At 38.7% G+C, this 130,817-nt stretch overlaps 7 protein-coding genes across 8 annotated transcripts; 4 read left to right on the forward strand and 3 right to left on the reverse strand.

Moving 5' to 3' along the window:
• Window positions 1–7,832: 7,832 nt before the first annotated feature.
• smarcc1b (SWI/SNF related BAF chromatin remodeling complex subunit C1b) lies at window positions 7,833–17,881 on the reverse strand. Its single transcript, XM_079259048.1, has 28 exons — window positions 17,662–17,881; window positions 17,235–17,354; window positions 17,065–17,150; window positions 16,877–16,958; window positions 16,680–16,772; window positions 15,042–15,111; window positions 14,886–14,955; window positions 14,581–14,656; window positions 13,669–13,794; window positions 13,299–13,381; window positions 13,107–13,213; window positions 12,962–13,021; window positions 12,810–12,838; window positions 12,187–12,299; window positions 12,031–12,102; window positions 11,839–11,952; window positions 11,610–11,763; window positions 11,399–11,509; window positions 10,284–10,343; window positions 9,921–10,179; window positions 9,743–9,814; window positions 9,619–9,659; window positions 9,420–9,528; window positions 9,187–9,326; window positions 8,664–8,798; window positions 8,425–8,557; window positions 8,170–8,256; window positions 7,833–8,075 (listed from the first exon to the last, which is right to left on the reverse strand). The coding sequence occupies exons 1-28, from the start codon at window positions 17,836–17,838 to the stop codon at window positions 8,008–8,010; spliced, it is 2,847 nt and encodes a 948-aa protein (XP_079115174.1). The 5' UTR covers window positions 17,839–17,881; the 3' UTR covers window positions 7,833–8,007.
• Window positions 17,882–18,493: 612 nt separating this feature from the next.
• On the forward strand, window positions 18,494–22,867 carry aste1b (asteroid homolog 1b; the record flags this gene model as incomplete). Its single annotated transcript, XM_079258459.1, has 6 exons — window positions 18,494–18,731; window positions 19,452–19,718; window positions 19,841–20,772; window positions 20,873–21,104; window positions 21,185–21,377; window positions 22,131–22,867. 6 exons carry the CDS (start codon window positions 18,494–18,496, stop codon window positions 22,435–22,437), a joined length of 2,169 nt encoding a protein of 722 aa, XP_079114585.1. The 3' UTR covers window positions 22,438–22,867.
• Window positions 22,868–23,170: 303 nt separating this feature from the next.
• On the reverse strand, window positions 23,171–29,747 carry klhl7 (kelch-like family member 7; the record flags this gene model as incomplete). Its single annotated transcript, XM_079258441.1, has 12 exons — window positions 29,574–29,747; window positions 29,349–29,451; window positions 28,806–28,899; window positions 26,951–27,075; window positions 26,692–26,867; window positions 26,228–26,402; window positions 25,233–25,375; window positions 24,755–24,995; window positions 24,379–24,580; window positions 23,941–24,038; window positions 23,636–23,819; window positions 23,171–23,336 (listed from the first exon to the last, which is right to left on the reverse strand). The coding sequence occupies exons 1-12, from the start codon at window positions 29,700–29,702 to the stop codon at window positions 23,171–23,173; spliced, it is 1,836 nt and encodes a 611-aa protein (XP_079114567.1). The 5' UTR covers window positions 29,703–29,747.
• Window positions 29,748–35,000: 5,253 nt separating this feature from the next.
• hycc1 (hyccin PI4KA lipid kinase complex subunit 1) lies at window positions 35,001–54,738 on the forward strand. 2 transcript variants are annotated; one of them, XM_079258338.1, is made up of 12 exons: window positions 35,001–35,134; window positions 42,302–42,383; window positions 43,026–43,127; window positions 44,282–44,461; window positions 45,265–45,345; window positions 45,425–45,540; window positions 46,739–46,834; window positions 47,664–47,780; window positions 48,701–48,788; window positions 49,962–50,124; window positions 51,025–51,368; window positions 52,588–52,721. In XM_079258338.1, the coding sequence occupies exons 2-11, from the start codon at window positions 42,333–42,335 to the stop codon at window positions 51,321–51,323; spliced, it is 1,293 nt and encodes a 430-aa protein (XP_079114464.1). In that variant the 5' UTR covers window positions 35,001–35,134; window positions 42,302–42,332; the 3' UTR covers window positions 51,324–51,368; window positions 52,588–52,721. The 2 variants fall into 2 exon arrangements, with proteins under 2 accessions (XP_079114464.1, XP_079114465.1); XM_079258339.1 differs by lacking the exon at window positions 51,025–51,368 and having other exon boundaries at window positions 52,588–54,738.
• Window positions 54,739–55,205: 467 nt separating this feature from the next.
• Window positions 55,206–58,666, forward strand: tomm7 (translocase of outer mitochondrial membrane 7 homolog (yeast)). The gene is made up of 3 exons (XM_079258418.1): window positions 55,206–55,364; window positions 57,139–57,187; window positions 58,335–58,666. Exons 1-3 carry the CDS (start codon window positions 55,262–55,264, stop codon window positions 58,348–58,350), a joined length of 168 nt encoding a protein of 55 aa, XP_079114544.1. The 5' UTR covers window positions 55,206–55,261; the 3' UTR covers window positions 58,351–58,666.
• A 709-nt stretch (window positions 58,667–59,375) lies between these two features.
• On the reverse strand, window positions 59,376–62,411 carry LOC306769974 (interleukin-6-like; the record flags this gene model as incomplete). The annotated part of the gene is made up of 6 exons (XM_079258742.1): window positions 59,376–59,594; window positions 59,957–60,097; window positions 60,193–60,291; window positions 60,385–60,596; window positions 60,686–60,810; window positions 62,317–62,411. The coding sequence occupies 6 exons, from the start codon at window positions 62,409–62,411 to the stop codon at window positions 59,376–59,378; spliced, it is 891 nt and encodes a 296-aa protein (XP_079114868.1).
• Window positions 62,412–83,920: 21,509 nt separating this feature from the next.
• On the forward strand, window positions 83,921–129,581 carry rapgef5a (Rap guanine nucleotide exchange factor (GEF) 5a; the record flags this gene model as incomplete). Its single annotated transcript, XM_079258433.1, has 26 exons — window positions 83,921–84,064; window positions 94,799–94,849; window positions 97,178–97,284; window positions 97,806–97,927; window positions 99,500–99,677; window positions 104,602–104,683; window positions 104,840–104,888; window positions 105,053–105,126; window positions 108,526–108,708; window positions 116,450–116,595; window positions 117,452–117,552; window positions 122,162–122,300; window positions 122,354–122,477; window positions 124,302–124,393; window positions 124,489–124,519; window positions 124,660–124,738; window positions 125,047–125,196; window positions 125,389–125,486; window positions 126,311–126,433; window positions 127,400–127,578; window positions 127,670–127,760; window positions 127,852–127,902; window positions 128,040–128,127; window positions 128,217–128,281; window positions 128,474–128,528; window positions 129,463–129,581. 26 exons carry the CDS (start codon window positions 83,921–83,923, stop codon window positions 129,579–129,581), a joined length of 2,721 nt encoding a protein of 906 aa, XP_079114559.1.
• Window positions 129,582–130,817: the final 1,236 nt, after the last annotated feature.

The raw sequence follows: 130,817 nt of genomic DNA on the forward strand, positions 1-130,817 counted from the left end.
TTGTTTTATTTTGGTATGTATAGCAATAAATTCAGTTGTTTGTGGGAACAAGCAGAAATTCTGGTCCTGCTGTGGTCGTGTCATATCCTAACCATTCTAATATAAGTTTTTATCTATCCTCTAAAAATCTAAAAAGATTGCAGAGTTTCCAACTTTTATTTATGTTATGTTTGGTTTTCTATCTTTTATTGAGGAATTAGGGCATCAGTATAGTATGTGATGCTATATTTAAATTGTTTTAAAATGAAACTGGATGTATGAAACCACGATTCACTGCTGTGGCAAGAAAGGCAGAGATGTAGCCTCAGAGTCTCTCCTGCTGCACAGCCCAGGTATTAAATTCACGTGGTCCATCCACTGTAAACTTGACCCACATGAATGTCAGTTAATAGCAGGGATGTGACAAAAATGGCTTCAGGATCAAAATCAGCCTGCCATAAAAATGGTCAATGTCTAAATAACCTATAAAGCACAAAGTGTTTTAAAGTAAAAGTGGCTGCCTGTCCCACTTTGTCAGGTTGGATTTTTTTTATGCTCACATATGACTAATTTACAAGTTATAATGGTAACATTTATGATTGAAAAAAATTAAAATTCTGGCTCATGTTTTCTGAAAATAAGAGGTTTTCAATCAGCTAAGTTATGTTTCAATTATTGTTTGGTCCACTTGAGATCATATCGTGCTTCAGGTGTCTCCTAAAACTAAAATGAGTGCGACTTTGCTGTGGATGCCATCGTCGTCTTGATGAAAAGTGATTAAGTAACTTGGTTTAATAGACCCATAGTCTACATTGATAATTCTGACAAGTGGCATTACAAACATGTCTCAGTAATTACCAGTGTTCAAAGTGTTGCTGACACAAAACCAACCAGACAGGATTTTGATATGCAGAATTGACACATGGTCATTAAACTTAACTGGAGAATGTTTTCACCCGTCATTCAACAGCTTCCTTGATGTTTGCAATGCTGACTGACCTGATCTATATGTTCAACTGTCATTTACAGAAAGTATGAGGCAGCTTTCCACACAGGATTAATTTGCCTCATGCCAGAGCTTCATGTCACACCAAGAAGCTACATCTTAGCCTAGTTTTTCAGAGGTAATAAAGCTAATGAAAGATCATGTAGAAACCAAGCCTTATTTTGTGTTTTTATATCAGTCAAGTTTTATATGCGATGCCCATTCATTTTCGGTGTCAATGTCAATTTAATTTATATGGCACATTTATTATTCTTATTTATATGGCACGTTTAAACAGAGACAGCATCCAAAGTGCTTTATGGAGCCAGTAAGGCTTATAAGCAGGGGCTTCAACAGAGAGGCCACCACAATAGTCAGGGTGGGTCATACCAATTCTGTTTATTTTACCATTCTAAAACTCAAAATACAGATAAGAGACATGATAGACGTTGTGCTGGGACAGGGAGACCAACCACTCACCACCAGGGGGCTGGGAGTATACTAACTGCAAAACAAAAATCACAGTTCAAATGAAAAACACCACAAATAACCACCACATCCCGCGTCACCTGCTAAAGTGAACTCCCAGTGTCCAAACCAGGCCGGTGAATGAAGAACCACACCAGCCACAGCACTAGAAACAAGACAATGTTAAAACTCAATGTTACGACCCCAGTGGTGTCTAGGGGAAAAAGGGGGTTGCAACACATAAAAAAGTGGCAACTAAAAGTTCCAATAAAAGGGTGGGATTTTATTTACAATAATTCAAACCAAGGAAACTAGAGGGTACAACTTAAGACATCCTGTGATAGGAGCAAAACCCACTATTTAACAAAACTCCAAAAGGGATAACTCAAAACTTCCCAATACGAAAGAGATAACCTAATACAATGACACAAATCCCAAACAACTCTGTAATCACAGACAAAAATACCACAAGTTCTGTAACTCTACAGCAAGTCAAAAGTTCCAGAAGGCAAAACCTCAGCAAAACCCACAAACAGTCCAAAAGTGGCAAACTGTGTCACACTCAAACATAGCTGCCCTGAATGAGGCTGATGATGTCCCTTAAATAGGAGAGTGGCAGAGGAGGTAGCCAATGAGCCTTGGTCCTGAAAAGTCCTCCACCAATCCTAAAGCACCAAGGGTAGAGGCTGAGATGCAGAAGGCTGGCCAATCCTGGTCTTGTGCGGGTGTTGGGACATCTTCCTCCACATTCCAGCAGGCTTGGGCCGTAACACTCAAATTAAAGTAAAAATCAATAAGCTACAAAATACATCAACTACAACAAACAGCAGCCAGTGTTGTGCCTAAAAAGCCAAAGACAAGACATGGTTAAATAAACATGGCAGACCCACAATCACAATCTTAAAATACAAGAACCTCGGGGTCCTGCACCCCTACAACACCCTAACAATTAAAATGCTAATAAACTTGTAAAATGATCAAAAACTTCAGAAGTCTCCTACCCCAGGTATAAAGGATCAAAAACCCAGGGGGAGCACACACAGGATTTTTAAAGGGTGGAGTCCTGCAGTCACACCTGCTGACAATTAGTCCTTATTTTCAGTTTCGGTCTGCAGCTTCTGCAGGATCCCACTGCTAGATTTACAGAATCAAAAAAGTAAAAATGAACAGTAAACACATTAAATAAAAGGAGAAAATATGAACACACATAAAGTCCAATGCTGTGACTGTGATAAGCCAAAGGCCAAAGCAAACAGATGTGTTTTCAGCCTAAATTTAAAATTGAACAGACTCAGCAGACTGCAGAGTTAGAGGCAGCGAGTTCCACGGTTTCAGAGCCACATCTGCCGAGGCTCTGTCTCCTCTTGATCTAAAATCTGAGCGTGGAACCTTTAAGACCATCCGACTGGCTGACCGGAGGGCTCTAGAGGGCCAATGCATTTCAGTAAGCTCAGACAGATATTCTGGGGCCAGCCCATGCAGACACTTAGAAACAAATAATCCGGTAGATGACTGGGAGTATGTGGAGTGAAGAGAGCACCGGAGTTAAGTGCTCACGTTTTTTTGTACCAGTGAGAAGCAGGACTGCTGCATTCTGAACAAGCTGCAGGCGATTACTGATTAGTCTTAGCTGGAAAAAGCTAGACTTGACCACCATGCTGACCTGCTCGTCCATCTTAAAATCACTATCTATAATCACACCAAGATTCCTGGCATGTACGGTGCAAGTGGCCCGAGGTAATTACCAAGGACTTTAACAATGTCAGGGCAGCTAAACAGTAACTAGTGTTAGAGTTTTAATGAATCAAACTGTAAGTCCTCCATAAAAAATGTCTGTTTACGTTCCTTTTTTACCACATGTGTGGAAGAAAAGATTTGCTTAGCCCAACACGCCCCACCTGCTAAGCCCCGCATCGCAATCAGAGCTTCAGTTGACCAGGATAAACACTATAACCCCTTTTATTTTCTCAAGCTTCTTCTTCTTTTTTGTCCTTCAGTCTGGTCTGAATAAATGCTTGGTCTTGGTTTACATCCTCACTTAATTCATCTTCTCTGATGAGTGTGTTTTAAAGACTGATTTCTACCAAGAACACTGCAACACCTTAGATTTAGCTCCAATCCAGGGTTGCCTCCTGTTCTGAACTTTGGCTGATGTCCCTCATTTGCTAATATCTTTGAGGGAAAGGATCTGCTAAGTGACAATATTTAAGATTGTGCAATGAAATAGACTTTTCTGATGATGTGTAGATGGTAAGACTGTGGCCCTGTCTGTGCCATCTAATCACGTTTACTTCGACATTTTTGACCTTTTGCCAGTAATTTTACAAGGTTCCTTTTGTTATTGCTGTGTGAGCACTGAGACTAGAAAACCTTAGGGACATACCTGAGGCTATGAGCATTGTTCCTGGGTGGTGAAACGTTGTGTTGACACTTGATCATTTGACTTAAAGCAGCAGCATGGAGTGCTGCTTCAACTGCAGTGAAAAGAAGTTTTTTTTTTCTCTCCTTTACAGAAATAAAGCCTCTGACTTCCCTAAATGCATTCTATTATGCTCTGGAAAAAGCTAGGTTTTCTTAGAGCTTATAAGCTTTCAGTAGCAGCATAAAAATGAAGAACTTGCACTTTCTATGGGAGCTGAACTACCTTCATGTCCCCAGTTCTCTAATACATGTGACAATTTCCTCATACAGCATGAATTAGAAAAAGTCGAATCATCTGAGGAGATAAAAGGCTTTGCATCAGTGAAAGGTTTAATCAATAATTGTACAAGCAATGTAAATCATATACCAACACAAATGGATACATAGTGTGTATTACTGTAAGAGATACATTATTACTGTTACAAAAAAAACACCAAATAATAAAAGATCTTAGGGAAAAACAGCGTTCCATCTCTGCTCCTGGAAGTGGCATCGGATGAGAGCACAAACATGTCTATGTACTTTAGTTCCTCTTTTTTTTATACAGTGTAACATTGTGGAAAACCATTTTTATTTCTCATTTTTCTAACTCTTCAAAGCAGAAGGTGTTATTGAGCTTTCGAACATCATTACTAATGGCATGGGTGACATGAGGCAAGTAATAGCATAGTTCAAGTAATGATGTCAGTCAGTCAGCACGGTTAGTTTTTTGTGAGAAAATATAAGAAGAATCTTAACAAACACTCAAGAAGTTGTTTTAGATTTGTCTCTAAATGGACTATCAATTTCAGTAGTTCAGTGTTAGCTGATAAACGAAACTGCTTCATACTGTAAGGGTCAACAAGTACCTGCGTATTCCCAAAGGATCCCCTTAAAGAATAATTCAGAAAGTCATGAAATATAGGTAATGGGGGTACTGTATATAGCTCAAGTTCAGATTCCCAAATATTCACTCATACCTGTGTTCCCTGGTTTTCTGAGACAAAGAAACAAATAGATTTTTTGTATATTACTTTGAGAAAATTACATGCAGCATGTAAAGATGAGACTTTGTGCAAAAGCCCCCACTGCAAAAATCCTAGCTCTCGCTCACTCTGACTTTCATGTAAGGTGAGGAGCAGTCCGACATTGTGGCCATGATTGTTACAGTTTCACTTTTGTAAGTGAGACTGGAACCTGTGGCTTTTTCTCTAACAAACATTGTGTTAGTAGTTTTTGACATCACATTAAACAGCTCTTGATTGCACTCTGTGCTGGCACTGAACACCCCCAGCGCATATTGGATTGACTTCCTGTTAAGATCAAATGGCACTTTGTACATGATGGCAATTTTCTTATCAGACTCTTGAGAAGCATTGTTTAGGAGACTGAAAGTGAAGATCCCAACAGAACCCTGCATTTTGTTGGGAACTTTTGCAAACAATCCTCCTTCTGCAGATGGTGGAATGATTGATGGAAAAGGAATGAAGCAGCGTCCACTCTCGATGTGCACACTATAAATCAAAATGCACACTGATGAGGACTCATTTTACAACACAATATCAGTGTATTTTAAATTGATAACTTAATGGGGGTTTACCAGAGTGTAGTTGGAACAGTCATTTTTAATGTGCACAGTACATCTGCGATCTGTTGGGAGTGCTTTTGCAATGTCTTTACCTATTGTCCACCCTATCCCCACAATGTTAACTCCCCCATCAACCACATCAGCACAATCTTTAGGGTCCATGTCTTCAGTCCACCAGCTTAAACAAGAAACAAAATTTCATTTTTGCATTCCTTTTTTCAATGATTTGCATTAAAAAAATCTGTCCATCTAAGCCTATTCCTTTGCTGTGTGTGATTCCAGACTTGCTAGTATGTATCAGACTGAAGTGCTAGTGAAACCGATTAATTTCCTTCAACTTTATAAAATTCTATTTTTTTTTTTTTTGTTGTTGTTTGTTTTCTATTTTTTTTCCATATTAGCTTCTACGACTGTTACATAAGTAGCATCCCTGTTAGATAAGCTCCTGATGAAGATTCATGGTAATACATTTTTCTACAATATGTAAACCTACCTGTGTATCCTGCGAGGCCTAATCAATTTAGAAGGAAGTCTGTTGGTAAGAAGTGGAGGCTGCCTCCTTTTAAAGGTGATGGAAGCTTGGAATTACTGATAAAACCTGTTTAACCTGGAAAATTGGTTTAATCAGTCATACATAGACACACCTACAGATAACACTACACTGACCATAATCTAGATTCAATTTTGAAAACAACTTGCTTGATAAAACCAGAACAATCATCAGAATTTGTGGGACTTTTAGGTCAGTCTTGATTGCCTAAAATAAGTAAAAGGATAATGGCTGGTTGAAAAGTACTGAGAGATGTAACAAAAAGGCCTTGAGTTCATAATGTCTCTGTGAAGCTGTTGTTGGGTCCACCAATCCCCCCTCTGATTCACATCATCTGCTCACAAATTGCATGTGTTCACATGACATCACATTCCCTCTTTGGTTTTACATTACACAAAGAGGTTGCCTTTTTCCTCTCCTTTTTGGTTGTTTCACTCCGAGAGAGGGTGCACATTTTTTGTTATCCACGAATAAATAAGCCACAGAGGCTAAATAAGATCTTTTTCTCCATCATCTTTTCCTTCGAGTTCATTGCTCATGATGCTGCAATGCTCAACACTAATTCACAAGAATGTCATGAACTAATTCTTGGGAAATTCTCGTAATAAGTGAACTCGTAAGACATGATTGACTTACCTTTCTGTACATTTTGACCATTTCAACTGTTCAAATCTGAAACAATTTCTTTGGGGCTTCTTGTCAAACTAAATTCAGCTGCAGATATGATCAGTTACAGATTTTTATTGGCTTTTGAGCAATATAATAGTCATCCGGCTTTTTTCCCCCCACTTTATTACATATTTCTGTGTAATCTATCTTAAAAAAAAGTTCTTTCTCACAGGAGGATACGCTTACTGTAGCTAAGAGAGAAGACAAAATAAATAGGAATATTTAACTTGAGAAAAACATAGTAGCAAAACATGTTCAAAGTAGTAGTTTACCTATTTGGTATATTTATGGCTTCATTAGATATTGATGTGTTTATACTGAAACATCAATGTGTAAACTAATAGAGCAGTTCAAATTTAGACTAAACTTTTGCTCATTTAGAATAGACCCTCAACAGGATCTTAAGATAACTGTGATGGTTTTGGGAAGGGATTATGATTCAGCAGCTTGCAGTTTTTAGTAAAAAAAAAAAAAAAAATAAAAAAATAAAAGAAATATGTTTTCCATCTAAATGTATAAGACATTTCAACCAAATCCCCAGATTATTTTTAGTTGGTTCATATTTGTGTCATCCAAACAAGAGAACATCAGTCTACTAAATAACATAAAATCTTAACCTGGCTGCTATTTCTGTACTAATACGCTACATGAAGGTTATCATGTGTTGGTTGAACTCCTATGAAAAAGTATTTATATAAAGCATAAATGATTGAGGTTCATTATGTTTTGTAGCATGGCTTCTGCGCACTTAGCTTAACAGAAGCTCAGAGGCTCGATCACATTTGGCATTTTTTGAGCAGACTTCTCACACTTCAGATTTTCATAGCCGATCCTGACTTGTTCCAAGATGTCATTTTTCATACATCTAAATAATTTCCCAAAGACTTAACAAGTCTCTAATTACTTTTAGTATAATCCTAACTTTCATGGTAATGTATTTGCTTATACACAAACCATCATTAGGCATTATATACTTGTCTATTTCTTTGTCCCCAACAGGAAAGCAGCTTCATAGAATGTAATCTGGCAGCCAAATGTTCCCCCAAAAATATTAATATAAGTACAATCATATCTAGCTGAACAAAAACAGGAGAGAAAAGAGCACTCAGTTTAGTATAAAAACTTTAATGAGTCAAGCTGAGCTTTCTCAACTCTTGATCACAAATAATTCACAGATAAAAGCCAAACTGAGCTGTAGACCGAATAAACATCCGCTGTGTTTATGCTTGTGAAGCTTTCAGTCTAAAATGTGGCTGCTAAAATGTTTTAGGCTGCTAAATCTTTAGCAGAGCATTTTTCCTGGTTGAAAGTGGGCAGTTTTTTTTTATTATATTTTTTTTATTTTTAACATCTTGTTTTCTGGTCTATTCAGCTGTGACTGGTGGATGGAGGACCAGTTTGGGCTGGTGCTATCCCATCAGGCTGTGAGGAGGGATCTGAAAAAGGGTAGTCAAAATCTCACATCAGTACATGAACACACACTAATATACTTACAGAGAATTAAATCTGTTAATGGTTAAAAATACTCACACATGCCATTGGGAGCTCCAGGGTGCCGAGTGGCCATTGTTTGGGTGTTTCCTCCACCAGGCATCATCCTGTTGGGCATGGGCTGGCCTACAGAAGACAGGATTTATATGTAATGTCAGAGCTACAAACAACAATATTTAAACTAAGAGCTGAGTAAAAGGGAAAACACCACACTATAACATTATGTGTCAAATAAAATGATTAACTGGATTGTGGTTTGTCTGTCAGGGGATGTAAATACTTGTGTGTGCAGACCTGAATGCTGCATTGTGTAACCAGCCGGTCCCTGCTGCTCCCTCTGCTGGCGGACCTTCATCTCCACCTGCTTCAGCTGCTCAGTGTGGAAAGTCTGTCTTTCTGACAAGAGCTGCTGCCGCTGCTGTTCCAACTGAAAGATGTACACATTCACACAAGAGGTATCATTACTATCAGCTACAGGTCACACATGAAATGAGCAATGAGGCGAGAGGTCGGACCACAACATGTTCACTCACAGCCTCCTTTTCTCGATCCATGATGGTCTCCAGCTCCTCAAAGTGTCTGAGTTTGATTTCCAACTTTTTCATCTGTGTCTCTACCAGCAGAGCCACCAGGGACTTGATCTTCCTCTCCTCTACTGCTGCTAAGTGCTACAAAAGATGATTGGGTTTGAGGAAAAATACAAATGGAAAACACTCGGGAAGGAAGAGACCCCACTAAACTTCAGTGCAGCTTGGAATTTTAGTTTTCCATCACTGGAAATGAAGCTGCTGGCTGTGGTGAAAGAGGAACTCTGTGCGTGCCCATTTAACTTCAAACTCTGGCCTCTGGTAGGAAGCCTTGTCCATCACTGAGATAATATTTATGCAACTCTCTAATCCTACAGATTTTTCTCTATTGTGTCCATTTCATGTAAAAAATAAAGAGCCCAGCTACTCCCCATGCTTGTGCCCGTCTGTTTTGGTTGATAGCAGATCTGACACAAATAAATATCATTTCTTGACTTATGCAACTGGACAGTGGCAGGGCGAGCCTTACCTTGGCTTTTGTAGCAGCTGAGGATAGGGCAGCTGCTGCTGCCGTGGCAACGCCACCTTCCACCAGGTCTAGCTCCATCACTCTCCTCCCATCATCTCCATCCCCCTCCCTTCGGCCTATGCTGTCATCATCATCTCCCCCTACAAGAACACAGAAGCCATATAATCAGTTGTTCTCACACACAATGTTTTTGTTTTGTTTTTTTAAACAACACTATAAAAACACACACATACCATCTCTCTCATCAGCAAGCATATTCTCTGCATGTTCTCTTTTGACATGATCTCCTTCCACTTTGGAAATGCCAGGTTCCATCTTGACCCCATCCATCTTCATTGGGATCTGAAACACAACCAGAAGCACACAGAAACGATTACTCACAGTGTAAATAACTAAGTTTAAACACAAACTCATTTCTAAATGGTTTGCTACCTGATGAGGTTTGGAGTCTAGTTTTTCTGTGTCCATCGCATCTACAAGACAGGGACAAATTAGTTCAACAAGCAATAACAAGAGGTTGAGTTTGACTTAGTTTTGTGTATTTATTCAGTCTTACCTGTTTTTTCTGACTGGCTGGATGAGTCAGAGACTTTATCTGCTGATTCTTCCTGTACTTTGGAGAATTCCTCTAAAGACAAAGTTATATGGTGAGCTGTATGTTTGTGATGCTGCATGACAGCTATGTCTTTATCTAGACAACATATAAAATGAAAGCTCTCCCTATGTGTTCTCACCCAGTGCAGCCTTAGCTGCAGTCGATGCTACACGCGGATCCACCACAGATGCCAGGAAGGCCACAGTGCTCATAACAGGGTTCTCTGATTGGCTAAAAGGCACAGGTTGATAGGCTAATGGGCCCAGAGAGGCCGATGAGTCCTCCAGGTAAGGGTCTTCTATTGGCAGACGAAGGAAGTGGAGGATACATTCATCTTGTGTTCTGGAGCCAACATGCTCTGATACTTTGTTCCAGTCATCTCTGTAGACCTCTAAGGCCTGAGGGAGATAAAGAGAATGACAAAGGATAAGCAGGACTGAAATCATGCTGCAAATCAATTGTGTAAAAAAAGCTTTTATTATCTATAAAGTGATGATTTCACCTCCAATAATAAGAGTGTTTCTTGCTCTGTCCATTCTCTTCCAGCATTTGCTCCTTTAGTCTGAGAGAGGTGTCATCAAAACAGTTAATGCCGCATTTTAAGACAAAGTTGTGACAATTTAGATAAATAAAAAAAAAACTCTGATATGAAATCAAATTTAAATATAGTTAGCTTTGTGAGTATATAAACATTTTCCCAAATCTCAGATAACATTCATAAAATTCTTGTGGGCAGCTTTCATGTAAATAACACATTCAAAGAAGAAGAAGGGGTTGACGAATGGCAGCTCTTTAATTAGATCTGTCTTTTAGAAGAGCTACTCCCTCAGTATATCCTCATCTGTTTAGCAATTAAAAAGTTGCACCATGTTCCAATTGTTTCATTTGGAAGCTGTTGCTGTGAAACTGTAATTAAAGTAATAGATCAGGCAGAGAGACATGTACCTCTTTTTTTCTCTCTTTGCGTTTCTGTATGTATTCCCTGTTTATCGTCTAACTGGAGCCAGAGGTCAAAAGGATTAAAGTTTGTTTTGTCTTAGGGTAAGTTGCTGCTCAGGGACAAAGTTTTACTCCTCATCTGGAAGTCCCCAGTGATACACCAGAGTTCTGAGGGAGGCTGAGTGGTGACATGGCAACAGAGCTGAAAATACGATGGAGAACAAGAAACTGTACCATTCTGTCGTTTTCTTGTCTATGCTGAATGTAATAAATCCTGAATGAGGTGAAAAACTGAAGTTCTTCACTGTGTTCTCGGTGACGGTTTAAATCTCACATAAAATCTGGCAGAACGAGTTCATTTTTGCAATTAGAAAACCATTACGTGATCAAAAGCTCTCAGTGTAAATGAAACAGGCCACTGCCGCATAAAGTCAGTCACTGTTTACAAAATATTTTGTAACAATATAATAATCACAAATATCTTATTTAGTTGCTTTAGAGTACCTCATCTACATGATAAGAAAAAATATTCCTGAAAAAATTATTAATCTTGAGGATTCTTGTGGTAAAAATTCTGCAAAGTGACATCACATTGTAAACATACTAAATGTTAAGATTTACCAATAATTTTGAATAACAAGTGATTTTCATTATTTTTGTACTGTTATCAGGTGAGACCTTTGGATGTTTCCTTGTGTAGATGTCGGTGCGCAACCCAAAGTTCTGGCAGTCTGAAGGTTTCTCTCTGCTCCTCTCTGGGAAATATAACATGTGCTGTGAGGCCGACACCTGCAGGAGTAAACGGCACATTTTATGAGACAACACGTGCCATGTTTAATTTTTTTTTCTGAGTTAGACTGCTGTGTGAGCTTTGAGTGACAACACAAACCTGAAGGAGTTTGTGCTGCAGGGGGGCCAGCCCAGATGGTGTATCAGCCAGTACATTGAAATGAGGGGTAGGTGGAGGTCCCATAGGGAGGGGTCTGCTCTCTGCATCCACTTGGTAGTTGATCAAACCCCATTGCTCTAAAAATGCATGGACCCTGCACACAGAGGACCACATTTGTTCATATGAACTCCACTCAGATGAGGCATGCAAGACACACACTAAGTTGTACCTAATGAGAGCGCAGACGTCTCCGGTGAGGTTGCGTCTACACGACGTTGAGCTGAGGTACTCCTGGGGGTTAAGCCGATATGTGTCGATCATGAAGTGTCGATATGCCAGGTAGCTGCAACAGAAAGGGAAGACCACACTGATTCACTCTTAATTGTATAAGTACGCAACGATAACTGTGAAGAGTACTCACATTTCAGGAGATTTTGATTTGTTTTTCCCATTGAAGAATTCTGGCAGTGCACGTTTCTCTATCGAATGAATGCTGGGTGAAATATTCGTGGAGTTAATTTGGAGTTATGTCTAAGATAAGATTAGAACTTCATCATACTGGAATTATAAAGTCTACCTGTTGTTATTGAACCAAGACGTGTAGCTCGGTATAATGATGTGATGGGTTTGTTCTGTGATGCTGTCCTCTCCCTCTGACAGGCGTGGCATCTCTCTTCCCTCTTCATCTTCCTGGACACACATATGTACAGTGACCTTAAAGGTGCATCATGTAACTTTCTGACCTTCACGTTCTGGAATTATTCGATGACTCTAAGATATTTATCATGTGCAGCTGCTACTAAGCAGCATGCCGAGGCGGAAAAACCGCACAATACAACTTTTTCATCCAGGTCGCTGCATGATGTTGCAGCAGAGTTTCACTTCACACTATAAAATGCACTGGCTGTTTTGAACATACAATGTTGATGAATCAGCAAAAAAAAAAAAGGAAAGTTAAGAGAGAGAAAGAGACAAATCATGAGTCAGAGTAGGATAGTCTTTTGCTGGCTGAAGAGAGCCAGCAGGTCAGCTAGGATGCAAGATGGATGTTGAATGAGGGAGAATGTGACGGGGAAAATAGCAAAAGTTCTGTAGCGTGTCCTTAATAACACCTTTACATCACATAAACTAATTATACCACTGACTAACTGTTCCTGCAGTTAGAAACATTAAAAATAAGAAAAGTGGCATCATATTTACCCTTCCCGGAAAATCATCTTCCTGTTCATCTGAAATAGAAGCAGGGATGAAAATTCAGGATGTGTACAGTGAAACAAATAAACCTTACTTGCTTGTCAAATACGAGATCAGGACTGATCTGGTAACATTAAATACAGGATATGCAACCCTACCAAGGTCAGCCATGATCCCTCCTTTAACTGGAGTGTTCTCGCTGTCTTTCTTCAAGTTTACTGTGTGGATAAAGTGAAATGTTAGAAATATTTTCATGGGGAACTGGACATAAAAGTCGGACATTTTCAGTCTCAAGTGTTTTACCATTTTTGGGTAGTACGACCTCCTCCATGTTAGGCACAGGTGTAGGGTCCTCCATATCTTTGGTCAGGTCCTCTTCTGGCTCTTCTTCTTGTTGCCCACGCCTTCTTCTGTGTAAACACACAACACACACATCCTGTACTGTGGTGCCATTCTAAAGTATAACCATGACTGGTGGTAAAAGTTTTGAATTACCCCTTTTTTCCTTTCTTCCTGCTTTCAGAAGAAGAAGGAGATGGAGAGTGTTTTCTTTTCTTGCAGGTAGTGGACTTTGACTCCTGTAACAAGAGGTCAGCATGAAGGGAGGAAATACTTAAAATAAAGTTAAAGTTGACAAAAGAACATGCAAATTTGCATCTGAAACAGAAATGTAAAACAACCCCGTATGACACTGAGAAGAAAAATCAAACAATAACAAATAACAAAATTAAAAAAAAATAAATAAAAAAAGATCTGTAAATGATCAACTTTGGTAATTAAATTAACTTATTGTTTTTTAGTAATTCAGAACTTTTTTGCTTTCATACACATTACAAACAACAAGCAACAACAGCTTTTGACAAACCTGGTCCTCTTGGAGGTGAATACGCTGACGAAGGATGACCGGTAAGTTCCTCTCATTCACACAATAATCCTCCTCATTCATCCATTCATTGAAGACATCTGTATCTAAAACCCAACCGGCATGGACCTGGTGAGACAGAGACACACACAGACACACACAGACACACACACACATATAGACACAGACACAAAGTTAATATAGATTAAGTTTCTCACATTGATAGAAATCAATCACTGTCAAAGAAAAAAGAAAAACAGATACACATCACCAAATGGCAGTAAAGAAAGAAGTATACTGTCTCATGGTGGCTGGAAAGTGCAAAACAAATTTAAAGAGCAACAAAAAAAACATTTTCAAATTCGAAAACAAAATTACTTTTTGAAAACCAATTCACAATATAAAAACAAATTTCAATTTCAAAAATCAAGCCTAAATTTTAAAAATTCCCCTTTTAGGAAACAAATATATATTTTTAAAAACAAATTTATAATTAAAGAAATGTTTTTACATTTTTAGGAAACATATATACATTTTAGAAAAAAAAAAATTAAGAAAACAAATTTATATTTCAGGAAACACTTTTAAAAGAGCTGCGACAATTTACAATTGGCAGAACACTTACAAATCCCAAAACAAGTTGACAAAAGGAAGCTTTACACAGTAAGGGAGGGACTTAAACACCGGAAACATAATTTCGTAGTAGACACCAAGATTTGGTTGTTTACTTATATAAGTCTAGAAAGTTTGTGGTTTGATTCTGTTCTTAAGCTTTGTTTGTGCGAGCCACCAATCTGAATCTGTAACTAAGATCAGAACATGTAGTAGAAAAATGTGCCATTGAAAGTATAATATATGGGGAAGAGGAAAAGAAATTGGACCTTTTTTCCCCCTTTAGTGTGCTGCCATACTAACCCTCCATGGCCTTTCTGTGTGCAGCAGATCTTCCACTTCTCCCTCAACATCACTTGTGGACAGCCAACTGTCATAACTGTTAAAAAAGAAAAAAACAAAAGAGAAGTTGTGGTGAAGTATTTCCCCATGTCTGCACATTGTCACATTTCAGCCACCAAAGCACAAGTGAGGGCAGAACCAGGCACCCTGCACAAGTTAAGAAAGCGGTTTCTCACATGTAAGTGGTATCTGGGTTTTGCTGCAAACTTAGATTGCCTGAACAACTGCAGATTTATGCTAGTTGAATGTGTGTGTTTGTGCACTACCTGTCAGGGTGCATGCCCCAATGTACCAAGACATGTTTGTCTTTTCGCATAACAGGACGCATCCACTCATCTGAGAAAAGATGTGATTTGCAAGAATAATTTAGTATGGTCTAACATAATATCAGCAAACACACACATAAAAAGACTTTAACTGACCCTCTTCTGCAGAAGCATGTGACCCGTAGACATGATGACTGGAGATGGTTCTGTCCTCTGTGATGGATCCCTATGAAGGCACAAACTTAATGAAACACTGATATTGGATAACACTGCTGACTTATCTTTAATATGTATGCCCAGTACAGGAAACATATTTTATTTTATCCAATCCAACTTTATTTGTAGATGGCTTTAAAACAACACACTTGATCAAAGCTGTACACACTGCCGGGCTCAACAACATTGTACCACAGAATATAAAAAATATATTACAAAAACAATAAAATTACTAATCACAGTAATATACTATATAATAAAAAACATTAAAAGGAGTCAACAAATCAAGCAGTGTTAAAAGCCAGTAAAAAAGGTGACTTTGAAGAGCAGATTTAAAATCAGAAAGAGACCCAGCCTGTCTCCAGTGCAGTGGCAGTGAATTCTCTAGTTTTGGACCAAGAACTGAAAAGGACCAGTCCCCCTTAGATTTCAACTCCCAGCAGGGAGTGATCTGCTGACCTCAGAGAGCGAGCAGCACTGAAGCAGATTGGACAGAAACTGTGGGGCACGGCCATGTTGACATTTAAAAACAAAAAAATGTTAAAATCAATATGGAACGACACAAGTTACCAATGCAAAAAGACTTTAAAACCAGAGTGATGTGCTCCTGTTTTTGGTACCAGTAAAAGGCCGAACTGCAGCGTTTTGAACTAATTGCAGTCGGACAAGAGTTGACTTACTGAGCCGATATAAAGTACGTTGCAGTAATCTAGGCGATTCGTAATAAAAGCATGAATTAAAATCTCAAAATCATGACGAGAAACTAACGGCTTGGCTTTGGACAATTGTCTAAGATAAAATAAAATGGATTTAACAACAGCACTAATCTGTGCATCAAACTTCAGAGCACTGTCCAATTTCACGCCAAGGTTTGTCACTGTGGGCCTGAGATACTGACCCAAGTATCCCAGATCTAGGCAGGCTGAAGAAGCATCTTTCAGGCCAAGTAATAATATCTCAGTTTTGTTTGATCATTAAAATGAAGAAAACCCAAAGACATCAATGCTTTAATTTCTTCAATACCACATAAAAGTGGCTTTATGCAGTAAGCATTACTTTTCTTCAATGGCATATATATCTGGGTGTCATCAGCATAAAAGTGAAAAGTAATGCCATGCTTACGAAGGATAGACCCAAGGGTCAGGAGGTAAAGAGAAAAGAAAAGAGGCCCAAGAACCGAACCCTGGTGCACTCCACAAATAAGGGGAACTGTGGATAATTCTGGACTCACGACACGGATACAAAAAGTCTGGCCTGTCAGATAAGGCCGAAGCCACTGCAGTGCAAATCCCTGAATCCCCACCAAGTTCTCCAGACGAAACAGGAGTATCTGGTGGTCCACAGTATCAAAGGCTGCTTTTAAGTCCAACAACACCAAACCAACATGGTGTTCAGAATCTGTAGCCAGGAGCACATCATTAAAAACTCACAGCAGTGCTGTTTCAGTGCTGTGCTTAGTTTTAAAACCAGACTGGAACACTTCAAGAACATTATATTCCTCTAAAAATGATGTTAACTGACCAATATCAACATGAACAAATAACCATGCCTTCATTTCTGCCTTTTGCCGCTTTTTACCTGGTGTTTCATGATGATACCAGTCAGTCTGCTGGCCAACTCATGGTCCACAGTAGGGTCCAGATATATCACAGGCAGAGACATACAGTTGTTCTGTTGATGGAAAAAAGAAAAAAATAACAAAAAACAAGAACAAATAAATCTAATTAGTTTTAGATTATAGGTCATTTGTCCGTTTTTATTTTCATCTTTAATACCTGGATTAGAGCTTTCTCTATCACACCAAACATCTCCACATTTCTTTCAGTTCTTGATGGATTCTGCAAATCAAACCTTCGCCTGTGTGAAAGTTTAGAGGGGAACAAAGAGATGCTTATTCAAGCAAATGAAGCACAGACTTGTGAGGGATATCAAATAGCAGCTGCATTCAATACTTGTTACCCACCAGCCCTGTTCAACCTTGAACTTGTAAGCAGTACCGAGGATGTGGCAGAGTCCTCCTCCTGGTCGCAAATCCATGAAGCAATGTGCCTGTAGAGAAACGAAGAAATCAGCATTCCAATTATATATAACTGTTACAACAAAGAGAAAATAAAGAGAAAAGGAGTAACTTACGGGCAGTTTTGTGAGTGCAGGGTTGTTAGCTTGCCTACCAAAGGCATCCTCCTGGAACTGGAGAAGCTGCAGGGTGAGTGCAGCAAGAGCCTGACAAGATGGAGCATCCACCAACACATGCTGAAGGAGACACATATTTTAAAGGAATCTTACTCATAGGTGTTTAGCAAAATGTAAAGGTTACTTTCGTGTTTGTTACAAGCAATTTAGCCAACTAGCAGCTTTATTCATTATACATTCTGATTTAGTTACACTGGCACAGTTTTATGTCTTTGTTCTGTACATTAATTTGTTGCCGCTCTATTTTAAACACACAAATCTAAGTAGTCATTATATCTTTATCTAGCATGGAAGATTTGTTTACATAGTGAACCAGCGGATTTGCTAACAGGGGGACGGCTAGCGGTTCAAAATCTCTGGTAACTACCTTTTTGTAGTGCTTCCCGATCCACTGTCGCACCACCTCCAGCTGTGCTAAAGTATCTGGACTCTCCCAGAACCTAGCGGACGGACTGCTGTCTTTTTTACTGTGCGCCAAAATGCCGGTACTGGTTTGACTTGTCCCGGGAATCCCGAGGTTTGTTCCTCCGGACATTGTGGCCATTATAAAACCAGATTAATTTCAAACGGGCAAAACAAAACTAGCTAGCGCTCTCGCTAGCGTTTGCGTTCTCGCTAAGTCTCGCGAGATGCGACGCGACTGTCGCTTTTCAACATAAGAGTTCCAGTTTTTTTTTTTTATTGTCGCTTTCAAAGACTTACATTATTTGAGTGGTATGTGTATGTTTTTTTTTTAATATTTACGTCATTGAAATAAACCAATTATAATCATATTTACAGCAGTATCACATATTTGTGCACATGTAGTGCCATGATTTTGAAAAGGATAATTGCAATACGGAAATGATTGCAGGCTACAAAACAAATATGCAGTGAAATTGGTCAGTGTAACATGTTATTTTAAGGCATTTGTTTTACATTTATATCTCTCTATTTATACTTTTTATTACACACTTTGGTTAATATTAATAATTTCAAAGCGGAAATCCTAACAGTGACGTAATTTGCTAAAATTCAAAGAAAAAGATAACCAAATTGATGATTAACTTTCGCCAAAGTTTATCACCACATTAACTGTTCGTTGCTCATGTGACTTAATATCTTCAGACTTACACACACGCGCGCGCGCTTTGCGTGCGTGGCAGCACCGTGGGTGGAACCTCATTTATGTTTTACTGGTTTGCAGCGCCTGACATGTCATGGGTGTACAAGGTTTGACAACATACGTGGAGGGGAACAGAAACTTTCTCCAGGATGTGAAATTCAGGGACAGTCGCCTGGTCATCGACGGTTGCAGTCTGTACTTTCGCCTCTACTTCCACCACGGGTTAGATCAGCAACATGGAGGAGAATACGACGCTTTTGCTTGCCTTCTCACTCAGTTCCTCTCCGCTTTGGCATCCTGTGACATTGAGCCATATGTGGTGCTGGATGGAGGTAAAGTTACTTGGGATTACGATCCTTACTCTTAATTTATGTCTATCTCCAAATATGTGTATTATTGCCCATAATGCACATAATCATAATACAGATTAGCAGTTCAGTTTCAAGTAGTTGCCAGTTATTTACCCAGTCACACAGTTTCTTCAATATCGGGGATATTTGCTTAGTTTTATAGTTTCCTTCAAGGTTTAAGAGTTAAAGATACTTTATCATTGTCGCTCGTGGTACTGGTGAGAATACACAAGTTTACTACCCATCCTACTACAACGTTGTAATTTCCCTCTCTGATTAATAAAGTATTTTTTGATTTTCATGTTATTTCCAGAAAAGAGAATGAATATGCCTTAAAGATATCTAACTGTGACATTTTTGTTATTCCATTTTATTCCAACTTTACTGACATATTGAAGAACTTGGAAGGCTTTTTCTGTCTACCTTCTTGATGAGTTGTCATGCCATTGTTTCATTTCAAATTCTGCAAGACTATAAATACATCTCAAAATACTACTATGTCTTTTTTCATTTCCTCTTTTCAACATGCAAAATAACTGCATATATAGAAGGAAGTTCTGCTCTGTGCATGCAACTTTTTTGTGAATAAATGACTTATTCGAAAATGAGATCATGTAGAATGGATTAACAAAGTATAATATAATTTGTTTTTGCAGATTTAATCTAAAAACAAACTTTTTGCTGTATTTTCATTATTAAAAGGTATTGACCCCAGTGACAAGAAGTTTCCCACACTGCGGCAGCGCCTGCAGTCCAGGATAAGGGAGGCAGACAATATATCTCATGGCCGTAATGGCTCTGTCCTCCCACTCCTCACAAGACATGTCTTCATTCAGGTCCTCATGCAGAGGGGAATCCCACTGGTTCAGTGTCCTTATGAGGCTGACTGGGACATTGCATGTTTGGCATACCAGTGGAAATGCCCAGTGCTGACTAATGACAGTGATTTTTACATCTTTGACCTTCCAGGTGAGGATTGTAAAATGTTTCTTCTCTTTATACTGAGTTCATGATTCAGATAGTTATTTTAAATGTCTGTCAATGACAGTGTTTTGACTTTGGAGTCGTTTAAAACCTGTTTCTCATTTCAGGCGGTTATCTCCCACTTCGTTTTTTCCAGTGGACCCATCCTAATGGAAAAGCCTCCAACCGCTACATCTCAGCTCGGTGCTACACCACCAACAATTTGTGTCACTGGTTTGGGGGCATGAACCGCGACTTGCTACCCTTGTGTGCTGTTCTAACTGGTAATGACTATGGTTCTCCAAAAGAGTCAGAAACACTCCTTGCTCTGATAGATGTGTCTGCATTAGGAAGAGGTGGCGGAAGAGGCAGAGGCAGTGCACCCACTTCCCATATTGAGGGCCTCCTAATTTGGCTGTCCTCATTTCGGAGTGTGGCAGAGGCCCTGAATGAAGTGAGCAGGCTCATGGGTGAGGAGTGTGGAAGAGGCAGGAAAGGACAGAAGGGCGGGCTCAGCTCACAGCTTTGGGCAGCTATGCAGGAGTACCACATCAATGCACCAAGCTCTCTGGCTCACTGGTTCTCTGGAGGTAAGGGAGCTCTAGGAGGGAAGTCATCTGGTCTGGCTCAGCTGCCAGAGTACCTCTCAATGGCTGCAGCACAAGGACAGTTGGCTCCCATGGTTGTTGATGCTTTGGTGATGCAGAGGGTCCTTCTTATCCCACAAGTAGAGAATAGCAAGCTAGCCAGCAGCCATTGCAGTTCTAGAGCCATACGTCAGGCTGTGTATGGGATATTACTGCAGAAATCTCAAGATAATGCATCTCAAGGAAGAGGTCCAGAAGTCAGAGATGGGAGAGGGCGAAGAGGTAGAGGGAGTGGGGGTAGGGGTCAGTGTCACAATGTGACTGCAGCAGCTGGTGTAGGTTCAGTGGATGCAAAGGGTTTAAACGCCCTTGTTTTTGTTGAGGAATATGACCGTTTGGACCTGAACCTAAAGAAAAACCAAGTGGAGGCACATCCCTCAAGGAACCTTGTACATCTGGACGGGCTCAGTCAGGTAAACATTGTTTTTTTCATCAGCAGTGTGTTTGTGTATATTAGTTTTTATGAGTTTGTCCAAATGATTAATTTTGTTTTCCACCTTCAATTTATTTTAGGCTCCTGTGGCAGTTCGGCTTGGTGTCCTGTTGGAGGTGTTGGGGGTAAAAGAGTCCGCTCTGTGGCCTGCTCCTTACCACCTGCAGCTGGCTGTAGCAGTGACACAATTCTGGTTGCGAGAAGCCATGCCGACACCCTCACAGCCCCTTCTTCAGGCTTTGGTGCTTGGCATGGTTTACGGGGAACTGTCCTTAAACAACCAGCCTGGAGCTAGCCAACATCACCATGCTGGTTAGTTGAGACACTGAACTTTATATATATGGAAAAAGAGGTTAAACAGTAATTCGCTCCTCACAAAAATCATTTTCTAGCACCACTGCCTAACTGGGCTGCAGAGCGAAATGTGTGTGCAGCATTGGATCGACAGAGAGTGAGACCAGGGGAGAGAAAAGGAGTGGACATCGGAGTTGCTCACAGTCTCAGCCAATGGCAGTCTTGCCTCTGGAGCGCGCTGTGTCTCAATCAGCTATTGCTGATGCCACTACCACAGCCTAATCTCTCATGGTAAGACACCACAGAATTGGTGCTTTTTATGTAGTCCCGAACGCCTTAAAAGAAAGCAACTGGACTTATTTTCTTAAGGCTCTTAAGGACATAACGTCCCATCCCAAAAGGCTGTTGTAGTTTTTACTAGCTGATGAGGTGTTTCATTCTTATTAACTGTGGCTACAAGGTGCTGTTCAAACTTTTAGGATTACAATGACAAGGATGAATGCCAATATATTCACCTTTTTGCATTTTTACTCACATCTTGACGTGAAGGAACAACTAAAACTTTGAACTGACAGATTTTTTTAATTGTGGAATCCCTTGCAGAGCAACTGAACTAAAACATGTAATTTAACGGACTGAGTGCATTGACTGCGGGTGTATAGATCACTTAACATTTTGGAAAGCAACATATAAGACAATGAAAACAAGAAGCAGACGAAGTTGATGCACAGTAGTGACATTATGGAGATGTTTCCAGTCATCTACAATCAAAAATGTATACTGATGAAATGCCTAAATGTGGGACTCATCGGCACAGCTGACATAAACGTTGGTATGTATGGGACTGCCCTTTTTTTCCGATGAGTTTGTACAAGTAGACACCAAAAGCATGAATTCTCTTTAAGGAGTAACCAGGATATTGTTTGAATTGGACTAGACTGCTTAAGAAATATATATTTTGACCATAACTGTCATTTTTTTTGTTGAATGAGATGATTTTATTTATCAGTTTGCCACCTTTTCCCCTCCCCCTTTCTGTTTCAGGCTGTTTAGTGGTACTTTGGTACACGGCCTCTTCAGGATCCTGAAAGGCGGCCGGCCTGCTGAATCCCTGCTACCTTTGGGATCCTTATCTGCACAACTCTACTCCTGTCTGCTGGACGCTGTGAGGCACTGCAGCGTCAAAGCAAACCCTTCCTTCTCGGCATCGGGGAAGAAGAGGAGAGGCAGGGGGCGAGGAAGGAGAGGAAGAGGGGGAGGTAGAAGAGGAGCTCAGGGTGGGGGGCGAGATACAGAGGACATGAACAACAGATTTGCTCTCTTGATGAGTGAGGAAGAGTATGATGATTAATTGGAAAGCAGAGAGGTGGAAAGATGTGAAACACTAGCAAGGGGCCAAAAATCTTGGATGCTCAGAGGACGCTGCAATGCTATTTAGATGAGAATATTGCTTTTTTTTAAAAAGCTTACTGACAATTATTGCACTACTTTAACGTTCATGAGTTATTTTTATATTCAACTTATGCTGCCATCTTAGCTCGCATGAAGAGTTAGCAGGACATTTTAGCAGGTTTTACTCAAAACACGTTTGGTCTGAACACACCGTTAGCATGTCTTTTAAAGTGAATACACTTATCAGTCTAGAATAGTCATATATCCCACAACGCTGAATGTTTTCATGCTCCGTTATATTACTCTTATCAGCCAATAAGATGTGCTATGTTGTAGCTAGCCCAGTCAACAAGAATTTTATGAAATCTCAGAATTTTATTGCCTTATTGACAAAAATGTGGTGCTGTTGAAATGATTTGTAATCCTATATGTAAAAGCATAAATTAAACCCATTTTCAAATAATTACAGTCAAAACTTTTCTTTTACACTTGTAACAACATATGTTCAAAAATAAAAATGTTTACACATATCTAACATGTTCAAAAATAAAAAATGTTTACACACATCCTTCAAAGGCACAGCACTGATACATACAGTATTATGCCTTATTTGCATGAATGAAATGGTAAAACAACTGTACACAAGTATCACAACTTAAAATGTAGTCAATGTCTAAATACTCCTCATTCTTCTATGAGGATGAGGAGGTAGAGGCAGATGGGGACACGGTGGGTGCAGTGTGTTGATGTAAGTCTATTAGGTCCATGTCTTCATCTTCGTTTACTCCGCAAGTGTCGACCACGCAGATCAGGCAGCTGGTGACGGGAAATGCTCGCACTTTGCTGCACGTCACCCACCTGAGAACAGAAGAAAACATTTGGTGATGAAGACCACACGCAGCATTTAAACAAGCTGTGTAATGACAGAGTTCAGCATCATATTGTGAAAAACTACAGCTCTAATTGAAGGTATGCAAGAATGTTTTTAACATTTCATTGGTGATATTCTACTATTAGACCAAAGAAATAAAAGGAACACTACCCAAAGCAAAAGATGTCTTTTTGTTTTGTTGTTTAATAAACATAAGTCAGAGCTACAAAATCATAGTGAAATCTGGGACATCTATTGACTAAACACACTATACACCTATCCCGACCTGTCAGTTTCAGTGTGGTACTCCAGAGCATGTCCGAGCCGACCAACCCCTTGGAAACCTGCAAGCACATAGATTACTTCGCAGACAGCAGCACACTTTACTGTCACTCCCCTCCACGGCATTGGGGAAGCAGCACGCCACTCGTTACTAGCGATGTCATAATATTCCACTGAATCGAGTCCACCTAGAAAAAAAAAAAAAGTGCAAATAGCAGTACTGCTCTGTTAAACTTTTACTACTATTCTGTGACTGCTGTGCTCATTAACATTTGATTCCTTTTTGATCACTGATAAAAGGTTTATTACCTAATGGGCCCTGCCCTCCAACAGCATAGATCCTGTTGTTGACAACCACCAGTCCGTGGTTCTTTCTGGCTTCTTTCATCGCACACAGCTCCCTCCACCTGAAAGATACAACCAGGATGCTGCAGGTAACGGCAAAATTTAAAAGAGCAAAACAGCCTGTGCCACTGGGTCTGGGAGGAGTGATGGGCTAAAAATGTAACTAATGTGAAAAGCTTGTAGAAGCCCACCCAGAGTATTTGAGGAAAGTAAGACAATTCAAACGCTGCAACCAAGTGGAAAGCATGTGAACTTCTGTTCCTACTCAGCAGGGAATACCTTGGACACAAAATTAAAATCTAATCTAGTTTGAATCTATTAATTATTAGTTTAAATGTCATAAAACCAAATAGTTTAAATGTACTCAATACACTTTCTGCTTCATCTGAACATGAGACCTACTGTTGTGTGTTGGGGTCATAGGCCTCGCAGTTGTTGAGGATCCTTCCAGAAATATTGTTGCCAACTGTTCCTCCACAAACATAAATGAGCCCGTTGGCCTCCACTGAGCCATGACTGCAGCGGGCCATCAGCATGCTGGTTTTGACTTGCCATGACTCAGTCCTGGTGTCGTAACATTCGAAAAGGTCCAAGGCCGAGCTACCTGTACATACAAAGTACTTCATGCAGTGATAAATTGCAGTCAGATGCCAGTGGCAATTATGCTTTTAAAGAATCAACATCTAGTGCTGGGACTTTTAACGTCTGCAACCCTTTCATTGGAAACACAAATCAACAACCCCACTCTTTCAGTTTTCTCTCACTTCCCCCTACTCACCCACTTCTGACCCTCCGGATGTGTAGATCTTCCCCTGAGACGCGCAGGCAGCCAGGCTGTCGCGAGGTGTGGGTGGACCCAGCTTGGAGTACCAGCTGTCCTTCAGCACGTTGTAGCAGTCCATGCGCTTGATGGGAAAAAGCTGAGAGCCCCCCAAGATGTAGACCACGTTGTCCCAGAAGACAGCAGTAGCATCCCGCCGCTTCTCGAAGGGACAACGAATGTCTGTCCAGTTGGAATCCTGCATGAAAAATGCTAACATTTAGAACTTTGCTTCAATGTTTGTGTAACATCTAAAACGACAGTAAAAAAAAAAAAAAAAAAAAAAAAAAGAAATATACAAACACAAAACCCTTTTAAAACTTTTGTTAAGTTACTACATTACATACAATTCTGAGTAAGTCCACATGTCTGTAGTACAATGAACTGTTCCAGATTGTCCTGCGGTTCAAATTACTCAAGATGTGCAGCCTGGTACCTTTGGATTGAAGTAGCGGCAGGACTGAGGCTGTGAACCTCCAAACAGAGCAATGCGGTAGTCATGCTTCTTGCGCCGTGGCCGGCTGCTCTCTCCCAGGTCTTCTCGGTCCTCCAGGGACAGCAGGTGGTAACGCATCCCACCTTTGATCAAACAACTAGTTGTGTTTGTTTGCATTGCTTATGTCAACACAGCTGAGATTATCTCATGTTAAACATCCAAAACAAGATAGAGCCTCATACTAACTAGTAACATCTTACTACTGTAATAGTGCATTATTACTATACATTTGGGTTGCACAATATTGGAAAAAAACTCATCACAATGTTTTCTAATCCTGCAATATATATTGTTATACGAAAAAATACAGGAATTTTCAACAGATAGTGCTTCAAATTATGCGACACTCCTGCCATCCTATTGACAATTAGCCTGCACTGATCTTCCCTCTTTCTGTGACTGTTACAACTACAATTTTTTGTGTGTCAGGTACCCTTGCAATTGACAAGATCAAGTTGATTTGCCTCCTACATTGCAGAACCTGAAGAGTGACTATTGCATACATGCACATTGCGATGCTCAAACAATATATTGTGCCGCTCTACTATACATGACTGGAATTATGAGGAAATGTATATATTATACTGCGTTCATTGTCATTTTTAATCTTCATATGATCAAGAAACATTATTTTGTACATTCATTATAATAATTAACTACAATGTGTTTCCATGAATCACTGTACTAAATTACATGAATACCAAGAAAGTGGCATGAGGTTAAAATGTGTATTAAATATCTAGACTGAAGATGGCAGATTCTTGCTGCCAGCATTAAAGAATTTCTGTGATAGTTAATTTTGATCAGCCATCAAATGGTAATGAACCATCTGTTAAATGCAGTGGTGGCAGCATCATGCTCTGGGACTGACAGTAAAGTTTGTAGACTGTGCATGGTGAAAGGAATTGCATGTACTCTTCTTTGTTTTTACTCACTGATGACCATTTTGAGGCACTGTGGATTGTCCTGGATGAGGGGCTCAGCTTGTACAGTCTTGGAGAGGAAGGTTTTAGAGACCAGAGGAAAGCGAACACACCCCAGCACTTCCACCATGTGCTGTTCTCTGTTACACACATCGTACTTCAGCCAGCGCACTGCAGCATCATAAATCTAAGCAGAGATGCAACAATTACACAGGTAGTAAAATACAGGTCACAAGGAATCACTCAAGTCTTGTCCTGACATCATGAAAACCATTTTTTAAATTTAAGTTTTCAAAAGGAGTATGCACTGTTATCTTTTACTAAAACATAAAGCTTTGAGAATAATTTGAGGCACTTAATACCTTGTGGCATCCCAAAAGCTACTGTCTGTAAAACATCAGCAGTAATTACCTACTTTTCTTCATTTATCTATTAAAATAACACCACAAACAAAGGCACAATCAAAGGAAGTATACCTGGGCCTCAGCACGAACAGTGAGTTTGTCCTGGTGGAGCAGGTGTGTGAGCTGTGCAACATCCAGTTGTAGGAATTCATCCAGTTTGTAGACTTCTGTGAAATGAAGCTGGAAAAAGTCCTCAGCTGCTGCTTTCAGCTCTGGACAGTCCATACAGTCTGCAAGGGCTGAGATACCTGCAGGAGGACAGAATAAGGGTCAGTAACGATAGCAGACCTGCATAGTTATTAAAACTTGGGATTTGCATTTTCATTTTTACCCAAGCAATTTGTTGCGTCAATCTGTCCTTTAAGGAATTCCACACACATCTTCTTCACTGGCTCTATCTGGTATTGGTTGGCTGCATCGAGCAATGATTGAACATTGCTACTGTTCACAGAGATTCTAGCATGCACATACACACAGTGAACTGAGCATTAAATCAAATCAAATCAAATCAAACTTTATTTGTATAGCACTTTTCGTGCTTAGAAACAATACAAAGTGCTTTACATTATAAAACAATTTACATCAAAATAGATAAAACACTAACACACATACACATCCCCTTTCACCCACCCGCAACCACCCTCACCCATGCCCTATTTGCCCTGTAACAGTTAAAAGAAGTTGAATGGCCAGGTGCATTTGCACCAGATGTGCACCAGATAAGGAAACGATATTCTCAGGGAGCCTCTACACAAAGGGCTACCCCCAACCAAGATCACCCGGGCCATCACCATGGGGGCCACCCGGGTCCGGGCAGACAGGACCCACGCCACAACCGTAAGGCTGCAGCGCTGGATCCCAACCCACCAGACAGGGACAGCCCCCACTGCAACACCCATGCAGTCAGAGCAGGGGCAGCCCTTGGTGAAGAGGACCCCAATGAGGAGAGAGCTGGAGTGAAAACAAAAATAAAATCCATTTAAAAAATAATAAAATAATAAAATCTATACTAATATGTAAATAAATATATAAATAAATCAAATTAACTAAAAAGATGTTAATCAATATATAAAATATATAAATGAATAAAATTAACTAAAAAGAAGAATAAATATGGGTTAATATAAGAATGTTAAAACTTAGTTATAAGCTAAACTAAAAAGGAAGGTCTTGAGCGTTTTTTTTAAAATATCAACAGTCTCTGCAGCCCTGAGGCCCTCAGGCAGGCTGTTCCATAGGCGAGGCCCGTAATACTGAAATGTGGCCTCGCCATATGTTTTGGTACGAACTTTAGGAAGAACTAAAAGGCCAGTACCTGAGGACCTCAGGGTCCGCGAGGGTTCATACCTTAAAAACAGATCAGATAAATAAGAAGGCCCAAGACCATTAAGACATTTATAAACCACTAAAAGAACCTTAAAATCAATCCTGAAATGCACGGGGAGCCAATGCAGCGACTTTAAAACTGGTGTAATGTGTTCCCGCCCCCTGGTCCTTGTCAGAACTCGTGCCGCCGAGTTCTGCAGTAGTTGTAAACTAGAAATACTCTTTTTGGGAAGACCAGAGAGCAGGGCATTACAGTAGTCTAGTCTACTAGAAATAAAAGCATGCATTAGTACCTCCGTGCTGGCAAGAGAGAGAAATGGACGGACTCTGGCGATGTTTTTAAGATGATAAAATCCTGTCTTTGTAACATTTCTGATATGTTGAATAAAATTCAGCTCAGTCAAAATAACACCAAGATTTCGTACACACTGGGAGGATTTAAAATTCTGCAGTTTGCACGAAATGATCTCTCTCTTGTCGTCAGGACCGATGATTAAAACTTCAGTCTTGTCCTGGTTGAGCTGTAAGAAGTTCTCTGCCATCCATGACTTTATATCTAAAATACAGTTTAAAAGGGTGTTAACTGGCTCCAGGTCATCAGGAGACACGGTGATGTGAACCTGTGTATAGCTGTGAAAATCAATGCCGTGTCTCCTGATGACATCCCCAAGTGGCAACATATACAGGTTAAAAAGTAATGGGCCTAAAATTGATCCTTGGGGAACCCCACATTTTATTTTATGGGTCTTTGAGGAGCATGTATCCATACTTATAAATGGATTAGTGTGGGACATGTCCCACACTAAGCAGAAAATGTTTGTCATTCGTTTGAATTGTAATATCTGTCAGATTACTCTTACCGTGCAGTGTAAATAAATTCAATCAACAATTCAATAATCTCAGGCTCAGCACTCCTGAGTTCCACCTCATGGGACATAGACTCCATCATTCTGGCTGGAGATGATAGAAGAAAAATGAAAGATTAAGACAATGAAAATAGAGATGAACCAGAATAGAAAAAGAGCAGTGAATATTTTTAACAGAATTTGTATCTGTACTATGTGCAGAAAAGCACTATACATGTAAGTATGTATAATCACATACATGTAAGTATGTATAATCACATATATGTGGTATGTGTATATATATATATATATATATATATATATATATATATATATATATATATATATATATATATATATATACACATATACATATATAAAAATTAGGTTATAAAGGAAAAATTTAAAAAGATGGTTGGATTGTGAAGTGATTCTCATGGGTCCCCTTCATCACTTAAAACAGCAGAGGTATTTTAATTTAGATTTTGGACCTCAAGGTCTCATTATTCAGTTCCATTTTGAGCTTTTCTGTGTTTGTGCATGACATGTAAAGCTTACTGGTGAACATCAGGCTGAAGACGTGGCTGGCCGCAGCTAGTACTATTCTGTGAGCAGGAAAGTGTTTTCCCTGAACCACGAGGGTCACATCACAGAGTGTACCCTGAAGAAAAGCAAGCACATCAGTGAGTCTCAGGACAGAGGTACAAACCCAGGCCTTATGCACATATCCGGTACAGATCTGGTTATTTCATTTTGTATTTGATCTCAAACATGCAAACACACCTGCTTTCTCAGGTTGTTCATGACTCCCATGATGCTAGAGAGCTGCCTGTACTCCTCTTTTGTGGCACACTTTCTTTCGCTTTTCTTCTTGGAGCTAGTGGCTTTCTCTGGAGTGGCCATTCCCGTCATGTCAAGCTGATCTTACTGTCTGCTCACTGATATGAAACAACTCTTTGAGCACCACTGCCAGCAGTGTGCGCCCTTTGTCTCTTTGTTGTTGTTTAGCAACTGCCAGTTGTCCTGCCAATAATGAGCAGTTTGTTGGGATTTTAGGAATTAAAATGTAAACTGCTTTACGGCAGTTTGTCTGTGAAGTTTGCAGAGAAACCCAAGCTTGTGATAAACTGTAGAAAAGTGTTAGCTAAGCATATATTGTACGCCAGGGCTGTTAATCACGGCTTCCCCGTTTCTTCTTCTATGGTTCTGGAACACGCTCGCTTTCTTCTTCGGTCAAACAGATATGTTGCAGCTCTTGCGCGTTGCTGCCCCCCCTCAGTGTGTGAGACCAGCGGGGTTAGTTACAAGCAATGTTACAATCTTTATATACAGTCTATGGTTACAACGTAGGAACAAAACAGTTGTATTGAGGTTTTTATTGATTTCTTTTTTTCCAGCAAAACTTCTGAACTAGAAATAATTCATACACAAGGAACTCTTTTCTCACTCTCTCTTAATCCTTTCGATAACCTCCCCCCTCATAAAGCCAAGTGTGTACTTTTTCTGTTCAATAAATTTAGCCAAATAAACAGGAACTGCTTGCTTGGTTTGTAATGAATTACTGTTTGTTACAAATTAAACCACTGTATGTATATGTAACGTGAAAACCGCTTTTATCTGTACTTCACCTTGTTTATTTTATTTATTTATTTTTTATTTCACAATCGAACAAAATACAGAACGTAAACTGACAGGGGGTCGAGAATTAAATGAAAAGAGGTACAAAGAGAATACGCAGGCCATGGAAAATACATATAAAATCGAGCATCTTCATTGTGTATACGTCCATACACATACACATCATACAAAGTATCAGTGAGACTCTATCAGTGAAATAAGAATTTGTCCAAAATGCCCGTAGTTTTTAAGGCCTTAGGATTTTCAAGATCTCTAGTGATGATGCTGTATTTAAAAAAGTTCTTTTAAAAACATTGCAAAGCTCGACTTGCTGTCATTTCCTTTTATGAATATGAAACTTTCCCATGAGTATAACAAGTTGTACAAAGACATGTCAAGTCCTTTTCCACTTTATCTTCAAAATAAGGAAAAATGTCCATCTCTTTCAAATGTACGCAATGTTCTGTTTTCTTTCGAATGAAAAAAAAATAGGAATAAAAAAGGGACTGAGAGGACAACCTTGTCTTATACCTCGATGGATGTTAAATCTTGGGGTTGTGCAATGGGCCAGTCCAACAGAGTTATTACAAGTTTTATAAAGTGCACTGACTGCTCTCAAAAATCTCCCTCCAAAACCAAAACTATATATAGCTTTAAGCATAAATTTATCACCTTGTTGGTGCACCTGCTTATTCACACCTGTAACGTAACCAGCAAGCTGTTCCTGCAAAGTCGCATGACGCTGACGTCACGAGGAATGCGGACTTCAGATGTTTTGTCGGGAATAATTGACCTGAAAATAATCTGGAAGACAACAATGCTTCGTTTTCTCTGCTGTTGCTGCTTCTCGGGCGATTCCTACAGCAACGAGGTATGTTCTGCTGAGTTTTCTCTCAACTTTTGTGGAGTTGTTCGAGTATCGTTTTAGTACTTGTTTTTTTTTTTTTTTTTTTTTTTTTTTTTTTTTAACTGTTGAAAAATAAACTACAAGCTTAAGTTCATTAAAAAGATTGGCAAAGTCAATGTGATCCCTGTTGGTTTAAATCTGTATGGGTTCAACTGGTGCCTAATTAGTGCTTTATATTTATTAATTACCAGTTAAAAATGATATTCTTTAAATATTTTTCTTTTGTTTTAGAGGCAGCCTCTTTTGTACCCCACACCACCATCTCCAGTAAATGGAGCTGAATCAGCCAGGAAAGCTCGTCCAGCACACAGTGGTAAGCCATCTGGGTATTTTCAACCTGTACTGAAGCCTGATGAGTTTTGGTTTCTTATGGTTTTATTTGTATGTGATTTCCTTTTGCATGACACTCAGATCCACAGACTGTGAAAAGGAGAGGAAGGCTGGTAATGAGAAGAGTGAATGTGCCTGAGCTGGATCGGAGGTTTGTGGACATGGCAGAGTCCTTTAATGGGCAACAGGAACGCTATGAGGCCATGCTCCTACACATCAGAAACTTGCAACAGAGCTTAGAAATGACTGGTGTTGATAACCTGGCTTTTGCTGTATGTGTAAGGAAGATCAGAGAAGAGCAGAGTGAGTCACAAACCTATAAATACAAGCATAGTGATAACAGATTCTCTTTATCCTTTTTGTTTGTGTCTTTTATGGTTTTTCTCTCTGTCTTTGCCTTCAGAAGCCACATACAGGGTTTCTCTCAGGATGAAGGGCTACGACTTCTCCCTCAGTTTTGTTCCTGTGGGTTTAGAGAGTGAGAAGGAGGAGGAACTACTGCCTCCAAGTCTGCGTCAGGCTCAGAAGGAAGTTAAAGGCATTTGTGAGAGTGCTAAGGCCACCATCTCAAAGGGTACCGCACTTCAGGAGCTTATTGGTTGGCTGCTTCGTGGCCAGGATCAAATGGCAGAGCAAGTCAAAGGGTCAGCAGAAACTTACCAAGAACAAAGAAGATTGAGTGAAAATCTGGAGGCAAACATAAGGGAAGTAAAGAGAGCAAAGGAGTTATCACAGGGATACAGGCAACAGGCTGGAAAAGTTCTCACTGAAGCTGCAGAGATAGCAGGGGCTCATCTGTAGTCCATATGCCTTTTTTAAAAGTTGTCTTTACCAGTAGCAGTACACGATGCTTACAAGAGTTAAGCACTCAAACAGAATTATTGCCTCTAAGGAATTGTGGGTTGATGGAGATACTGCTGTGCAGCCAGGCTGACTATCACAACTGATGTGAAACAAAGAAAAGTGGGATACTTGCCAGCTGCAACTAGCTGACCTTGTGGGTCAACATGGGTCTGATATCACAGGGTTTCATCTGGATTAATGTATGCACAAAAATCACCAAAAAGGTTGAAAATATGCTGTCTCTACAAGTCAGTATGTCATGTGGTTTTTGTTGTTGTTGTTTATTTCACAAGATCTCAAATGAGTGCTTTCAGTTATATCTCCTGATTTACATCTCACTAATTTAGTTCTATTTGAACCTTCCCCAGGTTCTACAAAGTGTCTACATGTGTTTTTCATTAATTTCCACACTTACTCTTACAATTAATACATGTACTTTATGTACAGTATGCAGCACTTTTTCCTTTACATTCACACATCGATGAGCATATTGGCTTCAGTGTGGGCTTAGTGTCTTGCCTTAGGGCATTGAACTGCTGACCTTCTAGTTGGAAGACAACGATTCTACAAGCTTAGCCCCATCCCCTTTATAAAAAATGTAAATAAACAAAACAGTGGTTCAGTCTCTGTGTATTCATTTTTTATTCATGAGTCGTGAAACAACAGGCTGCTTTGCACAGACGTTCAGACCTTTCAGGCTCCCAGATTACTGGAGACATAAAACACCATGGTGGGCCATCTCTGCATAATTGGGTATCATTTCAAGTCTCTTATATGGCAATTTTTCATCTTGAGAACAGCTTTTGTCCTTAATTATTAACCTTGTTTTGTTTTTGTCTCACTTTGCTTGTTTTACTTCCTTTTATGGAAGATTTTTAGTTGCTTTTAAATTTTTATGGCTTTTGTGTCAACTTTTGTTTTAATGTTTTTTTTTTCATAATTCTTTATATCTTCATTTAGCAACATGGTTATTTTATTTTAAAAGTAAAAAAATGATATGGCTTTTGATTATCTCAATAGTAATTTTGTTACATTTCTTTTCAAGGATGTTTCACCTATCTGTTTGATAACATTTAAAGGAAATTCTCAATCTTTTTGTTGGAAGGCATTTTTCTGTGTTGTATTAGAATAATTTTTAATTCATTAACATCAATTTTTGGAGTTTTGTAGGCTTAAATGTTTTCCTTTTTTAACTATTTTTACACCTTTGTGCTGTTTTGATTTTTGGGTTTTGCATGTCCTTTTTTCAGTCCTTTTGTAACCATTCCTTCTTTGTGTGATCACTTGTATAGTCATGATGTGCTTAATTTGCATCTCTTTCTGGGATATATAATTTGTGTGAGATTTCCATGCTCCCAATGATTATCATTGTATATATAAAAAAATCCATAATATCAATAATTCCACCAACTAGCAGAAGAGGGCACTGCAGATTAGCTTCTAAACACATTCCCATGTTCTTTAGAGCGGTTTAAGAATATATCTCAGAAGATAGACAGATAGATGGATATTTTCTGTGTTTGGATATTTGTAATTAAATGCATTGATGTTTGGAAAACCTTGCTAGAATGAGCCATTGTTATTGGATTTGTTGATAAATTAACAAGTGTCGCACATTAAAGTCTAAGGATAGAGCTGGATAAAGTTAACTAAAGCAGGGCTACTGATAGGAGATTTGCTGCAGTTATGTATTTGTTGATAAGTGTTAACATTTAGAAGGAGCAGATGTGCAGCTCATTCACAGAAGCCCTGTTATACTTATTAATTAAAAACTGCAGTTTTTGCAGTCCCAGCAGACAAACACATGGTTTTATGCCATCTTGATTATACTTTTTTTTTTTAAAAAAAATCCCTTGTAAAGTGCTCCTGTATTATTAAACAGAGACTTTAATAGAGCACTTACAAATGGTTTTAGCTTGAAGTGTATAGGTACAATGAAACGGCACACCTTAATTAAAAGTTAAATTTGATAATTATACAATCTAAAGATACACACACACACACACACACACACACATATATATATATATATATATATATATATGTATATATGTGTGTGTGTGTGTGTGTGTGTGCGTGTATGTATATATAAAATCAATATTTTATCCAAAGAACTTATAACTATTTTGTTTCACCATTATCTCTGAAGTCATTACAATTTTATTTTCAGTTTACATAGGCATCACATAGTATTCTAATTTAAAAAGAAGTGCAAAGTTCTCATGACTGAAAATATTTCAAAATATATAAATCAATATATATCTGCAAACAATATCACAATATGGTTAGTTAAGAATACAATGGATCACTTGCTGTCAAAGAGCAGCGGCTGACTGCGACAACCTACAGTGCTTGTGGAAATTATCGAGGTGCTGTCAAATAAGTCTAACGTGATTGGACAATATATTTAAAGGGCGTGACTGGTATACATACACTACTGTGTCATTGGTCAGAAATCCTGTCATTCATTAGAGACCGAGTCCTGCCGTTTGGTGGTAGTCTGAGTGGAGAAAGTAATGAAGATGGAAGGAGGTGATAGTGTTGAAATATTGGGGAGCTTTATGGAGTAGCCAGGTGATAGCCCTTTACTCGTCTCGTTGGAACGATAGAGGACGGTGATACCAAGAAATTGACAGATAGCATGCCGGTAAGTAAAGCGCACCTTCATGAGTTCACTTTGCGCCTTGTCTTAGCCGAGCTAGCTAACTAGCTAATCTGAATGCAGTCACGGTGACAGCTCTAAGTCATTCAGCAAGCCCTGACGGCGGAGGATTTATTTACACTCTTTAGCTGATGCCGCTTAAAAAATACACTGAACTGAGTGACCAGGAGCACCACTGTTTTCCACTTAGCTTCAGTCACGTTGAACACAAAACACGGGTTGTATGTTAATTATCATTGGCAAACTCTGTTTCGTGGCTGAGCTTATGTATTGAAGTAGTTGTAATGGAAGCCAGAAGCTATAAAAGACTTTAAACGTAATAGGGTTACGTGTTTTGTTTTGTTTTTTTAGTTCCACTTTAATAAAAAGGTATTTCTGGGTAAAAGAACAGACTTTGTACTTGACTGCACGGTAGCAGCTATGTGGGTGTGTTCCTGTTAAGATTCCTCAGGTGATCTCTCTGTCAGATAAAGAAAGACAACTAAAGACTAGTGTCTAAGATAATTCACTGTTTGGATTTATGAATTTGTTTGTATGTATGCATGTATACATATATAGACGGATATGTGTGCGTGTTCCAGCTACTCCAAGAGTTTTCTGTATTTGGGGACTTACTCAACTTACAGCTCTATAGTCTAAGATGTCATTGTTTGTTTTTACCCTCAGAGTCCTTTCCATAAAGGCTTCCAGATGTGTGTAAATTAGACTATTTTAAGCTTAATTCACAGGTTGCCCTTTCCTTCCCATACATGTTTGTCTTTGTCTTTGACATGAGGGAGAGGCATTGCCTTTAGCTGTTAATGGGTTCATTGAGTGAGTGATTGTGGACTGTTAAGTTGGTGTCACTGGGGTGTGGATGCCATGAAAGTAAGCATTGGCTTATTAATATGGGCATCCATGTTTGTCAGTGTCTTAGGCCACTTAATGCTTTTTGACAATAAAGCACAGAAGGTCACAGAGCAGGAAGATTGTGCAGGCTGCACTGTCATCTGGCCTCACAAATAGTCACCCATGCATGAGGATTCATGAAATATCCTGGCAAGTTGAGCAGTCCCTCTGATTTTGCACCAAATTCTGCATGCATAAAATACAGCAAATTGACTTACCCTAGGATGCAGCACACTTAATGCTAACTAACCTTTTGATAAAACAAGGTTATAATTGTAAATGAGAAGTTGTTCTTAACTGATTTTACCTGGTTAAATAAAAGTTAAATAAGTAAAAATAAACAAAACAAGCTTCTAATCTGCCTTTTAGGTGGTATTTGAAGTGGAACATTAAGTGACTTGTCTATTTATGACAAATGGAGAGAAAAAAGTGGGAAGAAGATGGAGTGTTATAATTGTTACTCATGGTCTCCTCAGGCACAGTTGCTTCAGGAAGATAGGGAATTGAAGGGACAAAGATGCATCATTGGCTTACAGGCAACCGAGAAGGGTGCGTAGGCTGCTATAAGAGGATTCTTTCCTGTCAGATCGCTCTATTTGTCTTCCTCAACACCAAAAACCACACACACAAGTCACACAGTCTGTCATATCTACTTAGCCACAGGCTGCTTTCCTTTTTACACATGTGTGCATGGAAGAGAAAGAAAACAGAAGCACAGTGCGCCCCCTCCCCCTAACCCTTCTAGCTATAAGCAACCTGCTTTTGTATAAGACCTTTGGGGAGAGCAAAGAGGGCAGGGATGATGCAACAGGGTTAACCACAGGCAAAGATCGTTCAAATAAAGAAGATGACTCTAGACAGTATGAAAAAGGAGTGAAACTGCTGTTGAGAGAGGTCAAAATAAAATGATAAAGTTGTTTGGGGTGGTGTAAACTGCTCTCAGAAGGTGGGAATGGTGAACAGGTGAGGTCAGGGCATGTTAGTTTCTTTCCTTTTTCACTACAGTGATGGGGCTTAGCCTACACCTTTACTTGGACTCCCCAACATTGTAAAAATTGCTCACCAGCTCTTTCATCCATTTAGGTTGCAATAGTCTTGCAATCATGCGCAAAACCTGCTGACACTGTTTTGAATTTGGGTAGAGGCGAATTGCTGTAGTAGCTGGTCTTTACATTATTTCCCAAATTTGAAAAGCTTTTAGTTGTTTGTGGTCATATGGCTTTAATCAGCACTCTAGATGTTGCAAGTATAGATTCATAAAGCTTATTGAATCCCCTTTTTTATCCTTGTTTTATTGTAACAATAATTGTGAAGGCCTAGAATTGAAAGTGTCACTGTCATTATGTCACGCATACTAGTAGCTTGATGCAGCGTCACCCTGCACCACAGGAAAAAGCAGCTGGGGCAGCTTGGCCACTAACAAAACCTCCCACTTCACTCTTTTCTCTGTTTTTCTTTCTTCCCCCTCTTTAAGCCTTCATTCTTATTGGTCTACTCACTTCCTCATCAAAAGAAGTTTCCTAAAATATGTGTGTAATAGGAAGTGAGATAATCAACAGGGAGGGGTTGTGAATGTGTGTGGATGTCACACTGATCCATTCTCACTGGTACTTGCTTCGGTTTTCTGCCAGCGTTCAGGTACAGGAATCCTCTTTCTTCACTACTGAGCACTGGAGGACAGCTGTTTTATCAATGTGGTTTTTCCTAATCATCCATGCAAAGGCTCTGGTGAGGTATCGTACGTCTACTTCAGGTGTGTGTTTTGTCAGAACATGCAAGCACACAACAAGGATTACAGTAGGAATGCAAGCAGAAAGACTTGTTTGTGTTGGAAGAAGTCTTTAGAAGGAGGAGTCAAAATAAGCTCATTTAGATGGACAGCCCAGTGCGTGTTGCTGTGTTTGAGAGTTTAAGATGGTGTCGTAAGTGTAAGTTTAGAGGCAGTGAGCTGTCAACTTTAGCTAGTTCACAGGAACAGGTTTGTCAACTAGGCATTGAAGAAACACACTTACAGCATTTATTTGTGCAATGCATGACGTGTTCTCTGTCACTCTGTGACAAGAAGCTGGTTTCAGTAGAGCTTTGCATCAGTGAAACCTTCAGGGAGTCCCATTTAGGCTGCTTAATATGTCAGTTATATTCCTTGAGTTTGTCTGGATGTAAGGGAGGAGGGTGTTTGTGTCATTGCTTACATTGTGTATTTCTTAGATGCTGGAAGGTTGCCACCTGGCCAGCACAGATCGAAGCCTAATGAACTCCTGTTTTTTATTTACCTTACATCCTTACTTCTATTGAGTTTACCCACCCCTCGGGTTGTTAAAAACTCACCCTTCTTTTCTTCCGTCTAAATATCTGCCAAATCAAATGCAATAACTTAGCCATGAAATCTGCTTAAATCTTGATCTTTAATGGTGTTGCTGATAAGGTTAAAAATAATATTTATACCACTTTATGTTTTTATTTAACGCCTTAGTTGATGCTGGTTCATTTCAGTTAAGTGTCCCAAACATTTAGGCTACCCCATTAACAAAAGACAGAAAAAAAGCACGTTTCAGCACAACTGTGAGCAGCGCTGTTACTTTTGATTACTTTGAATTTTACAGGCATTGTTTCCCAACCTAATAATAAAGAGGGTAGTTGGTGTTCATTTCTGTCTTCTTCTACTTCTTCACCTGTATCTTTATCTCTACCTTCTATGGATCATATACATGGTTTCTACCTCCTCTATCCATCATGCTGTGCAGTTTGTCTGCAACATTGACATCTGTCAGGCATCTCCTCATTCATCACTTGAACGAGTTATTGCTTGTTCTCGTCCACCCTGCTCATGTACTTGTTTCTTGCTGGTTTTTTAATGTTTGTCAGAAACAAGCACCTGTTATTCAGTGTGGTTTTGCAGTACTTAAGAAACTCACCAGCTGCATGATTTGCGCATTTTACTTCCTCTCTATTGATGTCTGTCATAATGTGAAACTCCATAATAGAGTAACTAATGGGCCTGACCAAGATGGAAGACAAACGTGCCTAATAACATAATTACACAATTGAGTGTACTTCCAGTGTCATTAGTTTTTCAGTTTTACTCCAGAAAATGAATCTGCCTGTTTGCAGTGCAGGAGTAGAGTTCAGAAGTCAGTATTATAGACTGTTTGTGTTGCTTTTGCATGTGGTCTGAAACATTTCAAATCTACTTAAATCTGTCTTATGTGTGTAAGTAGATACAGTGATTGATTAATACTGTTCAAAGTTCTTTAAGAAATGGTGTCATTGATGGAGCATGCCTAATTGTATTCCCTACTATAATGGTTTTGATTTGGAAATCTAAGCATGATCAGCAAAGATGAAATGATTAATATTAACAATGATTAAATTCCCTATTAGTGCTTTGACATGTCAAAATGTATCCCTTGAAATAGGCCAGTTTTCTGACAAGTGATACCAAGTTTTCAGTTGCTTTACCTTAGTTTCTTTCTGCTTCTTTGGTCAAAAGCAAATGTATCACACAGGTAGGCGGCATGACGAGCAGATGCCAATTTTAAATGTTGCTTGCATCCAAATGACAAGCCACAGCCTATTCAGATTACATGCCCAGACATCACCATGGACAAAGTTTTACAGGTTAGGAGTCACTCTGTAGGAGGAAATCCTTCCTCCAACAAGACTGACTCATCCACACTGTAATCACAATAATTAGTCTGTCAGTCCAGCTAGCCTTTATTATAAGGCGTGTGGTGCCTTTCCATAGTGATGTTCTTATTGTTGCCTTCATCAGTGTGAAAGAACAGAAAAAGAGACTATCACAAAGGACTAATTTCTCTAAATGGAGGCTATTCTGCTTTATCCTCCCCTATTTCATGAGTCACTGACTCCCCTCCCCCTTTGTCATTCCTGTCATTGGTACAGTCCATAAATAGACACCTGGCTGTGATGGAGGGACCATGCAGCAGAGTGAAACAAAATGAAGCATGTGGATGCATTAAAAGATAAATCCAGAGGCTGAAGAGTAGTACAAAGAGAAATGATGTACTGGAGGCAGATAGATGTGTGTGTGGTGGTGGGGTAAAATCAACCAAAAACAAATTTGTTTTAATAAACAAGCATGTTTGTGATATATTCATGCTTGTGGTGACATTTATGAGCATTTTTGCAATGTACAAATTTGTCTTCTAATGTATTTGTCTGGAGCCCCTTCATCGCTATGAAATGCCTCTTTTGCTGCCAGCCTGGTTTGAAAGTTGAAAGGTTAATACGCTTTAAGAAGAAGAGACAAAGAGTGTGCGTCAGTGCTTGTGCACATGACCATGTCTAATGCATTCAGTGAAAGTCTTTAAAGATTGAAATCATACCTTCATGTTTCTAAAACTGAGCATGTTTCTTCATGACAAGTGCTCACAGAGAAGGAAACTTTCCTCCCCCTTTGTTTTTCTCATCCTGCATCACCAGACATACCAAACATGGACTTTCTGCATTCAGCAGCTAATTTAGCCATGCATTTGCTGTTGTGTAGCGCAGACACGACACAGACACAGTGCGCTTTCCAAAACAGATCATCCATCAGAGGCAGAGAGATGGTGTCCTTGTGCTAAGCAGAAAATGCACGTCTTGGGCCAAGTCCCATCATATGTTGATAGTCTAAAGGTGGTGATTCTACTCTTTCTAAAATCAGTTGGAAAATGGTTCGAGTTTTATCAAGGCACACTCTCTTCACTTTGCATCTGTCAAATGATGACAAGTCTGCTATTTGCTTTTCCTGGATACTGTTATGTTATGGCAGAACCTTACAGAAGGCTCAGACATGCTTTCTGGCTTGTTTGTGTCTGTGCGACACAAAACAATCTGAGGAATTCTTAATATTTTCATTTAAGAAGGGAACACTGTCCACTTTGTCATATAATACAAGAAAGGGCTGGATATTGCATTTCAGGAGTGTATTTGATAATACTTACTAGCCATATAAATGGCTGTGTTGGTCACTCAATTAGTTTTGATTTAATCTGAAATGCATTACCACTGGATGAATTGTTATGATGTTTGAGGTCCTGAGATATGAATCCCAATAACTTTGCAGTTCTTGAAACTCTTTCCCCGATCTTTTCCATGATGTCAAATATGCTTATATTTGTGTCATGCCCCGCAACAAACAGGCAGATCCTCATGACATGTGGTACAGATGTACTCTTCTGGATGGCTGTTAGTGATTTTTTAACGTTATTTATTTTACTACAATTAGGTCAAAATCTTCATTCAGTACTTAGTTTATGTATAAGTATATTCCTGTCATTCTTAGCTGTGTACTGCTAATTAGCAAATGCTTGCAGCATTTAACACACTAATATCAGAAAATGTGCGTTGGCATTTGGCTTTAAGCACAGCTGTCTCACTGTGCTTGTTGTGTGGCTTTAGGCTTTTGTCTTGTCCTGTAAACATGAACAGTGATGTTACTTGAAAAGGGTGAATGTTCTGCTATATGGATAACTAATCTACTAGTGAAGTACTGATTTAACCCAAAGTCTGTAAAATCGCCTTTTCTTTTGCAGCAGTCAAGCTGAGAAGACATTGAGCAAACACTGTTGTTTATCTTCTTAACCCCATACTGTCAAAATGTATTGATTTGTTTTGCTCTTTGACTCTGTCATGCCAAAGCTATAGGAGGCTTTACTACAGACTTGTAAAAATTAGAAGGTAGCATGCACAGTCATGAGAATAAACAAGAAAAGAGAAGGTACTAATACATTAATAACAAGTGCTTTGATGAATAACAAGTATTAAAAACACATCTAACATGGATGGAGCATAGTTTGATGAAAATATAAACTGTGAGGATGTGCATCTGTCTCAATTTATAAACATCTGAATGGTACAGTCGTGTATATTTCTCATCAACAGTTCAACAGTGAACCTAGCCAAGGTGTTTTGTGTGGGTGATGTTAGATTTTTTCCAGCTGAAGTTGATAAAGTGCTTGCTGCAGAGGTGTGTGTCTGAAGAGGCAAATGGGAGGAAAGCGAGGGGGAGTGATAGACTTCTGAAGTATTGAAGCCCGGAGCGTGTACATTTACAGCATGTAGACTTCGACCACAAGACTCTTTGCTGTTTTTAAATAGATGTTTTTTTTTGTTTTTTTTTTTATCAAAAGGATCTCTTATAATAGAATGCTTGGAAAAAAAAAAAAGAAAAAAAAAAGCTTCCTTCAAGCTGTGATTGCTTGAGTATCTTTGCACCAATGACTAAAACGTGTATTTATGAAGCATTTCTTTCTCTCATAGGTAGAGGTGACTCCACTGCAGATGAGGGAACATGTTGGCTATGGACCAAGGAGTGGTGGAAGAATGGCTGTCAGAATTTAAGGTACTGCTTTATTTATTCTCCATCCTTGTACCTGTTTATGCAGTTTGAAAACACACTCAACCGTGATTTGTATGCAGTACATTTTTGCGCTGCTCCTTCTTTTTGACAGAATTTATTTCACTCACATAAACAAACACACTCTCTGAAGTACTTTGTTCACATCAAATTGCATGCTCCCACTCAAACAGGAGCACCCACTGGTACGTGGCTGGTACCAAAGCCACAGCTTGGAGAAGAATACTAATAATGGAGAAAATGAGATTTTTCTGTGTAAATGTATGACAACCAGTGCCCACCTCCCTGTTTGAGTGGCTTCCTTTTTTTTTTTTTTTTTTTTTTTCTTTTCTTTTTTTTTCCCCCTTCTTCCAAACAACCCTGTTTCTATGCCACTTATTCCAGTTCCTGGTCGCAGAGAAGCTGGAGGCTGTCCCAGCTATTGTCCCAGTCATCAGACCATTTCAGGGTCAACATGGAAAGACATACTCATGTTTAAATTCACTCCTAGGGACAGTCGAGTTATCAGTGAACCTAAAAACATATGTTATCAAAAGTGTAATGAAATTTGGCAGATGTCTTGAATCATTCATGCGTTGTGTTTTTAATTTTTTTTGGTGTATCAATCCTTAAATGTTTCTGTTTCAGACTCTGCCTGACAGTGCTGTCTCCACCTATGCTGCGTCATTAAAAGACAAAGGTGCCCTGGTCCCTGCACTCTACAAGGTTATCCGAGAGAACTACAGCGATGTATGTACACATATACAGTAAATAATCTCTTTACTCATTAACATGGTAAAATTGGCTTTTTGGTTTTTCTTTTAAAGACCAATATAATGCATTGCCAATTTTTTTTAACCATTTTAAGGCAAATGTGTCATTTGAGTCTCATTTGAGAGGTAATTGTTCTATAATTTTCAGACCATTTTGACCAGTTCGAATAGAAAAAAATAAGATTTTCATTTGTGTGAGGGTTAGGTTTTGTTTTTATTTATTTTCCTCTCTTACAGATTGCTACACATTTATATTTAATAATAAGAAAATGTAATTTAATCAGTTTTATGCAGTAACTTACCAAGTCTAAATACTTTTGCAATGGCTCAAAAATGAATATTTTACACTAGGGGTGCATCTAACTCTTTAATTTGAGACTACAAATAATCACATTAAGATGTTTTTTTAGATGTCAGGTTTTATTGCTGCCATTTGTTTTACTGTATGTACACAGAGGGGAGATGGGAAGGCTCCTTCTTTCAACATGGACTACTTGGTTATTCTGGCCAGTAAACAAGGCCTGGAAGGATACTGACTCAGTTTATACACATATTTATTTCACCAGTTTACTCCAAACTGAGCTTTAACAGTAAAATATGGGAATTTGTTGATATATTTTTTGCCTTGTCTTGGACATTTGGCTTTGCAGCAAGACTGGTTTTGGGTTGGATGATACTGAACAGTGGATGTTTGTGATTCATCTTTACTTGGAGTAATTATCATTTCCTGCAATGCTTTGCATAATCTCAATAAAAAGCAAAACATTGCTTTAAATGTTGCATATGGAACCTGTTTACACATTGCAGTTGTGTAAACAACAAAACAATGTTCAACTAAAGAGTCAAAATGTCTGACCTTAAAACACCAAATCTTAACTTTAAAGTTTCTTTTTTTATGGTATGTTTTCAATATTGCTGTTTTATCGACTCACAAACACAATTTCACACACATCTGGTTGTTGCTCCAACTTGCAAATCTGTCATGCTAATGACCCCCCCCCCCCCCCCCTGCACTGCTTTTATTATATTTTAATCTGAGATCACTAATGAGCCATACATATAAAATTCATTATATCTGAGCTGCTGCTGATTTTCACAGCTTAATGATGTTTGGATTTTTCTGTTTCACAGCTGCTGGAGCCAGTGTGTCACCAGTTGTTTGAATTTTACCGGAGTGGTTTGCCGCAGCTGCAGCGATTTACGCTACAGTTCCTGCCAGAGCTCCTGTGGAGCCTCCTGTCAGTCAGTGCTGCCAGAGACCCCCACACCTCCGGCTGCATTGAAGCCCTGCTGCTGGGCATTTACAACCTGGTAAGAGAAAACATGAAGCGATTGCATTTTGCTAACAAATGATTGTCATTATGTTATGACTAGCAGAGAGTTGTTCTTCTTAAAAAAAAAACAAACTTTAATTTCAAAGCAAAGGTACTTAAATGGAAAGTCCTTGATCCTTAGTGATTAAGTATTAAAATACAGTTCCAATGTTGGGTGTCTTAACTGCTGAAATACTTTTGGGATTTGTGTCATGGGATATGGAAAGCTTCTTTTTACAATTTTTGCCTTGCTAGAAAGTGATCTTTCATGAGTAACAGGAAGCAAGGGTAAAAAATAGAGGAACTGAAACCCTATGACACTGCACCTTGCAGTGTCCATTATCTTCTCACTGAGATATGCCATCACTATTAATTATTAAAGTGTGTAGAGTACCATTTTCATCCACTTTGGGTCTAAATTCTCTATCAGCAAAGTGCATTGTCTCTCAGCTTCCCTTCCGAGTACCAGAATAGGTCAGCTGTCACTCGTCATACTGACTGACCTCTAATAATCTGTTTGGCATTAACATGCACACAGGGGACACAAAGACCCTGAGAGTTTTCTGTGTGTGTGTTCACACATTGTGCACAAAGATAAGTAAACACACACCAACCGATTAGGCAGGGAAACGAGCCCCTGAGGTCTATGCACAAACACCCACACATAACAGATGAGTGTGATGGAAGAGATCAGAGCACATGTTGAGATTTAGAGCACTGAAGGGGAGAGAAGGAAAAAAACTTGTTTTCCTCACCAAGAAAAACATTTTTTCTTTCTTTTCCTGTCTTTCTTTTTAACAGGAAATAGTTGATAAAGATGGACAAAGTAAAGTATTATCTTTCACCGTCCCTTCCCTCTCCAAACCCTCTGTGTACCACGAGGTGAGCATGTCTACATGCAAACTTGCTTAACCTGCATTTGCTGGTATCGGGTCACGTAAACTTAACTTTGCCTCTTCAGCCTTCAGCTATTGGCTCCATGGCACTTACGGAAGGCGCTCTAGCCAATCACGGCTTGAGCAGGGTGGTGTACAGCGGGCCACACCTCCAGAGGGAAACCTTTACAGCGCAGAACAGGTAAGAGCTTTTAAATTTTTTTTTAATGCACTGAGCCATCACATGAATTGTGATGGTTTTAAATGGAGGTTTCCTGGTAACAGGAAGCCAGTCTCTGTTATGCAGTAGTCAACATCAGCCAGTAACTAGAAATAGAAAGCACGCCAAAGAGGATGATCAGCTTGATGGAAACACTGTCATTGTTATTATTTCTAAATCAGGCCATGCTTTAGCTTTGAACTACACAATGTTTAGTCCCGACACTGGCCGTCAACTACAATATTAGACAACCTAAAAATAAATCCATAAAGGCTTTAGTGTTTGTGTCTTTAGCTGCTGGCAGAGCCCGTTATTTTATGTATGATGCACTTGCCTCAGTGATAGCCTCTGGCGGTTCTCTTTCTTGTTTTCTTTCTTTCTTGCTTGCTTTCTTGTTTCTTAAAGTTGTAATGTGGCTATGAGGGTTTCTTGAATTTATCTATCTCTAAAAGAACTGGAGGTCATGATGTCTTGACTGGAATGCTCCCAGATTTTCTTAGTACTGATATCATAGACTGGCTGGATAGTAGAGATAAGATAAGATAAGATAAGATAAGACTTTATTTATCTCACAGTGGAGAAATTCACTGTTACATAGGCTCTCAGAAACAACAAGGAGGGTGCAAATAGTAATGAAAGGTGCAAACAAAGTAGATAGTGCAAATGGGTAGTAAATAATAATAATAATAATAAAAATAAAAAATATAACTAAAATCCACTACGAGTTAAAAAAATCTAAAGAACAAGCAAAACGAGCAAAATGCTATATACAATGCACATTAAAGATGTGATATACAATATATATATAATATATATTTATATAGAAGATATATACATCTGTCTATACATACGAGATAAACATCTGCATCTGCACTATTTACACAGTGCATAGTAGGTCTTTTATTCTGTTTTTAAGTGTATTTACGTGGCAAAAAAAAAAAATTGGTCGCTTCAGTCAGACAGATTTTAATCTTAATCTCTTCAATGCGTCTGTAACTGTTGTGCGTGTTCTTGTTTCTCTTTTTTGTGGGTTTGTAACTACACAGAATTTTATTTAAACTAATGAGAATTCAGCCCTAATCTGTTTTAAGTTAGACTTGACATTTTGTTATGTATTTGGACAGAACTTGCTCCTTTTTATTTTTATTTTATTTTATTTTTTACTGTGTGTGTTATTAAGGTTCGAGGTGCTGACCTTCCTGTTGCTGTGCTACAACGCTGCTCTCAGCTACATGACCTCTACCTCCCTGCAGTCCCTCTGCCAGCTAAGCTCCAGGTAAAGGGAGAGGCAAGCTTTCATAAGGATTTCTTAATGTGATGTAGCATTTGTGGAGCACTTCACTTGAAGACATATTACAAACAAATGCACAAATACTTCAGGCTTTTACTGTGATTTCATAGCTGACGTGTAAATTAAGACTGCTTCCACACACATACACTCTGGTTTGCAAGCAATTGCTTATCTGATCCTCTTATAGACTTTACTGCCAGTGAGGGCCAAGATACCGCTATTTGGCAAAGAGCTGCGATGTAAACACATCCTGGCTCAGTGATTTTGATAATCTGCCAACTGCAGCTGAGCATTGGTCTGATGAACCCAGACAGTTCACAATGTGACAGCTGTGTATAGTTTCTGCCAGTTAGAAATGGGCAAGTTTTACACATTTTAGTTCATTCTTCTGTAGGATGTAGGATAGCTACTTGATAATAAACTATCTGCAGTTAAATTTCAAGCATGAGGGAAATGTAGATTGTTTTATAAGTGCATGATAAAGAACTTGCAAGAAACTGCAATAATAAAGCTTTTAACCAAATGGCCCGGTGGTGTGGTTTTTCTGCTTCATTGTTTCACTGATGTCCTCTAATCCAGTGTTTCTCAATTCCTGTCCTGAAGCACCCCTGCCCTGCATGTTTTATAGGCAACACTACCTTAACACACCTGAATGAAATAAAGGGGCTCATTAACAGACTGTGAAGAACTTGAAAAGGAAGTTAAAAAATCTGGCTCAGGTGTTTTGGAGGAGGATCATGTCTAAAACAGGCAGGGTAGGGGGTCCTGAGGACTGGAATTTAGAAACACTGCTCTAATCTGTTCTCCTTTTTAGAGTTTGCATATGCGGTTACCCACGGCAACAGATGCGGCGCTACAAAGGCATTAGCACGCGCCTGACAGTCACATCAGAGTTTCTGGTACAGCTCATCACGGGGATCCACTATGCTCTGTGAGTGCTTACAAATAAGGACACACACACATAGAACCAGAGAAATTCAACACTGCCACCCTGCTACAATTTGTCTTTTCTCTTAAGTGTACACACTATTTTAAATTCAGCTACCTGCTGGATCCTGTTATAGCAACATCCATTCATATAGAGGCCATGGTTCTGGTTTTATCAGCCAAATGTTGTGATGTAGCTAAATGAGCTGTTGATTAATTTGTCTGCCAGCAACTTTAAACCTGTGGCTGATCAGTCACATTGATCCTTTTTCTCTCAAATAACCCCAGTCTTTGATTGCACTGAGATAATTTTGCCTTAATGCTTTAATAGAGTACCAATTAACATTTACTGCTTCACATTTCAGGAAAGATTTGACACTATTAACCACAAAGAAGCAGCATGTGACCTAAACAAGTGATTTCTTAAAAGAATACTTCATTTGTGCTGATTAATGGGTACTTTCCACACAGCTCTTTTTATAACTCTTATTATATTCTTCTTTTTTTTGGTTTAGGAATCTGCTTGCAATACATGAAAGGGGCATTTGTTATCTCTGCCTCGTTTTCTCAAATGCTTAGCTTTATTACCAATCATCAATTTACCTAATGTGTAGATTGTTGAAAATTTTTAACTTGTGTTCATGGGTGAACTACTTAGCTGACTATGCACACAGTCTGTGCAAAACTTTGTTTGCATTTCATTTATCAAGTTTAAAAATCAGGTAGCAATTACATTTTAATCTCATAAGTGAAGTTATTAGTATGATGTCAAGTGTGCAATCGACCCTTCAAATTCAATACAACTACATGGAGAAGAGCTAACTGAAACAAGTTTTTCAAGATGCAATCTCAAAATCAACTTTCAAAAACATATGTGTACTGCATACTGTTTGAGTACCTATGTGTGTTTCTGCCTCTGTGTAGGTGTAATGGTGAAGTTGAACTGGGATCCAAAGCACTGGATGATGTTCTGTATCGAGCCCAGCTTGAGTTGTTCCCTGAAGCTCTATTGGTGGGTGCAATATTTTTCTTTCACTATCAAATCTTTCTTTACTCTGTGTTTTTTTTTTTTTAGCCTTTGCATGTGTGTGAAAGAGGGCATGTGATTGAGTCGCACATGCTGACCTTTGATCTTGGATTCATGCTCAGCACAGTGTGCTGTATTGTGTTGCTCTCTGTGTGTCAGCAACTGCGAGCAGCGCGTAATCCCTCTAGATTATTTACATGCTTTCCCCTCTGCTCGGTTTAGCTGTAATCCTTGAGGCCCAGGGAGTAGAGGATTGAATCTGGTAAGCTCACAGCATTACTATACAAATCAAGGTGTGCTCCACCAACTCTATCAAAATACACAACATTTCAATTATTACTAGTGCAAATGTCAGTGGAAATGTCTGTTTTTGGAATAAAGGAAGAGCTTTGTGGGCACCTGTCACATTGGCAAACAATACATTGTTGAAGAATAATCTTTTTCAGCTTTGTGCAGTGCTTTTATGATGTCTGCTGGTGCAGGTGACTCATAGCTTAGCATAACTTGATGACGTGTCCTTCATGAGACCAGTGTGCTGCAACATTCTAGACAAAAGACATGTTGTGTTGCAACGTCATGCTGTCGAACTCATGATGAGCGATCGTTGTTACATGATCAAGTGCAGGATCAGCATATTTAGCAAGAGCAGAATTATTACATAAAGGCATTGTGAAAAACAAAGCCTTTTAAAATACTTGTATACTACCTCGCAGAGATTTATTGATGTAATAGACTCAGTTGCATGAGAAGAAAATTGTGTACTTAAATCCTTTTGCTATGATCTGTGTCTGACCTAGGCTTGAGTGATTGGGTGGAGAATCTATGAATGCAGCTGTTATAAATCTGCTGACTGATGTTAATGCCCTGTCAATATCAATGAAAAGTAATTTATATATACCATCGTTTTACAGTGGAAATTATACTGATGCTGGTAAAAATGGTAAAATTTCGAATTACAAGGAATTGAAGTTGGTAGCAAATGTATGTTCACAGATTGAACAAAAGATTAGACTAGTGGTGTATGAGGCTTATCAGCAGGCAGCAGATGCAGGGCTGCTTTTAAACCTTCTAGAGAGCTAGTGAAATTCCTGGGTACCTGGCAATCCTATTAACTTCTGGCATCCTCTCAAGTAGTAAATGTGTACCTCATCACTTCAGGTGGGTAATGCCATCAAGTCATCACTACATGGTGCAGCACTGAAGAGTAATAACAAGGAGGGTGCACGAAGTATCCAGGTGGAGATCACACCCACCTCCTCCAGGATCTCCCGAAATGCCGTCACCTCCCTCTCTATACGTGGGCACCGCTGGAAGAGACACGGTGAGATGCATACACAGGGGAAAAAAGCCAAACTGAGATGGAGAATTAGTGATACAGGACTTTTTATATACTTCTGTTTGGGTTTCTCAAAGACAAACTTTTTAGTTTTACTCCAAAGGAGAGGAAGCAAAATATTTATATCTCCATTATTCATTTACTCCTCTCATAAAGACACTGTTCATCAGCTATTCATCATTCAATCCTTAAAGTTTTTTGGGGTTTTTTTCCCCTTGTTTTTTTTTGTTTATGTGTCTGGCAGGGACATCATCCTATTTGGATAGATCACAAGATGTTTGTTAGAGAATATTTTATCTATGCCAAAAAATGAGTTTCCATTTGTTACATTTTGTATAGACTACTGAGTTTATCTGTTATTAAATCTTGAGGTCTGTTCAGAGTCAATGATTGTGGCTTAGAATTACAAGAGATCAGCTCTCTGTTCCCTCTGCACAGATAAGTCAGGTAAATTGCAGCCTTCAGCATGTTTAATAAGTAGGTTTAATTTTAAGCCAACACCCATTTTGCTCTGTTGTAGCAGAGCCTGTAAGAGCAGCTTTCTTCTGTTAAGAGCTTTTCTTGTGAGCAGAATATAAAATACATCAAATATGGATTAAGTAGGGATGAGTGGTGATCTATCATCTATTGTGCTCATATTCATCTCCATCCAGCATTTATTTTGTGTTGTATTTTGTTCACTATAATTTTTTTGTTTTATATTTTTCTGTCATTACATTTATTTTCTTTATCTTGTGTCTCTGTGGTCATGTGTGCCTGTGCACATGACCGTCTTTTTGTCTTCCATGTCTGTGTGCATGAAATGTCTGTCCATTTTTGTGTGTGGGTGTATGTGTCTGTATTGGTCCAAAATTCCCCCCCACCCCACTTGGTCCCCCTCACCAGAGTCCTCGGAGGTGAGTGTAGACAATGAAGCTGCGCTGGGGGGCGTGGCCATCCCCGAGATCAGTGTGACTGGCGTAAGCGGCGAGCGCATGGCCAACGGAGATTCCCTGCGGCCACGCACCGACGGCCGCACCCAACTTGACGGCGACACATTGGGTGCCTCTCCCGAGGTCAGCTTGGACCACCGAAGTCATGACTCCACTACTCGGAGTCAGGAGGTCAGGAGGCAGAAGTCTGTGAGGCGAATGGTGGAGAATGAGGGTTCTGGGTCGGCCTCCACAGGGAGGAGCCAGTACTAAAGTCCTCTCCCTCCTTCCCCCTGCCCCACTCCCGGGGTAACCTAGGTAACCATGTGTGGCGGGGCGTGGTCTGAAAAAGCTGCATGATGACTTCCCCTTTTACCTTCCGTGCTGGGCTCCACCACCCTCTTGCCTAATTGCACTTATTCCTATCATCTGTCTGTCCATGGTCATTCATTCATTTCCACTCTCCTTTGTGGCTAAAGCTTCCTCATTAAAATCACCTGCTGAAATCCCTTAAGGTCAAATGAATTATTAAAGATCCTGCTGAATAACAAATCAATAACCTCATAAAAAATGCATTTAAAGTGTGTGACTGAATCATTAAGGCTAATTGGTGTGTTTCAAGTAAAATTAAGCTCATCTTATATAAGAGGTGATAAAAAGCAGGTTTCTGAACAAGTACTCTAAAAGAATATATCATATTCTTTTCTCCAATCTATATCTGTTCAGGTCCATGTTAACTCAAGACTTCTGGTTACAAACGGCATGTCCTGATGACCTAAAATGACGAAGCCTACAAAACCTCTGATAAAATAAACCGCTGTTGTTTTTAAAGATTTCCTGGGAGGGTGGGTGGAGGTGGTATGCACATCTTGAATATACCTCCTAACCTTTTTTAATGCCGGTGAAATCTGACTTGAACAGGGCCTTCCTTTCCGTTTATCAGAGGTGCACTGATATCCTGTTACAGTGATAGCAGCACATCAGACATATTTCTGATTATGCAGGTTGCCTGTTACATGGATGTGGATGCCTGCCTTTAGAAAAAGTGGGACACATTCCTATGTGTTTGTCTGTGATTAGAGATAATGAAGAAAAACAAGCAATTATGCACAGATCTGTGCTTCGTTTGCCTTCCTCTTCTTTTCCTTTGTGGGCTCTCCAAGGCTTTTTCTATTTATCACTGTTCCCTCTTTCCTTTGGGAGAAAACGTGGACTCTGCCTCTAAATTACTGGCTGTTTTCTCACAGCGCTGCTTGTTATCCTAACACATGTTCTAGGAACTTACATTGCCTTGTCAGGTGGTGGGACATCCCTGTTAGGTAAACTTGCAGTGTGAAGGCGCCATCTGCTGGATAATTATTGACCTTCTCTGTCATTCAGCTGCAGTTTAATGCAAGAAATTTTATAAACGGCATCTTTTTCTTTTCTTTGTAACTTAAGTGGATTACTCATACTGGATGACAGATTAGGTTGTTTTTAATTTGGTTTTGTTCATGTTGTTTACACAACTCCATGTCTCCATGTATCTGCCTTACAGACGCAGTGGATTTGGGTTCCCCGGATGAGCTGATGGATATCTCAGAAGTGGATGAAGGAGTTTGGCCTAGTGGGTCAGGTCCTGATATGACCCCGCCCTCCATCATGATTAGCAACAGCATCACGACCTTGAACCTGGGGGCCAAGGCCATGAAGAAGTGTCGGCTCGGTGGGCGCAGCAGCAAGGACAAGGAGGCGGGGCCTTTAACAACGGGCCGGGCTGCCAGCGAGAGCGCAGAGCTGTCTGTCAAGCGACTAACGCTCACTTCTAGCCAGTCGGTCCCCAGAGCGGGCGCTCTCACCAGCCTGACGCGTACTGCCAGCGCCGTCTTCTCTCGCTCCTTTGAGCAGGTGGCCAGTGGTAATGCCCCTCCTGCCAGCAACCACACAGCCTCTGAGGCGGGTCGCTATTCCTGCAGCCTGCAGGAGGAAGGGATGGGATACCTGAGTCCCACTCCAAACCACACGCAGCGCTCCCCTAGCATTAGTGTGCATCTTGGCTCTGACCTTTAAACCCTTTATAACTCCTGACTATATGGACCCTCATCTCTGATCCTGTGACCCTGTACCTGTGATCTGGAACTCTAAGCCATGCCAACAACAATGGACCACAACCATATGAACAAACACTCCCACTGTTTTTTCATCGCTCCATTTTAGATGTCTTAAAGTCTTTGTGCTGTAAACTGGCCTGCTGCCCTTCTTCGTTCAACCATCCAAAGCTCCCTCAGCTTTTCTCCCCCCTGCAGAATCTCCTCTCAGCTTGATGGAGGCAGGGTGTCAGGGAGACCACTTCCAGCATCACTGACTCTAGAAGCTAAGGCAGGACAAAACTGCTACCATTTGGAGTTTCCTGTCACAACAGGATGCACCTAAAATCAGTACTAAAAAAAAAACTGTGGGAAAAGAGTCTGGAAATAATTTAACTGGTATTTGCTGTCCTGCATGGCTTTTCCATACATCCATCTTTACTTCGCCCTGGTGTCTAAGGGCAGGTGTACTGTACGTGTGAGCATGTATGGGTGTGGGTCTGTGAGTTTGTGTGTGAGCAAATGGTTTTTAGAAAAAGGCTGCTGATTGATACAGTGAACAAGGTGATTCTCTTAGTTGGAACAAGTGTTTCTACAACTTTTTTAAAAAATATTGGTAAATCCCTTCCCTTAGCAATACAGAACTATCAAAGTCAGTATTTTCTCATTTTTGGGTTGATTGCCTAAACTGTCTACAGTTATAAGCAAGCTTCTTAAAAGTAAATCTTCTTTCTTCTTGACAAAGAAACCACTAAATAATTAACCAGTGTGAAGAGAATTTGGTCTGTATGTTTACAGTTGCACAGTATTGTCATCATGACAAAGAAGCAATACTTTCAACGTGCTCCTCGAGCGCCTTCCTTATTTGCCATATATTGATGGCAGAAGTTAAAATCCAGCTTCTTACAAATGGCAAGGATATGATGTAGTTAAGGATTGAATTTTGCACACGGACAAGCAAACAAGTTGTTTTCTAATGGTATTTTCTTATAACAAATTTGAATCTCAAATAGTATTTTTCTGAGACATTGTGCTTTGTTGCTCCATGAAGATTCCTTCTTGGCTTTTACATGTTGCCACCCCAGCAACTGTCTGCCACATACTTCTAGGCATCTTAACTTACACCAGTTTAATTAAAATACTCAATTTTAAACCTCTTGAGTGTCAGCTAGACTCAAACTGTAACTGAATCGTTTCTTGTGCAGCAGTAGGAGTACATCTGGGGCAACAAGGCATTTTCCCTGATTTCTAATCAACCCACCATTCCAGATGTTTTTAGTACTTAAGTGATGTATTTTCTGCCTCCCTTCTTGCTTTTTATTACATCATGTTGCAAGACATGATCTGATACCAAGAAAAGAGTAAAACTCAAACCATCTACCATCTGCTACATCTGATGTCCTTAATCAAGCATTCATGCTGCTCCAAACCCTCAAAGAAATTTGTACTCTGATGTCTGTGTACTATAGCTGAGTGTCTGTAGCTTGGTGGGACAAAACCAATCATGTTTCTTTGTACGTGGGTTTATAGTGAATGGCTAAGCTGTTTTACATCATACTCTGTTCTACTAAAGTTGATTATATTGGCCTTCCTTTGTCTGAAAATAACTCACTGCTACAATGTCTGGGAATAAAGTGTTTCTATATTTCATTTGTCTGCTTAATATTTTCTCTTTCAGCTGTGGAAGGAGTTGAGCTTTAAACCATGTCAGTATATCTACATATATAGTTAGTATTATATTTTTCTTTTACACAAACTACACAAATGTCATAAATATCTAGATTTTAAAAAAAAAACTCAGCATGTTGTTTAGAAAATGTAAATTTCTAGAACATGAAAAGTATGTTCATTAGGAAATATACTGGATAAAGGAGTTTAATAACTGACTGAATTTGTCTAGTATGATCCATATGAAGGTCCTGTTGATATTAAGACAAAAAAAGTATCAAACTGCTACTGGAAGTTCAAAGGTGAAATAGTCTGAACAGGGTCTATGAGCCTGAACTGTAACACACATGTCTGGCCGCAGAGTGGCGCTCTAGGAAAAGAGAACGTCAGGCTCCTTACGTCACTTCCTTTTTCCTGCCCTTGGAGCATCCAGAACCCATAGACATATGCCAGAACCTCGCTCTGCTGGATAAACCCATGGCAAAACTAAGCAAAGAGACCAAACAGCGGCTGCAGCAGCTGTTCCAGTGCGGGCAGTTTGTCATCCGATGGGGTTTTATCCCAACTGTTCTATATCTCGGTTAGTATTATAGTAGAATTTACAGAAGCGGAGAAAACATGTCCTGCTAATGTTAGCGCGTTAGCTTATCTTGTTAGCATTTGGCTAAGCTAATCAATAATATTCTCGTTTTACGAAGACGCTTGTTGTTGTTTAGCACTACTTCTGTGCCCAACCCAAACTGGTTAAAGTACTTTAACAGGACATGAGCATGTGGGGAAAAGTAGCCACCTTTTATAACGATAAGTTGTGAACTGGGTCTGGCCCCCAGTTCCACAGCCAAGGAAAATGCTGACATAATGTCCCTGGTTGGTTCAGATCTGGTCATATTTGAGACCTAGATAAAAGACAAAAATACTTGACTGTGATTGTAAACAGAGATGGGGAAGTTGAGATCTTTGCATGGCTGTGGCGTGTGGAGTGCAGATGAGGGAAGTTGAAACTTTTGCATAATGTGACTGCATAACAAATTGCCTTCAGCATGTTGGAAACACCGATGCAGATGTCATACTTTCTTTTTGAAGACATGATTTTCTCTTTTGTGGCTGGTAATGTAAAATAGGCGAGTCAGTTGTGTATGGCAGAATATGAATGCTATATTCCTGAAACAATTGGTCAATGTAGAGCCTACCCCCTTAAGATTTCAGCTTTTCACTCTAAACAACGCAGTTCTCTTATCTTCTGAATCTTTTGGTTTAAAGTCTTTGAAAGCAGAGTTGTTTTGCAGTAGTATAAATTTTATAAAAAGGGACTTTAACAACTCCAGTGCATTAGGTGTTTAGTAGACAAAGATAAGGATATGTTTTTAATTTTACTGGAACCTTTTTTCTTTTTCTCAGAATCTATGGCATCTATCTCATCAGTGATTATGACCTATGCACTGCACCAAAAAGTTTGGAAAAAAAAAATAGACGTGTTTGATTTAGTTTCTACCTTTCAGATGTATTTACAAGGGTACTTTGGTGATTTGTGTCTTGCTACAGTGTGGTATAAAACCTAAATATTTAAGAAGGACTACATGTAATCTGCTGACACATTTTATGGACTCAAAACAAAAACACTTCTTAAAAGGAAAAATTGCCCGAGAGTTTCTGTATTTGACTACATGAGTATTTTAGAAATGGATTTTAAGATGCATTTTCATTTTTGTTTTTGCAGAAAAGCTGGGATGCTTTGTAAAAAAATATAAACAGAATTTAATTAAATAACTATACAAAGATGACAGTTTGTTTTCTTGAAACCTGCTCTGCTTGAATGTGACGTTACCAAACACTTCAGAAAAGTTGGGGCAAGGTCATTAAAGAGCTTGCAAAGTTTGAGTTAAGTCTCATACAACCTTTTAAGTTAACTGGCGACGGATCTGTGACATGGTGAAGCCTAAATTATATCCCTAGAGGCAATATTTTACAAATGGTTTTACTTCTCTGTGAAAGACTGTGTGGTCAAGTAGTAACAAGGATTAGAAATAACATGACAAAGCATCACATTTCAAGGCACTGCAGCTATATAATCTGTCATACAATGTTAAAACATTGGATGCATCTGAATAAATCTGTAAACAGGGACAATAGAAATAGTGTATGTCGAAAATATTTTGTTTCATTCTCAGGAAATGAAAAATATTAAAAAACAAAAAACATCATACAAACCCATTAACAACTGATCAGTTTAAAAAAAAAAAAAAAAAGTATTATGCAGTTCAAGAAATGAGTACCAAAGTTTGGTCTAATTTGTCAGTAATATCTGGATTCTCTGATTAATGCTGGTGTTTCTTCATCCTTCATGGTTTTTCCAGGGTTCAAACGAGGAGCAGATCCAGGAATGCCTGAACCGACGGTGTTGAGGTAAGCATAGAATGATCTGAGGTTTTTCCTCGTAGTTAATGAAAGGAAGTGAACAGACTTATGAAACAAGATTCTTTAGACAAATTTATCAATAGGTTTGAGCTGAAAGTGCTGATGGTTTTATTGTGGCTTGAGGATGTATGGCAGGTGGAACAGGTATGTTGGTGTATAAGGTTACTACTTACTGTATGCTGAAATGTCATCAACACTGGAGGTCCTTCTAAATGTACATGAGCTTGTATGGGAGAAATGAGAACTCTCCTGGCTTTGCACTCAGGGTGTTGTTATAAGAAATTGCAATTTTCCAGTCAAGAACTCTCTGAGAGTTGTAAGAAATAGGTTACAACACCTTTATACAGCACTATATTTTGAGCACTATGAGAAAATAAAGACGCTAAACTTTCAAAGATCCTGCCTTCTTCCTTGTGCAGACATCTTTTTACTCTTGCCAGCATTTAATGACTTGATCCTCAGTGGCTACGACCTGAATCAGCCAATTCAGAGTTGGCTGCTTATCTTCTGAACGGCGTACCATGTTTTATAAACTGTTCTTAATGATGCGGGAACATACATCTATTATTCTGATGTAGCAAACAGTGGCAAGGACCCCTTACAGAGTGGTCGCAACAATTGAAGTAGTAGCATCCAGAGCCAACAAAAAGCTCAATGCTGCTGCATATTCTCTTAATTTAGTGGTGGTTTATAGCAACAGCCCTATTTTCCACAAATAGTCTTGAATATTTAAGTAACATGAAATGAAAGCTGGAGTATGAAAGCCAGAGCTGCAACAATTCATTTATCATTTGATAGTCTAAGTACATTCGAGAAATTTCTTTGTACATATATATGCTGTATACATTTTTGTTAAGGACAAATGTAGACATGTCAATAGAACAATAACGTTTATTAAAGAAATTCAAGAACTGATATTAGATTAGATTTTATAGTCATTGCACATGTATAAATACACAATAATGAAACTCATCAGAAATTTAACTGGTGTTCAATGCAGCAGACATGGCTTTAAGTTAATGTAATGCAGTGGAATTACAGGCAGATACCACAATAACACATTAAATTCATTCAAGATTATATGCTCTGGGGGTTTTAGTGATTTATTGATTGGCTTTTTTATGTTCTGTTCTAGTTTGCTATGGGGCTGAGGAACATCTTCACACAGATAATCCCCTTGCTTCACCGAGATCATGTTATCTGTCATGAAATGACCAGGAAATGGACATCATCTCTCACTTTCTTATATAATTCACACTGCCCAGTGTCTGAAAATGAATGAATGAATGTTATGTATGATGTAAAGCATTCATGTGCAGAGCTTGACTCACATTTCCCTGAAAATATGTAGTTTTCTTTTTCCTTGTTGATATGTGAGGTTTGCTTGTTATACGTGCTTCATTTCATGTCCTTTTTTTTGTTTTATTTGTGACTTCAAAGTCTGATAATAAATCCACAAAGAAATGACGTTTTTGTCTTGCTTGATTTAAGAAATTAAGAATCTTTTAAATGTTAGAAGTTGCCTGATGTGAGATATCATCTTTAACTCCACTGTCCACTTTGACAAGGTTTGTCTTTTGACTTTTGATAAAATGGACTTTTTGATAAAATTTAAGTTTATGATCACATTTTCCACTAAACACACCCATTGGTAAGACTGGACAGAATTTGACAGTATTAAGTTTGTTACAAATCTCAGCAGATGTTTGAGTAAAGAAACTTGTATTTTATTTATTTACAGTATATTTTATTTTTGCATGTATTGAAAATAGATCTTAAAATGACATGAATTAATATTTGCATTACGAGAACCAAGAGAAAGATAAAAATGAATGCAAAAAGTTTTTTAAAAAATCGAAAAACTATATCCTTAAAAATGTTTGTTCCTAACAGAACAGCTCTAGTTAACTGGAACAATACAGGAAATAACAAAATTACAGTTTGCAAAAGGCCTTCTCATATTTAAAACATTTCTCCCAGTTATGAACTTTTCTGTATTAATAAATAACATTTCATCAAGTATAAATAGGATAAATAAGACTGGGACTTTCAGGCCCACAATTTTTTAAATGATCGCTCGTCACTCAACATGAGTGTCAGAGATGAGTAACAGTATCATCAGCACCTAATTCCTCTAAGCTTTTCTTTCATCACTCAGATTAACCTTTTATATCCTTTAGCAGCCAAAATGTGCCCCATTTATACCAGCTTTCCGTCTTCTTTGCATCTCCCTCTTACAAAGTGACCTTTTGCCATCGATAAGGAAGAGCCTGAGGAAGTGCAGGATGCTGTGTGCTGTCATCTTTCGGCGGAATTCATCCATGTTGTCGAGTTCTTTCAGCAGCTGTTCCTCCTGGCTGCTGGACAGCACCGAGACCCTTGAACTGTTTTTCATCTGTAAATGAAACATGACGGAGATTCAAGTGACAAAGGGTACAAATTGGAAATGATTCAGGAGGAAACAACTGATATTGAATTTGCAATTAAATAAGGGCAAAAAATGAATAAAATATTAAGATTAAGTTGTTTTTAATGAAATTCTGTTTCTTACTTGCTAGTTAAATTTTAGTTTCATTGTAGTGTACATGTGAGAATCTGAAAGTTGTGTTTTTTCTTGTGGAAAATGCCTAAAACCTAGCTCTAGTATTTCCATTGTTGCTTGATAGTTTAAACATGTTAAAAGAAGCACAAACATAAATAATAATCACATTTCGATTAACAGCTGCGCGATTTGCTTGTCTGATTTTCAACACCCACCCTTTCTTTGATCAGTGTCATTAGCTGCTGAAGTCTTGAAACCTCAGGTGGGATCAGACTGCTAGGGTACTCCTTCTTCACAAGCTTCAGGAGAATCGTGTAGACCTGTAGACCCTGGACCAGCCTTGACATGCAGGCCTCCTGGACAAACAACAAAAACAAGCTGCTCTGTCAGCGTTCAAATAAAAAATATGATGGTAATTGTTCTTTGAGTGACCAGATGATACGGGGCCTACCTTGGTGAAGTTGGTCTCTGGGCATTTAACTGGGAACGAGGGGCGTTTGTAGTTATTCAGAAAGTGATAATCCACACTACCCTGGAATTCCTCGTCAAACTTGAAAGAGAAGAAATGATCACATGTTTATTTTTAGAAAAACAGACTTCAGAGACATCTTTCTGTGAACCAGTAGAGTAATAAAGCTCTCACCTCCTTCTGATGCCCTTTCATTGGTTCAATGACTGTTTCCCACACGCTGAAAATATTGGAAGTTTTCGGTGAGGGAGAGGTCGTCACGCTCTCTTCCTCCTCACCTGAGGAGTCACCTGCTGGACTGTCAGTGGACTCATCCTCAAATGGAGCGCCGGACACACACAGCAGCTGAACCGCTGCCAGCATCACTGCAGAGAGCAGGTGGAGGTCTGCACGGAGAGGAAGAGCGTGAATGAATGAATGAAAAGAGGAATAGGGCCACAGGAAACCCAGCCACCACAGGCTGCAAATCACTTACTGAATTTAGAGAACATGACGCACTGCTGGGAATCACTGGCTGAGTTTCCTCTGATGCTCAGGGTTGCCACTGCCTGAAGGAGTTGGCTTGTCTTTGCGATGTACTCCCATTTTATATTCTTCAGACTAAAGGGATTTCCCAAAAGGGCTTCCTCTTGCAAGAGGCACCCCCATTAAGAGTTTGCGTCAAGCACCCGTAGGTGTGTCTTGGTGATTTTAATAAAAATTGTATTTCGCTTCAAAGTAACCGGCGAGAGCAGAAACATAACATAACAACATACAAGCTGCTTTTACTATTCATCATCATCTTGTTTCTTACATCAAAATGAAGGGTGATGTGCTATTTAAGTAGTTATAATTTAGAAACTGCTGTTTCCAGCACATGCAGATACAAAAACACACACACAGTATTAACATAACTGAGAAAATCCCTTAGATATTTTCAGCCCAGTCATTTAAATGGAAAATCCATTTAAACCCAAACATTTGCATTAATCCAAAAGTAGCTTACTGTTCACATTGAACTTCATAAGATTTTAATTGTAAATTTTTACATGCTTTTTTTTTCATTCACAAACCTGCGGTGGTGAGCTGCACGGTGGCAGAGTGGTTAGCGCTGTGGCCCCACAGCAAGAAGGTCCCTGGACAGTGGCCTTTCTGTGTGGAGTTTGCATGTTCTCCCCGTGTATGCGTGGGTTCTCTCCAGGTTCTCCGGCTTCCACCCACCGTCCAAAGACATGCATGTTACTTAACTGGTTCCTCTAAATTGCCATTGTCTCTATGTGACCCTCTCTATGTGGACTGGCAAGCTGTCCAGGGTGTACCCTGCCTTAACGCCTACAGACTGCTGGGATAGGCTCCAGCTTCCTTGCGACCCTTCATTGGATTAGGCGGTTAGGATAATGGATGACAAACTAGTAGTATAAAATTGCAATAAAGAACTGAAATAAAAACAACAGCATGTGTCAGTCAACCACTTTATTTCCATCCCAATGTCATACATACATTAGTGTTGGTGTTACTGTCCCTGTATCATTATGCCTACTTTAACGTTTAAAGGGTATTAAACGTTCCACAAACATTGTCTAAATGTAAACATAACAAAGACAGGATAGCACATCACTCAGAGAGCAATCACAAGGGTTAAATACCTGATCTATAAGTCTTTTCCCCGAGTGTTTTAAGTCTGTGGATTGTTGTTATTGTGGATCAAAGTGTATGTCATCAGGATACTGAGCGTATGCTAAACATAATTGTTGTACTTTGGGAGTGGAAAACTTATCATTTGGCAAACTGTTCTTCACAAAGAAAGTTTTGACTTTAATTAACGTAACAGACTTTTTACACAAGTAACAATTTAATTTATTTTCTGATTTAATTTGCTTAGTGAATTTATTTAACCTGAAAATCTCACATTGTCATCTAAAACCAAAAATAACGGTAAAAAATCAGTCAAAATATTTCATTTTCAGTCTATATTATTTTGAACAATGAATATTAAATTGTTTTTGGATTAATCAAATATCTATCCATCCATCCATCCATCTACTTTCTACCACTTATCCGTGGTCAGGTCGAGGTCAGCTGCCTAAGCAGGGAAGCCCAGATTTCCTTCTATCTAGCCACATTCACCAGCTCATCCGGGGGAATCCCAAGCTGTTCCCAGAGAGATGTAATCCTTCCAGTGTGTTCCGGGGCTTCCCCAGGGTCTCCTCCCGGAGGTACATACCTAGAGCACCTCACCAGGGAGCCATACTGACTGGATGCCCGAGCCACCTCATCTGACTCCTCTTGATGCGTAGGAGCAACGGCTCTACTCGGAGCCCCTCCCAGGGAACTGAGCTTCTCACCTCGTCTACAAGGATAAAACCCAATGTACAGGCACCAAGTTTGGGGAGCACAGAGTACACCTGCTCAGCGCCTGTCACCAGGAACAACTCCACAATAGAAGAGTGTCCACCCCTTCTCGGGGACACTGGTTCCAGATCCAAGCCGTGCGTCGAGTTTAACTACATCTATCCAGAACTGCTCGAGCTTTGACACCAGCACACGCTCCTTCTCCATCAGAGAGGTGACATTGCACATCCCTAGAGCTCGTTTCTGCAGCCGAGGATCAAACTGCCATGGTCCCCTCCTTCAGCTGCCACCCAGCTTACATTGCATCAGACCCTACAGCTCCTCAAGACTCATTACGTCAATGGAAAGTTTTCTTTCCATGAAACAGAGTCTGTAATTCATATCCCTTATTTTAGAGAAACAAAATTATTTGTGTAAGTGTGGTTGTTGACTTGATCTGATATAATGAATTACCATAGATAAACTTAGTTCAGTTTCTTCTTACTAATGGAACAAATTCATTAAAGCTGCTTCCAACAGCTTCATGATTTCAAAATAATTGAATGAACAAAATTAGGTTCATGTAAATGCAGATGCAGCTCAAACAAATTTTCTCTTTTTTATGTCCTAAAACAATGCATGTCCTGATCCTGTTCCAATGTTGGTCATGGTGCTACATTTTGCAAAAGTTTGAACCTGGGGTATTTTGTAAAAATGAAAGAAACATGTTGCTACATAACATTGGGACTATTTTGAATAATTTTTGAAGACTTTATGTTTAGCTTTTCTTGCTCTTCCAGGTGTGCTAGTTCACCTTCGTTTTAAAAGCTTGTTACAAACGGCCAGTTACAAACTAGCTCTTCACCATTGCCTTATGTCTTGGAAGAGAGAAGAATTTACTGTGCATGTTATGTCACGGTGTATTTCACTACAACCACATCTAAAGGGGGAATATTGGCTTTTTTTTTTTTTTACTCCCCAATATTAATTTACATAATATTTATGGCGACAGGATAAAGATCACTGTGGGTTTCCCTTTTTCTTGCCTCCTACAGCAGAGCAGTGTGTAGCTGTGGCCACAACATATTTAAGCACTTTTGGGCCTGTTCAGTTTTACACAAGGAAAGAAAATACCCGACTTGAATTCAGCTGTGGTTTCATTTACATGACAGTCCCTAAGGAAAAAGAATTAACAAACCTACACAAAATCAATCAAACAAAATTTAACATATAAGCTTGAATTGTTCAAACAAACCACATTGTTTCAACAGTCATACCAGAAACCTCATTACAGCAGATATGACAGAAGAGTCACGCAAAGCAAGATACAGTACAGTCTGAATGACAAATAACCTTGGAATAGAAAAAATATCTGATATACAGGAATAACAAATAGGAAAAAGAAATGAATTGTTATACACTACTCACAAAAAGTTTGGGATATTCGGCTTTCAGGTGAAATTTATGGAAAATGCAATATGTTCATGCTACAGTGATATAATATCATAAAAGTAAGACATTTAAGTAGAAGGATGCACTACTGATTTCCTCATCTCAAAAAATTCATTCAACACAAAAGGTAACAACAATGGTAGTTACACCACAACAAAAAATTTGAATGTCTCAATATCTCGTCATGTGCCCTTGAGCATCAATTACAGCTTGACAACGACGTCTCATGCTGTTCACAAGGCAACTTATTGCCTGCTGAGGCATGGCATCCCACTCTTCTTGAAGGGCAGCCCTCAGGTCATTGAGGTTCTGGGGTGCAGGGTCTCGAGCCTCTACACGACGGCTCAGCTGATCCCACAGGTTTTCAATGGGATTCAGGTCTGGAGAGAGTGCAGGCCATTCCATTTGAGGTACACCAGTCTCCAACAGCCGTTCCCTGATGATGCGGCCTCGATGAGCAGGAGCATTGTCGTCCATGAAGATGAAATTAGGCCTGTGCTGTTCATGTAGGGGCACAATCACTGGATTAATGATGTTATTCAGGTAGTATGGGCTTGTCACTGTACCATTCACAAAGTGTAGGGCAGTTCTGTACCAAGTGGACACCCCTGCCCACACTGTAACACCGCCACCACCAAAAGCTCGCCTGGTGACAACAGTGGCTCTCCCTGACGTCTCCAACATCGTTGCCGGCCATCATTTCTGCTCAGTGTGAATCGACTTTCATCAGAGAACAGCACTGAGGCCCACTGATTCCTCGTCCAGCGTAAATGCTCCCTGGCCCATGCAAGACGATGATGCCTGTGCCTGGTGGTGTGGTCAGGTACCCGTGCAGGTCGTCTAGCACGCAGACCACGCTGATGGAAACGGTTTCGAATGGTCTGACGTGACACTTGGGTGCCTCTCACCTCTCTTAAACGTGCCTGGAGTTGAGTGGCATTCATCATCCGGTTTCTCAGGGCAGTGTTCACAATGTAGCGGTCATCAGCACGGGATGTGGCCAAAGGACGTCCACTTCTAGGCCTTTCTGTGACTCTTCCAGTCTCTCCATATCTCTGTTGCAACCTGCTGATGACACTCTGTGACACTCCAAGCTCAGTGGCCACTTCTGTCTGAGGACGTCCTGTTTGAAGCATTGCAATGGCAAGGGACTGTTGTTCCATTGTTAGGTGTCGTCTTGGTCTCATGATGTCAAAATGTGAACAGCATGATGAGGACAACTGTTTAAACACCAGCTCTAATTGAACCAGGACATTTATTGGTCAATTCAAGGATCACACACCTGCCGTGATTTTTGCCGTTAAGCTCCTTGTTAGAGAACAGCAACTTGTGCAAAATTTATTGAAACATTTACCAGTTGGACATGTGCATTTAAAAGCTTAGAGAAGATCACATAAAGTTCACGTGTACAGGTTTGAATGCATTTTAGGCTTGTTGTGAAATTTCACCCAAAAGCTGAATATCCCTAACTTTTTGTGAGTAGTGTATTTCAGGAATGAAAAAAGTAACCTAATAACTGTTTACTTAAAATACCTGATTCAGCACATTTATGAAATGGCTTTTAATTTTTTTGACTTGAATGTTCACAAAAATATCCACAATTAAAACAATAACACAGTTTAAATCTCAATGATGTTGGGAAATCGAAATAAAAACAGAATGCAGTGATTTGAAAATCTCATATAGTTTCCAAAAGAACATCAGCAACAAAAGCTAAAGTCACTGGCAAAAACAAAAAAAAAAAAACAGCCAAAAGAGACGTCATATTATTCATATCTGTAAATAAAAGATTTTGGCCCTCTACTCAATGACATGGTTCAGAAAAATGATGATTATCAGACAGTTGCTTTTAAATACACTCATTCTTTTCTGATAGAATAGATGTCTCATCTTATTACCCTGCAACGTGTCAGGCAAGTGCTAAATTTCTTCTTCTGATTATAGCAGTGGACAAGCTAATGTAGGTTTCTTTTGGTTTCTTGCTTGCAATTGGGCAAAAATAATCTACAATCTATCACATATCTTGCATAAAACAGTTAATGACTGCATCACACTCTGCAACAATTCACTGAACTTATTATATTGACTTAACTTGATATATTACACTTGAATTTTCCTGTAGGGATTAATTAAATATTTTTTTATTTAATTTAATTTCAGATCTGCAAAGGACAACTTAGATCAAACATGATGATAACGCAGACTTTTTATCTTACTTCATTTGACATATTAAAAGAAAGTGACCTCATCTTTCATTTTCTGATTAGCCAAAGCCAATTAGTGGAAGTTTACAGACAAGTGAAATAACACACTCGGCAGGTTCCTCAGAGCCGATGCACCCATAATTGTTGTACAATTATGGGTGCACTTACAATCCTGTAAGTTGTAAACTGATGACTTGATGTCATAACTTCTTTGCTCACAGCTTAAAACAAAACTATTAAAAAAAATAAATAAATAAAAAGGATACATTAAATACTTAAAAGCAATTTAGTTAGAAAATAGCTTCCCATGCTTCCTCTCCAGAGCCACCTGTCCTGCTGTGGCATCACACATCCATGTTCAGGGTGAATCAACAGACATGATGGTTAGTCCTCCGCACCACTGCAACCAAGACCATCAGTCGCTGGTGTGGTTGTAATTTGATCACAAAATTTTAGAACATTTCACCCAAATGTTTTTTCTCTGGTCTAAGCTACTAGTTCACAGAAAAAAAAAACACCGGTGTGATCTTCTGGCCAAAACTGATGCTTCAATGTCCAATCTTTGTATTCCTGTATTATAAAGCTCATTCAAAGTTATGACCGCATCTTGCTGCAGATTTCAGCCAAACTGTCTTTAAATTTTTAATGGTAACTGGGCCATCCAAACTGTTAAAGGAAAATACCAGCACAGATTCAATGGAAGGAAAATGTGAAAAGTAGCAACAATTGTTCAAATCCAAACTCAAAACGCACCTGTTCAAACTGGCATACTCTGAAACGTTTCCCACCATCGCTGATTATCGTTGTGTTATGTATCTTTTATTTATGTGTGTATTTACTGATCTACTCTTGTGAGGTGACCCTGAATGTCCAGAAAGGCGCCCACAAATAAAATGTATTATAATTATTATTATTATTATTATTATTATTATTATTATTATTATTATTATTATTATTATTATTATTATTATTATTAACAAGTTCATCTTGTTGTCCAGATATTGGTACTAATGCACACACTCAACAATCTGGCCATCAACCACAGAGGAAATAAAAGTTGAACTTTTCTTGAAACTAAGCACCAGCTCTTTGATTTTGAATATATTACTGTAATATTTAATTTAATTCAATTTCATTTCATTTCATTTCGTTTCATTCTCAAACATGTAATCAATAGAATTTGTCTTTCTGATACTCTAAATACTGTTAATCTTCTTTTTTTTTTTTTATGTATATATGAATAACTTGTTCTGTAATATCTGGGTTTAAAGCACCCAAAAACACTAAAAACTGTTTTCATTGTTCCAAAAATTTTTTTATGTCTAACTTCCCAATGCAACAGTTTATGATATAAAACGTTCCCTTCATGATGACCTCAACATCTGGACCAAGTCCAGTTTTAAAAAAAAGGAAGAAAGACAGTTCTGGATGTCGGTGGATCTCCTTTAATCATATGTTGTAAGAACGGGCTTGTGCTTTAAACAGGGACTATTTTGGTACTTCCATTGGACAGTTTGGAGCTTCAGAATAGCTCAGTGGTTGAGGGGACAGAGTATGTGAGGTTATAGGGAAGTGCAGATCATTGACATTTTTCCCCCTGCTGACACAGTATACGCAATGTTTCGCTAAAATAAAAACCCTCTTTTATGCATATTTACTGATGTATATGGTTTACATAATTATTCTGCTTGGTTCTCTGGAATAGAAAAAAAATGTAGTGAGGTGAAACTGGTTGATGACTCTGATTTCAGGTTTTTAGTTTTCATTTCTAGATGAATTTAACTTCAGCAACAGATGTCCAAAAATGACTCCTGTCTTTCTTCTAAAATGACGGTTATCTTTTATCTAAAATTGTAGCAAACACTCATAAAGTAACTCAACTCAACTGTGGGCTCCAAGTGCAAAATGGTATGATTTGCCTGTATGTGGACATCGGTGAAGTTTTTGCTTTTCCTCTTCTCATTTAAAAAAACAAAAAAAATTGTGACCATAACAGTGGTACTTACTTAACTTTAAACTTCCAGAGGGACAAATTACTTTGAACCTATTTAAAAGATTTAGAGTTTGCTGTTCTTCCAAAATGAAGCAGTAAAGATAAATGAAGAAGATTAAGTCTTAGGTACAATTCTGACCTCGTCAACATAGGCTGAAAACAATTATGTACATATAAAATCTGAGTGTTTATCCCTTCAAAGAACTAGATGATGAATTTATGTTATAGTCTGATTGTACCAGCATAAAATATTGTAAGTAACAGTGCTTGCTTTTGTACAATTCATGGAAATACAAAATATACATCATAATATCTTGCAGTGAAAAGAAAACACATACAAATTACTCCTACAAATGATCATTTTACATGTTTTGCCCAGGAGAAAATATGTATACACAACACTCAAGTTTAAACAGGAATGAGTCTGTCAATGAGACAGTACTTTATTGTTTCACACAAAAAGGAGGAATTTGTTGCCTGTTAATAACTGTTTGTAATAAGAAAGTCTTTAGGTCCAACATGGATGGCAGCCTCTTTAGCAGGTCTGAGAAATTGGGGAAAAAACTACTCTTATTCAGTTAAAAATCTTGTAAAATTACCAAAATTTTGAGAGAAACTCTCAAGGCCAAGCACAGGAACTTCCCAAATCTGTCTGGTTTGTTTTGGTATAAATTTGTTCTGATAATTGTACTTTAAGCCCAACTTTGACACCTTTGAAGTATTTCTTGAACTCTGTTATAAAAAAAAAGTTGATCATATTATCAAATAGGAGACACAAAATAATATTAAGGAGGACACGACTTAAAATAAAATCAGATTGATGTAAAGAAGACATACAAAATAAAGACATAAAACAACCAGATAAAACAGAATAATTACAAAAATACATAACACCGGCAAGTTGGAAACTGACAGTTAAGAGGTAAGAAAACGGCTCTGACAAATGGACACAAGGATACAGAAGGAAATAAAATAAGGCAATACTGACAGAATGGAGTTGCACATTCAGCATAATGTAACTGGCAGCAAAGATGAATAAAACAGCCTTAATGAAACAGAAGCTTGACATGCAAAAGGGACTCTAAAAAAATAAAAAGATGCAAAAAGGACGAGCAAGAGTTATGTGTAAACATAATGAAATTCATGCTTATATATTTTAACATTCTGTTGATTTGGTCACATATGCTTATGAGGACGGAAGGAATAGTAGAGGCCAATATTCAGGGAACTTCCACATAAGACAAGCATGTCACTCATTCTGCATTTTTTTTACAGTCCTTTCACTTTTCTACTTCCCTTATACTTGCAAATGATAGACGTTAAGGCTAAAATGCCTTAACATAAGAAAAATCTACGTACACCCCAATTCATGGGGGTGATTCCCATCTTGCCATATAGTAGCTTTTCATTTTAGAACCATAATCCCACATTACTCTAATAGCAACAGTGATAGCAACAACTATCACACATAATATTTGCACATACAAATCTACTTTTTCTGTCTAAGTGGATAACCATTCCCACCCTCTACCCTCTGTACAAACCAGTGAGACTTTTTTAGGGCAGTGAGGGGCTTTTGGATGTGATAGAAAGTCACTCTGGGTGGCATGAATAAAAAAAGATATTCTTAATATTAGTCTATTTCACACTTTTGTGTGAGACTGAATAGCTTGATCATCCAACCCAGAAACAAAACATAAGCCAAAGTCAAAAAGCAATTTGGAGCCAATCTACAGCCAATTTAGAGTGTGTCTTTATGTCGTGTTGTTTGACAGTTTAATAAGAGATTATAACAAAGCTTTTATTCAAGACCAAAAACAAACAGACCTGAAAAGGCCACAAGTTTGGCTTTTTGATCTCTGTCAAGCTATTTGTTCCATTTCAACTTTGTTTTTGGATTATCTGAGTTAGTAGAGGCAAAACTAAATTGGAATGTCCCCAATAGTAATCATGGTATAAAACCAATAGTAATATCAGCAACAACCTTGAAGTCAACTGTGTGTCAGGTTAAAAAGACACACTGTTTTATTTACTGGCATCACTAATATTAGCTGGCCTGGTCAGAAGATAGAGACTTTATTCTGCCTTGTCTTTGGAAAGTTTTGTCTGGATTCTCCAATTTTTTTTAATGGTGTACTACAGATAATGAAATCCACAAATTTTTTACTTAATGATTTACCTGCTGAACATCTTGTCTAGGCAAATCTTTCCTACTTCTGAAGGACGTGCTTGAAACTATTTTAAACTTAATCATGTGATTGATCTGTTTAATCTTATTAGTTAAGAGATTTTCCACCAGGTGTGCCTTCCTGGAATTACACAACTTTTCTGGGACGCCCGAAGAGGAAAGGAGAAAGGTACTGGTAATGTTGCACAGGTCAGCAGTCACTATTATCATATGCTAAATTAAGCTTATCAAATGAAATATTGACCTGAAATGATTGAAGTTGTCTTATACTTTTACACCCATTGGCCACATAGTTAGATACATCTGTACAAGTGTTTGTTAACACAAAGTGCTAATCCACCAATCAAGTGGCAATGCATTTAGGCATGTAGACAATGCAATTAGCTAAAGTTCAAACTGAGCATGAGAATGGAGAAGGAATGGTTATTTTGAGCATGACCTGATTGTTGGTGTCTGACAGGCTGGTCCGATTGTATCAGGAACTGGTTTACAGAAAATGATCTGAAAAAGAAAATAACCTGTGAGGGAGAGTTATCTGGACTAAAATAGTTTGATTATGTCAGAGATAACAGGGGAATTGGTATGCTGGTTGGAAAGAAAGGCAACAAAAACTCATAAAACCACTCATTAAAAAAAAAATCATCTCTGATGCAGAAAACTAGGGAAATAATTCATACAGACTCAACAAAATTGGACAACAGAAGATTGGAAAGAATGTTGCCTGGCCTGATGAGTTTTTATTTCAGCTGCAACATTCAGATGGCAGAGTCTGAGTCTGGCATAAACAGCAAAGCCTGGAGCCATCCGGCCTTGTATCAATGGTTTGGACTGCTGTTGGTTGTGGAATAGTGTGAGGGATATTTTCTTACCATTTTCTTGTCGGCTCCTTTTGCAACAACAGAGCATTGTTTTTACGCACAACAATCATGAGTTCACTGTAATCCAATGACTTCTACAGCCATCAGATTTGCAGCAACTGTGATGTAATTCATGCCATGAATGAAGGGAGCTCTAAATGCAAAAAGTGATCCAACCCAGTACAATAAAGATGTTCGTACAAGTGGCTGATTAGTGTTAATGATCATGCGTGCTTCAGGCAGTTTCTGAGCTGGATTTAGATCAGTTCTGTTCTCCATGATACTTTTGAATAACATCTTCAGAAAACACTGCTGCCAAAGGCCAAAAGGCCAAGAAATGGTTATGCACCCAGGAGCAAACCAGACCATGCAGCAAGGCTTTTTTTGTTTTTAAAACAGACTGGTTATTTAGAAGATGAACCAGAGGGAATACCAGAAGTAAAGGACAGAGAGAGGAGACAAGAGTCAATGTCTACAAGCATGGGATCCAGGAAAACCAAATATTGGAACTGATGAGAATCTTTAAAGTAAAGGAGGTCCTTTGAAGAGAGGTGAAACTACAGGTAGACACAGAAAAGGTGAAGGGAAAGCAGGCTCCTGGAAATGAGGAGAACACTGCCAGGAATAAACAAAAGATCCAAAAGAAAGCAAGCATCTGGCTGAAGCAGGAAACCCCCCATTCTACCCAGAAGATGGAGCCTGCTCACACCTAAGGTCTCAGGGAAGGATAAAACCCAACAGCAGCCAAGGCCAATTATGATACCATATTACCATTTTATCATTAAACTCATTATACGCTCTATTTATTAATTAATCTTGTAGAAAGAAATAGCTAGAACTGTAATTGATGACTGCAAGGACCGGTATATTCAGCCACAAACAGAGGAGTTCAATAAAATAAAATAAAAAAGAAAACAGTTTTATTGTATATGAAGAGCTGAAAGATGAGAGCTAAAGTGGTTTGATCTTGGGGAATGAAGAGGCTAAGAGAGTCCAGATTCCAGAGACAAGGTCATGAGGGAGGCAAGAGGTTAGAACGCTAAGAGACAGGTGAGGTACTGAGCATGGACGATTGGCAAGGTTCAGGGGTCAAAAAAGCAAAGCACATCTGAGAAGGAAGAAGAGTTAACCAGGAACGTGAATGGGCAACTTGAGAAGATTTACGTTACACTGGACTACAACAGAACATGGAGCTGCGGACAATCTGGCAGAGAGGAAGAGACTGTTTAAGTAGTGCTGTGCAGTCATGACAGTCCGAGTAGCAATGGGCATACTTTTATTATGAAATACAATTAATGATCATCCTTCAGTTGTTGTTAAAGATCTGATTGTTCCCAATCACCCCAAAATAACACTTCACTCTCAGCATGCAGGTCTTCTTGTTTTACCCAGAATTTCTGGAACTAAAGTCGGAAGCACACCTTTAAGTATTTATGTTCCTCACATAGAGATCAGAGTATATTTGATTTATTGACCTGCCTGTGAGGTACATGTTTTAATAAACCCTTCTTGTTGGACTTTTTCCAGACAAGCCCTGACATGTCTCATTTTCAACCCTGAAAAACCAAATCTAAATTCTAAATTTAGTGAGATCCTCTTTTTTTCTTTTTTAAGTCATTTTTTTTATGAGTGAAACTCAGGGAAATTTGGTTTCCTGTTGCAATAGCCGATGCATGAAGAGAGTGAGAAAATCTTATTTATATGCCTCGCTAAGCAGAAGGGAACGTCTGCTTTTGACTAATGTAATTACCCTGACAAAATCTGAGTTGCTGTTGACACATTTGCACCATGCCGTAGCAAAAATCCCGAAAGTCCAGAATAATCTTAGCGCTGTTCAGCTCTTTTTCAAGTCAGAATAATTGCTGAATGGTCTAAACCTATGCAAAATAAACATAAAAGAAAGCAAAATTTAAAAAAAAAAAAAAAAATTAAGTGACTTATCAATTTTTTTTCCCAAAGCCTGTTATTTTGTTATCATTTTCTGCATTGTTGTATTTTGGGTTTGGTTTATAGTCCTTTGCTGCTCTGTTTAGCATTCTATGTGTATATTTACACAGTTTACCAGTTCATTGTCATGTCTTGTCTCATCCGGGCAACCAGTTTAAGTTTTGAATGATTAAAACCTTGTTCCCTAAACAGTCCATCTCCCACCTTGTCAGTCTGTTCTTGGGTCCTCACCACCACCGCTCTGTGACAAGTCTACCTCCTGATTTGATATCAATGATCATCACCACTTACACAATCTGGAATGAGATGAGCTGTTTATAACATGGACGACTGTAAACTTGATCAACTGTAGAGATGTATGGCAGAGCTGGATAAACTTGGGTTCCCTGTGACAGGAATACAAATGTGTAGTCCTTTGTTTTTATCCCACTCCACAGGCTCCACAAACCTGATGCCCTCTGTTCATGTGATAGGTCATTTTAAGCCATTATCTATTAATGTGTAAGCCAAATTAGACTCACGAGCTCGCTTTTAAAACTACGTTAGACTTGAATACATTCTCCAAGGACAGAAGCAATTATATATGTGGTTTTAAGTTTTAGAGTGGAGCCGGAAAAAAAAGCAGCATGATAATATACAACAAAATAATGATTTAGGAAACATGTGGCTCTTTTCTTTTGTTAAAATTTTACTTTCATTATTCCCTTTACAACATTTCAAAATCCTCTGTTTTCTTATTGATAACATTTATATGATTAGAATTAATAAGTCATTGTGCAGAACGTAATCGGCTGTCAGATCCAATTCATTTGATTCAGTATCTTGCAGCAGGAATACATTGAAGACCTGTTGGATTGCAGCCTTTTAGGAACTAAATGAATAACCTTGTTTTAAATAACAGAATCTGACAGCATTTCTGTTTCCACCTGCCCCCAGTGTTTTTTTGAGCATCACAGTGTCAGATTTTAATGGTCCTGTATTGTTTGAGTGCCTGTAGTTGCAGGCCTTTTTAATCATTATAGTATCTATTGCAGGCACAAAACAGTGTGAGGCTGGAAAAATGCCTTTTCTCAGAGTGCAGTTCAGTACAGCTGCTGCTAGATGGCAATCCTGCTGTTGCTTTGACATATTCAGTCCTCATCACTGAGAGAAAGTGTAATGAGAACTGTCTTATGGAGGAACACGTGCAGACTGCAGGAATATACGGCTTTCACAATAAATAGAAATGAAAAGACTTTTATTTCTTTAGATAAGATTTCATTTCAAATTTGCTTCACATCAAATTTGTAGACATGTTTTTTTTTCCAAAGAGCATAAGCTTAATCTTTTTATTCATTAAAAAGTTCTGAAACACATCAATTTTGATTTCATACACTCACATTACTGTTTTGAACGCATAAGCTGACCCTAAATCCAAAAGCGTCTGCGGCCATGTTTGCACTGTGAGGCCGTAACTATGTTAGCATGCTCAGAGTGACAGTTTTTAGGTTTGCCATCTTGAAATGCCCCACTAATACTCACTGATTAGCAATAACAAACAGTCAAGCTTAAGCATGAGGCAGTACAATTTCACAGAAAATTGTGAAAAAGGAACTGTAGAGGCAAGGATGTTAATCAGTAAGTCTGTCACTAGAGGGTATTGTGTGTCTGTGTATGCATGTGTCTGTATGTATGTGTGTGTGTGTGTGTGTGTGTGTGTGTGTGCCTACAGCTGAGTGATTGACTAATTGATATCACCTGAGTCTGTCTGTGATTTGGGTTTTTTTTTTGCTTGGCACAGAGAGAGGGTGAGGGGGGAAGCTGATATTTTCTGTTGACCGCACATTTGATAATTTACATGAGTTCAGATTGCAAATGCAAGAGAAAATGTATCAAGCAGTAATCTTTAACTGAGAGGACAAATAAAACCTGAACTGCAAGAGATTCCTGATCTTCTTTGTTTGGATTTGCGCGTCAGACAGACTCCTGCAATCACCCCTCAGTGACTAATTTTGGCAGTCACATTATAGGAACATTTGTCCACAAATGTAAGATGTAGCAGTTTCCCAATCCAGGCTTGGTAAAGTGAGATGGTGAGGCTTTGGTTGGCAGCTGTTAGGTAAACAGGGAACACCAAAATGTGAGGATGAGACTGATTGATGATTTTCTTTTAACATCTAAAGCTAACTATATACATTAACTCTACCCTTAAACATGTACTTATAGCTGCTAACATGACCATCTGTGGTGGAAGAGAAGTAATTACAGCTATACAGTGGATAAAGAAAAGTGAGTGAACTGTGGAAAAGATTGTGTGGGGTGGGATTTAAACCAGCTATCTTTAGCTGCAAGGGCACAGGGTTTACTGCCACCCACCAGGCCCATCTTCCCCCTCGCAACAAATTTCTGTGCAAGTCAAGAGTAGCAGCTTAAGACAATATGTCAGCAGCATCAACGTCGTCACTTTGCAACAGTATTGGAAATGTCATACATTATCAGACAGGGGTTGAATATCAGCAAGACTAGGAAATAAAAATGCAACTTTTAATTCTTTCTTGTGAGACTGCTTTGTATTTCATTGAGATTAGTGTATGAGTATGATCTGGCAGATCTGTGAGACTTCAGTGCATATCTTTTGTCTTTTTAAAGTCTTAGACAAATACAGTGTAAAGCAAAATGAAAATCAGGTATTGGCCCAACATTAACTTTTCTATAAGGACTTTAAAGCAGGTTTTATTCACATACTTTTATTTACAGGTTTTATTTAACATATACTGTCTTACTCTGAAACTGTTTCATTGCTTTTATTGTTAGTGCTTTACTGCATTAAGCCAGAGTCTGGGCTTTATTCTGTCAGCAAACAGCAAACTTTCTGAGCAAACTTTCATGGTAACCATTATAGAGAAAGATTGAGTTTGGAGAAAGTTGGTGGATACGTGATTTAGGGAACATGGTTAATAATATTCTGGTCATGTAGCAAGGCTCTGCATTTTACTTTGACCAAAAAATAGATCAGTTTCTCCTCTTTCACATTTGTGTTTATTTGACCTTCATTGTGAGATTGTGTTCAGATTTAACCTCCACATGGCAGTCCACACTTTACTTTTCTTACTCCGTGATCTTATTTCTTCTCTTTTCGTCTTCTTCCATCTTGTCTGTTTATAAATTGCTCTGCTGCTTCATTTCTCCTTTCCCATCCTACGTCTCATTTTTCACTCTCCAATTCTCATCATCCTCCTCCACCGTTGGCACTGATTTCTTAGGTCACTGTGTTCGTCCTCTCCACCGGCATCCTGTCTTCTTCCCTGGACGGAAAGCTCTTTAAGTGACGGGGAGGAACCATATCTCTGCTCGGTTCGCCACGGGCTCTCTTCAATATTTAATCAAGAGTGCGTTTGTTTGAAGAGAGCTCTGAATATGTGTGTGACTGAGAGATAAGGAGACGAATCTGACCAATGCATGTGTATTTGTGGATTCTGTATTTGTATGCAGTGAACATACAAAACAGATAACAGAGTGCATATTTGTGTGTGGTGACAGCTGATGAAAGCCTGTCCCAGTATGGTAATTGGTTTACTCTCTCTCCTGTTTTATTTTCCAACCCCCTCTTTTACTCCACTCCCCCACCCCTATATGTAATCCATTTTTCTCCCGCTGGTTCATCACGTAATCATCATGCACCTTATAGGACTGTATATGCACGACTACGTGGGATTTTCAAAAGCTCTGCTTCTGCTTGGATTATTTGCTTTTGCTGTGTGTGCAAATGTGACGATGTGTTCATGTATCATGGGCCAGTCTCAGTGTGGTCCCCAAGGACTGCAGAGCAGCATATTTCATCATCCTCTAGACTCGGCACAAGAGAACCCAAAGTCCCCTTCTCTTGTTTTGCTTTTTCAGCAATTTGCTCTGTTAGATAGTGGTTTCCTTATTTCCCATTTTTCATTTTCAGGTGGATGCTGGTCCTTTGAGCTGAAATTTGTAACTCTTTTCAGATTTAAAGAAGAGCTATTGAAGTTATGTGTTACACATTCAGCCCTCACAGAAGTCCTTTGAAAAGTAGCTTTTGTACTTCAAGAAAGCAAACTGGTTAACATACTCTTCAATTTTGTTCTGTGAAAGCAAAAGTACTACCCCTTTTGCACAAACAAACATCACACCCAAATGACTCACTTCCACTCCTTATTTATGTGCAGGCATTGTAAAAATTGGGTATAAATAATGTAAATACTAATTAGGAGTGTATTTGCAGAAGCAGTTGTATTAACAGCTAAATGCTGCGCAATTTAAAGTACAATAGCCCCCCTGACGAATGATGCAATGAAGACAGAAACTGAGCCCATTATGATCATTTGCTGGTTCATTAAATTATTCTAGGTGGTTGACTAGATAATCTTGATATGTTTTACTGTTTAAAAAAATCAACTTTCCTGCAAAAAATCTTTTCACCTGCTGTGGGAATAGCTTTGTTTTATGTCCTGTCTCTTCAAGAATCCCCTCATAGAAAAAGCCCCAACTGCTTTTTCTTTTGTCCAGTTATGATGCAGTTTCTTTTAGATGTGAGCAATAATTCACTTTGAAAAATGTGTTATCAAACACAAAATGTGTTTGTAAATGTGTGATCAAAACAGAAAGACGAAAAGAACAGAAGAGATAATGTTCAAAATATTCCAAAATCCCATTTGCAAAGAGCAAGAAATAATAATAATAATAATAATAATAATAATAATAATAATAATAATAATAATAATAAAAACAGTTGTCAAATCAGCATAACAATAACGTAACAATAATAATTGTGTAAATTGTGGGTGGGCAACTTCAGTCTTCGGTGACCACAGACCGTAGTTTGCAATATCAAATTACAATTTGTGTAGTTTGATGTCAAGCTCTGCACAAGCCAGCTAATTAAATGTGATGTGCACCCCTTTGTAATAAATTTGAATAAAAATTTTGAAAACTTCTGAATAATGGAAACCTTGAAGAAGTTGTAAAACCCCCTAAACCACAGGATTTCTTCAAAAAGTTCTCTCACTAGTCATATCTTCAGTTCGCAGCTCATTGTATTTCACAACATCTGCTTTAGCATTGTCCACTAAATCTTAGAGTAGTTACTGTATGAGCCATGATTGACAGTAAATTTGCAATTCTGGCAATTTTTCTCATAGTTTCCATTTAAAATTTTTATATTACCTAATGGGGACGCTGCTTTGCATTATTGGCTCGTATCTTTACCCAGAAATCCCTAGCTGTCCATAAAAGACTCATTTAGCAGCAATCGAGACTTGAAGCATAGACATGAAGACTCCAGTGAAGCTATAGCTCACATTTTTATTCAACATTTTATCTCAGTTCGAAAATTGTTCAAAATTCTGCACTACAAAGCAATTCAGCACATGAATGATAAAGTCTTACAGGAAAATATTACTTTCTGACAATATTAAAACAATAATTTTGTGTCATGGCCCTCTGAAACTAAAGTTGTATGAGTTCATATCGTCACACTGAAACACGGTGAAGTGACAGCAGACGACAGTGGCTATGAATTTCTGACAATTTCCCCAGGATGGTGTGAGATAAAAATGTTTGAGTGACATTTTATTTTCAAAATGCTGAACTTGAGCTTGATAAGTGAATAAATTAAGTATTATATTGCCATAAATCTTATTTGTTTCTCTGTTATTCTGCTGCTGAACCTTCTCACACATACTCGTCTTCTACCTCTCCCAGTAATGGAGTTGGTATAATCTTTGTCACTGAAAGGGGCCAATTATCCCAGATTACAAGCTGAATCCAAAAGCAGATTCGACATCTGAGTTACACAACTGAACCAGCTACACTCAGGCTGAACTCTGCTTGACTGGATGTCATGTGGAGTATCAGGCTCAGATCTTTGTACATCCACTGGATTCAAATGAATTCTCTTTCATATCATATTCAGTCAAGCTCTTAATAAAAATTATTCAGCATTCACCCACATCCTAATCAAACTGTGCCTTTTCCAAGCCACAAAGAAAATGTCTTTACCCTCAACTCATTCAGTGTTCACATGGTCCAGATAAAAAAAAAGAACCAAAAAATTGGTCTGATTAGCACTGATTATAGTAAAAAACCTGAAGCAACTGGACTGTAACCTTATTTTAACTCAAGACATGTGCATGTATTAGTTTTGTGTTTTGACACTGTTAAAACATAAACACTTTTTTAAAACCAATTAAATTATAATATTTCAAAATTTGTCAATTGTACCTGCTGCACAAAGAAATACCTCATTCTGTTAGAGCCATCTTGACCTGCACTGACCAGCTGGAATTCTGCAGCAACCTTGAGTCAGAAGAAAGTTCCTGTGGTAGATATCCCACTGATTTCAAACACCTAAAAAATCTAATCCATTTGCCCTCTATAACTAAAGACCACGGCCTGCCCTAATCCCACATTAAATCCCTGCATCAGATGCTACTAAGATCCATCTGTACTATTGGTTGCATGGCAGACCACAGTTTGTGAAACTGAAGACTTGTGAGACAGAGTAAATGGTTAGCATCATAGAAGTTTCAGAGGATTGCTGTATTCTCCTTGTTTATTTTCACTTGGAACACATCAAACATCCAGTACAAGTCAGAGTCTTATCATACGCAGAAATACTCAGACAACTCTGTGTACGGAAAACTGGTTGATTGTTTCATTGCATGGAAAACAACCACCTAATCTTGAATGTGAACAACTGAGATGACTAAGGACCTTAGGAGGACCAGGAACAAGGCAAACTTGCTTTCAGTCCTTGGAGAAGAGGTGAAGATATTGGAAGATACCACAATGTTCACCTGGAACATATTAGACTGAACATTACACCAAGACAGGAGAAGGAACGGAGAATATCACCTCTTGATAGAGCTTAGTTTATTCAGTATTTGCAGCAAGACTTTTAATATAAGGATACAAGTGTCAGTCAGTGACTCAGATATTGACAAAACTGATAAAGAGGGATGGCTCTGTGCTGATAACTGTTCTAGAGGCTCTGGAGCAAACTATATGTAGAAAATAAATTAAAAAAAAAAAAACTAAAACACTGCAGAAACTACAGAACAATGTAACCAAATAAATGAGTGGCTTCATTCAGAGGCTTCTTCAGATCCACTGAAATAAAGACCAGTACATTAGGTTTTATAATCACTGTTAATATTTTGTATGTTCAGTTTTTGTATTTAGTTGTTTTTTTACAGCATCGATCCATCCATTCTTCGCCACTTAGCAGCGGTCGGTTCGCAGCAGCAGCAGCAGCAGCAGCAGCAGCAGCAGCAGCAGCAGCAGCAGCAGCAGCAGCAGCAGCAGCAGCAGCATAAGCAGGGAAGCCCAGACTTCTCCCTGTTTATTTTCACTTTGAACACATCAAACACTGTACTGTACTTTAAAAAAAAAAAAAAAAAAAAAAACAGTAAAAGACCCCAATACAGCTTATTTTGCCTTTTGGGTTCATTTTGTTCACACAAAAAACCCCTTAGAGTTGCAGGAGGTTTCTAAATAATAGATTGGAAGAGGTTAAGCAATCTAAAAAACAAACACACAACCAAACCTTAATCTTCTTCCAGATGCTAGCTTGTTCAGGAAAAGCCTTGCAGATGTCAATATAAAGCCAAACTACATCTAATATAGGGTATCTACTTCAACAGCATGCAGTCTGGGAGCTGGACCAGCCTGCTTAGGGTCTGGGTCTCACAACAACTGAAAACATTTTGCACATAATGAAATGAAAAATATAACAAAGAAGACTGGGGATTGAAGTTGCTGAAATCCTACATTAGACAAGAATTGGACAATATTCCTTTCCAAAAGGTGCAGCAGCTGGAGTCTCAGTCTGATGTTTACAAAATATTGTTAAAAGAAAAGGGGATGCGCCCATAAATAAACATGATCCATAATGTGATCCACATGAGGTTAAGTTATGACTGTGTTCATATTAGTCAGCTCATTTAAAAAACATAAACAAAAAGCTGAGCTACAGAATCCAACGGATTGCTATTAATCTTCTTTTCCAAATCAGTCCATCATCTTGAGCATGCATGGTGCGGTGGGTGACAGTGGAAAGTAAAATCTTTTGACCGGAAGGAAAAAACCTTCAGCAGAACCAGACTCAGGTAGGGGGGCCACCTGCCTTAACCAGTAGGGAGTGGAGAGAATAGGAAAGAAAACAACTACCCAACATTTTTAAGACTGGGTCATATAAAGAGACTTTATTTATTGCAGTTAGAGAAAGTTTGGGCGCTCATTCGTATGGTGGTTTGGAAGAAGATGTAGGAAATGTGCTGCATGTAAAGAAAGTACAGTCAGACAGATTCATAGTTACTTGATAACAATTTATCTGTGTCATCTGGTATGTTCTTAATGCTGACAGCCCAGAGCAGACGTATGGAGCTAAATCTTACAAATGGCTGTGGTGTCAGAAGACAGAGGTGCACACGATGTCTTGCTTTGTATCTACATGAATTCTGGATTGGCAACAACAGAAGTGTTCATTTAAAATAAATGAGCAAACTCACTGTAAAAGTTTTTTAAAACAAAGAAATTGTGCATTTTTAACATTTTACTCAGAGTTAATTGCATTGGCACTGCTTATATACTTAAAATCAGTTCAGGTGGAAGTTTTTCTTTCCGTCCTAATTTTATATAATGATGGGAACTATCACAATAGAAATAAAACCATTTGCAAAAAAGTTTGACTGTCTGGGCTTGCATACTGTCTATACCTGTAGAAAATACCTATACTTATGTTCTGCAAGCACACCTGTCCCACACAGACCTTCTTACCTCAGGTCTCCTCATAGGATGTTTGCAAAGCTTTAAGACTCAGCATATCTTCAGGGTTTGCCAAATGTGGGATTTCCTAAAGCAAATATTTTAGTAAAAAGTTGTAGGAAAAAAATCTGATATCAAAATATTAGCTTAAATGCTAATGCTCAACAAAGTAATTAAAAATGTTTTGAAAACAAAGATCCTGTTGCGCATTGGGCGGTCATTTAAAAGCTAAAGTTGCAGGTAAGTTTTGTATTTGAAGTCATGTAAGGACAATGAAAAAAATAAATGCAAAAACATGGAGTCCATGTCCCTTGTAGGTTATAATGTTAAAGAATCAAAGCTTCACAGCTGACACATCAAATACATTTAGTGAGAAAACAGTTTTAAACTATATTCTACTTGCTTCTTTTTGCAGTATTGTGATACTTTTTAGTACTAGTGTTGTCACATCTGTGGTAAGGAAACCACAGTTAGTTCCATGCAGTATCTGGCCAATAAAAACATTTTTTTCACCTGTTCTATGAAATATAATCAAATTTTATTTACAGAATAAATATATTCTTAAAGTATAAATGTTACCTTTAATTTGGGGGCATCTTTATTCAAGTTAGTGAAACAATTTCAAAAGTACAACTCCTCAATATTTAACCCCCCTTTCAATGATGATATTTAAGTTGCTGATGAACAAGTGTGTCCTGTTCTTTGACATGTCATGTGTGGAGTGAAGCAATTCCACAGCATGAAGTTACAAGAGATCTGTGGCAGGGATAGAAACATGGCAAAGGAAAACCTCCTCAAAAGATTCAACAAGGTGGACACTCTTTGGGAAGTACATTTGTTATTCAAATTTACCATGTAAAATGAACTCTTCACAAACACAGCAGGTTTACCACAAAGTGCAACTTACTCAGTTGTCCTAGACAAAGAGATGTCAGTCTTAGGACAAAGTTTGGATCAATCTGTAGCTGAATAATGACAAGGAAGAAATGAAAAGAGACTTGAAATGATTCATGGTTTCAGTGTACAACACCTGAAAAACAAGAAGCAGATTGATGGTGTGCATGGCTCCTGTGCATAGCTGAGTCTTATACAAAAAAACCCCCAAAAAAACCCAAAAAACTAACAAGAAAACAAAAAACAGAAGAGGCTACATTAATTCTTTAGTAGGCTTATATAAAGAATATCAGTTTATAATCAGGAAAATGATGCCTAGAAATGTTTACTTATAGGAGTCAGACTTTAAATCATGCCTGATGATGCATCGTGAAACATCCACAGCATTAGGAATCACATTAGAGATGCAAAGTTAATCTTCAACAACCCAACCAAGTTAAAATCCCTCTCAGGCTACTGAAGTTGCTCCCTCAGGTTGAACTGGAACTGCCTTCTTGTTCTGCAACATTATCTCGCAGTCAGGGATAAATGAATCTTAAAACTAGAAAAAGAGGACAACTACACGCCCATACAGACACTCTGTGGCTGCTCTTTGTTTACTTATAGAAATTTGAACCAGGTAATGTGGTGACGTAGACCCACCGAGTGTTGTGTGTTCATCTTTTTTCTTACTCCCTTCCCCCCAAACATTGTTATTCCATGTGCTGTTTTACAACTCATAGCCCCTCACACCAATACACTACCGAACTGAACAAGTTGACAGAAATTCATTAACATTAAATCTCGCGCTTATTTTTGCCCCCCCCCCTCCCCTCATCTTCGGACAACACACGCATTCACACATCAACCTGGCATGGTAGGCTGCTGCCGACCTCATACAGGGTGGAGTGTTGCGGAAAACATTCACTAAACCGGGCTGCGCGCGGTTCGGCTGCAGATGCGGGTCTGCGAGTGTGAGCGCGAGGCGGGGGGAAATGGCGAACGGGCGCGGGCGGCGGTGCGCCTTATGAGGATACTCTAGATAAGACACCGTGAGCACAGGCAGCCAGCTCGAGGACACGCAGGAGGAAGGAGGTGTCGGGGGGGGAGAACCATGGAAGACTCAGAGCCCGCAGAGGACGGCTTGCTCGCGGGCTTGCGGTGGAACCGGAGCGCACGAGACCAGGCTCAGCTTAAACATAAAATTCGGGATCTGCCGGGACTACTTAAGCACGGGCTGCACCTGCGAAAGAAAAGCGTGAGTATCTCAAAGCTACCGCGGACTGTCTGTCCTCTTGTGTTTGGTGTTTTGGGAAACGTTTAGCGGTGGATTTGTCTTTAAACGTGGAAGCTTTCTGACACAGAGGTCGTTTCGTAACCTCGTCACGACTCAGGTGTTTTCATTTGGACACGAGCATCGTTGTCGCAGTGGCAGCCCTTTACATATGAGCGCGTGCGAGTGGTTCTGTGTCCTACATCCATTGTAGCCAGAATAGACATCATACCTTCACTGTCCTGTAGTCAAGGCAACACCACCTCACCACTATCAGGTCCTCACGCACCTGCAAGTAGTAGTAGAAGTAGGACGTTCAGCTGTATGTTTGTACACAAGGTTCTGAATTTTTAATGAGGCTTTTTTACCCCCGTCAATTCACTTTTTAGGATTAAAAAAATATATATATATATTGGTAAAAGCTTTACTTGGCATTTCAAGTTGTAAGAGTCCAGTGACATTTATTCAAATGTCTTTTGAGTTATAACAGGGTGTTGACATTTTCATTCAAGCACAGTGATGCCTAGTTCTTGTCTGTTCTGTAGTTGAAAAAAAAAGCTTATTCCTTTATTAAGCGACTTTGGGAGCAGAGGTTGTGATGTCCTTTTAAGACCTTTTGGTTCTATTTCCATGAACATCAGTCAACTAAGCATTACATTTCTAGGACTGTGTGTCTTGATGTGGAAAAACTGCACCTGACAAGCCAAATGGCTTCTCTAAGTGTCAGCTCTGCTCATCTTCCTCATCAGCCGCTGCCACTTAAAAAATGCCTCCCTGATCTCAGTGGGAATCAGAGGCAGTGTGCCAGGATTTGCAGTCCCTCTGGAGCCAGATGTGCTAAAATGTGCAGCGTTTGTGGTGTAGAGCCACACAGAACCACTAAAAAGGACATTTTGTTATGTTACATCTATTTTTAAAGTGATGCTTAAATGAACTACACGCTGAGGCATCATTTAAACTATTATTATGATCAGTTCCTCCTGTTTAGATAAATTAATAATATTTCAAGCAAATAACAGAGAATAGAATATTTATGAGCCAACATCATATATTTGATAAAACATGGAGAATGGCTCAATCCTCTTCTTTGTATTTGCTTTTGAGACTGTGAAAGAAGTAAGATAAAGGAAGATTGAGGGGATGAATATATTTCTTTTCTCATCTCTTTTGTGTGTTTTCCTATGTGGGTTAATGCGATGAGCCGTGTGTAAGTAGTGTAAAGGTATGACTGTTCTGTGCAGACTGGCCCTCTCTAGACACTGGCAATTGCCTATGCTTCGCCTGGCACACACATTGATAAATGCACAGTTTTAAGTCCAAAAACAAGTCGAGAAATGTTGGAGAGAGATGTTTTTGTGAAATGGATTACACCAGCAAAAGATGAATTCCTAAAAACTGATAAAGCGATATAATTTCATTTCTCCACACTGGGGGATTGTATTTCTGACAGTTTCTCATTACCTCATATGTTTTAGATGTTTGCATATAGCATATGAAGTGAACTGAAACTGTTTAGTTACATGCAGCCATCTTTACGTTTGGCCCTCCAGCAGCCTCATATTAGAGAATCCTGACTTACCAGGGTGCATTGGATCATTGTCACGATATATTTGTTAAAAATACACCTGAGCCAAGTTAATTTACTTTACTATCAACTCCGATGAGACTGTTTTTAAGAGTTCAACTAAAATTCAGTATAAATGTTACAAATAAAGCAGGGCTGCATCGTAGCGAGGTTATTAGCACTGCGAAGGTCGTTGAGTGGCCTTTCTGTGCGCAGTTTGCATATACTCCCCATGTGCACGTGGGTTCTCTTCAGGCTACAGTCCAAAGACATGCATGTTAGGTTTGATCGCTCTAACTTCTCCCTAGAAATAAAAGCGAGCATGAATGTTTGTCCCTCCGTGATGACCCTGTGAACTGTAGTTGTCTTGAATTCTATTGGTTAACATGTAATGTTACCGTGTAGGATTTGATATAATGATCCAAAAAGTTGTGGTAAAAGACAGACATGGTACAGTGGAACTCAGGGGTATTTGCTTTTATACAGAAGGATTCAGTGCCATCTAAAGTCCAAAAATTAGTTTAATCTTGTTTTACCAATTCTTAGTGAAAACAAGCAGTTTCTTCTGTGTGGTTTTTGTACTTTCATATAGATATATCTGTGCTTATCTATTGAAAAACAACAGACAAACCAACTTTTGACTTTGGAGTTGTGCCAGTGACAAGTTTATGGTGCATTTTCATCTCATTGAGTGTTGAATGTTAAAATGTGAATCTGATTTGTGTTGTTTTTGTTTTTATTTTCTTTTGCCTTTGGCTTTTTGTCATATTGTTACATTCCTCTGCTGAAGACTACTGCTATTGGGGATGGAGGGGGGATGTTTTTATCTTCTATAATATAATGGTGGACAATAAGAATGTGGAATTTGGAGACCTCAAGTGTTCTTATAAGATCTTTTTAATATCCTATAATAATCAATATCAAGCCTTGTAATGGACAGGTGACCTGTCCAGGTTGTACCCTGCCTCTTGCCTGATGATTGCCAGAATAGGCTGCAGCTTCCCCGCGACCCTTTTTTTTATTTTCCGCGATGTAGAAAATAAAAAAATTAATTAATCAATATTTATCTCTTTGCCCATTAGCAATGATATTGTAGTGGCTCTACATTAATTGAACCAAAGTGAATGTATGTTATGGCAGAGAACATATGCCCAGTAGAATATTTTAATCATGATATATTTTGTCTTTCTTCTAATGAGTTTATGGAAGATTACATCCTGGATGTTCTAGTGTCTGCTCCAGATGGTGCACCATTTTTCACATTAGAATAACTCTATGTTTCATGAAAATATAAACTCTGTGACCACTATTTGTCAAGGATGTCTTCTTGTGGATTTAAACTTTTAAACAAGCCTACACATCCTACATTCAGACCCACAAATACAGTATAACAAATATATAGTGCACTACTTCACGTTGAATTCTAATTATATTTCAAAGGTTATAAAAATACACTCTTGTAGTGAGTTATCTTACTCTATAATGACTATCTTAGAGAAAAGTGGATGATATTACTCTGAAGATTAAATAATTTCTGCAATAAAGATGGAGCTAAACAGTGCCTTGGGATGTGATTTGTGTCTTCCAGCAATATTTCTTATCTATTTGGATTATATATTAGAATCTGAAAGAGATGTGAGGGATGGGGAGCGACTTTTAATCGACAATACTGAATGTATGAATACCATCTGCAGGGATTGTTTACTTGTAGTACATATTATGCTTCTGGGTTAGTTATTCAGTGGAAAGGTTGGGTGATAATGCCAGTCTGTGTGCATTGGCTGACCACAAGGAAGAAAAAGCAAATAAAAAATTACAAAAGTAAAACCGAAAGTCAATATTTTAATTGATTACAATTTTAATCTTTCCTATAAAAGACAACTGGAATTTTAAACAGGGAAGACTACGAACAATATCTTAAGGGATGTAAATTTGCAAAGTCAGTTATGAAGAAGACGGAGAGATTGCACCATACTGCTTTGACATAAACACTGCAGGCTGTTTAGCCAAAAATAATGAATATGTTTATTAAACCAGGCATTTTTTCAGAGACAACCCTATTTAAAATCTAAATTATGACTATCAGCTGTCATTCTGTGTTATTCCAAAATGTCCTATTTGTTAAGGGTAAGTAGTAGCAAGCAGTCAAAGTCTGTAAGATGTGAGAAGTCAGTGATTCAAGTGATTCCCCCCCCGATTTCTTCTATGATTAGTTTATGATCAAATACTGTAAGTGTTGATTCCAAAGGTCATGATCTGGTGGATTTCTTAAGTGTTTTCAGTGTGTGTGTGTGTGTGTGTGTATGTGTGTGTTTTGTTTGTTTTATGCGTCTGTTGAGCTGTAGATGCTTTGATGTCTCCATTTTGGCTTCACTGTATGATGAGTGCGTCAAGGAGTCGACAGGAGCTTAACTTGGATGTGTGTGTGTGTGAGAGAGAGAGGGGACTTGCCAAGCATACTGCGCTACAGCTCTTCACTGTGCTCAGCAATCTAATCTGAGAGTAATCCATTTCTTGAAGATAATGACCTCGCCTCTCCTGCACTGTCTCTCACTCCCTGTATATGCACTTTGAAGATAAGCATGTCAGCATGTGCCCTCCTCTTCTCTTTTCTCTTCTCTTCTCTTGAAAACAAAAATACTGACAAAAATACAAGACTTGACAGCTACAGAAATCTTCCTTGATGTGCTGTACTGTATAAATGAACCATGTCTGGTGCTGGAGCGTGTACCGAGTGTGTTTGTGAGAGGAGATGATGGTGGAGAAACAAAGACCTCTTGGGATCTCTGCTAACCAGACAAGGAGACAAAAGAGATGAGGAGACAAGATGAAGAGACTGAAACAATGAAGAGAAAGAAAGAGTAAGATAGCGGGAGTCAGAAACAATTTATTTAGTCTATATGCTTGGCTGGCTGGTGTGCTCTGCTGAACTCCTTGGTCCAAACACTGCAAATCTTCATGGACTGGCACTTTTCACAGCAAGAAACTATTTTTGGGGAGAAAGTTTCTAAAAGCTGATGTATCTAAATATAAAGCGTTACACTTTCTTGTTATTGAGAGAAACTGTATGGTTTTAAACAAAAATCTTACATTGCTTGTTCTGTGTCAGGGTTTGTACAGAGTACGGTCGCTAATCCAGTTGCATCTGGAAATATCTGACAAGCAGCCCAGATTTGATCCGTTTGTTTTTGTGGCAAACACCTCAGCAGATTTGACATATATCAATTGAAATGTAAAATAGCTGCAGATTTTTAGTTCAAGGGTGTGACAAGAAATGCACTTTGAAAAGTTCAGTTTCATTGTAAATGTTACTGTAGCTGCATTTCACCAGAAACTTAAGTTTTTTTTTAGGCATCCTCTCTTGAAAATAGTCCAACTAGAAAGGTACTACTTTGAAACTTTGGGGAAGGGTTCCACTGCTGAACATGTTCGTTTGATCACCTATTCCCATTATTCCTTATTATTTATTCTTTAATATCCACAGTCATCTGAAAAATCAGTTTAAATTTAATGCAGGAACTTATTGTTCTTTCAACATCTGACATTGATCTCTGACTTCAGTCAGCTTTGGAGACCCAGCACCTGATGCACACTGGTAGTGGAGCAAACTTCAGGCTAAATAATAATAATAAAAAAAACCTTTTTATCTCTACAGATAGATTCTGAGGCAAAAATAAAAACAACCACAAAACAGAAAAATGTCTAACACAGAGTTTTATTGTATGTAGCGAATGCTGACTTCTTGGTTTAAGTGCCTTTGTAGACTGCTGATCAGCGCAGCATTTCCAACACACTAGTGAGGAAAAGCGTTCACATATCAACAGACTGAATTTGCCTAATCTACCTTGCACCTTAGACCTCAGTAGAAATGCAAAACGCACAGAGCTAAAATCATCTTTTAGCCTCTTGACAGAGAACTTGGGCTGTTTCGTTAGTTGCACTGAAAAGTCAGATGTTGGCAACTTCTTTTCTTAACTTTACATATAGGTGTTAGGAGCCGTATCAGAGCACACTTAACTGAGTAAGAAAGCAAAAAGGTGTGCGATATATCTCCAAATAGTGACCCTATGAAAAATATGAACTGTGAATATCTTTCTTTTTAAAAAGGTGTGTGTGCAGTTGAGTGTCTACATTGTCATCAGCTTATGTGTGTGTGTATGTGCGACATGTTATATCCCAGATAGTATCATTGCTGTAATGAGGATCACCCACACTGATTTACATCCCTCTAATCATCTATTTTCTTGCAACTCAAAGCCACAGCTGAGGATTCCTCTTCCTCTCTGTCTTTGTCTTGCTCAATCTTTTTCATGATTATAATTGAAATGATCTCTCTGCTTCTCGCCGCCTCATCTCTTCTCCTCTCCATCTGTCATACTCATATCCATTGTCATGTATTCATAGACTGTTGTGAATTGTTCAGGCCTCTTCTATTCTGACTCTCTCACATCTTAGCAGTTCATATTTCTTCTCCTGCAGTCATCTTTCACTGTTGCTAAGGTTCTTTTAATTTGATCGTTTCATCCCATTGAATCTCTGTCTGTCATAATCTGGTGGTTTGTTATAGCCAGAAGGTGAGAGTTGAAGGGCAACAGCAGTTTTTATCACAGGCTCAGCTTTCTGTGATGGTTTTCCAGGGGGAATCAAACCCACAACTCTTTCAGTGATCCTATTTCACTGACTGAGCTTACAAACTAGTTGCACTCCTATTGCAGGAGCTTTTCATCCGTCTCTTTTTAATGAACACTGGCAACGTGATTCTCATTGTAACAAGACTTTTCTTTATATGAAGAGATATTAACAAAGTGATTCTAAAGAAGATACCAGCATCTGATTTTTCTTTTTCACACAATAGCAACTAAAAGTAACACTCTCTTGTATATTTTGATCACCTATAATTTTGGTGGATAGCTCATATGTGCTTATGACTAATAGACTCAATGATAAATAGAATGCATCTGGCTTCAGTCCTGTTGAAACATGTTTACTTGTAGCCTTTCCAGCCAAGCTAATCATAGTTGTTGGACTGGTTTGGTACAATGTACAGAAGAGGACCACTTTGTAAACAATAGAGTATAAGCTGCAAGTATGTAAAATGGTCTTTTTACTATTGTGTTAGCGAACCAGCGCATATATTTTCTCTAAAACAAACATAAAATATTTTGTAGTCCCTGGTAGAAGATCTGTCCTGCTGCAGTTGGCTTATATGATGCATCAAAGCCACATGATACATTAAAGTTAAAATGAAAATCTAAAACCCATCACATGCCCTCTTTAATTGTTATCCTATTCTGGTTCAGTAGAACATCGTGTAGCAACAAAAAAAGTAATTTTATTTCTGAGTTCAGTTGGATATTTATCCTTTTATGTTTTATGGGTAATAGTCATTTGACTGTATAAAAAGACATAGACAGAACCTCCATGACGTCACCCATAGGTTTCTGAAGAGCTAAATTGAAGCTCGGTGGGCGGTTCCTACCATCACCATCTTGGCAGAGGCATGCGTGTCGTCCTGCCTGGAAAATACAAAAATGGGCAAAGAGGTGGAGCTGAGAAGGGGGCTGTGAGCGTCATGGTGAATGATTGACATCGAGCGAACTCCGAGCTGCCTGTAGCTAAGAGTTTACCGAGCTAACCCGGAGATAACAGGAGTTAACCAGCTAACGGAGATAAGCGGGCTAATGGTAAGACTAAAAAGTGCGGTTGTTCTGCGTTCTTCTTCCTTGAAGTGGAAGATTGGGTACCTGTCAATCATAAGGACACGCCCCTAAATATGCTGAGTTTCGAGATTAAATTAATTTTAAATGGGCGAGTTAGAAAGACATTCACTCCTAAATATAGATTAAAAAATGACTGTTGTGGTTTGGCAGGGGGTCTGTGCAGTTTTGAATATATAGAGACAGTGTGACTGTTCACTGTCCAATTACGTACAAAGTGTTTCTTCCCTAGTTTTTTTTTTTTTTTTCTTTCATTTGCATGGAATCAATGTTATGGTAGACTGAAATTACTCACTTTTCAAAATATGCAATACAACAATATTTTAAAATGCAAATATTTTTTCAAAAATGAAAAAAAGGCTACTTTTCAGGCCATTTTCATCCATGTAGCGTTGTTTAGTGAGGTTAGAGAGCTGCTGATGCGCATGTGATTTTTCCTGCAGCATTTCAATGATGAAATATTTCTGACAAACACCTTAGTGCAGATGATTATTCTGCTGTTCTGCTGTATAATGCTATATACTGATAATTACCTTCACTTTGGTTTTACCAAAGGACAGGAAAAGATTCATTGGTAGCGACAAGCAATGCAATGAAAGCATTAAGCTTGGCATGGTGTCATCACAAGGTGAGGTGGGGGGTTCATGGCTTGTAAGTAGCCACATGAAGGGGGTCCTCAACGGAAAATTGGTTGAGAATCACTAATTCAGTCAAAGCTTTGATATTTCTCATTTACATCTTGATTACTTTTTCTACATTTTAGTCTCTTATTTTTTGTCTTTTAAAATTTTTGCCATCTCTCCATTGGTGATACAAATTGACACGACTTTTTGACTTGTGCATGTAGTTTCACTGTCAGAATTCCTGGCAGGGAAGAAGTCTAATTTCCTGTGTGTAATATGAGTAGTTTTCGATAAGAAACTGAAATGCCAGCCACTTGACTTGGCAGGTGGGAGCATATTTAATCTGTTATCATCACTTTATAATGCCAGTAACAATAAAGGTGTGTCAGTGACAATAAAGGCTGATATGGAAACGGTCACACTGTGGTTTACAATAGTTCTGTTGGAAATTTTACTTTTGATCCTCATTTACAACACCTTAGATGTGGTGTTATATGTTGTAAACTTAAATAAAAAAACCGTATTAAGGAGGTGAGCAGTTTCATAGGAAAAATAAAGATTTCTCTTTGTGGGTCTGAATCATGTAAATCACAGTTAAATTGGTTATTAATAGACTCTTTGGGATTTATAAACTACATTATTATAGACTATATATATGTTCATAAATGTGTGTTTCAAAGTTGAAAGCAAGAGTGGAAAACATAAAAGAAATGTTTAAGCAGCAGAGCAGATGATCGCGGAGTAGCTTCATTACATGATATGGCCAGCTCAGCAGGTGTCTCACAGATTGGTGCCTTTTTACACAGTTACAATCAAAATAATAACAAACATTACAGCCACAATAGGGCCTATATCTATACTTCGTATAGCTGGGACTCTAATTATTCAATCCCCAATTCAAAGAAGATTGATTGGCAAAATGTACAAACTATCAGCTTTTTGCGATAGGCAAATCTAAAAAGTACCCTTTAAATAGCTCAACACAACTAATATCATAAGTGGTATCTCCAAATTCAACAGATCAACAGAAAATGAAACTTTGATTGACCACTACAGTTGTATTATTCAAGCCCCTGAATAGAAGTCCTCATGAGAGCAAATGCGAATCAAGTGTGGTCTCAAGCGCACCTGATACAACCAACCAAGGTTTTCACAAGTTGCAAATACCTAGATTGTTGACTGTGATGTTGGATTGTATGTTAGAGATGGCCAAGTCAAGAGAATTGTTCAAATCTTTCTCAGGAAAGACAATTGCTTTGCATAAACAAGGAAAAGGATACAAAAGATAGTTCAAGGAACAGTGGCTACACTACCTTGACTTAGTAGAAAGAGGAAGCTATCAATGGCTACCACAAGATTTCTGAGGAGGCAGGTGGTCAGAAACCATTGACTAATTACAAAAGACCTGCAGCAAGACTTTGTGGCAGCAGGCACTGAGTTTCAGTTTCCATAGTAAGGCGCACACTGCACACTGGAGAGCTCCATGCCCGAACTCCAAAACGTACACCACTACTCACCCAAAAACACAAGGCTTTTGGGTCACTCTGGCACTGAAAACCTTGAGCATGTGGAGAGAAAGATGGATTCAATCATGTATCAGGTAATCCCGATAGAGAATGTGAGATCTTCTGTGAGGGAGCTAATGCTAGTGTGTAATTTGACCTCCCAACTTGACAATGATCCCAAGCATACCTTAAACTCCACCAAAGCTTGGTTTTAAAGGAAGTTCTGGAAGATATTAGAGTGGCCATCCCAGTTGCCTGACTTGAACCCCATTGAAAAGCTTTAGTGGGATTTGAAAAAGGCAGTTGCTGGACACAAACCCAAGAACATTAGTGAACTGGGGACTTTTGCCCACGAGGAGTTGGCTCACATTCCACAGAAACACATCCAGAAGCTGGTTTCTGGCTATGCATCATGTTTTCAGCAGGTCATAAACGCAAAAGGGTGCTCTACTAAGTACTGTAAATGTCATGAAAGGGTTGAATAATTTTAAGACCGCAATGATCTTCAAAGTGGCATTTTCTGTTGACTTTGGAGAAAAAACTTATATTAGTTGTGTTGAGCTATTTAAATGGTGCTTGTTTGATTTGTGTATTGCAAACTGCTGCTCATTTGTTAAACAATTCTGGAGGTCTGGAAGGGATCATAAATGTACTGCACTGACTGAAAAATAATTGGAACAACTTTAAAATACATAACTCATTAAATCCTTGTTTAAAGTCAGCATACAACAAACTGAACCTTGTTTGATCTTTTGTGTGGTGCTTTTACTTTTATCTGTTTCTACTAAGGAAGCTGTGTATCTGCCTACATTTATCTGCCCGTCTGTAAGTTTGCTTGCGATAAACTTAACAGCAAAACTACAGGAGAGATTTTTTTTATTTCTTTTTTTTTCTCAGAATAGTTATTGTTCTGACTTGGATTCAAGTACATTTTAGGAGTGGTTTGGAATGAATTGTGGGAGGAATTGTAGTGTTTGATTAGTTTTTTGTGTGCTCTGATCTACATTAACCTTATGGCTAACTTCGGTACAAAGCATCAAATGGCAACATTATATGTTTGAGTTTGTGCATGGTCTCTTATATATTAGTTTTTAAAAAATCTTTAAATTTAATAAAAGTTTGACACAGAAACAAGTGTACATGCTTGTTGAATGTGAGTTTTAGCAGTGGTGAGGTCAAACAGAAACAGAGTAATGGTTTTAAAAGGGTAAAACCGGTCTCTCTCATCTCAGTCATGTTTGTTCAGTGTGTTTACTTTGTGTGTCAGTGTGTATGAGTTGGCTCTGATGGCTTGTGCTTTGTTTCAACAGCAATCACCTGACACTATCCCTGGACCAAGCTCTGGATCTACAGTACACAAAGTAAGGATGCATACATGCACACACACATGTTTACCTGTGATGTCATCCCTTTAGTGTTGGTGCAAAACAAAAAAAAAAAAAAAGAAAAGACAAATGTTTGTTTATCCTCAATACAGATGACATCAGTGGGGATATTACCTTGGGCCTTTTCCAAGCTAGTTTCACCACCTACACACAACACACACACACACACACACACACACACACACACACACACACACACACACACACACACACACACACACACACACACACACACACACACACACACACACACACGCACACACACACACACACACACACACACACAGGCTTATTCTGTTATGCATCACTATAATGTGGTTTGGGAAATATTTTAGTATTGCACTCTGCAAAAAGCCTGAAGGTTTCAGTATCTCATGTAATTGATGTTCTTTCGGCACTAAAAACTTGAGCTGAAGAAATAAAACCTAAAAATAAAAAATCAATATCTAAGAGCTGCTTATTTTACAACCATTTGCATTTGTATTGTGCCAAATAATTCAAATATATGTTCATGAGTAGCCACACAGTGGATGCTAGGAAGCAGGCACGCTAAACTTATTTTCTTACTAAGGTGTGAAGATTTAAATGAGCTTTTAAAAAATTACTGTTAGAGTAAATTTGCCAGGAAAATATTTACAATGAACATTTTACCACCGATTAATTCTGATTAACATTAACACCATTCGGTAATACCATACAGGTTTGTTTGGTTGATGGCTTCCAGAGCTAAAATCAAGTTTTAGGGCTGGTTTTGCAAGTTGGATCAAATTTTTGTTCTTTAGTTTGAAGAACATATGACATAATTTTGCTGCTTCTTTGTTGCAGTCTGCCATGCAGCACCTTTTTCCACAGAAGCTCAGAGTGGACACAAAAAACACTTTATTCAAACAGGCTTTTTTGCATTTTTTCACTTCCTGGTTTTACTAAACTTTTTGAAGAAGAGGATGATCTAAAGATGTATCATCTGATGCCAGCCTGGTACTTTATTTTTAGATGTCGCTATTTACCGCTACAACATATACACAGCATGCAGCATGTATATACTAATATTTGCATAGAGTAGGCTTGCTGCTGCTACAGTTCTGTTTTTGGCACATCAACAAACATTGACAGTGCAAATGTTTTGGGTCCCTGACATGTTCATTCTTAACTGAGACCAATTCAGATTAGGTAAAAATGGTCTTTTTTTTACTGTTGTTTCTTTATATCTGCATAGCTGTGATCTGTCAATGTGCTTGTATACAAAAAGGTCAGGTAAGTGTCATCACCAGTTAAGATTGCGAGTGGAAACACGTTTTTTCATTAATTTAGTTTCTTACTGACTAGAATTTTTAGTTTCATATTTAATCACAAAATTTGAACTCTAGTTATAATAGTAAATGAAAAAATACAATCATATATATATATACATATATACATATGTGTGTTTTAAAAGAAGTGCCCAAATAATATGGTCAGTGGTGATGTACAGGGCATTGCACCAAACACTAAATACAATTCTGATGACAACTAATTTTCTACCTAACCAACATCTACATATATCCTCATGTATCTATTATGTTCCTGTAGATAAAGCAAAAATAAAAAAAACAAAACAAAAAACAGGATTATCTTGTCACAAAAAGAAAGTGTGGTGTCATGTCCTGAAAATGAAAATAAACTGTTTCAATAATTCTAGCATGACTCATTTTTGAGGAAACCTGATATATAGTTTTTTTTAACAAAAGGGAACTTTGTTGCGCAGAAAATGTCACAAAGAAAATATGTATAACATACAGAAAATCCGCAGTTATAGTTTCATGTGCATGGAATAGGTGCCATGTACTCAGTCTACTGATGTAACCTTCATGATATCCTACATACAACTACCACAGAGCTGCATTACAGAAGAAAGGACCAGGTTTGGGTTGGGTTGAATAAAAACTCTTTGATATGACACATTGTTTGTGTGTGTGTGTGTGTAGGTGCATTGATGATGCAGCAGACTCTGCTCTGTGGCGTGTACAGTAAAAAAAACACTGTAGAGCAGGCAACAATGAAAACAATCTAATTGAAATATGGTCGTATTTACGATTGGCATCGCTGGCAGGGCAACTGCAGAGTGCGAAGTTACAGTCAATGTTTTGTTCCTCGGGGGAAAGAAATCGAGCTGTCCTTGTGAGCCGGTCAATGACAGCTGCATGTAACCACATTAGCCTTATTCAATCTTACATATATGAACTAATACTGAGATAAGAATTATGCAATATAAAGTATAAATTTGGAATAATTGTGCTTCCTCATTTCTCCGTATTTGTGTGTCAGTCTTGCTCTCAGAGTTTTCCTTGTGCCGGTCGAGCTGTGAGGAATGCCTTCCTCTCTCATGGGCCGTACCCAGCTAAAGACAAGATACACCTGGCCAGGATCATACGGTACACTTGTCTCTGCCAGTTTGTGTGTCTGTGTGCATGGCGGAATCGATAAGTCCAGTGAAGCATACACACTGACTCCCCAGCCGCTCTCGAGCCCTTTCTTAATTGGAAAGTCAGGTTGTTTATGTAGGAAGTTCAACAAAAGGGGATGTAGACTAGAATAGTGGAGCACAGAATAATCAGGGGATACATGCACTTTAAAGCAGTTCAGTTTTCATTAAGAACATTGAGATACATGTAAAAAGCCTCTTAACACAAATATAGTTTTTGTATCATGATTGTGCACACACCCACACCACTGCATACCACACACACAGAAGGAGTTTATCTTAAGAAGAACACCAAGGAAAGCATTCAGTGTTTCAGAGGAAAGGGCTTACAGAGAACTAATGAATAATCAATAAGTATTGATGTAGGAAAAAAAAAAAAAGAAAGACGAGCTTCATGCCAGAAAATGTGCATGTGGATCATGGCATTGTGCGGTCATACTTGTGCGCTGAAGTTGTGTGTATTTTTAACAGGCGAAGCTATGTGGGAGTGGAGCTGGTGCAGTGGCTGTGTGAGCAGTGTGTGTACGTGCGCTGTCGGACTGCTGCTGTGCGTGTCTGGCAGGTGCTGCTGGAGCTGGGAGTCCTGCTGTCTGGTAAAAAAAAACACACACTAACACACCAGTAGTTAGGACTGTGCTTTAAAATTTATAGCTGCCTTACAGCGACATCAGCAACTATCTACACATCTCTAAAGATACAAGCGGTGGAGTCATCCTGCAGAACAGAGAGGTTCATTTTCTGCCTCATTCATCTGCTCAGCACTTGAACCTGATTTTAATTTAGATCCTTCACCCTAAAACTAAGAATCAGGGCACTATTTATCAAAGCCCCACCTTTTAGTAATCTCATTATTCTGCCCAAAACATCCTCTTTCATTATTTATCTGTAACCATGTTAACAGCAATTTACTATACACTAAACCACCTGAGAGCCTGTTTATCTAATGTCAGTTTGCTGACTGTACCTGAAAATGACTGCTGCTACAAGAGATGGCACAGAAACTGTGTCCATACATTATTCATCTTGGTGAATACTGTTTTAAAAGGCAGTATAGTTTTATTTAAAGGATGAAAAGTACAGCTCAGGTGTACTCTACTGGCCTGGTTAGATTTTTAATGTTGACGCCAGATTTCTGCTCTGTTCTAACAGGATTTCTGAGATTTTAGGAAATTTATTTCTGTTTGCACTATTTGTAATCCAGACTTTAATCTGCAGTACACAGATATCTATTCACATTTTTCTAAAACAGTATTCAACACAAATTAAGTATGTAAAAGAAGGAAGTAGTTTAAATGGGTGACGGCAGACTGAACGATGCCAGAAAAACAAAAATCTTATTTGACATTTTTCTGGCATGTTTATAATTAGTAAACCTGCCACATAGCTGTCTGCGAGTCAGGGGTGGTAGAAGTTAAATGCCTTTGTTTAACAATAAATAATTGACACTTAAACACATCCTATGTATGTTTGGGTTCCAGCCTGGTACTCCGACCCCCTCCCACCATCCAAAGACATGTATGTTAGGTTAAATGATCGCTCTAAATTCTCCCTAAAAGTTAAAATGAGGTTGAGTGATTTTTTTTTCTCTCTGTGCTGGCCCTTCAGTGGACATGTACTGTATGTACATGTATAGTTAGCGAGGTGACTTGTTTTAAAATGGTCTGAAAACATTGTGCCATCTGATTATGCCTGCATGATAACAAACCCCCTAAAGATGAAGACTCTTTGTACCTCATAAATCCTATGGACAGTTTCATGGGTTTCAACTACTTTCTTTTAACCACCAACAAATGAGTCCTAAGTTGCTTTAATATGGCAACAATCTACAACCTCATTTATTTAATTTAACACAGTTTGTAATGTGTGACTGGTATTTCTACATCTTTTTTTTTTTTTTTTTAACATCAGTTTTGCTCCGCCTGTGAATGGAAACTCAGCTGATTCTGTATCGCCATCAGGCCTCCAGCTTATTGATCTTAACACATATGAATATGAAAAAAGCAAACACGTTGTTGAATTAATTAATTTGAAATGATAACTGCATAAAACCCTGACTGACAGCTTCTGCAACAAAACATTTTAGAGTTTTATGGAAAAGGATATTTCCTTTTGTTTATTTGCTTTGTTTCTCTTTGTTTTTTGGTCTTTTTTTCTCACCCTTTTAGTGGACCAACGGGTGGTATTTTCTGACTCCAACTCTTACTACCAGTTCAGCTTTGAGGAGTGTGACTCTGCCTCCTGCGAATTTCGCTCCAATGAAGCGGATTGGCCAGAGGCTGTTAAGCTCCTCCTACAACTTGCCCCATATGTCCAGTTTCGCTCTGGTGGTGGTGCCAATAGCCCGTAAGTAATGAATGGACATGTACAGTACATAGCTGTTAATAGTTATGTTTATCTTTCTTAATGGTTACTTGTTTCCATTGTTGTTATATATTTGTAATCTATTAATGTTGATGAGTATTAATACTCATTGATGATAGGTGGTTTTGAGTGTGACTCAGCTGTGAAGTGCTAGATGGTCTCCATTGACCTGAACTGGAATACCATCATTCCTTTTAAATGATCAAAGCTGAAGTGGCAAGCTCCCAGTTTGGATTCAAGCCAGCTCCTCTGTCTGTATGATCATTTACAGCTATGCTTGATTTGTTGCAAGTGTTACACTTTTGCAAAGGGTTCTTCTTTACTTGTAAAGTTTAAAAAAAGTGCAGGTTATAGAAGATCCTCCTCAAATTCTAGTGATAAACCTAATCTTTGTTCAGTGTTTTAGATCCATGGTAGGTTTAAAAGCGTGTGTCTGCTTATTTTCAGGCATACATGTTTCTGTATCTATAGAAATGCTCTCGTGTGCAATAAATGAGACATAGTGTGATCAGTCACATTCATAAGATGGTCTCCAAGGCACACTTTTACATGCATGCAGAGAGGTGTCAGCCAGAGTTCTCTGCCTTGTTGCTCCTGTGTGTGGGGTTCCTGCTGAGGATGTTACTGAACTCAATCTGTCACTCAGAGATATAGAAAGAGTTAGATCTCTGCGTGAGTCTGTGAGGGGATGGGAATGAAAAATGGATTGTATATGGAGACTGAAGGAACAGAGCCTCACATTGACATATTCTTCTTCGTGTCAGCTTGCCAGGGTGCATTTATAGACACGGGAGAAACCAACAGCAAAGGGAATTTGAATGTTATATTTACTGATGTAGATCTTATGTAATTTAATGCACATGCTTCAGTGTTTTCATCAGTGACTTTATAATTTAATGTTTGACATGTGCATTCAGAGTTATTCCACTCTGATGCTGCTTTCACATTTTCAGCTGATCTTAGTATCGTCTTCTGCTCTGACAGCAGTAACCGAAAACAGCACCCTAATTTACAAGCCAATGAAGTCTGCATAAATTTCCCCCTTTTTATGAAATGTAAAATTGCCTTAAGTGCTCTACATGCTCTGATATTTTCCTGGTTTTAGCTTAAAAATGCATTTGGACCATAAAGTGGCTTCACAATTATCATGGTAGTCATAAATGTGAATTTGCATGCAGCGGCCTTCCCTTCACTTTGACTCTGCTGCTCTCTGTGTCTCTCTTTGACTGTCGCGCCATTTCTCCACAGGTGTGTGTCTTACACCCTCCCTCTTGATTTGCCTTTCTGTGAAAAGGTGAAAATTTCTGAACCATTTAATAAAAATATCCAAAACGACTTTTAACTAGCTTCAGGAATATTCATCTGTCTCTCAATCCACAGTCAGACACACTTTTTGGGTCCCTGTTTCTAATTGTTTTATTTAATGATAGCTGCCACTGATAACTTTATACAAATTAGGACTACATGGCCTGACCTCTACTCTGTTTTAAAGCCAGAGAAGAATGTGCCACAAATTAATGGATTACCACTGATGCATCATCTATGGTTTGATTCTTTCATCAAAATTATTATTCAGTTCACATCAACATCACAAGCTTGTCTCATTCTTTCATGTCTATTTGCTTGGTGGAGTGGCTGATTGCGCTTTTCCTCAGTAATAATAAAAACACAATACATAAGCACATGTTTTATACTAAACTGATTTTATTTTATTCATACATATATATATATATATATATATATATATATATATATATATATATATATATATATATATACATGTGTATATATATATATATATATATATATATATATATATATATATATATATATATATACATGTGTATATATATATATATATATATATATATATATATATACATGTGTATATATATATATATATATATATATATATATATATATATATATATACACATGTATGTATATATATACACATGTATGTATATATATATATATATATATATATATATACACATGTATGTATATATGTGTGTATATATATATATATATATATATATATATATATATATATATATATATATATATATATATATATATATATATACACATGTATGTATATATATGTGTATATATATATATATATATATATATATATATATATATACACATGTATGTATATATATGTGTATATATGTGTGTGTGTATATATATATATGTATATATGTGTGTGTATATATATATATATATATATATATATATGTATATATGTATGTATATATGTATGTATATATGTATATATATATGTATGTATATATGTGTATATTATATATGTGTACATATGTATATATGTATATATATATGTGTATATATGTATATATATGTGTGTATATATATATATATATATATATATATATATATATATATATATATATATATATATATAATGTATGTATGTATGTATGTATATATATATATGTATAGATGTGTGTGTGTGTGTGTGTGTGTGTGTGTGTATGTGAATATATACATATGTATGAATCAAGCTTTTCATCTAAAGTCTGACAGCTTTAAGTTATCGTAGTTGACTGCTATGAAAGTCAGCCATATTCATGCTTCTAAATTATGATAAAGCCAAAATGGGCATATAAAAAGCATTTTAGGGAAACTGTATAAGGAGGAAAAAAAAAACATACTTTGGTAGAAATCAGTGCATTTGTTCATTTAAGGATTATCTCCTTTCAAGTTGATCTTTGACAAACTGTAAACACATCAATAAGTCACTGTTTGTTTATGGCACTTTTATCGTGCTGTAAAATACATTGAACAAAGACATTTTGTTATTTCCTTTGATCTGGTTTAGAAACAGATAAAGACATTATTGATTATAGTAGAATCCCACATTGTAATTTAGCTCAGATCATACACAGGAAGATTTAAACAAACATTATCTATTCATTGTATGGTCCACGGCTTGAACAGCCCACCATTATAATATATTTGATGTTTGCTGTAGGAGGAGTTTGTTTCGTTCTATAGATAAAGTTGTCATTTTTTCTTTCTGTGTTCTATGAATTGTGCAAGAAGGCAAAATTGCTAGGAGCTAAAATATGATACCTTTGCTTGGGAAAAGGAAATATACTTGCTTGCTTTGCATAGTGCTGTGGTCCTAGACAATTCATTGCCCTTTCTACTTTAAATGAGAAAGGGCAAAAAGTCAGACTCTGCAGAATACTGCAAGAACTAGCTGCAGGGAAGGGCAACCAGTCACTCACCAGTTTTTACAGAGAACACCTTCTCTTTCTGCACATTAGCACAAGCATTTCGCTCTTCGTTAAAATGTCAACATTCAAAGCAAAACTGCATGTGTAAGCGGTTGAATACATTTCTAGTACTTAAGAAATCTGCATCAAGGTACAAAATAGTCTGTGCAGCAAGAACACGCTGATGTTATCTGAGTAGGAAGGTAGTGCAGGCACAGATCATGTTAATCCACAATACTGCTATATGCTGTTTAATGATTGGTGACACACCTCCTATTGTGCCTCTCCTCCAGCTCTGGTACATTCAGACTCATAGTGAGTCACCAAATTACCAACTGTTCTCTGTCTGAAAATAAAACTTAATGAACCAGATGAGAATAAATTAATTTTGATCTCTACCAATAGGCTTTTGTTTCATGATCTGCAAATGGTCTTCTACATTTGGTTGGTGACAACTATGTCTTTGCCAGATTTGTCAAATAGAGACACATCCGTGTGACTGGATACTGAAAGAAAGGTGAAAATACAGTCTTTATTACTACAGTATGAGGCTGACTCTAAACTTATGGTATTTTCACACTCCTTCCAGGCATCTGATAGCCCACCCGCTTTTTGTCTTTCTATGTGCCAGAGTTGATAACTGATGTGTCAGGCTGAGGGCTGTTGTGTTATCACTATCTCCCCAGCTTCTACATCTATCATCCCCTTATCAGATTACAGTACACACATACACACAGCCACACAGGGTTTCATCTTATTTCCTCTACAAATATTACAAGTGTACTGGGATCTTTGGATAAAATCCAAATTGTATGCAAATGAGTTTAAGGGTGTTTGTGCATGTATGCTTTGAGGGTGAGGCTTTGTACTTGCTCTCTAAAGGGGTGAGGCAGTGTATTGGACAGCAATCCAATCTATAGTTTTGCAAGAGATCAGACTGGATAAGGGGCCTCCAAATGGCATTTGCTGCTGTTGAAGATTCACTCTCCAGCCTTGTATTATTGCTGTGGGAATAATGCAGTTTGCCACCAAACAACCACCTGTTTATTCAGCTCACACACTTAAACATGTACACAAATGGAGCCAGGAACAATATATGAAAATCCATACACAACCTGAGCACATGCTGTCGTAGCTGCTTCTCTGCTATGCACACATTAAGCTTCAGTAACATCAATGGAAGGGTGTGTCTGGAAGCTATTTTACATGAAACCACATGAAGAGAGACAGAAAGGGGCAGCGAGGGTTGCTCGATGAAAAGCTCAGTACAAAGGCAGATGGAGGGGAAAAATGAGGCGATATAACTTTGCAGACTGTATAATTTTCCTAGATTAATCTGCTGTGTTTATCCTGTTTGTGTTTGCTGATACTGATTTGTGGCAAGTGTTTTCAAGTAAACAGCTGATGGAATTAAATGATAAAGTACTTTTTACTACTTAGGTATTTTATTTGAGCATTTCAGAAAATGATCATTTTCTACATTTAATCATCCATGTGTTTGAATATCCATTGGAAATTCATGTGTAGTCTGTAGTTCTATTCAGATGATGCCAGAGGGCAATGTGGAGAGCACCACATATACAGGCAACTTTATGCTTGTGGGCTGTTGGATTAGAATACTGAACATTTGCAATTGCAAATAAAGCTATGTCTCTTTCTCCAAGGTCAGAGGAAGACTCTGAAGGCAACAGGGACGTGTGCAGTGAGTTTCTTCAGATGAAAGCTCTTGAGAGGCTCACTTCTACGGTCAGTGTGTACATGTGAATCTGAGAAAGAGAACAATAAACATAACATGACTTTATAATGCCAAAGCAAAGTTGAAAAAGTGAGGATGTTATTTAATCTTTTCTAGTTTTGTGTTTTCTTATAACAACTTGGTTTAATTCCTTCCTTTTCCAACAGGTACAAAGTGAGTTGGCGGCTGCTCTAGCCCGAAAGACTCGCAAAGCTTGTAAGTATACATGCAGCTGAAGTTTTGAGAGTTTTCTTAAAGCTTTCCTTGTGTGTTTTCATTTCGAAATTTTTGGTAATTTGCCACAATGAGAGAATGCAAAAAAATATTTGTGTCTAAGATTATAATAAGTTATTCATTTGTTTATTATTATTTGTTTGCAGTGTCAGAGCAGGACTCTGAGACAACAGAGACGAGGGAACAGGGGTCTTGCACGCCCAGCAAGGAGAGCAGCCCGGTAAGGAACTATTTGAAAAAAAGAATAAAAAAAAATATTTTTTTAGATACATTCACAAAGTCAATTCAGGCAATGTCAAAACAAATTTGTCCAAAACTAAACACTTCAGCACTGAGAAAATAATCCCCTAAAAATTATGTATTTGGAAAAATACTATGCGGAAAAGCTATGAGATTTTTAACTCAAGCTTTCTTCATATCCAGTGGAACACACCTACAAATTGCAGCTGCTGTGTATTGACTGATGTTGCTCTTCTACCTGGGCATAGTGGTTAGCCCTCACAGCAAGAAGGTTTGATCCTCGGCTGGAGGGAGGATGGACAGTGGCCTTTCTGTGTGGAGTTTATGTGGATTCTCTTTGGGTACTCAAGCTTCCCCCCACCGTCCAAAGACATGCACGTCAGGTTAATTGGTTACTCTAAATTTCCCATGTGGCCCTGCGATGGACTGGCGAGCTATCCAGGGTGTACCCCACCTTTCTCCCAAAGACTGCTGGGACAGGCTCCAGCTTCCCTGTGACCCTTCTTCGGTTAGGATAATGAATTCCACTTCAACTTGTTTTACTCTTTCAGCTGTATCACAGTGACATTGCAACATCTTAATATGACCAGTGAACACTTTGTCATCGCTGCCGTACACAGAATGAAATTTAATGAAAGGCCAAAAGGAGATCAGGCTGAATAAAACCAACACTGGACAACTAAAATATAACCAGATCAGTTCAAATACAGACAACAGGTGCCTTCTGCCTGTCTTGCTCCCTGTTAAAGGTCACTGAGTGCAAGTTTTCTGTATGTGGTGGAACACACATGGCTGAACATAGAAAACAGGGTTTGAAGCAGAGGGCAGAGGGAGTCCTGTTTGCTTGTTCATCTTGTGTCTGTACAGTCAAAACCCTCTTTCTCTTTATTAATTATTCATTCTCTCATGGCAGAAAGATTAGGAGCGATGAAGAGAAATGCAAAATATGAATCTTTAAAATACAATTGCACTTCACTTTTGTCTCATTCAGTCATCAAATTAAATAAACTAAATAAAGTAAATTAGCCCACAATGAGGTTCAACAAGCAACTTCACAGCTGAGTGTAGATGTCACATGATGTTTAATTTAAACATGTAAATTACCAGAGTTTCACCTCATCTATTTATGGTGTTAAACCTTCTCACCGGCAGAAGTTAGATGTGAAAATATGAGAAGAGACAGTAAACTTCTACTTTTACCACAGTTTTGCACAAATACCTAGTTATTCTGTCCTCTCTGCACTGTCTGCATTGTGGCTGCCTCATCACTACCGGCTATAAGAAAGTGGATAATAATAATAGTGTGGGGAATGAAACGCAGGGCAAATCCAATGTAAACATATTGAAGGCTCAGTTAGAGGAGAATTATGGCCGGGCAAACTGGAAAAGAGGACCCTTCTGTCACACAAGAAAGACTGCAGGTGATACATCTGAAGTGAATAGATTGTAAATCTGTGGTGCTGCAGGTTGCAAATCAGGCGCTATCCAAGATGTAAATTGCTCTGCGTTTTGCTAACTGCAATGTCTTAAATTGTGATATTGATATAAAAACAAGCAATTATTAAACCCCAGCTGATGTCTTTGTGTTCAACTTCAAGTGCAAATGACAGTTACTGAGTAACTTTCTTTACAGGTCATTTTTTTTTAATAGATTTTAATAAAAATCAGGTAACAAAACTAGATAAGACTAAGTGCTTTTCTCTTAGTGTGGAAGCTCTCCAATTCATAAATAATACAGACGGAAAAGGAATGATTACACCAAACAAAGGAACATCTCCAAGAACAAGAACGTCACCAGTACTTTACTACTTCATGACTTTTCTAGAAGTGAATCACAGATATATTGCTACATGGTGTCATTTTCCATTATCCCCTGTGCACATACTTCAAGCTAAAGTTAAGTTAATTAATTTTAGATATACTGTAAATAGTATGTCAATTCCCAAAGATCAAATGCATTTCAGTATATTTACAAGTATATAATTGATGTTCCAGCCAGTAGATTACTGCAGCAGCCATGCAACAGTGCCAGGTTCAGAGAGTGCTGGCCAACTGATTGCAGTGGTTGATAACCACTGCTGTTTGTACTGCTTGCAGAAGAATTATAAGACTTTATCTAATATATCAACATATATATAAAAAGGACATTAAAGGACATGCAGCCAAAAAGTGCCAAGTACACTGTAATTTATTGCAAACTCTGTCTTTTATAGTTCTTAATGTTTCAGAAAATAAATTAAGTATTACACAAATTACTTAAAAGATGCTGAACTAGTGCTTGATTTAGTTTCTGCAATCCATCAGTCCACTGACAGCTTTGGCTTCAAAGAAAAATGAAGGACACACTGGCTGGAAAATGACAGCTACACAATACAAACACACACAGACAGGTTTATCTCAGTGTGTTCTGTGTCTAGGACAGGAAGTCCAGGACAGGTTTACAGGAAACGGCTAGAGACACGGGACTGTGGTTGTGATATAATGTCTGTGTGTGTGTACATAGCTATGCTATAAGATAAGGCTTGTCATTGGACGGTATTTTCCTTGTAAACAAAGTAAGTAGTGCTTTGCAAGTGTGTGTATGTGTTACCCTCTGCTGGAGCGTGGTACCGTGGGATAGTTTAGCTCACAGGAAGGGTTACCCAAGTCTCAGCCAAATGAAACAACCCTCTCTGTTGCTCTTCCAAGGAAAATAAACAGATCAGGCTGCCCACCATTGGTGATAACTATCACAGTAGCAGCACCCTTGTGAGTACATGTACACTATCTGAGGGTAAAACCATTAGTTTTTCCACTGTTCTCCAGCTCGTTTGATGGAAATATATTTTCTTTCTTTCTCTTCCTTTATTAAGACACCCCTGTTGGATATTTCTATTAATTGACTTTTTAATCCATCTCAGTGGGTTGTTGGAGGGAGGAGACGGACATACACCACACACATTCCCTAACATGCTTGCTTCTCACACAGATGCCCTCTCCCTCCCACTTATACTCCTAATCACACACACACTCACTCTTACTCTACTAGATCCTCTGACACAGAGCAGTCGGGCTGACACAGACCCAGAAGTGCAACAGATAAAAAGGAATTACTTTCTCTAGTAGATAGAAAGAATTAGAGACAAGCAGGAATAAGAGGAAGTAACAGGATAACAGGATTACAATTTCTTCTCATTTTCTTCTTCTGATTAGAAAGAGGCCACTACAAATTTGTGATTACTTTTTTTTTTTTTTTTTTTTGGATTACTCTCAAACTCCTTCCATCCTGTTTTGGACGTACACATCGAACTGCTTTGACTTTGGATCTTCAAGCATACTTGATTGAAGTATGTCTTGGGACTGTGGGTTGAGATATGTCTTCATGCCCCCTGTGTTGCAGCTTGGTGGAGTTTGTGCATTGCGGGACGGTGGTGGCGGTGGCAGCGGCGGAGGGATGGGGAGCGTGTGCAGTCGCGAAGATCTTACCAGCCGGCTGGGACTGGAGGCGGTCCAGCGGCTGGCCAAAGACGGCTGTCGGCTGTTGCAGAACCACAACTACCGTCTACCTGACAAGAACCAAGCAGTGAGTAGACATTGTGATTGTAGCGACTGTATTTTACGAAATGCCAATAGCAGTGTAACTTACAGTACATCTTCAGGACTTATGATGATGATCGGGAAACTCCAGCATGTAATCCACAGTGTGAGCTGTGGCTGTGTGGTTAGTGTTCGCGGAGAGTAATGGACGTCATGTGGTGAAGGTTGTCGTCAGTTTTAGGCGCACATACATACCCTTCAGGTCTGAGTTACTCATGGATTCAGGTCAGACACCGTGTGAGTAAATCCTCATCAGCACAATCATGATTGGTGTTTGTGTCAGCCTACAGGATAAACAAGCACGCATGTGTGGACACTTCCAGCATTACTGCCTTTTCAGATTTTGCACGAGGACACATCTGTGCACCAATGTGCACATACCAGCTAAAACTGTCATCACAGATGCACAAAGCTGGACTTTATCAGATTATTTTAGATGAAACAGTTATCACTGCAGCTTGCTTAGTGCAATAGGATCTCATACCTTCTGTTTGTTTTTTTTTAACTTCCTGTCAAAACTTTGCATGTCTTTGTGTTCCTGTATTTGTTTAAGTTTGCTAGAGCTTATTATCATTTGTGAGAGCTTGCATGTGCATGTTCATGCACTGCTGACGCTGTGGCAGGCTGAGTCAATGTGTGCTCATAATGAGCAGGGTGTTGGTGAAGCATTGTAATATATAATCGTGCAGTACACCTGAGAGCAGGAAGTGAAGCAAATTCAGTCTGATTCCACACTAAACCCTAACGTGCAGTTTATTAGCTTGGTTTAGTTTGTCTAAAGCCCAGCCGTGGGATTTTCTGAAGTGTACATAATTACTTTAACTCCTTAGAAATATACAACATTGAAGATGTGCAGCATCTACAAACAGCTTAAATGCATAACTGTATTTTACAGTATATCCACATTGATTAAAGCAGGAGTTTGACCAGACAGTGTCGTGTCTAAACTTTGAACTTTTAAGACACTATTTAGACTGACTTAAATCTTGAAAGAAAATACATTTCCTAAGCCTTAAAATGATCTGTTTTTTAATCTGTGTAGACACTATTTATCCATCACACTCTTAATTTTATCAGTTTGTCCTCTTAAATTTTACTTGTTTAACCAACAAATCTGAGACGTACAAAGGCACTTCTGTGTTTAGCTAATAAAATAGTTCAGATTATCAATTGTCCAAATACATATTTGTGGCTGTTTTCTCTGTGTCTGGTGATTAGAAATCATATAGCTTCAAAGAACAAAAAACTGACAGAGGAGTAGTTGTCTTTTGTAAATATTAATCTGTTTATAGAGAGAGAATAAAAGAGGGAAGGAATGGATGTTACAATGTTAATAAATACCCAGCCTATTTCAGAAATCCTACTGTCATGCTCACTGTACCATTTGATAAAACTTAAAAATCAAGTTTGCCACATTATTTTTTGTGTTTCTCTTTGCATAATCATTATTTAAATATTTTACGTTGGCATCTTTCAACCAAATAAGTATAGAAAAGCAGGTATGAAATGGTGTGTAGCGCAGAGGCATTTTGTGGGATAGAATTACGTTACGACATTATCATGTGTTAATTTGTCCAGTAATGCTTTTCAGTTCATCACTGTACTGTGAACAGTGAAAAGTGCTTGTGACCAGGAGCCAGCTGCATATTACTGTTACTGGTACAATAGACACACATGGAAATTTCTTTTAAGCATTATCATTGCCTTCCATTTCCCTAATCTTAGTATTTTAGCCACTTAGTATTTTAGCATATTTACTTCTGGATTTGTAATTGACAAAACATCTTCCATTCTTCTGTCAGCAGTAGCAGCAAATAAATCTTCATTTCTAATATCAGAACTAATAAAGTGTTTCAGCATCCATCTGGAAATGTAATCTGTGTTTGCAAAATGTTGCAGATTCAAAGCCAAGCAGCGAGCTCTTTTCACAGCAGAGACTATTCTTTTTACTGGGTTGTCATGGCGATTTTTTTTTTTTTTTTGTGTGCATATCCATTTTTGCCATGATGGATTAGCTCTGACAAACTGATGTGAACTGTTTCCATAGTGATATGACTCGTATGTTAGCAGATTGTGTCAAGTGGCTCTCTGCCATCCAGTTACTTCTGACTTGATGTTTTACCTCATTTTATTCTGCCATCTGAGTTTACCAGATTTCACAAAGGATTATACAAGGTCACAGCATGCATGACAGGTTCATACACACAGGTATGCTGTCTGCTGAGCCTGTTCTACTTTTTAGTTGTTGTGAGAATTACAGTACAGTGTGTGTGTGTTTGTGTGTGCTGTTGACCTAAAAGGATTATGTTTTAATATTCTTATCCATTATTTCCTTGAATGAAGCCCAGCCCTATCACAACATAGATATGGCTCAGTTTTGGCACAGACACACATACACAAACACATGCTGGTATGAACAGGATAGGAAGGAAAGGAACAAAGAGGAGTTCCTTTAGGCTTTCCAAGAGACCCATCTTTCCTTTGAAAAGTACTGTGTCATATTATATCTGAGCGTCGCCAGACTGAATACATAAACCAGGGAGCGTCAGAGCCTTACTGCTACACTTACCTCGGTTTATGTGCAGTGCTCACTTCAAACTACATCCATTTATTTCCCATTCTTCTCACACAAACTGTTGCAGTTTGACCCATTCATGAATGCAGCAGCCTCATTCGCCCTTTGTTTTCTTTTTCTGAAATCTTAATCTGATGAGCATGAACTCAGGAACAAACTGAGGGCAAACACAAAACGTTGGTGAAGGGAAGAGGGCTGGAGGTGTAAACAAGTGAATTGAAGGAAGGGCTAAATGAAACTTGAGAAAAGGGACAGATTCACCTGTTGCTGTGAACAAGTGAATGTCCAAACAATATTGACGTCATGGAAGTTGCATTTTAATCAATTTCTTTTTTTGCGTGTTTTTTGCCATGTGCAACAAAGTTCTAGTTGTGTAAATGTCCAGAGAGATAACACAAACGACTTCTCCTTGTCACATTTCTGTAACCATAATTTTGATTTTGCATTTTCACATATCGTTTTTCATCTTCATAGCTAGAAATATAGATGTGTTGGAAGAGTTTAATGTAAACTTCCATGACAAATGCATCAGTCACCACCTCTTCTGTTCACACTCTTCTAAACTCTTAAGTTTCTGTCATGTCTTTATTTTTTCTTTCTTTTACAGTTTTCTATTGCATAACTTTCTGGCTTATTCTAGGCAAAATATTGAAGTAGTTTTGTTTTTTTCATGGCTTGAGTTCCTCTTTAGATTCAATCTGTCTTTCTGTTGAAAACCATTTCTCTGAAGAGATTATTTGTTTGACTGCATGTATGCTATGTGCTTACATAACAGCTATGCATGATGCAGGTGTTACTTTTCTGGAAATTTCTTGATCCAGAGTGTGTATTTATGTGTGTATTAACACTGCTTGCCTCAATTCCTAGCTCAGTTGTTTTTCTTGGCATTCATTTAAAGATTGTGTGTTTGTGTACAGATTTTCAGGGTGTTACCACATCAAGAGCACAAATGCATTTTTACAGTGGCTGTTCTTGATTACATAATGTCTATTTTTTATTTTTCCCTGCAACTTTTTACTGCTTTTGATGTTATTAAATATCAGATCCTGTTAAGAGACAGGAAAGGTCAGTGCTGGTAGAGGAAGGAGACTTGAGATAAAACTGGTTGGTATTTAATCTGTAGATTATGTTGGCTAATTGCATGTCGCCTTAGGAGCACTTAGCAAAATATAATATCTGAAAAACCCATCAGTCCGGCTGGGTGTGGTCATGGTTCCTGCCCAAAATGTAATTAATTGAACCAAGTGTCATAATTCCTTAAATCAGCTGCCGCTGATATCCTGTACTTATGGGCTGGTTCAAACAAGGTGCTGAAAACCTTCAGGAAGTTTAGTTTCAGCTACATTAAAGCTAGATTATTCTTGGAGCTCAGTGATTTCCTCTGTGATTTTTTTTAAATGCAGTCATAAACCAGTACTGTGAAGCCTGTGTGAGGAACAGGAAAAGACTGAATAAACTGAACAACCAGCTCAGTCATGGATTGTCCTATGGACTTCGGAGAGGAAGTGGGAGAGAAAAGTGGATTTTTGCAAAGTTTACATGACACTGTGGTGGCCTTAATCAGCTCTTTCAGCAGCAGACAGTTTCACTCTCAACATAAGAAGGAACCCTACCTAATGTCGTTTATCCTAGCTGCTGTCTAGCTTTTAAACATTTGCCTGGCATAAAGCACCTTTTTGTACATGATATTCCATCTAACCTGGTACCAAAATGTACCATCATATCTGCAGTGACCCAGTTTTTGTTTTTCACTCTTTTGTATGTGGACATGTATCTGTTTGACACACATATGTGTTTTTTCTCTCTTTTTTTTTTTGAAAAGTAGTTATAAGCCTGTGTGTACTTGTTTTGGCTGCAAAATTATTTTGAATTTCCCCAGTGCTTGTTTTAAAAATTCAAGGTAGTGGAATTAAGAGTTGTTGCTTTTTCATTTTTTACAAGGAGGCTGTGACTCCAAGGTTGGAGAAATACTTGTCTGCTACTGCATGTAATATAGTTTCTTTTTTTTTTTTTAAGACATCTTAACATTTTGTTTGGTGTTTGTGATAGTCTAAACAACAAAATGTTAATTTGAATAGAAAACCAATCAAATGTTTCAGCAGATGTCGCAGATTTAGCTAAACCTTTGACTGGAACTGGATGGTTGGAAATATTGATTGTATATCCCTTTCCTTCATTACTGTCTTGTACCAGCCAAGAAAAACTGTATCAGTCATCCCTTAATTTAAATGGGAGTATATTGCCACCCATCCATTTTCATGCCACTTGCCATCTGTGGTCAGGTTGTGGATGTCGTTGCCTCCCCAGCCAAATCTACCAGCTCACCCTGGGAGATACTAAAGCGTTCCCAGGTCAGCCAAGAGATGTAATCTCTCCAACCAGCCCTTGGTCTTCTTCAGGTTCTCCTCCCAGTAGGATGTGTCTGGAACAACTCACCATAGAGATGTCCAGGAGGCATCCAAAGCGAATGCCAAACCAATCTCATCTGACTCCTTTCAATGCAGAGGAGCAGCGACCATACTCTGAGTCCCTCCTGTATACCCCAGCTTTTTACCCTATCTCTAAGGGAGAGCCCAACCCACCTATAAAGGAAACTACTTTCAGCTGCTTGTATTCCTGATCATTTTCTTTTGTTCATGACCCACAGCTTGTTTCCATAGGAGGGTAGGATCGTTGATCAAGTGGTTAATCGAGAGCTTTGCCTTTTGCCTAAACTCCTTCACCAAAACAAACCAATGCAGAGTCTACATCATTTCGGATGCCACACTGATCCCACTTTTGATCTCCCACATCATCTTTCTGTCACCCGTTTATCAAAATCAAATAATTTATTTGTATAGCACCTTTCATACATAAAGCAGCACAAAGTGCTTTACATATAAAGTGTTTTACAAAACTCTGATACTTTAACTCCTCTACTTTGGACAGGACCTCATTCCCAACCTGGAGAGGAAACTCTACCCTTTCTCAAAGACCATGTTCTCAGATTTTTAAGTGCTGATTTTCGTTACAAACACTTTACACTCAGCTGCAAAACACTTTAGTAAGAGTTGGAGATGATGGCCTGTTGAAGCTTGAATGAGCATCATCTTAAAAAAAACAAAACAAACAAAAAAAAAAAACAAGGACCCAATCCTGATTCCACCAAACCGGATCTCCACAAACCTCAGCTGCACCTGGGAATTCTGTCCAAAGGTTATTAACAAAACAGGTGGCAAAGGGCAGCCTTGGTGGAGACAAATCCAACTTGCAGCTGGGAATGCAGACCAACTCTGGCCTGTACAACCTGTCAAACAAGCTCAGGTTGACAGGTTGTACAAAGACTGGACAACTCGTACAAGGGGATTTGGTATTCCATACTCCCAGAGCACCATCACAGGAACTCCTATAGTCAAATACCTTTTCAAGTCGGAAGAGCACTGGTTGGGCAAACTCCCAGTCTCCCTCCAAGACCTTGAAAAGGGTGTAGAGCTGGTCCACTGTTCCATTGCCATACTGCTTCTCCTCTATCCAAGTTTTGACTATCCAACAGACTCTCCTCTGGAGCCTTGAATAGACTTTACCAGGGAGGCAGAAGAGTATTAACTTTGGAGTAATTAGCCCTTCTCTAAGTACAGTCCTAAAGCATTTTTAAGTATATGTCTACTAAATATGTGATGGTTGTTGTAAATGAAAGAGGTAATCTAAATGGCTCTCAGAAGAGTAAAGGAAGATTAAATTATAATATAAGCATTGCTCTTGTACTGGAAGACCTGGTGGCTGTGGAACATCTGTATCTGACAGAATGAGTCATTGGGGTAAGTATACAAACACAAAGAGTACTGGAAGCACATTGTTTTGTCTGACCCGAGTCATTTGCCACCTGCCGTCTCTCAGGATCAGACAGTTCCTTTTATCTGACAATCATAAAGATGGCGTGCTTGCATATGTTTCTTGCTTCGCTTTTCAGTGTCTGCCTCCTTGCTTACCCATTTTTGGATGTTTTTTAGCTACCTGAGTGCACGTTGGCTAGCTCAATTGTATTGTAAATTACATGAGGACGTTTCTGAATACTTTGCTGATTTTATTATGTTGGATCACTTTGATATTAATGTTGATATTTAGCCAAACTCGGCAGAAACACATTGCTCTTTGTTACAGTTGTGATTGCCGCTCTGTCATTCTGGCTGCGACGCAGACTGCACCGAGCAGCTGGAGGAGAGACGTGCTACTTTATCTCTGCTTCTGTTTCTCTGTCTTTGATCTGCCTCTCCCTTCCTCTTTTGTTTCTCTTCTCCTCAGGCTGTTTCTCATTGTGCTACTTTATTCATCCAGAACTCTCTACAATTGCACTGGACTGTCACAGAAAATGTGTCTGTGTGTCAGTCATTCATCAAGTTAAAAAGTCCACCCACACTCAGAGTTGTTTGTTGTCATTTGTTATGCAACACCATTTCTTTTAAACGCAGGAAATGTATTACTTGCAGCCAAAGCTGGCTTTGTCTGCATGTGTGAGTGTTTTGACTATATGCTTTTTATTTATGCCAGCATGTTGTAAAAACAGTCCTAAATGTGATTTGTTAAGCATAGTGAAATAACTGGTAAAGACAATGTGCCTATAGAACGTCTATAGTCATGTTTTGCATTAGACAGTTAACAGATGCACAGTAATGTACATTTTTCTGTGTAGCTTTCTGTCTGGAAATATGAACATAAATGGATAGGAGTAGCAGATATGAAGTGTTTAAAATATGGAGGCAAAACTTAGTAAACAAATAGTGCTCAAAGATACTGCAGACATAGAAGAAGTAAGCCCTGTGTTTAAGACAACAATTGGTTTGGTGCGACAACAATCAAGTTCAGCCTCAAAGGCTGCCTTGGCTTGGCTGTGATAAGGCGATTGACATCTGCAGCGGCTGTGTTCTCTGCCTGCTGCACATGATGTTTCCAGCTGTGCACCAGCCAACACACAGCCCCCCACCCTGCATCAAGATTGAGCCTAAATGTGGCTTCCTGCCATCCCCAAAACATGTCATCAAGCAGTTTTTTCTTTTTGAGACTATAATTAAACATGGTTTCAAATGTAACCGACTCCTAGCTGTTTGTCCCTTTTTTTGTGACATGCTGCTTTATTTATTTTTTTTTTTTTTCTGTTTCCTTTTTCTATTTCAAGGAGGCAGTTGGAAGGGTTTGTCTTAAGGAGAGAGGACGGGACGTATTGGTGTTGCAGAGGGTGACCTCTTCGGTCACATCACCCTCAGACCGGCCCTCACCTACATCGTCAGGGGGCGTGTCCAGAGAGGACGACTGCAACAAAAGGTCAGTCCTTTCATATAATTACAAACCTCCAAATGAGCAGTAGCCAAAACGTAATCATTGTACTGGGACCTCTCTTTGTTATCTCCCTCAACTGTGGGATCTCTGATTGCAGCCACACTCTTGCATACACATTTAAAATATCAGTGTTGTGTGTGGCTACGATAATGTATGCTGTGGCCACTGACAGAGCAGGAGGAGAGAATGGCTTTTTGTTTTCAGCTGAAAGGGGGGAGAAAAGATGACACCAAGATTCTTTCAACACAGTCTGTGTGTTTAGGACCATATACTGTACGTATTCAGAGTTGCCTTTGTGTACTCTGTCAGTGCCTGCCGAGACCTGAGGCACTAAATGGGGAGTGTCAGTAACAGGCAGGTTAAAGTGGGTGTGTGCATATATACAATTTACAAAAACTTCCGTAGTAATCTGCTCCCTAGCAGTGCGACTGTAGGAGCTGTCGGAGAGAGGGTTTTAATCTGTGGAGCTGGTAGTTGACAAGGGCAGAAGGCAAGGAAGTGTACGCCACTGAGAAACGACACTTCCTGGGTATGCAAAGCTTAGTGGACAGCTCAACGTTTGGAGGTGTTGAGATGTGAAAATGACCTCTGAGCTAGCTACACTTGCAGAAGCAGAAGAGGATATAGATGATGATGATGAAGATGATGATGATGATGTGGAAAGCTGTGAAGAAGAAGACGGAAAGATTTCGGACACCTGCACTTTCAATGTTCCCCATTTTCGATACATCGATGATGACGATGTAGAGGAAGAAGAGGAGAAAGGATGGAGGGATGTTGGTGGCCGCTCTTGGTACTCTCATTCTAATGAAGAAAATTTTTGGAACTCTTCATCCTACAGATATGTGGTGGTGTCTGGAACACCACTCAAGATCTTGGAGCATTTGCTGAGTGATCTGCGACTGGATGACCAAAGAGGGGCACCAGAGAACAGGGAGAGCGGTAAGTTTGAACACGCACACGTCTGTACCTACAATGTGTCTGTGTTTCCAAAAGCGTGACAGAAAAACAGATATTAGGTGCTAGAATAAAACAAAGGGTTGTCAAAAGGGATTTTTATTTTTACTTCAGAAGAGATAATGAATCACATACCTCCACCTCTGCAGATAGACAAAACATTGCACATCCTTCCAAGGAATTGTATTTTTACACCTGCGCAAGTTACAACACAACCCAGCTTACTTTTTGGTTTCCCTGAAGTGGTCTCCAGCTCAGGAGGCATGTACTTTCCCGTCAGCGATAACATCTTGACTTTGAAGCGTGTATGTGGGGCGGTTTGTGTCATTCCCTCGCAACACATCAGATTCATTCAGCCATGCTATCGCCTGTAAATATGAGGAATATTTAAGCGGTTAAATGCTCTGATGAACCTGTGAAATGACTGCCTTGGTTTACTATTAGGTATTTCTGCTGCAATCAATTTACAGACTCCTAACAGAGATGTGTCATTTTTGCTGTCTTCATTCGTATCTTCTATTTTTCTGGTATCCAAAACAACACTTCAAGTCCAAGGATATTATGTATTAGTTTTAAAGCAGTGCGGTGACTGTAAACCACATGAAAAGTTGTACCATACAATTATTTTTGTATTTTAGGTGCATGAGGTGAGAGAAAATTATATGTGTGCTATTCATTTTCTAAAAAAAAACTGACCTGCATAGATCAATAGAAAAACCCATGTTAGTAAAATATTAGATTCATTTCTTGTCAGCAGTCATGACAGTTTTTGTTTTAATTCATTTTAGTGTTATAAAGCTAAAGTCCTCTTAAATAGGGTTTTTAATTACTGTGTGAGATGAAGGATGCAGCTTTGATTTAGTAAAACTGCCCTTGCCTGTGAGCATCGTATCAAGACAAGGCTCCTTTATGCATCAGCCGTGGCCTCAGCACCACCAGCTCCCAGCCGTCCACAGGGAGCCATCTCACTGAATTGCAGGAAGCTAAAGGAGAAAGAGGGAAAGATAAATGTGGGAGAGAACTGAAATGGTCTTTGTTGAGGAAGCCTGCCTGATATTTATTTACTAAATACAATGTAATGGCAGTAGAAGTGAAGAGAGCAGAATCTGTGCAAATGTTTGCTTGTCCCCGTCTTAGCTTTTGATTGTGCTAATGCTTTTTTTGGTCTGTGTACCCTGAGGAAGCATGTACAGATATGGTGTAACATGCACGTGTCTGCATTGGCCTCTGGGGGTGATGCCGAGCATCATTGCACCGTTTTAGCAGGTTTAGCTGTGCAGCATGTTGAACAGGCTCAAACATGCTTCCACAGAGCGAGGGAGCGATTACCCGAACACCGCTTCTCCACGTACACATAAAACACACTCACACAAAAAAAGCCAAGCCTCAGATTAGCACGATTAGTTCAGCACACACACATTTTTTCTCTTTTTTTCTTTCTCTCTCACAAGAGATAAAGTCCCCAAGGTCAGAACTGAATGAGTTATTCATCAGCATGCTGTGTGTACGTGTGTGTGTGTGTGTCTGGATATGTGTGCTGCGGTGTCTACGAGTGTATGTGTTTGACTTTGTGTGTGCCAGCGGGCAAACGCAGGGGGCATATGTTGAAGATGAAAATGGATATTTATCATCAGAGAGCTAAGGGGGAGTAAGCATAGGAGGGGAGAAGGAGAAGAGGGGTGGGGGGGGGAGTAATCGCCAAGAAGGAGAAAATGGAAAAACAGGGATGCAGGGAAAGGGGGGTAAATGTGGCCAGTGGGGATGGAGAGAGCAAGAACACCTAATAAAAAGCAGGAAAAAGATCCATATTAACTTATTGTTAATTGAAATGTGACAGTAAAGTAAGTAACTGCTCAGGCACAGCTAGACTTACCAAAAAAGTTGCATTTATTTATAAAGTAAAGACAGTTGATCAAATATTAATGGCAAGGTCTGTGCTCAGTGTTCTATAATTGATTTCTTTGCTCTCTGCCTTACAGAGCCATATTTGGGTCACACATTTCCCAGGGAAAGACACCACACACACAAATTCTACACACTGTCAACAATGCCTCATTACCCACCTGCCAAAAGCGTTGTTTATTTGATTCTTACTCAATGATCACCTGCTGAGTCTCATGCACACACACACACACACACACACACACACACACACACACACACACACACACTCTTGTTATCTCTCACATTATCCTGCTCTGCTCCAGACTTGCTGCATTGAAAACAATTCAGTTTACCTGTAAGAGACCATGTTATGTTTATACGAAAGTCAATCATTTCATTGTGGCTGCTATCAGCTCCATGTTTAATGTTTATTTTTCTTATGATGTTTGTTGCTGCAGTATTTCTTGTGCCTCTTATTTGCTTTGAAATAGTTAGTAACTGAATGAATTGTCATGCATGAAGTAGACAGCAGCCAGAGTGCTCAGTTTGGTGAATCAGGTCGTTCCCTTTTATACAGTCTATGGTAGCTCATAATGAATAAGCTAAAAGCTTGTCAGAAGTGGAGAAGAGATATTTTTTAGCATCTTAAATAACTCAAACTTTTGATGCTCTGCAGATGATCTGCAAATGAAAAAGTGTCGAGTAAACCGCTGTCTGATGCAGAATCTATCTCTTTCTTGAACTGCGCGCAAATGTGAGGCTTGACTTGTTTAAAGATTATTGCTCTGATCTCTGTCTGCTGCAGGTAAGGCATAGACTATTCAGAACTACATTCAGCCTTACTTAAAAAAAAAATATATATCTCTAAATCTGAGCCCCTGAAAGATTCAGTCAGCTGATTGTTGCTCATTCAGGAAGAGATGCTCATTCCTTCTTACATGTATTCCAAACAAACCATCATGACCATGTATATATATATATATATATATATATATATATATATATATATATATATATATATATAGATATAGATATAGATATATAATCGAGATAAACTTATAAGCAGCTTCATCAAACTGTGCAAGAGCACATCGTTACCAAATAAATCCATCTAACTGTTAGTCTGTTAAAAATTAAGATTATTTGCAACCAAACTTTTGACTTGTGGACCTTAGTTTTTAAAGAAACTTAAATGAGTCAGCATGTCAGTGTTATAATAAATAGCACTGTTGGAATGATGAAGATGAAAATAGTCAGGCTGCAGAAGCAGTGAAATCGTTTTGCTGCTGTGCATTGCCTGTAGACCAAAAAACAAAGTATCACTAGCCACACCTGCCTCTGTCTCTTTCCCCCATGCTCCCCATTTGCCTTGTCTGCAAACAGAAATGCTAAGTGTAAACTCACTGACCGAAACAATGTCACTGTGTTGTGGAACATGTTGAAGTAACTTATAATATTTATGTTGTTACTTTCATTAAAAGAAGAGCTAGCTCTGAGTCAAACTGTATCCTTGTTTAGCTCTGGCAGTGTCCTTCATTTTGGAAACACAAGGCCAATGTAAATCTGGTTTTATCTGACAACGTCTTCGCCAGGGACCGTTGAGGTAATGTCAGATCCTGGCAGCCTTTAGATGAATGCTTTGTACAGTTCTCTGCCATTTTTCTTTGAAAATATGCTGCGTCATTGCGCGCTTGCTGGAGCTTTTTATAGGGAGGGAAGGCCAAGGGCTGCGAGAGGAGGGAGGAGGCAGTGATTCACATGAACGTACATGAAAGTACAGCCGGACCGACTGGTAAACACAGGGAAACACAGAGAGATGGTGTGACATATTTACTCAAGATGAAATGACACCTCTAGTTCTTAATGAGATTTTATTTTCTTCAATCCATCAATGATCAGGACTAAGCCTAGGATACTCTTACAGAGATCCTGCAAAGTGGTTTTAAAGGGGAACTTGTTTTAGTGGAAGAGGTCTTTAAACAATCAGTCTCTAATGAGATTGAAACTGTGGTAAAGAAGACCGTTTGTCTTTTCCCCAAAATAAAGGCCTGCCACATTGCAACATCGAAATGTTGATCCTACCAGCTATTTTCAAAGTGCAGGTTTGTAGATTTCTGTTATGAAGCTGACTTTGAATATAGTACCATGTAGCAGATGGATGGGAGAATGTCGCTTCTAATGCATGGTTGCTTGTAAATATTCTAGTCTGATTCACTTCTTTTAAAGCTTTGCTTGATCACCATCTCTCCATGAACTCATCTGGCTGTTTCCCATCGAGTCCCAGGCTCTGATTCTGGGTAGGCTCTAAACAGCTGAGTCCTGCAGCCTTTTACACTTAAAGGTGCTTAAAAATAATTCCTTAAGAGGAGCAATAAAAACTGCATAAATGCATGTAATGCAATGTTGTGGGGAAAAACAGTAAAATAAGAGCATGAGAAAAGAAGCTGTAGCAGGAAAGTCCATTTCTTTTTACTTGAAAGTCATTGTTAAATTCTTTTTTCTTTAGGAATTTATAATAAAAAAAAAAAAAAATCAAATATATTTATTATGTTTGTGTTCAAATTCATATAAAATAATTGAGTTTTTAACTTTTTTCAAAGTTTTGACCAAAGACATTAAAGAAAATGGTAGAAAATGTCCAAATCTTGATTGGGAAGACATCTCTGTGACCATGTTGAATGCAACAAATGATGTGTTCTCTGTGTTTCAGAAATGCTGCTCGATGATTTCCTGCTGACCTATCTCGTGTTCATGTCCACTCATGACCTCTGTCAGGCGCTTCTGGGACAATATCCTTACAACATGCATGCAAACACAAGCATCTTTGTACACATCTTTTTAATTCTCCAGTGTCCTTTGTTGTTTCCTTGACCCCTGTCACCTATAGCAGCACCCGCTGCAGGGGCCAGGAGGAGGGCAAAGATGCCCTCTTCAGGAAGCGTAAGGTGCTGCAGCTGGTCTCACACTGGAGCAGGCTTTATAAGGACTTTCTTAAGGAAGAGGAGCACATCAGGAGCTTTATGAAGGTAAGAGTAATGATCTTTTGCACGTTACTGATGTGTGCTGGCAACGTATAGTGTGTCTCATGGGCTTGATCTTCAGGTGTCCTTCCACACATATCAGGAGAGCATCAGATAATTCATTCATCATCATTTGTCTCACTGTCATGTTATTAAGCGTGGTTGTCTTCCTGTGAGTTCTGCCTGACTGGACATCAAGACTTTTTTTCAGACATAAAGAGATAAAAGGTGTACGTGTGTTTGTGTTATGTGAGGAGTGAAAAGGCATTATTGTTATTAGTTGTTGTTTGAGGTTCAATGAGAGCAGTATCATAATATTCTTGACTCTATGTATCTGTAGTGAAAGTGACAAACATTAACACTCCTCCACTTGTATGAAAATAGCATCGATGTAGGTGATAAACGTATTTTTAAAAAATGATAAATTGTCACATTTCTGACTACAGGTCTTGCTAGTATCCATTGTGTTTGTTCTGTTTTCACATGTTTGACTGAATAAGATATTCAGTATGAGTCACGAAAACTGAAAGAGACACAGACACACAAAACAAACGCACATGAAAAACATCCACACATTCAAAACTGAACACACTGTCACCAGTCACTTGTCCCTCCATAACCTGACAGCCCCGTTGCTCAGTGGCATGTTGCCATGGAAACCAAAGTGGTAGGGTTGGCAAGAGTATAATCTCATACAGAGTGCGTAACCCAGGTGATAGTTGCCTAGTAACAGAGGGATGAGAGGAGGATTGGGATATAAGGCTACAGTGGGTCAATGACAGCGATAAGGAGGTGTGTGAGGTGTGTGTGGGAGATGTATGTGCATGTTTTTTCAAATTCTTATTTTTAAATACTTCTGCTGATTCTTCAGGCTGGTTTGCAATTCATCTTCATACACACACACACACACACACACACACACACAGTGGTGTTATACGTCTGGGTTTTTTTTCTAATTCTCTTTTCATTTTTCTCTAAGAAATGCTTCCATGTAAACAGAAAGTTAGCAACTCTTTCAGTTATTTTATTACTCAAATATGTCAGTGATTTAAAAAAAATCTTTATTTTAATAAACAATGAACTGTTTTAGGATTGGAAGTTGTTCAAATAAAGAAAATACAGATGCTTTAATTCATTGTAGGCATGTTTCATGTGTAAATGACACAAATACAGATAATTAGCAGTAAAGACAAAATTTGTTTTAGTATTTTCCGGACATCTCTGATCAGACTTTCCGAGCTTAAAGATGTGTGTACCTCTGCATAATAGTGATGGTGATCATTTGGATCTGCTTTATCCACTGTTTGTGTTTAGCTTACAGCTGTATGATAACGGTGGTGTATAGTGAGTCTTAGAGAAGAAGAGAAACTTATTAGATGTCAGTTAAAATCACAAAAGGACCCCAGAAAGAGACACTCATCTGCAGCGACCCATGGTACAGTGCTGTATAAAACTAGCTGTTCTCTAGACCCTTTATAGAATGATGCAAGCATGTGTGTATTATGCTTTGTTCTTTTAGGATCTCTGTTTTATTTGCTTCAGAGATATTAATAGCCATGTTCCCTCTTCCTACACATCAGCGCTGTAATGTCAAAATAGCCACAGAACCTATCAGTTCTGGTTGTAATCCATCAGGGAGCTTTCTGCTCAGAATGGCAGCTGTTTCATACCTATAAATGTTTTTTAGCTTAAATCTCATCATCATGACCAAATCGTTCTTGTAAACCTGTATATAAAATCTGTTTGATGATTCGAATGAATATTAACAATAAATGAAGAAGAGGTAATATTAGCTTTGATGTCATGAATTGTCCCCTTTTCCTCTGTCAGACCCTTTACAGGTGTGTGTTAGAAGATCTGTATGAGTTCCCCACTCTAGAGAAAGACCTGAAAGAGTTTCAGAAACTTCTGCGTCGCCGGCAGTAAGTGCTTTTGACTGTTAAATCTCATCAGCAAATGTTTTTGTCTGTTTTGTGGAACTGTATCCATCCTTACTGGTGTGTGTTGCTTTTTCTAGCACAGTGGATGACTGTCCTCCCAGCCAAAAGGTATTATGAAGAAGATTTATTTGCTGTAAAAGAAAAAAATATGTTGAGATACCAGAGATGTCTGCAACAAAAAAAGTAAAGAAAACGGAGCCAAGGTTAAGTACTTAAAATCTACACGTTTCCTCTGTTTTCTCTGTCAGAGCAAACAAGTGTATCAGCAGTTGAGTTTGAAGGAAAACTACTTGCAGCTCCGCAGTCCACAGACAGAGACAAGAGAGGGTAAAAGAAAAATACACACACACACACACACACACACACACACACACACACACACACACACACACACACACAACCATACACACACAACACTTTGTCCAAAGCGGCACACAATTATGTATAATGGAAAGAGTTTATTTTCATTTCAGTGCACAAATGGAGTTTAAGTACAACGTACTCACTGTTTTTATTCTTCCGTACTTAATTAACTCAATTCTCCTTCATTAGTTTTTTTCTTCATTGCAGTTTTACAGCAATTTATTATTTGTTTTTTTTTTATTTACGATGACAATATTCCACTTATTTTTCAGTGATATGCTGTGTGTATGTAAGTGCTGACTCCTACCTAAGTGTCCACACACACCCTTCACTGGAAGCGCACGAGCTACTGCGGATTGTTGGTATGAAGATGGACAAAGCCGAGGAAGACATGGTGCTTGCTGTGGCGTCGCACACTGGAGGTACGCAATCACGCCAAAGCAATGCACTGCGAGTTTATCAATTAAAAGTTTATTCATACCTATAGAGACTTCTCAAAAGCTCAAGCTAGAGATAAAGTGAATAAAAAGTGTTAAAAATGTGTTCTTTAGTCTTAGCTCTCATTGTTTCTCATCATTATATCAGCTGTTTCTTTTCTTCATCCATCTTTGCAGAGCGAAGGGTCTTGCAGCCCAGTGACTGTGTGTATTCAGAGTCTCTGACCCCACAGGGGAAGCTTGTGGCCTGTCGCAGGGATCTCACTGAGATCCTGGTATGTAAACACCCCATTCTCTTTCTTCTTCTTTTTAAAGAACAGGCACCATCCGCACATGCAAAATGAGCCTTTGACTATTCCAGTATTATTGGTGGTACCCTTGCTCTGTATTCTCATATCGAATCAGAGGAAGATGCTCCAACAGATAATTTTTCATTTATTATCCTTACCGCTTAGTCCGATTAAGGGTCGTAGGGAAGCTGGAGCCTATTCCAGCAGTTTTTTGGCGAAAGGTAGAGTACACCCTGGACAGGTCGCCAGTCCATCGCAGGGCCACAACAGATATGTTTTTACAATAGTTAGTGAGAACGCATGTGAGCCTGTGATGCCGATACCTTCCTGATAGAATATGAGGGTGTTTTGTCATGGAAATGTGTTGTTGCGAGTTAGCTTAGCATTCATGGTGCAGCTCAGCTGTAGCTTGTTAAAATAACTTTTACAAGAGTTTTAGATTACAGAACCACAGAATTTCCAGGCCTGTTTGGGGCTATTTGTGAATTTACACCAGTGACCCCACTCATGTGAAGCAGCTGAACAAGGCTTGAGCTGAACAAAACAATTTCATTAAAGGAATCTCTACTTTTCCATCTACTTTATTTGATGGTAGGAAGTATTTGACCTTAACTGCTTTCTGTCATGTTATTTTTTTATATTTTGACTGAATACCTTTAACCTTGTTGTCCCAAAGTTTGTACAGAAAGTGAAAGAGATCAGAGTTGCCTTACATACACAGAATCTGTGTATGTATGCTGTATTTATTTCTTTGTCTGCATTCTCTTTGTGTGCAGAGTTTAACTCAGTTTTATGTGTTTTATCTGCAGCCTCCTTTGACAGACAGTGCTGAGTTAAGCAGGAGGCCAGTTCGACTCTTAGGGATAAACACCTGGGACGTCGCAGCAGCGCTCACACACCTGGACTGGAGTCTCTTCAAATCCATCCATGAGGTACACACTCGCATGCAAATTTATGTGGTGTGAATCCATACTTTATAATAAATTCATATTCTTGACAGAGATTGTGGGAATGAAAGTATTAAGGATGCTAATGTGTATAAGACCTGCACAGCTGAGCTTGCAGCTGAAAAGCTTTGAGAAAGCTGAATGTTTTCTGGGGAAATTGTTAAGCATAGCTCAGATACAGACACACGAGCTGCTTTTTTTTTACAGGTACTTTAACAATGTAAATCATATTTTTTTTCTCAGAAAGTGTTAACAAATACACGTTTTAAAACATTGATATTCTTGTTTTGATTTTTTTTTAAAAACTGTAATATAAGATAAGCAGTACAAAAAGTAACCAGAAATGTAGAATATTATGTAATTGTGCCAAAAAACAGAAGATGAAACGTGATAAAGGAAATGATTATTTTTGATTATGAGATGATAATTGCACACAGTTCCAGTCATGTCCACATAGATAATAATTTTGTGAACACTGAACATTTGAATCGTTTTCAGAAAACAGATGCATCATTAATAGAAAAAAAAAAGAAATTTAGAAGGAATTGTTCTGATTTTTGTTTAAATTATTTATGTAAGTTGTTTTTTTGATATGGGCTCAGAAATATAAAAGCAATTGATTTGGTTCTATTTCCCTGAGCAAGATGCATATTTACCTTGTGTGTCATCACCATCAACAAACTTCTGACAGACTTCCGGTTTCTGTCAATCATTTGGTGATATTTTTGGTTCCTTTTTTTATGTTTTCCACCAAATATGAATTTGATCATCTGATAAAACACACTTTTTTTTCTTTACTTTTTAATCAACCCTCTCTATTCAAGGAATCTCTTGAAAGCCCAGACTGACTGACAGTCATGTTCTTGATGAATATAAGTGGACTTTTCACAAGAATTGGATGGATGTATTTTTAAATGGAGTTTACATGTACATTCCTCCTTCCATATGCAGCAGGAGCTGGTGTACTACACCCTAAGCCGGGCTCCTGGCTCTGGCTACACGGCGGCGCTCTCCGTCCTGCTCCAGCGCTGTAACGAAGTCCAGCAGTGGGTCATGTCAGAGGTGCTCATGTGTGTATCACTCAACAAGAGAGTGCAACTGCTCAAGAAGTTTATCAAGATTGCAGCTCAGTAAGAACAAGCGCATGCAATGACATCAACTAAATAAGTGTAGACTGTTTTTTTTTTTTATGTCATCCTTTTTCTTCTGTGTCAAACACAGCTGTAAAGCCCAAAGAAATCTAAACTCTGCTTTTGCCATCATCATGGGTCTTAACACGGCTGCTGTCAGTCGGCTCAACCAAACATGGGAGGTAGGAGTGTGTGTTACTGTGTATTTTACAGTGCAAATTTTAAATGTTCAATCTTGTTTTAAGGATTTAATCCTTTTTTTTTTTTTTAAAGAAATGTCCAGGGAAGTTCAAGAAGCTTTTTTCAGAGTTGGAGCTCATCACGGTAAGAGCAGAGACGGAGACACAAGTAGAGTATGATATTAGTTTGTCTAATAATTTGACGTCTAAATCCCTGATTCTCTACAAATACTTCAAGTATTCTCCCATTGTTATCTCTCTTCATCCTCCACCTCCTTTCAGGATCCATCTCTGAACCACAAAGCTTACAGAGATGCCTTTAAAAGGATGAAACCTCCAAAGATCCCTTTCATGCCTCTTCTCTTAAAAGGTATCCTCATAATCCTTCACATATGCACACATAAACACTAACCCAATAAAACAAAACTAAATCCTGTTATTTTTTTCTCCTGCTTTTAGATATCACATTTATTCATGAGGGAAATAAGACTTTCCATGACAACCTGGTCAACTTTGAGAAGCTGGTGAGTCGAGTCAACTCTGTGATGTCTTTCAGTTCTTGCATTTGTGCCTTAAAAACCAATTAAGGTTAAAGTTTCTTTTCTTGGTGACTTATTATCAGCTCAATCAACCCTCATTAACAGCAAACCCTATCAGACAAAACAATGACCTTGCAAACTTGGACTGATGTAGCATGTCTTCTCTCAAACACACAGCATATGATTGCAGACACTGTGAGAATGATTCGCCACTGCCAAAGTGACCAACCAGGTGAGTCTTTGTATTTTTGAGTCAGTTTGTTTGGTGCAAATGGCAACAAAGACTCTGGTTTTAGAGACTCTTAAACTCTGACTGTTTTCTCCGTCTCTGTGGATCAGTAACAGCCAACAGGCTGGAAGACAAAGGAGACGTAGGTTTGCACTGGGTAAATGTAGGGAAACTTTGATGAAAAAGTTGAAGAGAATTTCATTTCCATCTTGGTCTTGCAATGACAGGAGATGGTGAAAGGGTAAAGCTAAGTGTTGGGGGGGCAGCTGTGGTTCTACTAATAATTTCTTGCAATTGACCACAGATGGTAACATGCAATAACATAATGTTGAAATATGTACCATACAGAAAAAAACCCCATGCACTCTTGCATATTTCAGTTTTACAGCCATTAAATAAAGCTGAGTTGAGTTGGGTTATCATGGACAGAGTACAGGTACAATGAAACCACAGCTAAAAATGGAGTCCATCTTGTTTGTAAACAATGAGATGATGACCTGTAATTGTGCTGACATGTGAAGTGGATATTCTAAATAAAGTTTCCTGCTCAAGTCATCTGCTTTTGTAAGACATTTCATTTTAAATGCTGAAACTCTCTGCAGAAATGTCTTCACTTTTCTGCTAAATTTAAAGTTGATTTGGCAGATGCAGCGGTGTTTTGGGGGGGGGGGGGGAATCTGCATTGTTGAAGCAATTTATTGTGAGGAATTTTAGTGCCATCTGCAGCTGAGTTCGAGTACTGTCCTGCACCAGAGTTATCTGACTCCTCTTACTGTTTCTAAGCAACCATTTCCACAGAGGTTTTTATTTTCCTTCTGTGGCTGTACAGTTTTTGCAGTGCTTTTTGTTTATGTTATTGATCTGGTATGAAAGGAAGAAAAAGGAAAACAAAAAAACAATTTCTGCTTGACTTGTGTATTTTATGTCTATGTCGTAGGCAACGAGGTGATCGGGGTGGACAGCGCCGAGGTGAGGGCGAGCGTTCACTGCCTGCACATCATCGACAATCAGCAGACGCTTTTTGAACTGTCACACAAACTGGAGCCACGTGCTTAAACACACAAAATAATGTGCCCTCACAAACACACTGCAGTGGAAATGCCAACATGTGTGACGGATGGCGCTGTGAACAGCAAAAATGTCACACACTCACAAGTACACAACAACAAGATCACACAACCAGCACTGGTGCTGGACAGACATTGTCTGCTCTGACCAAACCCAAGAAGACTCAGCTGCACTCTGCCTGTTGTTACACTGAACATGAGCTTGTAAAGGATTTACACACTCAACACACACCCAGTGAACTTCTACTGAGGCAGTATCTGTGCAGAAAGATAAAGATTTGCCAAACTGAGACGGAGAGTTGAAACGGCTGTAATTAGTCTGTACAGTGTCCTTTGGACTGAGTTTGCTTTTGTTTTGTATTTGTGAGTCTTTGGTTATTTATGAGGCTGTTCATCAGGTTCTGTTATTTTTGCCAGTCTTGCTACACCTCCTTTGAACGTCAACAAGGACCTGATAACCTCGTCATCATTTTGAACACAGGAATATTTCAAGAGTTTGATTTGTTTGCTATCTAATGGACAAAATCTGCACAATAACTGGTCTAAAATGATTTCATCTGCATGGCACATGCAGGGATTTGCCTTGTGAAAAATGTACATCCAGGATACATGCTATAGTAGGTATATGATGTGGAGCTTTATTTGTTTGTTATGCAAACAGTAGCCAGTGCTGATGACGACTGAGGAGTTGTTGGATCCTCTTTTAATTTTCAAGTCCTGGTTGACTTTTAGCCAAACACTCCTCATTTGTTCTTCTCTATGATGTCTAAGTGTGAATAGATTCTGATCATTTCCACATTGTACATACTGTGGACCTAAACACATCCCAGTGCCAAATGCAACGTGTTGCAGCAATCTGTACCTGAATATAGTTCAGCAGCCTTTCACTTCCTGGAAGGAGCCCTGCTATGACGTCTCATCCTCGATCATGTAAAGCTGATCTGACTCCTCGCAGAGATGCTTTCTGACGTTATGATTGACTGAGTTCGGGGGGTGTGATTGTGTCAGGTCAGGTTGCCATGGAAACAGCCTCAGTGTAGAACATTTTATTTTCCTCTTTAGTCCTATAAATCTTTAATGTTTATTATGTTAACTCACTTAATTCAAAGCAACACACATCAGAACAGGTCTGCTGCACTATATAATGTTCAAAATGACATTGATAATTCTGACTGACTGAAAAGATAATTTTAATCAGAAGTGGTCTCATGTGAATGTGAGAAGT

Source organism: Telmatherina bonti (assembly GCF_933228915.1).
Source record: "Telmatherina bonti genome assembly, chromosome: 19".
Classification (NCBI taxonomy): Eukaryota; Metazoa; Chordata; class Actinopteri; order Atheriniformes; family Telmatherinidae; genus Telmatherina; species Telmatherina bonti.

What these genes read in the sequence shown, in the direction of transcription:
- tomm7 (XM_079258418.1), top strand. Translation starts at nt 55,262, where the DNA reads ATGGCAAAACTAAGCAAAGAGACCAAACAGCGGCTGCAGCAGCTGTTC. An exon ending in CCCAACTGTTCTATATCTCG is followed by an intron (nt 55,365 to 57,138) that starts GTTAGTATTATA and finishes TGGTTTTTCCAG; the next exon opens with GGTTCAAACGAGGAGCAGAT.
- hycc1 (XM_079258339.1), top strand. Translation starts at nt 42,333, where the DNA reads ATGTTGGCTATGGACCAAGGAGTGGTGGAAGAATGGCTGTCAGAATTT. An exon ending in ACCTTTACAGCGCAGAACAG is followed by an intron (nt 45,541 to 46,738) that starts GTAAGAGCTTTT and finishes TGTGTTATTAAG; the next exon opens with GTTCGAGGTGCTGACCTTCC. An exon ending in TGTTCCCTGAAGCTCTATTG is followed by an intron (nt 48,789 to 49,961) that starts GTGGGTGCAATA and finishes TCATCACTTCAG; the next exon opens with GTGGGTAATGCCATCAAGTC.
- smarcc1b (XM_079259048.1), bottom strand. Translation starts at nt 17,838, where the DNA reads ATGGCCACAATGTCCGGAGGAACAAACCTCGGGATTCCCGGGACAAGT. An exon ending in TAGACTCCAAACCTCATCAG is followed by an intron (nt 9,529 to 9,618) that starts GTAGCAAACCAT and finishes GTTGTGTTTCAG; the next exon opens with ATCCCAATGAAGATGGATGG. An exon ending in CAGCTGCTACAAAAGCCAAG is followed by an intron (nt 8,799 to 9,186) that starts GTAAGGCTCGCC and finishes CATCTTTTGTAG; the next exon opens with CACTTAGCAGCAGTAGAGGA.